The sequence below is a fragment of the Macrosteles quadrilineatus genome, unplaced genomic scaffold, assembly GCF_028750875.1.
Source record: "Macrosteles quadrilineatus isolate MER2022 unplaced genomic scaffold, UCM_ALF_1.0 Scaffold_3__2_contigs__length_128488019, whole genome shotgun sequence".
In the NCBI taxonomy this organism is placed as follows: domain Eukaryota; kingdom Metazoa; phylum Arthropoda; class Insecta; order Hemiptera; family Cicadellidae; genus Macrosteles; species Macrosteles quadrilineatus.
The window spans coordinates 93,777,654-93,899,549 of NW_026542596.1; the positions used below are offsets into that span (position 1 = coordinate 93,777,654).

The 121,896-nt window shown below is 34.5% G+C and overlaps 4 protein-coding genes across 6 annotated transcripts in view; 2 read left to right on the forward strand and 2 right to left on the reverse strand.

Annotated features, from left to right (window-relative positions):
* Positions 1-4,905, reverse strand: part of LOC128990106 (26S proteasome regulatory subunit 7-like) — a 14,343-nt gene extending 9,438 nt beyond the window's left edge. Inside the window, exons 1-2 of the mRNA XM_054412358.1 lie at positions 4,511-4,905; positions 2,241-2,278 (exon numbers count right to left, since the gene is read on the reverse strand). Coding sequence (XP_054268333.1) covers positions 2,241-2,278; positions 4,511-4,892 — 420 coding nt within the window. The 5' untranslated portion in view covers positions 4,893-4,905. The remainder of the gene's footprint in view (positions 1-2,240; positions 2,279-4,510) is intronic.
* An 8,364-nt stretch (positions 4,906-13,269) lies between these two features.
* On the forward strand, positions 13,270-16,818 carry LOC128989375 (uncharacterized protein K02A2.6-like). The gene is made up of 2 exons (XM_054411264.1): positions 13,270-13,297; positions 14,063-16,818. The coding sequence occupies exons 1-2, from the start codon at positions 13,270-13,272 to the stop codon at positions 16,816-16,818; spliced, it is 2,784 nt and encodes a 927-aa protein (XP_054267239.1).
* Positions 16,819-52,702: 35,884 nt separating this feature from the next.
* On the forward strand, positions 52,703-88,115 carry LOC128990109 (myotrophin-like). Its single transcript, XM_054412362.1, has 4 exons — positions 52,703-52,986; positions 71,600-71,710; positions 83,364-83,447; positions 86,330-88,115. The coding sequence occupies exons 1-4, from the start codon at positions 52,918-52,920 to the stop codon at positions 86,414-86,416; spliced, it is 351 nt and encodes a 116-aa protein (XP_054268337.1). The 5' UTR covers positions 52,703-52,917; the 3' UTR covers positions 86,417-88,115.
* Positions 88,116-89,912: 1,797 nt separating this feature from the next.
* LOC128990107 (putative fatty acyl-CoA reductase CG5065) lies at positions 89,913-120,720 on the reverse strand. Of its 3 annotated transcripts, none has more exons than XM_054412361.1 (9): positions 120,650-120,720; positions 99,311-99,512; positions 98,347-98,595; positions 97,003-97,148; positions 96,217-96,326; positions 95,445-95,637; positions 93,511-93,750; positions 92,343-92,600; positions 89,913-90,318 (listed from the first exon to the last, which is right to left on the reverse strand). In XM_054412361.1, coding segments are annotated over exons 1-9 (1,533 nt in total). In that variant the 5' UTR covers positions 120,652-120,720; the 3' UTR covers positions 89,913-90,185. The 3 variants fall into 3 exon arrangements, with proteins under 3 accessions (XP_054268336.1, XP_054268334.1, XP_054268335.1); XM_054412359.1 differs by lacking the exon at positions 120,650-120,720 and adding an exon at positions 118,112-118,161; XM_054412360.1 differs by lacking the exon at positions 120,650-120,720 and adding an exon at positions 101,019-101,058.
* Positions 120,721-121,896: the final 1,176 nt, after the last annotated feature.

The following is a 121,896-nucleotide window of genomic DNA, read 5'->3' on the forward strand; positions in this document are numbered from 1 at the left end:
ATTCTAGACGATTCCGCTCAGTAGTAATTATAAAACCCTAAAAAAACATTTTTAAATTCGTCCCATAAGAATAACATTAGAAGCTACCTTCTTCTTCTTTTTATTTGTTTACGTTTTGCGATCAACAATTTTGTCGTCTACTTAAGACAGAGAGAACGACTTATCCTCTAAGCTCTTTCATTCATGGAGTAAAAATTTTGACGTTTATGAATATATATGACATCATAATTTCACAACTTTCAGAATAATAAATTGAACTTTTACTATATTAGTCGGCAGTTATACAGTTTTGTGTTCAGGTCAATTCACATTTGCACTACAATACAAATGTATATATTTAGTACTAAGCAGCTATTTACTTAATTCAATTTAATGTTGGCATTTACTATTAAATAGTCAAAGATGTTACTCCATTTTTATACTAAAAAAATGCTATGCGAAGAGGGGGAAACAGGTCCACGACGTAGGAAGTGGTGAAGGAAGTAGTCGAGGTGAACAGTCTCAGTCTGGAGTGTGGGAACCCTTTGTGACAGTTAGAATAATGTACCTGCAATACTAAAATACTATGGGAAGGGAGGGAAACAGGTCCACGACGGAGGAAGTGGTGAAGGAAGTAGTCGAGGTGAACAGTCTCAGTCTGGAGTGTGGGAACCCTTTGTGACAGTTAGAATAATGTACCTGCAATACTAAAATACTATGGGAAGGGAGGGAAACAGGTCCACGACGGAGGAAGTGATAAAGGAAGTAGTCAAGGCGAGGGTCCGGAGTATGGGAAGCCTTTGTGACAGTTAAAATAATGTATCTGGAATTCTCAAAATGCCATAGGAAGGGATGGAAACAGGTCAACGACGATGGAAGTGGTAAAGGAAGTAGTCAAGGCGAGCAGTCCGGAGTGTGGGAACCCTTTGTTACAGTTAGAATAATGTATCTGCAATTCTGAAATGCTACGAGAAGGGAGGAAAACAGGTCTACGACGTAGGAAGTGGTGAATTAAATGAAGTGTTAAAGGATTTGAAATACTAAAATGCGATGGAAAGGGAGGGAAACAGGTCTACGACGTAAGAAGTGGTGAAGGAAGTAGTCAAGGCTAGCAGTCCGGAGTGTCGGAAACCTGTGTGACTGTTAGATTAATGTACCTGCAATACTAAAATGCTATGGGAAGGGAGGGAAACAGGTCCATGACGTAGGAAGTGATAAAGGAAGTAGTCAATGCGAGAAGTGCGGAGTGTGGAAACCCTTTGTGACAGTGGGATTTATGTATCTGCAATACTAAAATGCTATGAAAAGGTTGGGAAACAGGTCCACTACGTAGGAAGTGATGAAGGAAGTAGTCAAGGCAAGCAGTGTGGAGTGTGGGAACAGTTTGTGGCAGTTAGATTAATGTACATGCACTACTAAAATGCTGAGGGAAGGGTGGGAAACAGGTCCACGACGTAGGTAGTGGCGATGGAAGTGGTAAAGGCAAGCAGTTCGGAGTGTGGGAACCGTTTATGGCATTTAGATTCATTAGTTAGATAAACATATATTGGATTATTAATCATTTTTAGGTGATATAATAGCGCTATCGTTAGTATGTGTTATATATCATCATTATAAGCCATACGATATTTTTAAGAAGACTCATTTACACCGTGCTGTCGCAATTAGGTAAGTTAGATTCGTTCAGTTTGTTTTAGTTTTGTTTATGATAGGCCTCATAACGAATAAGGAAATAGGCTTCATTTAATCAAAAGACGTTTTGTACAGGAACGATGGATTTACCTCCTATCGATAACTGTTGGAAATCCATTACGTATATTACCAATGACTTTGGTTAAGTAATGGACGAGAAGTTAGGATTGTGTTGACTGAGATTTGGTTGATTTGCCTATACAAATAACACTGTGTTCACCAGTGACCCCGGTAAGTAGGCTAGGTGCGGGTGGACTCTTCCATTGTTGCGCTCACGTTCACTCATCCCATTACGCGCAGAATAAGCGTACTACTTGTGTTATTATAAACTTAAGTTAACTTAGTTAATGTGAAATACAAATGAAGGTACATGAAGGTACTAACTTGTATTAACTTAAATGTTTAAAAAAGTAAAGTTTCAGCATTGTTAACAAAATAGGCCTAGTAACAAAATATTTTGTTTTGTTTTAGGCAAAATTTTGTGAATTTTTGTAAGGTACCGGTACGTATTTTTTATAAGCCTAAGTTACCTATCTTATAGATTTCTTCAATACAAAACATTTACTCACGTAAGTTTTTAGGAGTGCTATATCAGCTTCGTCCAAAGCTAAAACATAAAAAAACATAAACATGAATTGAATATTAATGTAAATTAATCATAGTGTTTCTTAGACTAAGTTAACTTTTTAATCACAACACAGCACATGTCAACATCAGTAAATCTCAATAATCTCAATATTAAATATTGATTAGGGTAGGCTATATATCAACATTTCTGTTGTTGAGCAGGCTACCGGTACTTAATATAGTTAGGACCTATGTAAATTCTGTCATAAAGACACGTCTTTTACTACAAGCATTTGTTCACACTGTTCTAAACACATTTGTGGGTACAGTTTCTTAACTGGGCTACGCTAATATCGATTGAAACTAAGTTATTGATTGAAAATATTGATTAATAATCATTGTTTTTAACTATTTCAATTGTAAAATGAAACTGTCATAACCTAACCTAACTAACCAAACTTGCTGAAGATTAAAAAATCAAATGAAGGTTTACTAATCGAATCTATAGTTTCAATCGATATTAAGTTAGCGTAGCTCTGTTAAGAAACTGTACCCCAGCTGTGGCTACAAAATCGGATGTGTTGTATAATCATTAGACTATATATTAAAAAAAAAAGATAAGTTAAGATTAACTCAAATCCTACTAACTTATAGCTATAGCACATTTGATGAAAAGGTTCCTGATAAGTTATATAGTAACATAAAGCATTTATGGTATGTCATTCAAACCAGCTAGCTGTCTAATTTATTAGGATTCAACACTTAACTTACAAGATAATAAATACTTACAGCAGAACAAGTGTTATTTTAAAAACTCAACAAAGGCCTAGGACTACTAAGTCTTACAGCTCGTGACATCTAAGCTGGCACTTGGCCTATCGCTACTAGAACCTATTTCAAAAACATTATGTCCCGTCATGCGGGTTGCATCAACTGTCCTCGCGACCCATATGAAGGCGCTCAAGTACAATGCAAGGGGAGTCAACCCCGTGAGGCAATGGAAATGTTTGCAGTCCGGTCTTTTCCCTACCTCCACCCTCCTCCCGTCTACACTGCGCACGCTAGGCCAAGTGCCAGCTTAGGTGTCACGAGCTGTACTGTCAAAACTCAACAAGCTGTGTTTTTTGTTAAATATATATTTTGAGAAGATTGATGACCCTAAATAAATAAATAAATATATCTTTATTGTGAGTTGTGACATAAGCTAAACGTTTTACAGATTACGTAGCATAAGCTACAAAAACAGGTGACATTGTAATGTATCATTATAAGTGCCTAAAATTCTAAAAATAAACAAAGATTCTTAGAAATAATTATTTGGGTTATTTTATAAAACATGATATTTACTAATTTAAAAAAAAATTACCATCATTCAAAAAAATCATCAATAGGCCTACTGTAATATATTTTGTGTACAAGAAATGAGGCAAGGCGGCAAGGCTGCTTTTAAAAGACGTGTTGTTTATGAAATCTTCATATTTTGGTTGCAGTTTATTAAACAATTTCTTTCCCATATATTTTGGGGTTTTTTCTATTGGTTTTAATCGGTGAATTGGAAACTGAAAATCTTTTTTGAAACGGGTGTTAGGCCTATAGGCCTATGGGTGGTCAAAATTCTCCGCACATAAGTTTTCAAAATTTGACTGTAGGTACCATTAACTTAATAAGGATTTAAAAATGATTAAACTTGGTATACTGTCATTATATTAAGTTCTTTAAAAATTGGTCTACATGAATGTTTCCGTTTAGCAAATGTCATAATTCTTAAGTTTTTTTTTTACTTTAAAAATCTTTTCTATTTCTGATGAGAATCCCCAAAATTCAATCCCATAATGCAGTATTGAATAAAAATAGGCATTTATATCGTTAAACGTGTTTTCATATCTAAAATATTTCTCAAACAAAGCATTTGGAAACAGGCAGAATTATAAGCTTATGTAAAACGTTTTCATATGTTTTCAAGATGTTTTCAAAATGCCTTATTTCTTAAAAGAACATTCGCGGGTACACTCCAGGTCTAAACCAGGCCTAGTCATGTCAAGTAGGAAACAGCATGTTAGGTTACCTTTTCCCAGGCCTTGTCTGACTGAACTAAAATCTATTAGAAGAAGGATGTTACCAAAGACATTTGTACGCTTAGATATAAACATAACTTAATAAACTTCAAACGTATTGAATTTTAGTGAGGATACTTTTTACCAATCTTTGACTTTTGGATACCCTAACCTAAAAAGAGAGGCAGAAATTCTGGTGCAGATAATTGCATACGTACATTTGATTTCCTTTTCTTCCCCTTCTTTTTCATCCTTAGTTTTTCTCATATCATCACCTAAATAATCTGGCATTTTAAACCCTTTAAGAATACAGTAATGGCAAAATACTATACAATGACGATGCAAGTTCCTCTGATGCTGCTGTTGTTGTTGTTGTAGAGATGTGTCGCTGCAGCTGGAACTACATTTATCCACCGTTCCGAGAGTGGAACTCGTTCCACCGTTCCAAGCGGAACCACAATCCAGTTCCAGTTCCACTGGAACTACTTTTTCAGCTGCAGCTCGGTGGAACGATTTGAATGTAGTTCCGCACAAACAGCTGCAGCCTTTTTGTAAATTTTTAAAGATAAGTTCCGGAGTAACTGGATTTGTAAAACACATACAGTTACAACAAAACAGCTGCAGCTGGTTTATTAATACTCTCACTAAACATTAAGTTCTAGCCTGTGCAGCTGATGCGTTTTACATATTGGTCTATTGTAAACAAATGTTTGATTAAGGAGGATCAAGGAGGCCGTGGCTGGAAACAAGATCTCTCCTGTGAACCCTCCAGTTCTTTTAATCAGTTTTATTACGATTTTACGTTTTGTGCGACGAAATACTAGTGAATAAGTGAGATCTAAACATCTAAAACACAGTGAATAAATAAGTTTTGATTTATACGACAAATATCAAGTGTTAAAGTGACAAAACAAGTGACACCCTTTACAGGCCATAGGACACCCACCTCCATTTTTCAAACTCATTCTAAAATAACTACCATATTTAGAAATTGTTACCTACAGTCTATAAACATCTCAACAGTCAACACCAATCAAAAATCTATTTGAAAGCAAAAATTGATTAAGAAACAGTAATAAAACCAAATAACGTAAGAAATACAGAAACCTGACGCCATTTTGAATAGATGAAACTTAAAAGCAAGAAGTAAGAAGAAAAAACAGCTCTACCTCCAACCTAGCAGACAAAATCTGTCAGATTGAGAAGGCAACACAACAACAAGACACTGCACCAACCAACCATTAGTACTGTGAGCATTTCTATGTGTAGGAAAAGCAGGTATGTGGCACAAAATATTAAACTTAAACAATAAGTAGCCTAAATAAAAAATAGTAACAAAACTGCAACTTTTTTTTAGGAGAAAGAAAACAACTCTAGGTTAATAAAAAAAAAAAAATTGTAAAATTAAATAAATAAAAAAAAACTGAAAAACAAGTAGGAATCCAACAAGCCAAACCAAACCCCAAACCCAGCCAAAACACCCAGGCCTTAACCTTGAACCCACCTTTCCAACTTAACCAAATTCCTACATAAAAAAAAAAAAAAAAAAAATGTCTCCTACCTACCCCTGCAAAGTTTGCCAAAAAAACGTGGAGGAAAAACATGAAGCAGTCGAATGTGACTGTCAAAGCGGCTGGTACCACATTCAATGTGTCGGCATTACCAAAAAACAATATAGAGATCTTATAAATGATGACTTTGTATTCTCTTGGATATGTAAGACATGTTATAATCTTAAGCCAAAACTAGAAATAAGCCATGACAATGTGAATACTTCACAGACTAGCAAAACAGAGGACTCCAATGCACAGCCCGGAGAAAGCGAGAAGAAGGAAGAACAGAAAGCGACACAACTAAATAAAGTTATTGAAATACTGATGGAAGACATTAACACCTTGAAACACCAAATAAGCAAAGAAAAAGAAGAAAATGCTAGGCTCTCGGATGTGATAATTAAAAAAATGGAAGTGATCTTTAAACTAGAGGAAACCATCCGAGACATATGCCTTGAAGATGATTCCAAAAATTCCAACTCTACCCCAAAAATGGAAGAAGCACTGGAAACTAATAAAAATAATAGGCCTACAGGCCTACTGAACTTCTCAAACGTCACTAAAGGCCCAGGCCCAGTACAAAAAAAAGCTTCAAACAAAAACCCTCAAAACAAAAAGACACATCCAGATAAGTCTATGACCAAAAATATACACAAGCCTGAACAAAAACAAGTTGGCCAAAGAAACAGAAATAGGCCTACAGAAAATGACGATACACAGGAGACTGGATCCGACCAAAGGGAAAAATCTATAGAACAACCCCTAACCACAAACCCACCTAAAAGCAACAAAAAAACACTTGAAGTACTTCTATTGGGAGACTCCACACTACGTGCAGCCGCTAGCATGCTAAAAGCGTCACTGGGACGCACCATAGACAACAGAGTGAAACCAGGCGCAGTAATAAAAGACATTAGCCAACACATCAGCAGAGCACAATATCTTCCTGAAAAAGTGCTGATAAATATAGGCTCAAACAATGTTGGAACAGCTAAGACACCAAACCATGTGATGCGACCATTATGGTATGCTATAGAAGCAGGGAAAAAAAATTCTGTGAAGTAAAATGGTATGTAAACGGAATACTTCCCCGAGCAGATATAAGAGACAAGTACATCCATAACACAAACGAAGCACTAAAATTCATGTGTCAACAGTTAGGAGCAACATACATAGACACCTCACCAGCATCCGAAGAAAACTGCTACCAACCAGATGGAATACATCCAAACAGACTAGGAGCATTAACACTGGCGGAAATTATTGTGGAAGCCTTGGACTTAAAAACTGAAAACCCAACTCAGGACTCCCTACTGGAAACCTCTACTTCTACAATAATAAATCTCACCAATGAAGAACACACCCAAGACACACAAAGCCCGACACCTCAAAACCCAAACCCAGACTCAGAAAACACGGACAATAATCCAAAATCCCCATAGGAAAACGGAACACTCCCCACCCCACTCAGCCTAACTTGCACATACCAATACAAAAGCAAGAAAACAAAAAATAAACCTAACCTAAAGATATTCCAATTAAACATACAGCGAGGACTACACAAGAAGATAGAGAAACTTCTCATAGAAATAAGTACAGTAAGTCCCGAAATACTGATCATCACCGAACATGGAATGTCAAATGATATGCTTCAACAAACTCAAATTGAAGGATACATGCTAATATGCAGTTTTTCAAGAACTAAACATAAATGGGGTGGGATTGCCATCTACGCAAAGGAAAACCTCTCAAAAAACTTAAAACAGATAAACACAACCGATATAAACGAGGAGCTCATATCTGAAATAGCAGCCTTTGAGATAAAAAAGCATAATTTAATAATAATAGGAGCATACAGATCCCCTAACCAAGACCTAGACAAATTTCTAGCCAACTTAGACAAACTACTGTGCATTTTTACTGGAAACAAAAAAGATATAATCTTGATGGGCGACACTAATGTGAACATCAGACAGAAACTGGACCATAATTTCCAAGTGTTTGAACGATTCTTTTTGGAACACAACCTAAATAATAGATATACCATACACCAGATTAACCAGAAACTCAATCAGCAGCATAGACACATGTATCACAAACCTGGACCCCAAAACCATGAAAATACAAACACACAAGAATGTGATCTCAGACCATCACGGAATTAGCTGTACACTGCTAAATCGCGCCCTAAACGAAACAGCACCGCTGAAGAAAATAATACAACCTACGACGGACAACAACCTCATCAAACTAAAGAGAAATCTAAGTGAGCAAAATTGGGAAAATGTTTACCAAGCGGAAACCGTTAATGAAAAATACAAAAACTTCCTGGAAATTATAATAAAAGAAATGGACTCGACAATGCCTAGAACATATAAGACCTATAACATTAAACCTAAGAACCCATTTTGGGACAACAAAACCATACAGTTGAAAAATGCAGCTGCAGCCGCACACAGCAAATTCCTACTCACAGACTCACTAGAAGATAAACAAACATTTACAAGACTAAAGGCTACCTACGACAAACATGTAAGAGACCAAAAGGCACTACATACTATAGAACATATAAAACAATCCAAGAATAAAAATAAAGAGATTTGGAGGGTAATAAATAAAGAAAGGAAAGCGCCTAAAATTTCAAACCAGAACATTACGTTGAAAATAGCCAACAATATCGAGACAGACCCAAACAATCTAAGCCAACATTTCAACAACTATTTCATAAAAATAGGAGCACCTACAAATCCACCAGGCCTAAGTAAAAATGAAGATACAAATTGCAAGCTTAACCGACCGGACCCACAAACAGGCTTACACCAAACAAAAGCTAAACTGGAGCACTTCACTAAAATAACAAAAAGTGAGTTGATTTGGATTTTTAACAGTTTCCCAGCCAAGAACTCATCAGGAATAGACAACATTTCAAATAAAATAATCAAATTCTGTCAAAATGAACTTCTAGAACCCCTTTTACACATCATAAACGCCTCAATTGAGCAATCCACTGTCCCAGAACTAATGAAGATATCCATAGTGTATCCTAAATTCAAAAAAGGAGAAACACAGCTCATAGAAAACTACAGACCAATATCGCTACTACCAACCTTCTCAAAATATCTGGAAAAAACAATAAATATTCAACTGATACATTTTCTCGAAAACACAAAATTAATATCTCCAAACCAACACGGATTCAGACAGGGAAAGTCGATAAATACAGCCCTAGCCCAACTATGCGAAACAATTACTAACTTATGGGAAGACAAGAAGCAAGCCACAGCAACTTTCCTGGACCTACAAAAGGCTTTTGACAGCCTAGATCGGAAGCTTCTCATCACAAAACTAGAAGACATGAACATCACTGGAAATGCCATAAAATGGATACAAAACTACCTTGATAACAGAAGCCAAACCGTTGAAATAGAACACTACAAAAATAACTACCAAATTAAAACTAGATCAGAACTACAAAAGACCATATACGGCGTGCCACAAGGCTCCATACTCGGGCCTCTACTTTTTCTTGCTTATATAAACAGTTTTCCAGACAACTTACCCCCAGATTATACATGCATAATGTTCGCTGATGACACCACAATCATAACTCCGACAACTAAAACAGAAGAAACACCCCAAAAAATTGAAGAAACCCTAAAACTATCAACAGAAATCTGTGACAACTTGAACCTAACTATAAATAAGAAGAAAACTATACACATAAAATTCACAACTACAAACAGACAGCAAGAAGAAGGAAACCTCACACAGCAAAACATAACCGATAATGCAAAATTCCTAGGAATTACAATTGACAAGAACCTAAACTGGCACAAGCATATAGACAACTTGCATAAAAAACTGTCATCAGCCCTTTTTGCACTGAGAAGAATACGGAAAATTACAAACAAATCGATAACAATAACAGCATATCACGCACTTTTTGCAGCTCACATAAATTTTGGAATAATAGCCTGGGGATCCACAGATCAGACATCATTAAAGAAACTTGTAATACTGCAACAAAAGGCTTTGGGAATTATAGAAGAAGCACACTACCAAGACCACTTTTTCCCAAAAAACCAAATCCTCACCATCACCTCCACCTATATCCTTGAAGCAATAAAGTTTATAAAAAACAAACCAAACACTCTTAGACACGAATGCCACAAATATGATCTGAGAAACAAAACAAACCTAAACCTAGAACAACATAGACTCCAAAAAACTAGCTCAACCCCACATTTCATGGGAACTAGGCTTTTTAATCTTCTACCAAACAATCTAAAATCAATAACTGACACTAAAAGTTTTATTAAATCACTAAAAAAATATCTTCAAAACAAACCATATCTCAACCTAAATGAATTTTACAATGACCATAACTTCCTAAATAGGCCCTAAAAAAAAAAAATGCTCACAGCAGGCCTACAGCATGAAGAAAGAAAATTCTGACGATTCCCCGATCTTGATGACCGTGGAGAAGATGAAGTGAACTATGAACTATGAACTATGAACTATTAGCGGATATGGTTGACATGCCTTAGATGAAATTAATCATTTTCTGTTTTTTTTCAGGCAGGAATTAAATAATAGTACATCAGTCCCAGTTAAGTCGTGCTCATAATATATACAAATTTAATTATCTCTTCCTCAGTAATCAGTACCGTAATAATTGTTTGTGTTTAACTTAATTCAGGATTTTTTCGCTATTTACTTTAAAATTTTATATTAAGTGTTAGTGTAAGTGGTGTTAGAATAATATTATTTTAACAATAAAAAAATGTATAATATGAATAAATGCATAATATGACGAACCTCTAAAATAATTTATACCGGCCTTGGGGCCTTCTCACGTATTATTTTTAGACCCTAGATAGACAAACTAAATACCACTTGTAGAAAATTTCCAAAACACGATATTGACTTCTTTATAGTCGCTATTTTGCATTATTTAAAACAATATTCTAATTCAAGAACAGCTTTAACTAATCCGTCTCAAATTATGGCAATAATTAAACTGAGATTTTGTTCATCCGCCCTTTTGTCTCGTTCCACTACAGCCATAGCTCCGCTGCAGCGGGAAAACCAGCTGCAGCTGGAACTGCTTTTGGAACGAGTTCCACGGCGACCTTGGAACTAGCTGCAGCTGTTTCGCCCAAGTAACTGCTTGGCACATCTCTATGTTGTTGGCAGTTGGCACTTGGCAGTGTTTCCACACGACCAAAAAAATAATCCCGCTTACTGGGTCGAGAAATCCCGTTTTATCCCGCTTTTAAATTCTGAAAAATCCCGTTTTATCCCGCATGATTTTTTTGTACAATACCTAGTAATATACTTGACGTATCATGTTTATAAAGTTTTTTGAACATCATTATTATATTTTGCTACAGTATTTAATCAATTTGAGTTAGGTTTTCTCTAAAATTAAGTAGAAAAAAATAAAAATAGTCGTCACAGCCGAAAATCCCGTTTTATCCCGCATCCCGTTTTATCCCGCATCCCGTTTTAATCCCGCTTAAGGTCTACAAATCCCGTTTTCGGGATAATAATCCCGCGAATGGAAACACTGATGATTGTTGTACCCGTGTACTTACCTTCAGTGTTATAATCATATAAAACAAAAACAACGTAAGAATCAATAGCCTAGTCCGTAAAGGTTTTGAAATGGGACAAATTAGACAAGCAAATCTACAGGGTGATCAACTCAAGGAGGCCACCATTGGGATATCGGAAACGGTAAGAATTAGAGAAAACTTTAAATGGGGGACATTCCTTTATTTTTTGTGACAGTTAAAAATATGATTTTAGTTTTTCAAAATTCAGCCGCCATTTTCCAAAATGGCGGCCAATTTTGAAATGTCTTATGGAACACCCTTTATTTTATCATGTTTTCGGATAGAACATGCAATTTAAAAACTTTTTTATTTTTGACATTTTTTCGATAAACCCACTTGTTTAGGAGTTACAGCCTATGGAAAAATGACTTCCGGTGTACATTTTACATTATGTAACTCCAAAAAAAGTAAGGTTATAGCGAAAATGCGAGGAGAAAATAAGTCAAATAAGTCTTAAAATTGCATCCACATTCCATTAAGACCATAAAATACACAGTTTTCCACTTTTCAAGTTTGCCGCCATTTTGGAAAATGGCCGCCATTTTTAAATAATAGAATTAATATTTTTAACGAATTTTATGGACTTTTACCACTGTGTAGTACACACAAAGATGTACATTGTACCAAAACTCTCCTAAAATCCCCTTTAGTGCTTTCACCTCCGCTACCTCAAATTAAATCGCAAAGTTTTACTAAATTACGCACATAACCGATGTGGCTCATTCGATTACAATAACTTCTAATTCGTTGTATTCCTAAATAAAGTATAAATATAATAAAGTGTAGATCCAATACTTTCTCCAAAATGTAATACATTAGTTAGTGAATCTTTAGGAATTTCTTAGTAATTAGGATACCTAATGTAGTTTCCTAATGGCTGTTCTCATATTGGCTAGTAGTCATACTAATCATACTAATATTATAAATGTGAAAGTTTGGTTGTTTGTTCGTTTGAAGTTCAATCACGCAATAACTACAGGAAGGATTGGGTTTAAATTCGGCATGATGATAGCTCTAATTCCGAAAAGCTGTGATACGCAAGGAGAACTGTCAAAGTAGGATTGTTTACATTTATGTTTAGGCTCATGGATTAATTAAAAGAATAATTTGTGTGAATGTTTGATAATTTATTTATTTCTATTGTTTAGGTATAGTAGTAAAGCATTATGGCAGATGTAGATGTGTTATAGCATACCGTAAATTTAAAGAACGAAATGTTATCAAACAGTGTCCTCCCCAATTGCAAACGCAAAGCATGAGTACAACTGCAATAAGTATTTTATGTATTATAATGTTATATTCACATATCATCATATGTTAAATGTATCATATGTTAGTTGAAGGCTTGAAGGTAAACAATATCAGTCATGTTTATGTTTCAGTCTTGAGTGGAATTGGAAATAAACTTCTGAACTTTAAATGTTAAAGCTTCTAATTTTATTTATATTTTCTAACTAAAACATGGTGTCAGGTGTATTTTGAAACCTAGAAGAAATAATGGAAGTATCTGGATTGTTTAGGTTGCCTGAACCTATGAGTTTTGAAGGAAATGTAAGTGAAAATTGGAAAAGATTTCGTCAGAAGTTTGAACTGTACTTAATAGCTACTAGTCATGGTAAGAAACTTAAGGATGAAATTAAGATTGCGCAGCTGCTTAATCTGTTAGGCGATGATGGCCTAGATGTATATAATACTTTTAAATTTGAAGATAATGACAAAGATAGTTTTGATTGCGTACTTGATAAGTTTGAATCTTACTGTTGTCCTCTGAAAAATGTCATATTTGAGCGGTTTAAATTCTATAGAATGAAGCAGGAAGAAGGTCAAGACTTCAGTAAGTTTGTTATGCAGTTAAAAATAGCAGCTAAATCATGCGAGTTTCTTGAACCTGACAATATGATTAGAGATAGAATTGTCTTAGGTATAAGAGATAAAAGTACTCAAGAGCGTCTATTAAGAGATACAAAACTTGACTTGAAGAAAGCTATTGATTTCTGTATGATTGTAGAGAGTAGCAAGGATCAATGTAGGACTATTGTAGAGCACAATGAAACCAAGCTTTCGGGGACTAAGTCGGATCCATACAGTGTATGTGTTGTTAATAATGTACCAAATCAAGAACTTTCGCGGAGTATTGCAAAAGAAAAACAGAATGATCTATGTAGCTTTTGCGGCTACAAACATGTTCGGGGTAAATGTCCTGCATATGGCAAAACATGCTCGAAATGTGATGGTAAAAATCATTTTGCAAAGGTTTGTAGGAGTAAAACTATAAAATCTCATGCTGTTACAAACGAGGAACAACACGATGAAGACTCTTGTGTGAGCGATGTTAGTTTAGGCTCGGTAAGCTTAAACATTAGTGGAGTGAAAGGTCAAAGTGAAAAATCGTGGACGGAAAACTTGACTGTTGGTGGTACACAAGTTAAATTTAAACTAGATACAGGTGCAGAGATCAGTATTTTACCTGCTAGTTATGTACGGAAAATGAACATTACACACGTAAAACGTAGTTCTTGTGTACTCTCAGCCTGGGGAGATGAAAAATTCAAAATCAAACCACTAGGTCTTGTGATGTTACAATGTAAAACAATTACAGGTGTAACTGCAGATGTGAATTTTGCTGTAGTGAATGTCGAACATGAACTGCCAATTTTAGGACTGAACGATTGTGTCAATTTAGGACTCATTAAGAGAGTGTCATCGATATATTTGAATTTTAAGGATAAGGATGATGTTTTAACCGGCTACAAGACAGCTTTTGAAGGATTGGGACAGTTTCCAAGCACTCATCATATTCAGCTTAAGGAGGGTGCTATCCCACAAATTCGACAATCACGGAGAGTACCTTACAGTTTACAGGAAAAACTAAAGGAAAAGTTGGACCAACTTGAGGAAACTGGGGTGATTCGAAAAGTTGACAAACCTACAGCATGGGTCAATCCTCTGGTGATCGTGGAAAAACCCGATAAGTCTTTGAGAATCTGCATAGATCCGATGCCATTGAACAAGGTGGTAATGAGAGAGCACTTTCTAATGCCACACCCTGATGATATTCTGGTAACGTTGAGTGGTTACAAATATTTTACTGTTTTGGATCTTAAGGATGGGTTTTTTCAAATTGTTTTAGATGAGGAGAGTCGTGAACTGTGCACAGTCAGTACCCCATTTGGGAGATATCAATTTTGTAGATTTCCTTTTGGAATCTGTTCGGGTCCAGAATTGTGCCAGAAAAATAACTACAAATGCTTTGGAAACCTGAAGGGAGTTAACATAGTACATGATGATATTATTGTAGGAGGAACGACATCGGAAGAGCATGACGAAAATTTAAAGAGAGTTTTGGACGCAGCCCTTAAACTTGGAATCAAGTTTAATCCAAACAAGATGCAATTTAAGAAGAGCGAAGTTAAGTATCTGGGACACATAGTATCGGCTGAAGGAATCCAACCCGACCCAGATTATGTAAAGGCCATAGTTGAAATGGACCCACCCACGGACAAGAAAGGGGTAATGCGGTTATTGGGCATGCTAAAGTATTTATCGAGGTTCATACCAAATTTAGCAAAAATCACTGCACCCCTCAGACATTTGACAAGAAAGGATGTGGACTTCTTATGGACCGTAGAGCATGAAGATGCTCTGAAGATTATCAAGACGTTAATTTCCAGTGAACCAGTTTTGGTATACTTTGACTCTCGAAGACCTCTTGAAATACAAACAGACGCTTCTCAAGATGGCCTAGGATGTTGTTTGTTGCAGAGTGGGCAGCCAGTGGCTTTCATGTCCCGTTCATTGACTGATACAGAGAAGAGATATTCGCAAATCGAAAAGGAAACTCTAGCTATAGTTTTTGCTGTTGAGAAGTTTCACAGGTTTATTTATGGCTATAAAGTAACAGTTCAGACTGACCACAAGCCGCTTGTAAATATTTTTCAACAAGATTTGCACGTGGTACCAGGTCGGCTACAGAAAATGAGACTAAGGTGTTTGAATTATGATCTGGAAGTAAAGTACTTACCTGGTAGTAGCCAACTTATTGCTGATACGTTGTCAAGAGCAGCATTAAAATGCACAGGAATGACAGTGTCTTCAGAATTTCAAGTACACAGTTTAACAAGTTCATTGCCTATGACTGAAGAAAAGAAGAAATTATTCCAGCGTTACACTGAAGAGGACCAAGAAACTGCTATTGTGAAGAGATACTGCAAAGAAGTTTGGCCAGAAAGGAAGCAAGACACCCCAGAGATAGTACGCCACTATTGGAACCAAAGACATATGGTATCTGAAGAAGATGGTTTATTGTTTTTAAATCACAAACTGATTGTGCCACGACAGCTACGACAGGACATGCTTCAGCGAATCCATATCGCGCATGGAGGAATTGAAAAGTGCAAAGCTAGGGCTCGACAGATACTTTATTGGCCACGAATGGCTACAGACATTGAAAGTTTTGTGGCTCGTTGCAGGATATGTGAAAGGTTTTCCAGGAGTAATGCAAAGGAAACCCTTATGCCGTATCCTATACCTACTAGACCATGGGAGCGTATCGGATGTGACATATTTTCATATGGAGGAAATGTGTACTTGGTCATGATGGATGCTTACTCAAACTGGTTGGAGCTGGTTAAAATGCCATGTAAATCAGCAACGTCTGTAATATCAGCATGCAAAGACATCTTCAGTAGATTTGGCCCTCCTGATATAATGGTAGCGGATAATGTCCCTTACAACAGTGCCCAAATGAGGGAATTTGCCCGTGAATGGAATTTTGAAATTGTGACACGCAGTCCAGGCTATGCACAATCCAATGGGCTTGCTGAAAGGGCAGTTGGAATAGCCAAAGAGTTGATAAGGAAAGTACAGTATGACAATAAGGATTTGAAAATGGCTTTATTGGAGCTTAGGAACATGCCCGTTAAGCATCTGGGATATTCTCCAGCTCAGCTGATGTTTCAACGCAGGTGTAAGACAACAATCCCTGTTACCGAGGAACTGCTGAAACCAACGCTGAATGATGGAGTACAAGACAGGTTAAATACAAGACAACAGCTGCAGAAAAAATACTATGATCGGTCAGCCAAAGACTTAAGGGTTGTAAGAAATAACGAAAGAGTTGTCTACAGAAATGAAGGAAGGTGGGAGCAGGGAAAGATTGTTAATCAAGGACCAACTCCAAGAAGTTACTGGGTAGAAGGTGATAACGGAGCTATATTAAGAAGAAATCGCCGCCATCTGAAACCATCACTCACTCAACAAAACAATTCCCAGTCAGTTCCAAGGCAAGACGAGCCAGTACAACTAAGACCTCGTAGAGAAATCAAGCTACCATCAAGATTTCAGAATACAATATAATGGTCTCAAAAGAAGGGAGAAGTTTGGTTGGTTATTGTTTTTAGTTAATTCTTTCAAATTTGTTTGCTGTTTTTTAAAGGGGAAAGATGTATTATAATGTTATATTCACATATCATCATATGTTAAATGTATCATATGTTAGTTGAAGGCTTGAAGGTAAACAATATCAGTCATGTTTATGTTTCAGTCTTGAGTGGAATTGGAAATAAACTTCTGAACTTTAAATGTTAAAGCTTCTAATTTTATTTATATTTTCTAACTAAAACATTTTATACTTATGCCAATTAATAGCCAACCCCGTACGTAGGACAGGTACTATGCTAGTATGTATTATAAATGTGAAGCTGTGAAAGAACTACACTTGGAGAGGCTAAATAGTCGCGGCAGAAACTAAGGAATTCTTGGTGCCACGTGCGAAATTGAAATTGAGACCTTTATTTAATAAACTGATTTCCTCATCGATATCAGGAATCGAGCAGTCTAACCAATATTATTGATCAGATTGAGTTTCAAGTCAACAAGAAAATCCAAATGAAAAAGAGGACACAAACAAAGAAACTAAACAATCTATCTTGTGAATGTCCAGATAAAGAAGGATATTATAAAATGCAACCATAAATTTCACCCTTCAGTAGTCAATAAAACTCAAATTGAATTTGACGATGAGGAAATCAGTTTATTAAATAAAGGTCTCAATTTCAATTTCGCACGTGGCACCAAGAATTCCTTAGTTTCTGAGCTTTTAAATTCAGAAGCAGCCATCAGAACCATGAAAGACGATAATGCCAGAATGTCAGTCAGAGTTGTTGTATCCAATAAAGCAAAACATGTAACCAACAACGATAACATCAAACGTAAGCTCACTACCACACACAGTTCACTCAGACGTGTAGCTGCACGTATTAGAGATAAGCTCACAGAAAACGAAGCCATTATCTGTAAAGCTGATAAGGGCAGTGCAATAGTCATTCTCACAAAGTTTTTGAAGCAAATGGCATTAATAAACTTAATAGCGACCCTACTATAAAATTCTCAAAGGACATAAATAAGCAAATAAGCTCCAGTAAAAATCCATTATCAGCTACAGAAATGAAATGTCTTAAAGTAACAAACCCTCAACCCCCAATCTTAAGAGGATTACCGAAAATTCACAAAAATGATATGCCCATACGTCCGCTCGTTAACTTTATCCCATCCCCAGGTTACAAAATTGCCAAAAAACTTGATACGATTATAAGAAGAGAATATAAATTCCACAATAACAATAGTCTAAAAAATAGCTCCGACTTAGTTAATAAAATTGCCAATATACAGTTGAAAGATAACTACTTGCTGGCTTCCTTTGATGTGGTCAATTTATACACAAACATCCCGATTGATGAAACTTTGAAAATATTGAAAGAAAACCTATGTAATAACTCTTCTCTCAACATTGCTATGATTGACGAACTAATTAACCTCACCAGAACTGTACTCAAACAGAACTATTTTAAATTTGAAGACGACATATTTTCACAAAATGACGGACTAGCCATGGGTTCGCCCTTATCTAGTATCCTTGCTGAGATTTTCCTAAACCATGTTGAGAATAAATATCTATGGTCAGATAATAACAGACTCAAGAACAAAATTGTGTTTTATTACCGCTATGTTGATGACACGATTGTCCTGTTTAATGGGACAAAAAGACAACTAAAAATGCTTGGCTCATTCCTTAACAGCTTACATAACAAACTAAAATTCACGTTGGAAGAAGAAAACAACAAGTCATTAAACTTTTTGGACCTCACAATATCCAGATCAACAAATAAATTTCAATTTAAAATATACAGGAAACCGACCACATCATCCCAGACAATTCACATCAACTCACATCTTCCTCAAAGTCATAAAATGGCAGCATACCACAGTTTCGTCAGCCGATTGCTATCTATCCCTATGAACGATAACGACTACAATGAAGAAATAAATACCATCAAGTTCATCGCAGTCTCTAACGGCTATAGAAGTGATATGGTCGATAAACTAATACATAAACATAAAAACAAAAATAAAACTTCAACCATGAATTCTGAAAAAATAGTTTTTACTTCAACAGAATATGGCATTAGTCTAAACAACACTCTAAAAAATGAGCTGTCGAAAAACAATGTCAAATTATCTTTTAGAACCTCAAACAAATTGTCATCCCTCCTAAAAGAAAAAAGAAAATCCTCATCTGATAAAAATGAACTAACAGGTGTTTACAAAATTAATTGTGACACTTGCCCCAGTTTTTATATAGGTCAAACTGCGCGATCTTTCAAAGCACGTTTCAAAGAACACCTGCCAAAGAAGTCCACACAGAAACAAAACTCCGCATTTGCTGAGCATCTAATTACAAACAATCATTCATACACTTCAATAGACAATAATTTAAAAATTCTACAAATCCACAAAACCAAAGGCAGACATTTAAATGTAATAGAAGAGTACGAAATCTACAAAGCTGGCAAGGAAAATCCCCAACACATTTTAAACGAAAAAGCCTCTTTTGAAAGTAATTTTTTATATGAGACAGCAGTCGGCATTGAAAGAATAGTAACAACACGCAAAGGACCTGATAAGAACTGGAGGAGGGGGAGGGGGATGGCAGATGGACAAGACGGCAGTGACGACAGTCTGGACTAGCAACTTAATGTACGCGTACCGTCCGCCGCGCAGTTAATTTGTGGCCACACGTGTGTTTGTAAATAATGTATCTATGTGTTGTTTCTCGTGACGTATTTATGGACTGTATGACGACCTCTTCGGAGTGATATTTATGTTCCTTCATCGCCTGAAGATGGCCCCACAGCTGGGCTGAAACCGGTCGCCGCTCATCGGTGATGTCTGATCACTTTGACGGATTAAAGGTATTTTAACCTCTAGATTAATTACTGAAATCTTTCTAATTTTAAAACTGTTTAAAAATCAAAAACAAAATTGTCTTCAAACAAAATATAGTTAAATATCCATTTAAAATTATCTAATTTCTAATCTAAAGCTGTGGTATTTGACAATAATACACTTTTATTGGTTGACACTCGCAGTGATTTTGAAGTATCTTTTACATGACTACCCTTATTTAGCCTATACTTTTATCATACAGTATCGCAAATTCTTTCTTTAAAAAGCCGAGAGTCGTGTCTCTTACCTGAGAACGACGATTGGCTTATAATAACATATAATAATAATAATAATAATGTAACCAACCTAACACAGTGTCCTAGTTACATGTAAATTAAGCTGTTGAGATCGTAAACATGTACTCGTGCTAGTCAAATCTTTATTTTTAAATGCACAGATCACAATTTAATATTCTTCCACTAATCGAATTCGGGTTCACTAGTTTTTGTTAAGATACACCCAGACCCAGTTACGTAGCTATCCTATACAATTACACAACAAGGCTATTGTAGACGAGTGATTTTTACCATCGACTGTTAATAAACTAATGTGTTGTGGATTGCCAGGTTAAAATGTCCATGATAACACATTGAAAATACACTGAAACTATATCTAGATGTACAATAAAGTTGTCTGCTTGCAATATTGAGCGGAGCTAGCATATTAATACAATTCTTTTCCAAAGTCAAAGCTTAATCTTTGTCTCGTAAATTAGATCTATACAATACTTGCACTTGCAGTATCCAAAGTCAATGGCATATTTGATTCGCATAAATTGTCAATGATAAGTATTCGCATAAATGATTTGTCTACTTGCAGTAACTAAAGACAAAGTTTCATCTGATTATCATAAATTAGATGTCTAACTGGAATGTTCTAATGGAACAATAACTATTCTTTAATAACAATTGTATTCCACTGTAGGGTAATTATTTTGTAGAAGGTTCGATGTCTATGTATTGTGAGAAATAAACCTATATTACTATTACTAGTATATTAGAGAAATTGCTGTTTCTGTAATACATTGAAATATAATCTTTGATTGTACATCACAGAAACTAAAAAAATTTTCCTGTTCTTTTTTTGTGGATTTGATAAAATATGCCTTATGACCTTGGACCAAGGTTAGCATTGCCGTAAACCCTACTGCTTAATCAGCTGCTATGAATATGATTATTGTTGGCAAACTGTTTGTTTGTATGAAATGGTCTTCGTTTATCATTAGTGACTTCGGAGCGTACTCCTAGTTTTACATTTCCCTGCATTCCAAGCCAATATCTAGCTGTATATAGGATTTCACTATAAACTGTAGGTCCCTTAGTTGTCAGCACAGTATTTGTATGGGATATTAATTAACAGCTATGTCTAAGGAATATGTCAGCCTTAGTCACTAACAAGACTACAAGATCGCGCCACTTATCCTTCACTTATTTTTGGGTGAATAGTACAATACGCACATAGTAGTGTCCCCAGCTTAAATAATTGATATAATGGAATTGTATAGGGTATCTGATAAGTTACCTTGAAACTTACCTCTGCTTTTCGTTTTATAAAAACAGTTTGTTATTTACAAGTCTATACTATTAGAGCCTTAAAACAATCTTTTACGGTTTTCTTTTTAAATACGTTGACAAGTTTCTTCTTAGCCCCTCACGAGTCGCTTCCCACAGAATTCGTTTTTAAAACCTTCCAAATGATTTTCCAAATTGACAAGGATCGAACAATGAAGGGTTGGTCAAATAACACGTCATCGGCGAGCGGATCTAAAAAGCGGTGACGCTCCAAGTATCCAGTTAAAATCCCTTCCTTGAAAGATTTTTGTGTCTTGAAAAGATGACAAAGATTTCAATCGACTTCATTGACGTCGGTTCAATCTTGGGAAGAAAAGAAATCGGAAACTCACTGATAATGGCCAAGTTAGGGACTCCAGATCGGTCGCTTTCAATCGGCAGATTTTTGTTTTATGCGATGAAGATACTAAGTGTTATTGTGATAGGAGAGGATAAAACAACAGTTTGTGCGTTGGGAGAACTTGTAAAAATATATAACAACCGTAAATATAATTTAATGTTTCTGAATATTGCATTTCTTCATTTTGATTTCACGTACAGTAATAATACTTTGAGCTAATATAAGAATGCGTAAATGATATTCAATACACTGAAACTACTCAAATACTTCTACACGTGCACCATCATTACATAATAGCTTTATTTTAGTCATGCTAAAATCTTTTGTACGAAGCAAGATTAAGGTAATTCGCGAAATATTACTGAGACATAAAACTCGTATTAAACAGTTTGACTTTCAATATTGATATAAAAAAATCTAGTAACATTTTTGGAAAGCGTAACTTAAAATCATAAAACCAAAACGGTCTAGGTGCTATATTTTCATAATTCATAGGTGCATCGGAACCAATTATATATATTCCCAGGAAGCCTAAATAAGTCTTCACCTGAGTTAATAAAAACAGACTTCTATCGAGGTAAGTCATACAGTTGAATTTTGTTTATAAAATAATATTCTATAAACAAATATTTTTACCGTGAGCAGTTTTTAGTCTAGTTCAGCCATTCACCGCTGGATGCTGCTACCGTCGAGGCTCGCGAAAGTTCATCTAGTCTCCGCTAGATGTCTCTTCAACCGATAACACTTAATCCACTATAGTTTATATATTACTGATCGGTTTTAAATGTTAAAACTAAATAAAAAATAAAAACAAAATTAGTTTTAGGTAATATGTAGTAAGCTACACATTTAAAGTTGTCCTTATTTTCAATATAAAGCTGTGGTACTTGACAATAATACATTTCATTAGTTGACACTCGCAGTGATTTGTTAGTGTCTCTTACAAGACTACCCTTAACTGGTCCATTACACTACACATATCTCATTTGAGTAATTTGATGTAATTTGATTCTTTGAGAACCCGATAGTTGTGTCTCTTACCAGAGACCGACGATTGGCTTATAATTCTTAAAGCTTGGTGTACCCCCACTGGTGTACTCATTTCTTTGCCTGCAATGTTTTTTAATTATATAACCATATAAAACAAAATCAACATAAGAAATAATAACCCAGTCCATAAACATAAAGGATTTGTAATGGGACAAATTAGTGACAAGAAAATCTATATACCACTCTATAGGACACACAAAGATGTACATTGTACCAAAAGTCCCCTAAAATCCCCTTTAGTGCTTTCCCCTCCGCTCCCTCAAATTCATGAATTGCAACGTTTAAATAAATTACGCACATAACCGATGTGGCTCATTCGATTGCAATAATCTTTAATTCGTTGTATTCCTAATGAAGTATAAAATATAACAAAGGATAAATCCAATACTTTCACCAAAATGTAATAGATTAGTTAGTAATTTTTTTAGGATTTTTTTAGTAATTAGGAGACCTAATTTAGTTTAATAATGGCTGATCTCATATAATAGTCATACTAATCATACTAATATTATAAATGTGAAAGTTTGTGTGTTTGTTCGTTTGAAGTTCAATCACGCATTAACTACAGGAAGGATTGGGTTTAAATTCGGCATGATGATAGCTATAATTTGGAAAAGCTGTGATACGCAACGAGAACTGTCAAAGTAGGATAGTTAACAGTTATGTTTAGGCTCATGGATTAATTTAATGAATAATTTGTGCGAATGTTTGATAATTTATTTATTTATATTGTTTAGGTACAGTAGTAGAGCATTATGGCTATGGTAGATGTGTTATACTATTGCATACCGTAAATTTAAAGAACAAGATTTTATCAAACAGTGCCCCCCCCCCCTAATTGCAAACGCAAAGTATGAGTAAAACTGCAATAAGTATTTTATACTTATGCCAATTAATTGCCAACCCCGTACGTAGGACAGGTACTATGCTAGTATGTATTATAAATGTGAAGCAGTAAAAGAACTACACTTGGAGAAGCTAAAGAGTCGCGGCATTTTCAGTTTCGAGATTTTATATTCATTTAGTTTTGATTGCAATTTAATCGCTGTGGAATCTTTAATCATAACATGATTTTTTTACTGTGCGTGACGCAATGAATATGATATCTTATTTTTGTGATTGTTGTCGAAGCCACTACTATACCATATTGTTACAATGATTGTAATACTCTGTTTATTTCTTAATATGTATAATATTTATGGTTCACCATCGCAGGCGAAGCCGCGGGTAGGAAATAAACGTGACACTATTTTGGTAAGAATCCATGAAATTCGTATAATCTTTGTTACAAGGGATGTACAAGGAGTTTTGAGACTAGTTCAGTCAATTACCGCTAGCTTTGCTACCGTCGAGCCTCGTGACAGTTCCGGACAGTTCATCTAGTCTCCGCTAGATGTCTCTTATGCCGATAATACTCGATCCACCGTAGATGATATATTACTTAAATCTTATATATTTTAAAACCGTTTAAAAAACAGAAACAAAATTGTCTTTGGACAAAATACAGTAAACTATACATTAAAAATAATCTTACTTTCAATCTCTAGCTGTGGTATTTGACAATAAATCATTTTTATCTGTTGACACTCGCAGTGATTTTGTAGTTTCTTTTAGATGACTACCCTCAACTAGTCCCGATCGGGTTGTTGAATGTTTACAAATTAAATTGTTTATTCTTTTAAAACCCGAGAGTTGTGTCTCTTTCTCTTACTTGAGACCGACGATTGGCTTATAATAATAATATGAATTATTTAACACGGTAACCTTATTTACTCGTTTATATAAGCTAATTGTCGCGATCGTAACTATGGACTCGTGGTAATCAAATTTTTATTTTTAAATGCACATATTACAATTTCCTTATCGAATTCGGGTTCACTTGTTCACTAGTTTTTGTTAAGATACACCCAAACCCAGTTACGTAACTATCCTATATAATTACACATTCAAGGCTATTGTAAACGAGTGATTTTTACCTTCGACTGTTCATAAACTAATGTGTTGTGTATTTCCAGGTTCAAATGTCCATGATAACACATTGAAAATCCACTGAAACTATGTCTAGGTGAACAATAAAGTTGTCTGTTTGCAATATTGAGCGGAGCTAGCATATTAATGCAATACTTTTCCAAAGTCAATGCTTAATCTTTTTCTCGTAAATTATATCCATACTTGCAGCATCCAAAGTCAATGGTATATTTGGTTCGCATAAATTGTTATTGATAAGTATTCGCATAAATGATTTGTCTACTTGCAGTAACTAAAATCAATGTTTCATCTGATTATCATAAATTAGATGTCTAACTGGAATGTTCTAATGGAACAATAACTATTCTTTAATAACAATTGTATTCCACTGTAATCAGCCGATATGAATATGGTTATTGTTGGCAAATTGTTTGTTTGTATGAAATGGTCTTCGTTCATTTTCATACGTGGCTTCGGAGCGTACTCCTAGTTTTTACATTTCCCTGCATTCCAAGCCAATATCCAGCTGTATATCAGATTTCACTATAAACTGTAGGTCCCTTAGTTGTCATCACAGTATTTGTATGGGCTATTAATTAACAGCTGTGTCTAAGGAATGTGTCAGCCTTAGTCACTAACAAGACTACAAGATCGCGCCACTCATCCTTCACTCATATTTGCGTGCAGCCAAGTCAGTAACTCCAGATCGGTCGCTTTCAATCGGCAGATTTTTGTTTTATGCGGTAAAGATACTTAGTGTAATTGTGATAGGAGATAGTTTGTGCATGGGAGAACTTGTAAAAATATATAACGCCCGTAAATATAATTTAATGTTTCTGAATAATACATTTCTTCATTTTGATTTAATGTACAGTAGTAATATTTTGAGCTAATAATATAAGAATGCATAAATAATATTCAACAAACACTAAAACTACTCAAATACGTCTACACGTGCACCATCATTTCATAACAGCTTTATTTTAGTTACCATGCTAAAACCATTGGACTTCATCTATGCTAAAACGTTTTGTACGAAGCAAAATTAAGGTGCTTCGCAAAAAAGTTATTAAGACTTAAAACCCCTATTTAACAATTTGACTTCCAATATTGATATTACAAATTCTAGTAAAATCTTTGGTAAGCGTAACTTAAAATCATAAAACCAAAAAGGTCAAGCTGCTATATTTTCATAATTCATAAGTGCATCGGAACCAATTTGATATATTTCCAGGAATCCAAAATAAGTGTTCACTACCTGAGTTAATAAAAACAGACTTATATCGAGGTAAGCCATGCGGTTGAATTTTGTCTATAAAATAATATTCAATAAAAAATATTTTTACCGTCAGCAGTTTTGACGCTAGTTCAGTCAATCACCGCTAGCTTTGCTTCCATCGAGGCTCGCGACAGTTCACAGTTCACCTAGTCTCCGCTAGATGTCTCTTCAACCGATAACACTTGATCCGCTATAGTTTATATATTAGCAATCAATTTCAAATGTTTAAAATATATAAAAAATAGAAACATAAATGGCTTAAGGTAATATGTAGTAAGCTACATATTATTAATGTCTTATTTTCAATCTAAAGCTGTGGTATTTGACAATAATACATTTTCATTAGTTGACACTCGCAGTGATTTGTTAGTTTCTCTTACAAGACTACCCTCAACTGGTCCATTACAGTCTCGAGATGATTGTTTTATTTTAGATGTAAACTAATTCTTTGAGAAGCCGAGAGTTGTGTCTCTTACCTGAGACCAATGATTGGCTTATAATTCAAATGGCTTGTTGTACCCGTTTCATTACCTGCCATTTTATAACCATATACAACAAAAACAACATAAGAAATAAAAACCTAGTCCATAAAGGTTTTGGAATGGAACAAATTAGTGACAAGAAAATATATATACAACTGTATAGTACGCACAAAGAAGTACATTGTACCAAAAGTCCCCTAAAATCCCCTCCATCCCTCAAAGTCAGGAATTGCAAGGTTTTACTCAATTACGTATATATCCGATATGGCTTAATCGATTACAATCATCTTCAATTCGTTGTGTTCCACATTGCCTACACTAAAGTGCCTATATATTTGTTTGCGATAAATCCAATACTTTCTCTCAAAAATTGAATGGATTAGTTAATAATTTTTTTAGTTTTTTAGGAGACCTAATGTAATCCCCTAATGGCTAGTCTCGTAGTGGCTAATAGTCATACTAATCATACTAATATTATAAAGGTGAAAGTGTGTGTGTTTGTTTTGTTTGTTTGTTCGTTTGAAGGTCAATCATGCAATACTACTGGAAGAGTTGGGTTCAAATTTGGCATGATGATAGCTCACATTCGTGATTTACAAATAGGCATAATCTTATCCCAAAATCCTTTCGGGCTCCGCCCCAGTGGCTCTATAGTTACCCATGATAACCTTGTGCCTTTTCACATTTAAAAGGAAATAAAAGAAATTGTAAGCTGTTTCAACGAAACAAGTTGGTTCGATGATATTCAATAGCAATAGCAAGTTATAAGGTTTACCAACAGGACAATAGACAACACAGGTTTTGAATGGACAGAGAGTGTATACATTGCAAAGCTTAAAATGGAAAGACGAGCCCGCTGGAATGTGTTGTTCTGGTGACCAACCTACTTGTATTAGAAGAACGATACAGCTATGAGAGAACTACACTCGGAGAAGCTAAAGTGTCGCGGCATTTTTAGATTTTTAGTTGGTGATTTAGTTTTAATTGTAATTTAATCACTGTAGAGTTTTTAGTCATAACATGATTTTCTTATCTGTGCGTGACGCAATGAATATATTTTTTTTTGTGATCTTTGTCGAAGCCACTACGATACCATATTGTTGCATTGATTGTAATACAGTACAGTACTCTTCATATTTTGTTGTAGTGTTTCCGGACCAATTGATTGACAAATAAATAACCGACCACACGTCTGGCGCGCCTCCATATCCTGCCCGTGCACGCGTAGCAAAAGTTAAAAAATGTTAATTAACGGTCGACCGGTTTTTGTGTGTGTTTTGTGTTGTGAAAATCTTACGCACCTCTTCAGGGAAAGTAGTGACAATAGAAGAATATGACCTCACTTGGGGCACGTTTTCCCATAAGAAATAACATGGGATCATTTTTTGGCCACTAAAACCAAAAATCCTGATCCCATGTTATTCTTTGGGAAAAAATTTCCTATACAAGCCTATATAAATGTTCAATACCATTGTACAACTCCATTACTATTTCAAATCCACATCCATTCACAAAATCATCAACTTGACAGTGCGAGGTTTGTACGCGAACACAGGCGCGCTCCCGGCTCACCGCGCGCTCCCTTGGACATCCTTAGTGGAAATCCATGAGTTCTGGCTACTTGGGAACCCAAGCCATTTGACATACAATAAATCACCCTTTCTCCTAATTACCTTCTCTACTAAATACATGTCCTTATACTTGGTCTTTAACAACTCCTCTGTATAGAAGCCTCCCCTGATTATATTGCCATTTTCATCTTTCAAGATATAAGTCACAGGCTTTGTATTCTTTACTTCTGCTATTGTAAATAGTTCCCCTGTCCAATTCTGAGTATAACCTTTACTAAAAACATGTTTATACTTGGAAATCCTTACGCTATCACCTACCTTATATCTTGGCTTTTTAACTTGTACTACTTTAGAAGTCAACCTCTCATGCACATATTTACTATTCTTAATATTCACTGGGGCAGATATTGTAGATTGCTGAGTGTAAGCAGTTTTGTGCTGCTTCTTGCATTCAGTAAATTCAATACCCAACAAATTGCTGATTATGGCCTTACCCTCTCTCTTTGCAGCCAAATTGAAAGTACCATCGGTGGTAGACCTTTTACCAATAATTCACTCTTCCTTAGGAACCAGCGCCGGCTGGCCAAGGTAAGGCCGTTATACTCTTTTAATATTTTTTGGACTTAGAGCACAGATAGTTTTGAAATACTAATAAAGACACTAAATACTTGTCATATTAAATTCATACTTTTAATAACACAGAGTTATTTGAAATAATATATATATATTTACCAATTTCTATTGCCTCTTTGGTTGAATAGTTATTTTGAGAATAATAACATAAACAATTATATTTGATTGAAAATCATTATTTTGTCATTTAGTATTTGCCATTCATTGTTCTTGATATAATACCTATATTCTATTTTTCCCTTTATCTCTGTAATTATAAATACTACTTGTGTTGACAATATAATATAGAATTTTGTATAATCGAATCTCGAGTACCTTTCTTTGTGCTCACTGCCAAGCGAGCTCACCCCCCACAATATACTATATAGTAATAAATATTCATTTAAAAGAAGTAACACATAAAACTAACCGTTACAACTGGTCGGGGCTGCCAGGATTGAGTTTTTACTCAATAATTAATTGTTTGATTTATTGTTAATTGTACTTGTGACTTTTATTTATCATTGGACTTAATTAATATAATTATATAAAAAAAAAAACTTGTTGAATTGTAATTAGATAGATTGTGTTTAAATAGAACAGTTTTTGTATTTGGAACCTATCTGTGTAACAGGGATTTATAGGAATTAATTAGACCTATGTTTAAGATTGTTTTAGGTGGATGAATAGAGATTTGTTTATATATGTTTAGGTAGCATGTGTGTACCAATTAGATGGATAAGATTTCATTCAGTGAATTAAGGTCGTTAAATAAAGAAGGAGTGATAGAGATATATAAAAAATTAGATATTCCAGTTCCACCTGAGGCTGATTTAGAATATCTTAGGTCTTATCTAAGGCTAGTTAAAATTAATTTAGATAAGGGCGAATCCTTTACTCAGAGTGCTCCGAGACAATTAAATAGTCCTTATGAAGAAGTAACTTTATACAAAAACCAAGACATTATCGCACATGAGCTCATTAAAAACTACTCTACTGAGAACATTTATGAGGAAGTAGCTGAACCAGCTACTTATGCGGATATAGGTTTAACAGTACAGCGAGCCTATCAACCGTGTCCGAGAAACGTAGTTATGGCAGAGAAAATACCGTGTTTTACCCCCCAGACATTTGGCGGTAAGCCGACTGAAAATGTAAAAAGCTTTTTGGCGCATTATGAGCGAGTTTCACTAGCTAACGCTTGGAATGATGAACGGAAATTACAATTGTTAAGTTTTTACCTAAGCGACACGGCACAATTGGTTTATGAGAACCTTGAACGTGAACATGGGGAGAATTTAACATGGGCCGTGGCTAAGCAACACCTTTCGAATACTTTTGCGTTAGAAACTAACACAGAACTTTTGGAAATGCAGTTAAATACTCGAGTTCAGATGCTAGGGGAGAGTACTGTTCAGTACATGTCAGATATTATTCGACTGTGCTCTCTTATAGATAATACAATGTCAGAGTCAAGAGTTTGTGGTCACATCTTAAAGGGGTTAAACCCTGCAATCCTTCAACAGATTGCCATGTGGGACAACTCTACTAGGGATAAGTTATTTGCTAACGTGACAAAGTATGAGACCTCTGCCTTACTTTTGCGCCACAGGCTAGGTGTAGAGTTGCCCGCGACACAAACACACAAACCTGTAGATGAACTTAATTCAAAAATAGATTTTCTGACAAAAACAGTTAACCAGTTGAAATTAGATAATAATCGTTCTCGTGGTAGATCACATTCTAGAAGTTCAGACTACAACAGGGAGTTCTCAAGAGATAGGGATAGTGGTAGTTATCATCGAGACTATCCTAGAAGGGACCGCAGCTCATCATACGGACGGAATTATGACAGGACCGACCGTCGTCCTCGCTCTAGGGATCGGTATAGAAGTCGTTACAATTCACGTGATGCGACTCCTAACCGAGTTAAATTTTTTGACACGAATTGTGATTCTAAATTTAAAAATTCAAATTTCCGTGACTCAAAAGATGAGAAGAGAAGTTTCTCTCCACATCCTAAAAGATATAACGGAACAAAGCCTTCACAACCTTGCAGACATTGCGGTAAAATGCATTGGTCTGAAGATTGCTGGTACAAGTCCACAAATCGAGATAAGCCAAGGAATTACAACAATCTTAACTCTGGTGATGAAAATTCTTGGGATTTTGAGGTTAACATGGTCAACACCATGAATGTTGCTACATTTCCCCCAAGTAAGGAAACTCAAAAGTCTTATCAAAATAATGTGATAGAGTTTTTCAAAAATTTACATCGTAAAAACGTTGAGTCATCAGAACCGCAAGTTACATTCAACACACATTTGTGCGACACGGGCAAAGTAATTGAACACGAGACTAGCGTCAGCAAACTTGACCATTCAAGTGTTCCTGATACATTTGAGTCACACATTTTATTTCCCTATGAAACCAGAATTGTAACTAATCTGGCCACTAATGACATTTCTCCTTTAAACACAAAAGGAATCGTGGAATCTAAGGAAATTAACATATTGCTTGATTCAGGAGCTAATGTTTCGTGTGTTAACAGCGAACTTTTAAGAGATAAGCTATGGGAAAAAACGGATGTGCATCTATCTTCAGCGAGTAGAACTCCTTTAACTGTCCTTGGGAAAACTACTCTAACATTTCACATAGCCTTAATAGAATTCACTCAAGAAGTGTATGTAATTAAAAACCTGAATTGTTCAATGATCTTGGGAAATGATTTTCTTAAACTTTATGGGGTGATACTTAATTACCAAGACGGTACCATAACTTTATCACGTGCTGGGGACAAAACACAAATTCCCATGCAGGTAACCAAAGTAGGTAAAACTCGTATAGCTCAGCAAGATGCAACATCAAGTACTAGTGGAAAGACTTTGACTTTGGATGAATTAAAAGTTAGGGCAATTTCTTTAAAAACAAAACCTCCATGTAGTATGCAGGACTTGTCAAACGGGATCTGCCCCCTAAATTCAGCAGGGGAAACAAACGCTAGTTTAGGGGAGGTCTTGGACCAAGCTGAAAACAAAATAGATATCAACCCCAAGCTGCCTCAGGCAAAATGGGAGACGGCTAAAGATCTGTTGTATGGTTATAGGGATGTTTTTGTAAAAGATTATACTGATTTAGGGACCGCAAAAGTGCCTCCTTATAAAATTAAACTTGAAACACACGAACCTATATCTTTGCCACCATTCAAGTTGGGACCTCAAGAACGTGATGAGTTAAACAGGCAGATTGACGCTCTAAGAACTGCAGGTGTAGTGGAAAAATTGCAAACACCATTTTGCCATCAGCATTATCACCATAATGGTAAGACTCATTACAGCCGCGAGTTTAAACCGGGCGATAAGGTTCTGATTTCAGCACCTTTTACAGCTAAGCAAGGAACGCGAAAACTAGCCTCATCCTTCAAAAGTCCATTTGAAGTAACGCGAAAGGTTTCTGACCTGTGTTATGAAGTGGCGTTCCTAAAGGGTGGACAATGGACTAAAGTCTAAAAAGTCTAGTCTAAAACCTTACCATGACAGAGCATAAAGCTGCTAATCAAAGAATGAGTTAGATTATAAGTGTTGTATAATAAATATAGGTCTTGTATAATGTATATAGCTTAAGTTAAAAATTATTGAACAATATGATAATTTTCCTCCAAAATGTTTGTAGCCTACAGATATATATTGTTGCTCAGAAGTCTACATACTGTAATGCTGAAGTGTCGCTCGTTCAATCCTGGTATTCTGAACTAAGTAGGGGTATTCAGAATTGAATGAGAAAGGCTCTCGTATAGCACCCTAGGAATGGTAAGCAGAAGGCTTATTCGTCGGGATACATACCTGAGCAACATACTTTTAATCCCATTACTAGTATTAATTAGATTTGTTTTAGCTGTTGAAAATAAAGGAATTGTTTAACTGTAGGGTATAGCTTGTATAAATATATAATTTTCATTTTATGTTTTTGTTATAAAAAAAAATGTCATGGTAATTTTTAATGTAGTCATGTCAATATAAATTGTATAGTATGTGTTGTGTTTTAGCATAATAACAGATTCTGTTAACTTAATGAACTTATTTTATTGAAGATATAAACACAAATCTGATCTGTGAAATTAAAGCAAAAAGAATAACCATTAATCTAAATCATAATCATAATTTAATTGAGTATATTTCCTTGTTTTTTTTTTTGTTTTAGTATGTACAAGTTAAATATTGAGATTAAAATTTGTGTATATGGTTTAGTAAGTTGTAAGGGCATTGTATAAATATGTATATGATATTAATATTTTCTTGTCAGAATATAAAGCATTTTATTTTTAAACAACGTTAAGAAAGGGTTTTTTCATAATACTTTCTTTAGTTCAAAAGGTAGAACTGGGTTGTTACATTTGAGTTGTGGGATACTTTTTTTGGGTAGTCATATTGAAAGTAGGCCTATATGTTAGATTTTAAACTTTATTTTAGATGTCAGATGTCATAATAGATCATTCATTTTTTGTAAAACTTAAAGAGGCAACAGATTATTTTCTTCCTTTTAAACAATACAAAAACGGCCTTACCTATTTTTTTTATACCTGATTTTTTTTCACGATGAAATTAATTCAGAAATTTGTTATATATATAGTACACTAATTCAGTTGTATTCTCTGTTGCATGCAAATACCACCGTCACCAGACCGCTTGGAGGCCTACCCAGCTGACACACGACCCAAATGCTGATTCTCTGCAAGGTGTCAGCTTTTTCATTCAACTTCCTCACTACATCAGGTTGTTGACACGACCTTGTGAAGAATCCAGGACAGTGGCACTTAATTCAAGCTAATTGACTTTTTCGGACAATTCATCCTTTGTGAAAAATGGTGACATTTTTTATTTATATTTTGTTAAACTCAGCTATTAGACACATATATTTGTATTCCTCTCAGATAAAAATGTTATAATTTTGGTAACTTTTAAAAGTTTTTTGCAATTCTGTATTTATATATGTAGACATGGGGACCATGTCTCCCGAAGGAGGGGGCATGTAATGGTAGGACGTTTTGGGGAAAATTTTAATTCAATAAAAATTTTAAAATTCATATTGTAAATGATTTTCAATCAATCAAACAATTGTAGAAGTATCAGTTACAGCAGTTGGTTGAGTAAAGTAGATTGCTGAGTGTAAGCAGTTTTGTGCTGCTTCTTGCATTCAGTAAATTCAATACCCAACAAATTGCTGATTATGGCCTTACCCTCTCTCTTTGCAGCCAAATTGAAAGTACCATCGGTGGTAGACCTTTTACCAATAATTCACTCTTCCTTAGGAACCAGCGCCGGCTGGCCAAGGTAAGGCCGTTATACTCTTTTAATATTTTTTGGACTTAGAGCACAGATAGTTTTGAAATACTAATAAAGACACTAAATACTTGTCATATTAAATTCATACTTTTAATAACACAGAGTTATTTGAAATAATATATATATATTTACCAATTTCTATTGCCTCTTTGGTTGAATAGTTATTTTGAGAATAATAACATAAACAATTATATTTGATTGAAAATCATTATTTTGTCATTTAGTATTTGCCATTCATTGTTCTTGATATAATACCTATATTCTATTTTTCCCTTTATCTCTGTAATTATAAATACTACTTGTGTTGACAATATAATATAGAATTTTGTATAATCGAATCTCGAGTACCTTTCTTTGTGCTCACTGCCAAGCGAGCTCACCCAATATAGTATATAATAATAAACATCATTTAAAAGAAGTAACACCTAAAAACTAACCGTTACAACGTCAGTTTTAGTGATCTTAGTCAGTTTTAAATGGGACTATCTTGTGGTAGTTTTCTTGGGAGCTCACTCATTCCAACCGAGTGAGTTCCAATTTCCTTTCCAACCTACAATAACTTCCTTGGAGAAAATTTGTATTCTTTCCATGAATTTTCCATGCTAATCCATTCTAACCAATATCACAAGCTAGTCCTGTAAATGAACCTTATAAAACGCTCTAAACACATACATCTGATGACATAAAATTCAATATTAGAGTGGAATAAACCTAATGTTGAATTTCAAACAAACACACTCATACACACAACTAAATAAGTATAACAGTTAGAACTCTGTATTAGTGTGATTTAAACCTCATACTGAGTTCAAACCCCACACACATACACGACATTAACACACTGTACTATGGTGGTTTAAACCTAGTACACAACACACTCATACACACAACTAAATAAGTATAAATAACAGTTAGAACTCTATATTAGAATTCGACTACGTATTTAAAAATTGACTTGTATATATTTTTTTAATCAAAGTCCCTCAATGTGTGAATTCAGCATGTTTAAAAATTGACTCAGAATATTAGCTACACTCCTAAGTTAAAAGAAATTCAGAGTGTGAGTACAAGCATCAATTACGCAACCAATTGATCACAGACAACCAGACAGATTGGCATCAGACAGCCTAGCAGCAGACAGCAATTAGTTTTGATTGGGGTTACAGTGTCATAGTGCGCGCCCGAGTTCGCGTACAAACCTCGCACGGTCAAGTTGATGATTTTGTGAATGGATGTGGATTTGAAATAGTAATGAAGTTGTACAATGGTATTGAACATTTATATAGGCTTGTATAGGAAATTTTTTCCCATAAGAATAACATGGGATCAGGATTTTTGGTTTTAGTGGCCAAAAAATGATCCCATGTTATTTCTTATGGGAAAACGTGCCCCAAGTGAGGTCATATTCTTCTATTGTCACTACTAGGGAAGTTTAGTGTAAACAGTTCTTATACGGATCCGACGATGGCGCTCGCGCCGAAATGTACATAATCCACTAGGACAATACTTGGACCACAAGGCGACAAGCAGGTATTTTAACCTTTTATTTATTTGTACAGTACTCTGTTTATTTCTTAACATGAATAATATTTACGGTTATACCATTGCAGGCGAAACCGCGGGTACAAGCTAGTAGGAAATAAACGTGACACTATTTTGGTAAATCTCCATGGAATTCACATAAGGTTTGCTACAGCGGGTGTATAAGGAGTTTTGATACTGTTCAATCAATCGCCGCTAGATGTCGCTAACGTCGAGGCTTGTGATAGTTCATCTAGTCTCCGCTAGATGTCTCTTATGCATATAATACTTAATCCACCGTAGATGATATTACTAATATTCTTTACATTTTATAACTGTATAAAAAATATAAAAAAATTGTCTTCAAACATAATACAGTAAACTATACATTTAAAATGATCGTATTTCCAATCTAAAGCTGTGGTATTTGATAATAATACACTTTTTATTGGTTGACACTCGCAGTGATTTTGAAGTATCTTTTACATGACTACCCTTATTTAGTCCCTGTCAGGTTCATTCTTTTATCATACATCATCGCATATATATTCTTTCTTTAAAAAGCCGAGAGATGTGTCTCTTACCTGAGGCCGACGATTGGTTTATAATAACATAATATTAATCTAACTATCCTAACACAGTGTCCTTAGTTACATGTTTATTAAGCTGTTGAGATCGTAAACATGGAATCGAATCATGCTAGTAGAATCTTTATTTTTAAATGCATAGATTACAATTTACTGTTCCTTTACTAATCGAATTCGGGTTCACTGCGGTTTTTGTTAATTTCTAGTATTCGTGAATTACATATAAAAGGCTATTGTAAACGAGTGACTTTTACCATCGACTGTTAAATAAACTAATGTGTTGTAGATTGCCAGGTTAAAATGTCCATGATAACACATTGAAAATCCACTGAAACTATATCTAGATGTACAATAAAGTTGTCTGCTTGCAATATTGAGCGGAGCTAACATATTAATCCAATATTTTTCCAAAGTCAATGTCTCATCCGTTTCTCGTAAATTAGATATAAACTTGCAGTATCTAAAGTCAAACGAACAACCCAAATACATTTCGCTCATGACATTATAAAGTGACCACGACCCACTGAGCTGTGTGCTATCAATAGATCAACCGCTAACCGAGAAAGTATTTCATGATCCTTGCGATGTCTTAGTTATTGAAGTACAGTTGTAATTAGCATAATGTTGAATATATTTGAAATGTAATTTACATAAATTTGCTAGTATTATTTACAAATAAGTAGACAATACCTTGAAACTTACCTCTGCTTTTCGTTTTATAAAAAAAGTTTGTTATTTACGATATGGATTAAATAAGTCTTTAAAAAAATATTTTACAGTTTTCTTTTTAAATAAGTTGACAAGTTTCTTCGTAGCCCCTCACGAGTCCCTCCCCAAGGAATTCCTTTTGAAAAACTTCCAATTGATATTTCAAATTGACAAGGGAAAAAAATGAAGGGTCGGTCAAATAACACGTCATCGGCGAGCGGATCTAAAAAGCGGTTACGCTCCAAGTATCCAGTTAAAATCCCTTCCTTGAAAGATTTTTGTGTCTTGAAAAGATGACAAAGATTTCAATCGACTTCATTGAAGTAAGTGACTCCAGATCGGTCGATTACAATCGGCAGATTTTTTTATGTGGTTACGATACTAAGTGTAATTGTGATAGGAGAGGATAAAACAATAGTTTATGCGTTGGGAGAACTTGTAAAAATATATAACAACCGTAGGCCTAAATATAATTTAATGATTCTGAATAATACATTTTCTTCATTTTAATTTAATGTAAATTAGTAATATTTTGAGCTAATATAAAAATGCATAAATAATATTCAACGAACACTGAAACTCCCCAGATACATTTTCAGAAGTACACCATAATTTCTTAACAGCTTAGTTTTAGTTACCATGCTAACAGTTCCGTTTATAAAATGATACAATAGTCGGTGTAAACCTTTTTTAGGGTGAGCAGTTTTGAGACTAGTTCTGTCAATCACCGCTAGATGTCACTACCGTCGAGCCTTGCGACGGTTCACCTAGTCTCCGCTAGATGTCTCTTAAACGGATAATACTTGATCCACCGTAGTTTATATATTACTAATCAATTTTAAATGTTTGAAATGTATTAAAAATATGAACAAAATTGGTTTTAGGTAATATGTAGTAAGCTACACATTTTAAGTTGTTTAGTTTTCAATCTAAAGCTGTGGTATTTGACAATAATACACTTTTATCGGTTGACACTCGCATTGATTTGTTAGTTTCTCTTACAAGACTAGCTCAACCGGGGATAGAAAATGTAGTTGTTTTTGAATTTATTCTTTATTGATTGATTCTTTGAGAAGCCGAGAGTTGTGTCTCCTACTTGAGACCAATGATTGGCTTATAATTCAAATCGCTTGGACAATGTTATCTATCTAAGTATATAAAAAGCTTAGCCCTCACTGACTGACTCACTCACTCACTCACTCACTCATCACTAATTCTCCCACTTCCCATTTACCTAGGAGGCTGAAATTCGGTACACCGATTCTTTGGGCATTAAATAGAAAAACTAAGTAGTTTTTATTCTGATCGGGCTTTCGGTCTCCGCCCCAGTGGCTGTGGAGTTTCCCATGTTAACCTTATGATTTTTCATATTTAAAAGGAATTTCTTAACAGCTGTTTCAATTAAACAAGTTGGTTCTGTTCTATGATGTCCAATAGCATTAGAGTTACAAGGATTACCAATAGGATGCAGCACTATTATTTTTTTAAATTTATGACTACAGCCAATTTGCAACCAAAAGGTGAGTGAGCGTACGAACTTCAACCTGGAAGCAAGCTAGCGTAGCGAACGAGCTAACCTGAAGGCAAGTGAGCGGAGCGAACGAGCTCCAACCAAAAGGTTAGTTAGCGTAGCAAACATACTTCAACCAGGACGTGATTTAGTTATGCGAACGAGCTCACTTGTGAAGTTAAACGGGGCAAAGCCCGCGGGTACAGCTAGTAACCATATAAAACGAAAACAACATAACATACTTTCCCTGCAATGTTATAACCATATAAAACGAAAACAACATAAGAAGTAATAGCCCAAGCCCAGTCCAAAAACAAAGGTTTTGTAATGGAACAAATCAGCGACAGGCAAATCTATACAGTATACCACTGTGTAGTACACACAAAGATGTACATTGTACCAAAAGTCCCCTAAAATCCCCTTTAGTGCTTTCACATCCGCTCTATCAAATTCATGAATTGCAAAGTTTTACTAAGTTACGCATATAACCGTTGTGGCTCATTCGATTACAATAATCTTTAATTCGTTGTATTCCTAAATAAAGTATAAATATAATAAATGATAAATCAAATACTTTCTCCAAAATGTAATAGATTAGTTTGTATTTTACTAGGAATTTTTAATAATTCTTAGGTGACCTAATGTAGTCTACCAATGGCTAATCTTATAGTGGCAAATAGTTATACTAATCATACTAATATTATAAATGTGAAAGTTTGTGTGTTTGTTTTTGGATTGTTTGAAGTTCAATCACGCATTAACTGTTGGACAGTTTTGACTCAAATGATGATAGCTTACAATCCCGATTAATATATAGGCTTATTCTTATCTAAAAAGTCATTTCGGACTCAGCCCCAGGGGCTCTGTAGTTCCCATAATTTATGAGTATACACATTTAAAAGGAATTAAATAATATAGTCAGCTGTTTAAACTAAACACGTTGAATCTATGATATGCAAAAGCATTAAAAAGTTATGAGGTTAACCAACAGGGTGCAACATTATTATTTTTTTTTCATTTATGACAATAGATAATGTTAACTAAGCAGTATTAAAAAGCTGGAATAAGCAATAAGAACTGTCAAAGTAAGATTGTTTACAGTTATGTTTAGGCTCATGGATTAATTAAATGAATAATTTGTGCAAATGCTTGCATTTTTTTAAATTGTTTAGGTACAGTAGTAGAGCATTATTACTATGGATTTTTAGTTGGTGATTAAATAAGTGGTTTTCATATAGTTTTAATTGTAATTTAATCCATGTAGAATCTTTACTCATAACATCATTTTTTTACTGTGCGTAACGCAATGAATATAATATCTTATTTTGGTATCGTTGTCGAAACCTCTAAGGAGTTTTGATACTGTTCAATCAATCACCGCTAGATGTCGCTAACGTCGAGGCTTGCGTCAGTTCATCTAGTCTCCGCTAGATGTCTCTTGGGCCAATAATACTCAATCCACCATAGATGATATATTATTTAAATCTTTTACATTTTAAAACTGTATACAAAATAGAAACAAAATTGTCTTCAAACAAAATGCAATAAACTATACATTTAAAATTATCTTATTTCTAATCCAAAGCTGTGGTACAGTATTTGACGATAATACACTTTTATTGGTTGACACTCGCAGTGACTTGTTAGTTCCTCTTATGAGACTACCGTCAACGGGTCAGACTCCGGTTAACGTGTACCTGTGTCTAGGATCAGTTGATAAATTCATGTGTATGTGAATTTGGATCATTCTTTGAAAAGCCAAGAGTGGTTGCTCTGCTTTTTGCTAGTGCTAGCTAGCTGCTCAGCTGCTGCTCTGCTGGCTGTCTATTTTCTTTTCTGTCTACTATTTTCTTTTTGAGCTAAAGGCAGGCAACAATATTAAGTAAAGATGTAACCATGTAGATGCGTAATTGAATATATCGTAGATCGTGATTGATTACTTGTAGCATATATAAAATACCCCCGTCGCAGCAAACCTGCATACTAAGCGAATTTCCATCTACCCGGCTTGATTTCTACTAAAATATTCCCTATAAAATTTCAGATTTATTTCCTATTTAAATAACATTAATTTTAGTGAGTAGTTAGGTTTGCTGCTACAGGGAAGATGTTGAGATGTGTTTTTTTCAATTGAAATATTGATAGCTTAGTATGAAATAAACCAAATTGCCAAATTTGATTAAAATATATCCATAAACAAGCAAACTAGAACAGTTTATTTATTCTCCATAAGAATAACATGGGAATTTTAAATTTTCTCCGTAGTCAATGAACATTCAAAAACACTTCAATATACCAAATTATTTGTTTTTTAAGCTCTTCAAATTGGTCTAGAGAGAAATTTAGAAGTTTTAAGTTTTTAGGGTCAAAAATGAGAAAACCCCATTTTTACCCCATAAAACCCCCCATAAACCCCTGATCCCATGGTCCGATTATGCTGGTTCGCGAACTCGTTCGGATAAATGTAGGTTTACACGTTTGTACCAAATTTCATCAAAATCGGATCAATTTTGCTCGAGTTATCGCGCTAACGGACACATATATAAATATATATATATATATAAATATATATATATATAAATATATATATATATAAATATATATATATATATAAATATATATATATGAATTTGAACGGATGGTGTTTTTGGCCTCTGGGGACCTCAAAACGAAAAAGAAAATCGGTCCCGGGTCTAGGTCTTACCATGAGACCTACGGTAATAGCTTATTCCCTATATGGGAAATTCGCTAACAGAGTATGTTTGATATATGCTTGTAGTCCAGAGGCAGGAATTGGACAGGTCAATAGGATAGCAATAATAATTATAAAAAACTCGTATAAAAATCACATTCTAGGCCAAAGGGTATATATCACCCCTCCCCCCGAGCTTATCATTCTTTTGGTGAAATTTAGAACATCTCCCATAACATAAGCACCATTTGTTTTTCAGGAAAGATTTGATTTTGGTTTTGAATTTTGAGATGTTTTGGAGTTGTTTTGGCAGTGCCTGGGAAAATTTTTAAACCGGAATGTGGGGTTTTTGTTCCAAAAATTTTAGTCTGTGTTGTTGAGCATGAATTCCTTTGTTTCTAATGTTGTATTTGTGAAGTGATCTATGGAGTGAGGGTGAATGTGTTGTGATTTTATGTAAAGTACTGCCATACTAGATAAAACATAGTACCATAGATAAAACATACTGAGTATGTTTTATCTATGATAGTACCTTGGAACTATGTTTTATCTATGCTACTGCTTCGTAAATGAAGATGCAAGGGACAGTCAAGAGTCCAAGCTGGATGAATGATGAATGCATCTCTGGTGCTCGCAAAGGCGGTCCCAGGGGGGGGTGACAGGGGTGTCGTGACTCCCCAAATATTTTTTATATAGATAAACTTTTATACCAGGAAACTATAATAATTTGTATTGCAAATCGTTCTACCGCAAATTCATTTTAGTCTTTACACTTGTGGTGAACGAAAGGACTAATAACAAACTTTAACCTAAAACTCGGGAGTCGGGATCGTTCGAGTCCGGTTATTTTTTTTACGTTATCAAAAGTAGGGAAGCGGCAGACGACGGACGCTTTCAGCCGTACGGCAACGACAGTGTCCGATGCTGGATGCTGGCGTTCGACGTTCGGCATCATTCTTCTCATTCGACATTTTTATTCTTATTTTATTTTTTTGCATTTAATGTTATCATTCATTTTTTTAACCTAGATTATTGAAAAATTGACAAAACTGTCATAAACTAACCAAACTTGCTGATGTTAAAAAAATCGAATGAAGGTTTACCAATCAAAAAAATAGATCTGTTCATGAAATAAAATTATAAATGTCTCAAATTCTAACAAACTGTAATCCAAGGCCGCACTAGATATATATCGCATTCTCAGCTAAATTTTGACAAAAAGTTAGTGTCTCCGGTAGAATTTGATCCTACTACTTTCAGTTTACCAGTCTGGTACGCTATCCACTAGTCCCCACCGAAATCAAACCAATTAAATATTTTCTATTGTAAATATTTTAATTGTTGCTGTTCACTATTTGTAACAACTATTTACTATTTTGTTTCCCGTCATTTCAAGTTGTGAATGTTTTTTTCATTGTAAAGTGGCTATGCCGTCAAAACGGCACACGGAAGATTTCTCAGGTGCCGTTTGACGTCAATAACTGCAGACGTCACTTTGAGGGAACACCATTACCACAAAACGATGCGGGTCTGAGCAAGGCCACACTAAAAAAACTTTTTTAGTGTGGCCTTGGTCTGAACGGGTCGCTGTCAATGCGCCACCACGTCAAACCACCACCTCGGTGTTTTGGTCAGAGGCGTCAACCCGCCACCACAAAAAAACCGAGGTGGTGGGTTGACGTGTACGTACAGGTCAACCCGCCACCTCGACAACCGGCCACCACGACAACCCACCACCACACAATTTTCCGAGGTGGTGGGTTGTCGTACAAACTCAAGTCAATGAGCCACCACGACAACATGCCACCACGACAACCCGCCAACACCAGTTTTTATCAGAGGTGGCGGGTTGTCGTGAAGCTCCATGTTCGATGTCGGCAACCCGCCACCTCGCACGTAGGTGACAACGTGCCACCACGTCAACCCGCCACCACTCTTTTACGAGGTGGCGGGTTGACGTGTACGCTCAGTGTTCGGTGCCGTCAACGCACCACCTCGCTCATAGGCGACAACGTGCCACCTTGACAACCCGCCACCATGCACTCTTGTCGTAAATCGGTTGGATTTATATTCTGTAGCATTAAATATATTGTACTTTGATTCAGTTAATTTAAAGAAAGTTAATGTACCTAACTCTTAAATATGCTTAAATATACCTATATATGCTTAAATATGCTTATATATTATTCTACAATATCATTTCTGGAAATTTTAGTTTATTTTCGGAAGAAAGATTGATAGGTAATACAATTATTAACATGGTGAAAACCCGACATTTGAAAAGGTCGGCCACGTCCTTAAGGGTAGGAACTTTTAAATTCTAAAACCTTAATGCAAAACTACGAATTGGTCCGAATCCTTAAACGTTGAAATTTGTCCACAAATAAGGGAGGAGTAGTGTTCACAAAACACAGCTCTCGCGTATTAATATGAGATGATAAAAACGTATATCAAAAACAAAAATAGAATATTTATTTTACTTAATTGCCAGTGAATAAACAATTTTTTTTTCATTAGGCGTATAAATATATATACAAGTTTATATGCGCACCTACCACCACGTGCGCACGCAACATACGCGTGAAAAGCATGCATTTTATAAATTTAAACCGGCGATAGTCAGGGATAGTCTTGTGCCATATAATGGTGATTGCGAAAGCAAGATGCAAAGAAAATTGTATTCACTTGAATTCAAAAGGTAATTTGGGTGAAATTATCGCCATTATCGGTATTCTGTGATTAGACCACGAATACTAGAAGAGACCCGGTATGGATTATAGACATAAACAAATGATGTTTTAAAAAAAATAGTACAACACCCCATTGCTGTAACAATTATGGTCAACAGTTATTTCAGCTTTTGTGATTTTGAACTATATATAGGCCTACTATCACCGCTTTCCCATGATATAGGATGTTAACAAGCTTATGGGAGAAAGTATGTTTCAGAATGCTGATACAGTTTATTTTTACATTTATTTTGTAATTTATAATGTTTGATATCAAGTAATCGTCCGTGATATGAAATAAATTGAATCACGTATATTGACGCTTTCAATTGGCTGAAGGCCACTGGGGCAGAGCCCTGATGGAATTTCAAATGTGTTTTGTTTTATGGCAAATTTACATGTCACGACCTATCCAACGACACCTTAAACTTGATGATCGGATGCATGGATCGGATGTGTAGCAGTTTCAAAACAATAATCACAACATTCGTGTTGGCCAATTAAATATTTAAACAATTATGATGTTTATGTGTAAATGTATCCTCGACTAAACAATTTTCACTATGTGCAGTATATCGTATATTCATAGGTTAAAATAATATTACTGATTCATTTGAACATTAATTACGCATCAAGCAGTTTCATTATACGATTAGATACAAATTTGACTTAGTTAGGATTATAACCTGAAAAAGTCAAAGCCAAAGTCCTTTATTTTTGTTAACCTGATTTTTGTAAAAAAAGGGGTTTTCGCAAGATATGACTTTTGGTACCATTTACCTCCGTTTAATAACTGATCAACGCTGTTTGGCGGATTAATATTACATTTGGATGGTAAAAATGTAACTGGCCTAAGCGTTTATTTCAAGCTACGACCTGATTCATACGTTGAAGTACAGTGCTACTATGAAAGTTTGTGTGTTTGTTTGGGGTTCAATCACTCAAGAACAATTCATTGGGCACATCGGGATTAGGCTGAAATTTGGCATGATGATAACATTTTCCTGATAAAAATATAGGCTTATTATTACCTCAAAACTTTTTTCTCCTTCTTGCCTTTTTGAATATCTCTTGTATGTATTAGAACAATAGCACAATATGCCGCATTATTAAAAAATCAGGAACGAACCACGAATTATTACTGGGAAAGGTGAACGAAATGCATGTTGTAAAATGTGACGTGGACACCTGGTGCAAAGTATTTGGCCGATTGTTTAATATAAACAAACCCATAACAGTCAGTACTGGGAACTTTTAAAGGTCTCGTTAATCCCCTCGCACTTTTCTACGAATGGGCTTAATCTGAAATTTCTTAGATTTTTCTTTCTAATCAATTCCAGGTATTGGGGTGTCGGGTCACTCAGGTCAGTTCACTTTCCCTTAGTTGCGAGATCGCGATTGTCCTTTAATTTCCAACCCAAATACTGTTTTCATTTCAAATAGTAGTCACAAAAGAGAACCAAACTAATATTCTGCTGTTGATAAAACTATTCTATTTCTTGTATTAATTTGTTTTATTTAGTCGTCGGATTATACTTTTTGAAAGATTTTTAGACAAAACAATCCAAATCACTGTTTTGAATGAAATTGGACACGTTTCATTAAAATTGTACTAAAACGTCACTTACCAAATACCATAATGTGACGAGATATTACGTTATCTGAAAACAAATTCGCGACCTGTTTAGAGTAATAATCTTCCTACCAACTTTCAATTATATCTTTACGTTATAATTTATTTACAATCAGTGAATAAACGGCACTAGCTGCTGTGCCCGTGCTTCGCAACGGGAAGATGTACCAATCGTCCATACTGCCTAATCCAAACACTTGTTGAGTAGATTGAATTTTTAAACAAATAGCCATCAAATTTTTACAAAAATGTATGCCCTACATTGTAATTACCCTACTGTTTACATTAAAATATATCAATAACATAATGTTCATATTATGGTTATAGATTTTTTCTTCATTTCAATAATCAATTGCATAAATAAGCCATAGTGGTGTAAATAACATAATGCTTACAATTAACATATGTTCTTCTTCTCATTTTTAATTTCTGACAACAGCTGGAGTTACATAACAATGTCTGTTTCCCATGAATCTTATGGAGAAATACAAATGACACCAAAAACATGCCAACCGGCTTAGTAGTTTTGAAGGAGTAAATGTCAAAGAAAAACCTGCTTGCGTATTAAATAAGTTAAAAATCCCTCACCTCAGAATTTTGAAAGCCCGTGGAGCAGATACTAGTTCAATATCGAAGGGGGGGGGGGGTAGTTCTAATCCTCGGAGCGGTAGCTTGATTTTTGTCCATTTTGAGTCCAATCGGTTCAGTAGCTTATAGTTTATCTCATACAAACACACATACACCACCTCTTCTTTATAATAGTATAGATAGATTTATTAGATGATAGATGGATAGACAGATGTCATTATTATGTGATTATTGTTATTTTTTATATTTGATTTGTTTACAAGTTGTACACAGACACAGATTTTGTTTAGTTAGTAAAGATACTTTTGTTAAATATGAATAAATTATTTCATACAATTTTCAACAGTACATTAGTGGAATGCCCGAACCCATTGTACCAAGAGTACGGTATTAATGGTACTTTGATATTATCCGGAGGCCACCCTTATACGGCGTGCTGCGGCGGTTATCTTAGGTTGGGTTATCATAAATATGTTTGTAGGACTTTCTTAGTTTCGTTATGAATGGAATGATACCAGATGAGTGATACCATCGCCAAATCTGGGACGGGTGGCGTCGTCCTGTAATCCAGCTACTAGGAGGTCACGAATTGTGGATATTTATAGGGATGCACTGTGGATGCGATGCTCACTGGTGTGGATTAACGTCCGCACTAGTGAGTACTACGACTATCCGCAGTACTATCCTGATAATTAGACCAATTCGTAAATTACAAGGAAAAATGTGGTTCGGATTCCACTATAAACTGTGTAGGTCCCTTAGTTGCCATTAGCTGTATGGGCTATTAATTAACAGCTGTGTCTAAGGAACATGTCGGCCCTAAGCCCCGTGTACAGTTCTCGCAGCTAGTCTGGGCGCGCGGACCCTTGTGTACTAACCGTCCCCCACGCCAAAGCCATGAAGACAGCAGTGAGGCGCTGGTCAACCCCAGTGTGCCGTGTGGGCCGAATGTTTTTGGAAATTAGCAATAAACACTCCCCTCTACACCCCCTGCCCTAGCGCGGCCGCGCGCCCAGACTAGCTGCGAGAACTGTACACGAGGCTAGTACTAGCAGCTAGTTGATTAGCGCTAGTAAATTCGCTTCGTGTAAACGGTCTACTAGCGTAAAAATTTACTAGCGCGCTAGCATTTTACTCGCTGCTAGTCGTTTTGAACATGTTTGATATTACTAGCGCTAATAAGTGGTGGGGGTGGTCACGTGACCACTAGCGCTAGCGAACTAGCGCGGTACTAGCGGGGCATTTGCACTTCTGCTAGTGCTAATGCCACTCGCCATACGCCAGTGATCACAGTATCATTTTTCTTAATCAGTGGAGTGATTAGTTCCAACAGTTCTTCAAACTTTAAAGCATTCATTCTCAAAAACTTAAAGTACTCTGGTCTCCCAATGCCAGTTCTTGGAGAGTATTGGACGCACCAAGAAGTTCTCGCCTCCTAATCCACTTTCGAACCCACACAGATTAAGTTCATGTTCACACAACTCTTGTACACCAATTCTTAAAATTCGTCTCAAAACATTTCGATTAAAGGGAACAGAAGACATTTTCATTTTGTGCTAAACTTAAATGACTATTGCGACCAATGAACACTTCACTTCTACATGACTAGCGCTAATAATAAGCGCTAATAACTAGCCACGTGTAGATGGGAATTTTCGCGCTAGTGTGCCCAGCTAGTGCTAGCAGCGAATACTAGCTGCTAGTAAACTAGCTACGTGTACACGGGGCTTTAGTCACTAACAAGACTACAAGATCGCGCCACTCATCCTACACTCATCCTTCACTCATATTTGGGTTAAAATACGCACATAGTGGCGTCCCCATCTTAAATAATTGATAATTGATAATTGATAATTGAAATCCCCTCCAAGTAGCCCAAGGTCAGGTCGTGTTTTACCAATGGCCGGAGCGCGTGCATCACCTGTATCTTAGGTATCGTCACTCATGGGGTATCGTTCGATTCATATCGAAACGAGGAAACCCAACCTAACATAACCGCCACAGCGCGCAGTATACATACTCCGGCGGAGTTCATGTGGCAGCTAGGGGCGGTGACGCATTCAACTCAATCTTGCCTTCTGGGAAGCAGAACTCAAAAACCGCTAATTGCAATTGCAATCATGTCAAATTTGGACAGTAAGTAAAGTATGTTCTTTCTAATTATGTGGTTATTTTTGGCCTTAGGTAAAAAAATCCCTCTAGAAAACAAGTGGCCTCCAAATAGTACTAAAGTAACAGTACGGTATTTCCTGAAGCATGAAATGGAATTTCAAGCAGAACATGATAAATTCAATAGAAATCTTGGTTTAAGATATCTCCTAATGAGTTTTTTGGAATATATCTGTCTGGTATAAACTTCTCTGGGCAACACACTTGACTCAGAGGTCAAAGTACGTTACCGGTTGGGTCGAGTCTAGTTCTGTATCCTTTCTCAAATTGTTCTAAATAGAAAAACAGGTGCGCGCTCCACACAAAGTACATTTTAGTCTGTCGTACTCTGTATCAACGATGTATATTTTGTTTTATGTTTTTGGTTGAATGTATTATTATTTTCACCACAATACGGTTTTAAGAGAAATAACCGAACAATACATTTTCATCATTTTTGTTTAGGCCATACACACGTGAATTACAATTAATTAATGAAGTTGTTAGGTAACTTATTTTGTAATTCATTGTCATAATGCTGAAAAAGAAAATAAGTATGGGTATTAGGTATCACCAACAAAAAATCCTAAGAAACCAATAACTTATTTTTCAAAATTATTAAAGTTTCATGTTTTTGTCTTCAATAAAAATATGCGAAAACATAACAAAATATTGTTATTTTAATTCTAGAATGACCCTCGTTAATTTGTAGTGAGTTAATCTTACAATTTTTTTTAACAATAACCGTTGATTAAAAGGAAAAATTGTCTTGCGTGGATGCGCATGTACTTTATTTCTATGGCAGATCTTTTTAGGAAAACGATTCGAAAAGTAATGAATTCACAATAACTAATGTCTAGTTAACTTAACAGTTAACTAGATAACACATGTCCAGGTAAACTGCAAAAAGTTATGCATTTTATAATACACAGACAACAGCGGCTTTTGCCAACAAAGATGGCGGGTTGTCGTGTACGCCCCATGTTAACTCTCGTCAACCCGCCACCTCGCATGTAAGAGACAACGTGCCACCACGTCAACCCACCATCACTATTTTATGAGGTGGCGGGTTGTCGAGTACGCTCAATGTTCGGTATCGTCAACCCGCCACCTCGCACGTAGACGTCAACCAGCCACCACGTCAACCCGCCACCACACTAAAGAGGTGGCTGGTTGACGTGTATGAACACGTCTAAGCACCACCAGGACAACGTGCCACCTCGACAACCCGCCACCACACATTTTTCCGAGGTGGCGGGTTGTCGTGCCCGCTAGAGTCAACGTGCCACCCCGACAACGAGCCACCACGTCAACCCACCACCTCAAACTTCTTCTTATTTTTGATGGCGGGTTGACGTGGTGGCGCCTTGGCGCGTTCCCGTCTGAACCATCGGCCTCGGTGGTGTAGTGGATAGGGTGTCGGGCTGATAATCCGAATGAACCGGGTTCGAATCCCGCTTGTAGCATTGTTTTTTTGTCAACAATTTTTTTCATATCAGCAAGTTTGGTTGGTTTGGTTAGGTTATGACAGTTTAATTTTATAATTAAAAAAATATAAAATTGCATTTTAGGCATTTACCTATAATTTTATTTTATGAACAAAACTATTTTTTAGCTTAGTAAATCTTCATTCGACTTTTTATTATCATCACGTTTGGTTAGGTTATGACGGTTTAATTTAATAATAGAAAAATTATAACATTGTCTGTTTCTTCAGACGCAGCAGTTAGTGACGTCAAACGGCACCTGAGAAATCTTCCGTGTGCCCCACCGGCTATGCCGTTGGGAAATAAAAATAAATAAATAAATCTAAATAAATGGTTCTTCTTTCTTCTTCACTGTATCGTTGTGGTAATGGTGTTCGAGAACACCAAAAGAATTGTGGAAAAAGTAGCATAATATTTTGTAATACTGGAACTGCAACGGGAACGGGCTGTGACGTTATTTTGACGTGCGAATAGTCACTCATCTGATCGTAAATATTTGTGCAGTCAGCACTCGGTTTTGATGTTTGATAAATACAGTACTTGGGGACTAATTAGTACATAAGTCAAAATCATTAAATATTTGTAACTATTGTTTGCTTACTAGAAAGTGTATACACATTAAAGGTAACTATGGCAGTAGACCATTTTGGTACAAAATTAGAGCAGCTACAATAATTAAGAGCATAAATCAATTAAAATATCATCAATATTTAATGCATGGAGCCTTTTAAATAAAAAATGCAACTTACTGTTATTTTATCGTAACCAATATTTTCTGGTCCTATAGCACTAGCCTACTTTGAAAAAAAATCTAATTAGGTAAAGTTTTATATTGCTATTTTACAAATTTAGAACAAGATTACTCAATCAAAGGTAAAATTTAATACTTAAGCTAGGACAAATTGAATGGTATGCTCTAATCAATTGTCTCCTTTCAGACCAAGTCTTATCTGAGAAGCGCAACTAGTGAATAAATAAATTTATTATTATAGATTGTCTAAATCCATAGCTATTTGAAACTAGTGCTTTTAAACTATATAGCCATGAACCGTTGAGCCCTATTAATCATAAGCTTCATTTAAGATGTTTTTGCCTCCTGATCACAAATTTCTTAGGTACAGTACTAGAGTTTAGCTAGAATACCGTCAGTGTAATCAACGTCACCGATGAGCGGCGACCGATGATTTCAACCACGGCCGTCTTTAACTCCAGCTGTGCTCCAGGCCGCGGCCTGGTAGAATTGGCAACGTCGCAAGTGGTGTTGTTAAGTGACAGATGTCCCATGAGGTAACATGGCAGACAGGTGAAAGCTCATTAATTCGCACTTTATTGATTTAAATTTAAATTCATGAACATAAATTTATTAAAATATTGAAAATAAAACCTACAGAATTGAAAACCGAAAAAATATGAATTAAAAACATATATCTGTACATTTTAAGCGGAGTCAGTTTGGTCATAGTCCAGTAACCAATCTTTCGTAAATACACAAATACCATTAGCTGCTTCCAAACAAAACAGCTGTTGAAACACCACTTGCGACGTTGCCACTTCGAAGGCCGCGGCCAGGGGCCCTATTTTTGAAATGGTTGACAGTTGAGTCAATCGTCAGCACTCAACTCAACCAACAACAGGATTTGGTATTTTTGAAACCCAACAGTTGGGAAGCGAGTTGGGAATCCCTAGTTGAGTGACTCGAGGTGGAAATGTAGAGCATACGACCGCCCGAAATTCAGATGACGTCATTTTGAACCAATCACAATGCAGAGTTCTTGCGATCTTCCATTTAACCTCTTCTTACTCTAAAATCTGGCAGCTAATCTCAATCTACCATATTTCGAGACACTGAGGTAAACTGTCAACTCCGTTCTTGAGAGATTGAGGTTATGTCTTCAATCTTAGTGATTGCAAAAGTACCTTAACTTATAAAATAAACTTAAGTATTAAAAATAAAATTTACTATGGATGTTTGTTTTAGGGTGTAGCTAATTATAAGTTTAGGCATATCCTAAATACATTATTATTTGCTTTCTTCGTCTCTATTTTGAAACACATCACCTTATTTTAGTTTCCTTCATCGGTTTGCTTGATGTTATTTTAATTGTGTTTTTATTTAGGGTAAAGGTTAAAGCGGCTATTTGCCATTGCACTGAAAGCATATCGTAACTTAAATTAATTTGATACCTTTATTAGGTGAATGGTATTGAAACAAACTATGATATTGTTACCACAATCTTTAATACCTTAAATCATAGGTCTAATAACAATAATTATCTTTTAATAAGTTCAATTAGTATGCCTAGTGCATTTCAAACAAATTAAATAGTCTTATAACAAAGTAAATAGATTAAATAGTCTAGTATTGACACAGTAAATAAAATTAACAATCGCATAAAGTATTGGGTGCTAAGACATTGACAACAAATACATAACCTCTAAATCGCAATTAATTAGTAAAGTAAAGCAATAACAAAACAATATGGCGTCGACTCAAAAAGAGTAATTTTGGCCGAAAGAGAGGAAGAAGAAAGTGCAGTCAACCTCCACTCAACAGCTCGATAGGTGTTGAGTAGTTTTGGTTGTACAAGTCCACCGTCAATCGTTTCAAAAATACGAAACGATTGGAAATAGAATGACTCGACACTCAACTCAACAGTCAACCATTTCAAAAATAGGGCCCCTGGAGTTAAAGGCGGCCGTGTTTCAACCCGACAATGGGGTCACCAGGTCCAGAAGAACATAAATTCACTCCGAAAAGGTAATCAGAAAGTCTATATAAATACATAACGAAGAACTACACTTAAATACATTTTAACAAAAACACGTGTGGCCACAAATCGACTGCGTGGTGGACGGTACGGGTACATTGAGTTATTAGTCTACATTTGGTCCAGATAGACAGCGACCCGAGTAAATCATAATGTTAGGATGACACTTTATCATTGTCTGTTATCTGTGTTCTATGGTATGGCTAATTTATCCGTGGACATAGATTATTGTATTAGTACAAAAGATTATATTAATCTATGGTCCAATTATTTCATCCTGATATAGCAGCTTGGTCTGTATATTTAGAGAAGCTCTGCCATTGCCTATTTCTAGCAGAAAGCGAGTGAGTAAACCAAGCGTCTGTCTTTCTATTCTCATTCTGTCTGTTCTCTCAGTTCTCTGTTCTGTAATCTGTCTTGACCGTGCTGCATTTGTGGTTAGGATTAGAATCTATCAATTCATTATTAAATTGTAAAACGCTATTTTACGAGAATATAACCAGACAAAGCTAGAAGATACATTCACGTTGCTTTGTACATCTTCAATTGATCGGTTTGTTAAAATTCTGATTTTCTATTTTAATAATGAGTGAATTAGTGTGGGGTATTAAAAATGGCGATCTTGACATCGTCAAAGATTTCGTCGAAAGTAAGGTTAGTATTAAAATGTTATTTGTAGCCTATACTATTTGTTTCGTCATACGTTAGTTTTATATTATTTAGTCAATTTTGTGTAATCATGAACGATTTTGTGTTCAAAGTTGTGTGACTAACTTGTCTTTAATCTTATTTTGTCTTAGGGCCTAGGCCTATATCTATTTTTATAATTTTTTTTAGGCAACGGGGTGTATTAATTTATTCATCCAATTCATTCAATAAATCTTTATAATATATATAAGGTCCCTAATTACTGTATTTGTGTTTACAAAGCTAAATGCCATTGGCATTTTTGCTTTTTATGCAGGTAGCCTAGGCCTATCCAACTTGAAATTATCTAATAAATTATAGGTGTAGGCCTATGTGTTCTTAGAAAGTTTAATTACAGTAGGCCTAAGCTATTTAATTTATAACCCAATAGGAAATTGCAATTGGGCACAGCAACTGACCCCTCTCAGGAACGAACCAGAAACCGGTAAGTTATTTATTCCGTATAGAGGTGCCTCCAAACAAATTTTTAATTTCGATAGGCCTATCTTACTTTATAGTTTTTTACCTCCTGAATCCAAATATACAATTTTATGTCATCGCTGATGAATATTTCTCAAGATATCGCCGTAGAAATATAAACAACATTACAATAAACAAGGTAGGATGGATAACATTTACAAGTTCAATGGACTGTGGGTTAACTAAGTTAAGCCTACAGCTGACTGTTTTCAACCACACGACAAGCAACTGTAATTACATGTAGTTCTTATTTAGGCATGTCAGGGTGGTAGGTCGTGCTTTATGCAAATTGGTGACTGCATTAAGTGTTTTGAAGTTAGGTTACATTAGGAAGGTAAAGTTTAGGTTATAATGTATCAAGTTGTTAGTTTATGTCGCCTGCAGACTGTTTTTGTAAAATTGAAATCCTGAGAAAAACACTTCAAATTACTTTTTCAAAAATGCTTACTTTAACTTACCTAATCTAACCTAGGTACCTTCAAAGGACTTAATGCAGTCACCAATTCACATAAAGCAAGACCTACAACCCTGACATGCCTTTTCTGACATCAACAGGAGTTTGCTTACATTCTAGAGGTTTGGTTAGGTTAGGTTAGATTAGCACCATTTTATTATGTTATTTCCAAACGGCGAAATATAATTCAATAAATCATTAGGTACCTAATAAGAATAAAATACTGGTAACAATAATAAATTTTATTAAATGTGTTAACTTAAGGTAATGGTCTTAGAAAGTGAAAAGTGTAACTTAATCAGGTGATTTTCATATTGCAGAATCAGAGTTAGCTGATGTTGTCACTTCCATTTGGTTGACTATGATTGAAAACAATCAGCTGAGTTGGCTTACTTCATTTCATTCCACTTGTAAATGTCATCCATCCTACCTTGTTTATTGTAATGTTGTATATTATCACGGCGATATCTTGAGAAATATTCATCAGCTGTGAAAAATAATGGTATATTTGGATTCAGGAGGTAAAAAACTATAATGTAAGATATCAAAATTAAAAATTCGTTTGGAGGCACCTATACGGAATAATTACCCAGAAACCTCCAGATTTGTAGATGAGCACCATAGTCACTTAGCTAAACTTACCTGATCCTTTATGTTAACTTAGATAGGCCTAGGTTATTTTAACTTAGCCTAGACACACAATTTAGCACTAGCACCTCAACACCTCAGTAACTTATAGGCCTACTTGTTTCTAACGAAGATTGCTTGAAGCAGAATAACTTAAAAACTTATTCTGCAATCTTAACTCAAGGAATCATTTCCAGAAGTTAATTTGGGATTTGTCAAACAACTTTTGTGATTACAAAATTTTCAAATGACAACAGAAAAACAGAGGCAACAGATTTGCCAGTTTTTCTATGTTAGGTTAAAGCTAAAATATTCGTCAATATACCTATCTAGGTACTGTAGACAGAGGAACTGTGAGGTACTGTATCCTTCCTTTTCAAAAACATTTCTCATTCAGATTATAAAAGGCTTAGGAAAAATGTTGAGGGTTAAAAAAATAAAAACGATGTTTTAATCTAAACAAATTTTTAGCAAATAATTCTGGGAACGGCAAAACAGCCATTTGAAATAATTTGATTAAGTATAAAATTATTTCAGAACGCATTAAAGTCTAACAAACGTCAATAGAGCATAAAAATCTGCATTTAAAAATAATAGTATCATTACAGTAAGCCTATTGTCATTCTTTAAAGCTGAGCCCTTTGTTATAATAGTTAATCTGTTAAGATGTGGTTTTCTGCTGTATAATGTAGTTTCAAAGGCTGAATTTAAGGGTTTGTGTGACAAAAAATGTCATGCTCTTGAGTCTAGACCATTTGGGCCTATGAGTGTGGAGTGGAGAGGTTAGTTTTTATACTGAATCACATTTCAAATGTATGTCTAAATAAAAGAATCATGTTAAAACTAAACTATTAACTTGAAACTCTAGTTAACCTATACCTTTTTTTTTGTGTTAATGTGTAAATCATCTACATTTTCAATTTTGCCACAATAATAATGTTGTAAAACCAAATTTTTTAGGGAGCTAGGTTCCCTCTTCATTCCTAATTTAATTATCAATCATTTCCATACGAACAATCAATATTGAAAATATCTACAATAAAACTCGGAACAATGTTTGTTGCGAGTTATAAATATTATATGCTCTCTGGTTGAGAAATGTGGAACTGTCCACCGATATTAAAACAGAAACGGTATAGGCTATGCGTTTAAAAAAGAATGACGTCACTGGATGGAATCAATAATAATAATCTCTACATCTGTTTTGGACGTTTTTTGACAGTTGCATTGAAATAATAATACAAACATGATTATTTTCGGTTTATACATAATTTGCCTCCAGGATTGATCTATTGACATAAAATGAGGTTACTAACCTGTCGTCAATCAATCCTCTATTGTCTTGGATGACTAGTTTCGGGGTTAAAACCCCATTTTCAAATCTCTTCAGTCTTCAAAAGTCAAACATGTTTTCTTGCATAAGCCGTCGTCAAAATTACTTCACACATACATACGCGCGTGTGTGTTTATGTGTATGTGTGAAGTAATTTTGACGACGGCTTATGCAAGAAAACATGTTTGACTTTTGAAGACTGAAGAGATTTGAAAATGGGGTTTTAACCCCGAAACTAGTCATCCAAGACAATAGAGGATTGATTGACGACAGGTTAGTAACCTCATTTTATGTTTATTTTCGGGTCATTTGTTGTTGTTTACGTTTATGAATGATCCACACCTTTTCTATTTTATAATCTGTGGGATCTTCAAACATCTGAACATTCCGGATTCCGGTGGCGCATCGTCAAAAACTACAGAAAGTTTTTGGGGTTTCCTCACTACTCTTAGTTCAGCATTATTTCTAATCTTTTGCGGTAAAATATTCTATGGTTTTGAACAGTTGTAATTATCCCAGTGCTTAGGTTAATAAAATATCCCAAGTGTATTAAATAATCAATGATAAATGGGATTTATAGGAATATCCTTTTCTTTGTAATCAACCTTTAACTTAGGTCTACAATGGAAACTCCATGTACAAATTCGAAACTTAAATTTATTAATTATAATACAAAACTGATAGTGGATAGTGAAAGAAAAGAAAAGGGGGTTCACAATAAATTGTACAAACAGTGGGAGATGAATTTACTTTAAAAACTTTAGGCTAGGCCTATTACAATGGTTTTAATTATTTGTTCAATGTTATAATTTACTGTAAGGATCTTAATCTCAGGTGGGGTGATCGAGCAGCATTTGAATTTAATCTTGTGATATAAGCCTAATTAAATTTTGTTTTAAAATATAAAATATGTTCGAATTATAGATTGGTTGAATTAATAATAATTTTGAATAAGTTAAGCTTCTATTAGTTTTTGACTTTGAATTTGAGTACAAATGTCCAAAGGTTGGGCCTAAAAAAAGTTTTAATGGCTTCCAAAGGGGAAAATGTCTATTGGAGTAATCTCACCAAAATTGATGTCTTCTTTGAAGTAAAGTTCTTGATGTTATAAATTATGAATGTTCGTCACAAGGATGGTTCTTCTTTCAACAAATTTCACTAATTTTGTCCGAATAATGTACTTTTTTTTTATAAAATTTTAATATTAAATATGTAGTGTCTAATTTGCATCTTCATACTATCTTGGCTCTATTGGAAGTGATGATGGTCTGATGTATTGTTGCACTCACATATGTCAATGCCGACTTAATAATATAAAATTACTAGCTGACCCGGCGAACTTCGTATCGCCTATAGACATACCAGGAACAAAACAACCTGCGCAGAAACAAAAAGATCACGTGGTTCGCGCCGGTAGGTGTGGTGTACCATTCAAACCTGCGCGGCTCGAAACGGCCCAGGGTTCTTTTGTTTCTGGTATTACTATAAGTTATAGGTTTCCCTTAAGACAGACCGATGGAAAGAAAGTACCGTTACGTTTAATTTTCAAGATGATCTCGTTCGCATCGCTCAATCACGTCCTGGTTGAAGTTCGTTCGCTACGCTCACTCACCTTTGGGTTGGAGCTCGTTCGCTACGCTCACTCACCTTTAGGTTGGAGCTCGTTCGCTGCGCTCACTTGCCTTCAGGTTAGCTCGTTCGCTACGCTAACTCGCCTCCAGGTTGAAGTTCGTTCGCTACGCTCACTCACCTTTGGGTTGGAGCTCGTTCGCTACGCTCACTCACCTTTTGGTTGCAAATTAGCTGTTGTCATAAATGTAAAAGAAATAATAGTGCTGCACCCTGTTGGTAATCCTTGTAACTTTAATGCTATTGAACATCATAGAACAGAACCAACTTGTTTAATTGAAACAGCTGTTAAGATTCATTAATTCCATTTCTCATAAGGTTAACATGGGAAACTCCAGAGCCACTGGGGCGGAGCCCTTTTAAGAATTTCGAAACGGGAAATAGTTTACGTCCGATTCGCATACCTACAGAATTTACACACCAAATTTCATAACGATTGGTGAAGTCGTTCCGGAGGAGTTTGCAGACAAACACTGTGACAAGAGAATTTTATATATTAGATAGGCCACTGTTCACAAATATATATTATAACAAATTTCATTTGCTAGAGAGCTAAATTATAATTTTGAAAAGTTATTTAAATAAAATTATATAGAATTTGAAGCAATTTTGTTACAAAAGTTATAGGCTATTATATATTTACATAAAATTAGGTTATTTGAAAATTTCTATCTTATATTGTATTAAATTGATTACCTATTGGTCTGTTTGGTCAATTAATTACTATATATGGTTTGAAAAGGGATTGAAATTTACATAAAATGAAAAACATATGGTGGAAATTAAATTATTCTATTAAAAAAAATATTAGTGAAAATATTGAATTGTTACAAAATCCCCGCAGTAATGGAGTTATAATGAAATTACTAACGACATTTCGAATTAACAATGAAAATATTTACACTGATTAAAACTGATAACAACACACAAACAAGAAAAGAAACAATAAATTATTACTTTGAAGTACATGAACATAACAAAAACATTAATATCCTAACCAACATAATGAGAGATATTTAAAAAACACAATATTTAATGGGGTTTCCTAACTATATAGCATAGATGGATTTCAATGTCTTTATTCTTAACTAACTCCTATCATTTTTATAAATCATTTTCCTAAAATGAATTCTTATGTAATGATTGGTTACTGTTCTATATACATATATATTCATTTAATGGTTTTATGGGGAAAGGGAGGGGAATTGTTTCTATTAGGACTGACGACTGTACTGTACACAACAGGCGCGCACTTATTACAACACTTAGTTCTTCAGGCTTAGAGGGAATTTTGATTTGTTGAATCTTGAGGGGTGATGTATCTTCTGTGGGCAGAGACGTGGTAGGGTCCATATTGGCACTTAATTTCAGCATTATCCCCGGATGCATTGCACGACGTCCAAGTGCCACGACGTCCAATAATATTTATTCAGTGCCACGACGTCCAAAACATAATTTTTGCGTTGTTGCACGACGTCCAAGTGTCACGACGTCCAAAAGTACAGTAACTGCCAAAAATATAGTCTTTCTACAAGCTTTGGACGTCGTGAAACAGCGCACTATAGAATTGTAAAAAAGTTACATTTGCGGGAGTGTTGCACGACGTCCAAAGTCGCTGCCAGTTGCACGACGTCCAAGTGCCACGACGTCCAATAAATATTTGACTGTTGCACGACGTCCAATATAGCTCAGCGCTGTTGCATGACGTCCAAGCTCCTTCATGATGACCGGTTACGATGACCGGCTACTTGCCGAATAGTGTTCTCTCGTGTAAAATGCTTATGGAACGTTTATTAGTTATATATACATGGGTATATGTTCTTGTTCAGAAATATATATACTATGAATATTTGAACCATTAATTGAAACATCATAAAGTACCGATCAACTTCATTATGTTTGGAGTAAGCTTTTAAATACTTATTTTTTCAAGACTAGATGAATGTACATTGATCAACATGATCTTTGAAAACTATTTTTTATACCCTCATTTTGATTTTTACTAGTATAAAGAATAGAATGCCTTTTTCGAACTGTTTTTTAGGCTTCAATTAAATGTCTTAATGTCGCAAATATGTTTATTAATAGTATTCACTTAACATTGACTTAATTTCATTTCAATAAATTTTGTGTTTGTGTTTTGCTACACCACTTATTAAATTGCAACCAATGAGAATCTATGTAAATAAAATTGGAGTTTTGTCTGTACATTGCTCAGAATCATTCATTTGTAGGTTATTTTTACGTTTTATACATTAAAGAAGCCGAAACAAGTATCATCTAAATTTCTGTCTGTCTGTCTTTCTGCCTTTCTGTAACACTCAAGATGGCGTTTAACGCAATCTTCTCCAGGAAAACGAGAGTACCTATCAAGATCCAAGTCATTTTAATGTATTCACTGGATTGGCGAGAGTGTCTTTAGCCATTAAAATATGGCCTCACTACTTAGTAAATAATATTACGGACTTTAAAAAATGCAGTTTTGTGCGATTTTTGTCAAGTTTTTGTCCAATTTTTATCACATAATGATCTATGAAATAACGAACAGCTGTTCGGATCAAGATTATTTTTTCTCGCTGTCACTGATATGTTTACAAATACCACAACCATTTCCGATCACGTTTTGAAGGCAAAGCCCATTTATCCAAGTGAGATTAAAATCGTTGTCTTACATAACAGATTTAATTAATCGCAAGTGGAATAATATAGTGTAACCGTAAATGAAATTTAATAACATCATCCAGGTTAGGAACCAGAGATTCTTTGTGTATAAAATTGTTCTTGAGTTTTGATAACCTTGAATCAGTGTTGTATAGGGCTGGGAAACTTGAATTTATTAATGATCGTCGCCAATACATTGACGGCGCTTCAATGGTGGTTGTATAAAGTGTAAAGTGTAAAGTAAAAAATCACAACTGCAGTGGGTGATTGTAACAGAGGTTTACGGTTTATGGATGATGCTAAACTCGCTTTTCCAATGTGTCACTTTCTGTTCCTACTCACCGTATGATGCAATGGCTGGACCATACAGCCAATAGGCCCATAGCCCATCTCTTGGGTACTTACGCCTACCCAATTATCCATAACAACCTTTTCGACGACGATCCTTGTTACCGGTACTTTTCCCTAGAATACACGGCCTCCCTACTTAAGAAATAAAATTACAAACGTCCAAAAGCCCAGCATTGCGTGATTTTTGTCACATTTCATTCTAATGTTAAAAGATATACCAATCATTGTTTAGAGAATAGGCCTGCGTAATCTATTAAATAACAAACAGTTGTTTTTATAAGGTTGTTTTTTTTTTTAACTGAATAAGTTTAAATTAAAAGTTGTTTACGAATAAAGCAATTAATGGGAAATAATTTTGATTGCCGATAACTTTTCACGAGAAAATCCAAAACCAAGAAATCAATAACCTTGGGACTTGATTAACGCATTTAATTTGTCAGACGTAATTCTTAACTGTAAACGTTGGTTTTTGGTACTGGTTTTTTCCTTAGAACCGTTGGTAGCAGCAAGAATCATTTTTACGTACCAACACATCACTGTAATTTACAAATTAGTTATCGTTGGTGTTGCACCTTATTTATACAGTGGTATTACAGCCTTATTCAATTTAATTGATGTCTTAACTGTATAAGTTTTGCTTTTTCTGTCTGGATTCCAAAATGTTAGTTTATGCTAAGAAAATGATAACTCATTTAAGTAAAACATTTGTTTAGCAAACCATCATGAATTGTTTACGATTTACGTTGTTTATGTATCAATAGTTCGTGGCCTATTTTGGTAATTTTTATTATAGGTTAAATTACCATTACCAATCTAAATTGTCTATAGTACTTCATTTTATAAAGTAAGCCGTCATTTCGACAGAATTTCAGGTCATCTTCGGTCCAAGCAAATATAAATTGTTATGATAAAATTTGATGACATTGACAAAGATTTCAAATTCTAATTGTATATGTACTTTGTTATGCTTAAAACGTACCAAATTCCCTAATTAAGTTCTGTATTTTTGTGTGTATGTCTGTTGGTAACGCATTTATGTCCTTATTTCTCAGTGTCACGAAAAGGACAAGAGCACCTTGATAATGAAAATGTCAACCCGAATAAAGTGTTAAATGGTAAGGTTGAGGTAGTACTTTAAATGCCTTTAACCATTGTGGGAAGTAACTTTCAACTATAGGCCTTAGGGCTATGCCTCATAGATTTGTTTTGGCTTGAAACTGTCAGAGATACTGTATTTGCGAAGGTTTATATATAATAGTTTTGCCAGCATATCTGAAAATATGCAAACCAACTGCTTTTCTTAATATAAGAAGGTTTCAACTGACTACTTTAAGATCCCCGTGCGTAGAACGGGCACACAGCTAGTCACATATAAATAAGTTGCACACAGGGTTCTTTTGTTTCCCCAACTCTAAAATACAACGCACATGAATTGAAAATGTTATAGGTTTAATAGTACTGTAGCGAATCGAATATCAATAAAGTTAACGTATAACAATAAATTTACATATTCATAGATTATAATTGAATGTGTTTACGAAGGAACACCACAACCTCAAAATTCAACAGAACAGTATATTTACTCAAGATTTATTGTTTTCATATAGCACAGTTGACGTTGCCAACTAGCGTGGGAGCGGAAGTCCTGATAAAGGCTGGTTCTCGGAAAAGTAATAAAATTGTAGTTTGAATGAAACATTTTTTTTTATTTTGTACAGGATTCATGGGATCTTCAGCATCAAGTACAAACTGCAAAATGTGTGTCGAAGGTCTGATTAGACCTTCCGAGATTTAGACCTTCAGCAACTGATCCGTTTTTTACCTTCCTTTAATTTATTCTTTTTCATGTTGTGCTTCATGTAACATACATAGACTAGAGGGCCGCTCATGCCCTTGAAAAATAAATTAACATTTTCGCACTAATACAAATCAATATCGTCATTAGACAAGAATTAAAACATAAAATTTATAAACAAAACCTACCACGGCATATTCTTGAACAAGTATGCCTTCAAACCTACGATAAGCATGTTTGTTATTATTATACTTAACCTACAAATGCTATGACTTAGGGCATACCTGTTTTCCTACATAAAACATGCGAACTAATTGCGAGTGCGACGTGAACTTAGAAAAAGACTAGTAAGAATTTACAACTGTGAATTTCTCAGAATTGATTGACAGTTCAGATGAACCTATGGCCACAGACTACGGAAACCTACAGTATTATTGTATTAGTATACTGTATTTGTATTATTGTGTTACTAGCAGAGTACCCGTCCTTCGTACGGGGTTGACATATAAGTATAAAATGCTTATTGCAGTTATGGAAGAGGACACGATTTAAAAAAAAAAACTGGTCTCTTAATTTATACGGTATCCTATTGTGTAGCACACATCTACCATAGTCCTGATGTTCTTGCACCTAGACCATGGAAAAAGTAAAGTTCTCATTGTGTACCACAACTTTTTTTTGCTAGTTGGTCAAATTAGCTGTGGTCATTAATGCAAACAAACAACATAATAGTGCTGCACCCTGTTTGGCAAGCCTTATAACTTTTTAATGCTGTTTAATATCATAGAACCAACTTGTACAGTTGAAACGGCTGACAAAATTCTTTATTTTTTTTAAATATGAATTCTTATAAGGTTAACTAGAGAAAGTCCAGAGCCAGAGCCACCGGGGCGGAGACTGAAAGAATTTTTGAGGTAAGAATATGTTAATTGGGGATGTCAACTATCATCATACCAAATTTCAACCTTGTCGGTTTAGTATTTTTCGCGTTTGCTTGTCACAAACATCCATCCATCCATCCATACATCCATGGTTTGCACTGTAAACAAAAAAGCTATCACAATAGTTCCATACCGACAAATAGGAAAAATAGGAAAATATAAATAAATATGGAAAAAGGGTAATTTTCTAACATATTTTAGTGAAATTATATAATCAGGCAAATGGAAATTCAGTCTACAGATTTGCTGTGGCAGGGGGATTATTTTACGGTTTACACAAAAATAAATCAAAAAATAAACCTCATAACACTCAGGAAAAGGGCCTAGGTTGATAGGGCAATGATTATAGAATCCTAATTATTTCCTATATCCATGATGAATGATTTCTTTTAAAACGAACGAGGTGTTAGCCCGTCCTACGTACGGGAATTCAGTAGTCAGTTAAAACCGTGTACAATTCAGATCAGCTAGTTTACACATAAAGACAAAGTTTCTTGCAGTTTTAATGTGAAAAATCATCTTGTACCGGTAATCAAATGTTGTGTGACCAAATATTTTTTTATTCCATCATAGGCCTATACGATATGCATTTTAAATCCGATAACTTTACAATAAAAAAGCAATTCTGCAATTTTTACAATGTGAAAAGCGTTGAAGTGAGATTTGCAGCCGATTCGCACAGACGCACACTGATTATAAGTAGGCCTACAGTAGAGAGAGTAATAGTCTATTGAGAAGTGTATAGACCTAGTCAACGATACCACCTTCCATACTTACTTACTTACTTACTTACTCCATCTTTTACCCAAAAAAGGGATAGATTGTGTCTCGACAAAAAAATAGCATAGGTACCTGCCTCTTCCATAATTATTATCACCACTATACAACTACTATACACAATTTCTAATAGGTCTGAATGAAACGACCTAAAATAAAACGATAATATCCAATATAATTCACAGTACACATAATTTAACTTTGGTGTCATAACATCAAAAGTAATCGTCACACCTATCCTTTATATCAATGTCACTGCATTAATTGCTAAATAAATAAGTGTAAACAAAGAAAAGTAAAAACAATAACAGTTTGTTTTGAAACAGCTGTTTGGTTCAAATAACATTCATTTGAAAAAAAGAACTTGTCACATGTAGCAGGAATATGAAAAGTAAACACGCTAGTAAAGCTAATGACGTAATTGTCAATGTTTATTATCCATACCGTATATCAGTTCTATCCTTGATAATTACCCACCCTCATTGAATAAATGTACATCGTATAATTTCCCATATAAGTTAATTGAAACTACAATCAATATTCATAGTTGTAATAAAAGTGATATTTTCACGTTTGGGGCGCTGATATAGGCACCCCCAAACGTAACCACAACTGAACACGATTTCATAAAAGGATGGTTTGTCTAATTGCAGTATCCTAGGTCAATGTTGACGTTGTGTTCAATCTATGTCATCCATCTGTTTATCTTTGTATAAAACCCGGCTGAGGTTGTGGTGGTAATTTAAAATCGTGATTCCTGACTATTCTTGATCTTCTTTTTATGACATCAATATTTTCGGGCCAAATCCAAACAAAGTTAAAGCAGACAAACATTAATTGTAAACAGAAAGCTACCTTGAAGAATTAAAACATGTAAACATTGTTATTTTTCTAATCTTTCCTTGAAAAGTGAAGCAGTAAAATAATTTGCATCTATCCTTTTTTATTAAGACTCGTGTACAGAGCCTCGATTTCTACTGTGGTTTAATTAATTTTGGTCTAAACTATTTTAAACTGTGGTCTAATTATCTCTACTAATCTTACTTGTTTCCTATAATCAATGACAAAATAAGAGTAATTAAAATAACCTAATAGTTCCATAGTTTATATTTAACCAGCTGTTAGTTAAAACAAATTATATTGCTCTAAAACAAATCGAAGATTACAAAGATTGCTTTAAAAAATAATTTGAACATCCTAGTATTTTACTATGTATATTTAATTAATCTACCATACTCTTATAGAAGAATTCAACGTACCAATGATTAGCATTACACATCTATATAAATAAAATTAGAGTTTTGTCTGTACATTGCTTAGAATAATGAACTTTTTGGTTATTTTTACATTTCATAGGTCAGAGAAACCGAATCAAACCTTATCTCAATTTCTGTCTGTCTGTCTGTCTGTCTGTCTGTCTGTCTATCTGTCATTCTCTTGGTAACGCTAAAATACGCACTTTATTACAACTACTCCTCAATAACTATAGCACTGTCCCGCCTGAAACTTATTTTCCAAATACTATACATATATGAGATGGTTTTAGACGTATTTCATCGAATATGAGACAGTTAGATATTTAACAGTAAACCCTTGAAAATCAAGTTTTTGTCGATTTTTGACGTGGAATTTCTGGAAGCCCATGTTAACCTTATGAGAAATGAAATTATTGAATCTTAACAGCTGTTTCAATTAAACAAGTTGGTTCTGTTCTGTGATGTTCAATAGCATTAAAGTTACAAGGATTACCAACAGGGTGCAGCACTAGCACTATTATTTCTTTTACATTTATGACAACAGCTAATTTGCAACCTGGAGGCGAGTGAGCGTAGCGAACGAGCTAACCTGAAGGCAAGTGAGCGTAGCGAACGAGCTAACCTGAAGGAAAGTGAGCGCAGCGAACGAGCTCCAACATACAGGTGAGTGAGCGAAGCGAACGAACTTCAACCAGGACGTGATTGAGCCATGCAAACGAGATCAGATAGTAAAAATAAAAGTAAGCCTACCGTTATAGGATCGACCGGCAGACACAGAGGTAATTTAACCTTTTATTGATTGTCATACCGATCCGGAACAACAAAAAACAACATAAAATGAAGCTATGTATAATAGTTTGGCCAGCATATCTTAAAATATGCAAACCAACTGCTGTTCGTTATATAAGAAGGTTTCAACTGAATATTATAAGATCCCCGTGCGTAGAACGGGTACACAGCTAGTAGTATATAAATAAGTCAACCCTAAGTATGTCTTTGCATTTTTATCCAAATGCTGAATTTGTGACACAAAAGCAGAATGTTTACAGCTGTTATGTTAAGCACATTATTTTATGCCAAAAGCTAGTTTAGAATCTTAGCGTCGGCTGCTAGACTTTTTAAAAATTAAAACTTAATTTCTAAAAAACTGGGACCGTAAACTAAAATTATGGCTTCGACATTCCCTAGTTTTCAAAATTATCTTTCTTTCAACACAAAAATCATGATAATCCGTCGAGTGGTTGATTCAGAATCGTGAAATAAAAAAACACTGTTTCGTTTTAATATTATAGATTATTCCCACTGTTTCACAGGAAACATTTTTAACCATTGTAGTAACATCATTGTAGCTTAAAAAGTTGATAGTTTACATAATATTTAGCACATTTGACGGATAAAACTGTTTTGAATTCGTCATATTATAAGTGTATGAAAATTCATATATCTGTGTATCAATATCTACTTATCTCATTTCTGTTCAATGGAAGTTATACAATTTCAATGATACCGGTACTTAAATGGGAAGTCTTACAGCTGTTATAAAACTGTGCATACATTTTATCTTACGAGTAAATTTGCTACCAATTGATATAGTATGACAATTCTATTCTACTGCAGTACTTAGAATTCTACCACTACTCACATTAAACCAACCATATTTACTTTTGGGCTAGTGATTAATTTATTGTATTAATCATACAATATAGTGAATAGTGTAGGTAGTCATTTATTTATTTCGTTTCTATGACATAGCTCTATTTTGTAGAAATCAATCATGCAATCATAACAACAGAAATACTGCATCATTACATTTTACGGTGACATAGTATTTATTTTACATATAAAAAATTTAAGCTAATGCAATAATTAGTTCAATTAGAACCATTGAATATTGAATAATTTAAACATTAATCGAAGACGAAGCGGTTGACAACTTTCAAACAGTTGACTAGGACTAGTTGCCTTCAATAATTGCAATGCGAACTGTATGCACTGAGGTCGGCAAACAGTGTTCACAGTGTGCAGGCACTTTGGACGTCGTGGCACTTGGACGTCGTGCAACAGTCAAATATTGATTGGACGTCGTGGCACTTGGACGTCGTGCAACTGGCAGAGGCTTTGGACGTGGTGCAAATGATACGTCTTTACAATTATATAGTGCGCTGTTTCACGACGTCCAAGTGCCACGACGTCCAAAGCTTGTAGAAAGACTATATTTTTGGCAGTTACTGTACTTTTGGACGTCGTGGCACTTGGACGTCGTGCAACAACTCAAAAATTATGTTTTGGACGTCGTGGCACTGGAAAAATATTATTGGACGTCGTGGCACTTGGACGTCGTGCAACACTCCCTTATCCCCGCTATCTAGGTAACGATAGATATGGTATGTTTTCTTGAGATCTGGGTAGGATTTCTTCTTAAAATTTTGAGAATTTTGAACTTTTAAGATATGTTTGTATTTGTTGCAAACTCCTGGTTCGTCTGAGAAGACATCTTTATACTTTAGTATTAGAGATTCAAGTTTAGAACGTAGTTCGTCATTAATTAACTGGTTATTGGCAAGAGAATTTTTGACTATCTCTGGTGAAATGCTGCTTTGAGTTTTGCTTGTTTGTGAACTGTACCTATGTGTATTTATTTCATTTGTATTATTATATATCAAATCATCTTCATAATTGTAGGTTTCACTTGTATTGTAGTTAATGTAGCAAGATATTCCGTCAATAGTTACCTCTCCAAACTTCAAATTCACATCATTATTATTAATATTTATATTTATTGATTTGTGTTCGAAGTCGATTCGTGCATCCCATAAGCTTAAAACATCTGTTCATATAATTAATGATCTTACTAGGTGCGGTACAAGCAAAGTTTGTATGTATGTTGGTTGATTATTTACTTCAAATGGCAGCAATAAGATTTTAGATAATCGTTTAGATTTCTCTCCGGTGGCAGTTTTAATGAATGTGTTACTTACAGGAAGTTCTTCAAATTCAGATAATTTATGTTTATTTTCGTTGAACCAATTTTTGTTTAGACAGGTAATGTTAGAACCTGTGTCAACTAAAGCACAGATGGGAATATTACTTATTTTGACATTTATTTCTGGGCAGTTTGCTTTAAAATTGTTAGTACAAAGTTCATCTATTGTCTCTTCACTCAATAAAAATTCACGGTTACAACAAATTGTGTTAATATGTAAAGGTTCTATGTTACTTTGGTTATAATTATTTATTTGATTATTTGGTCTGTTTAGTCCCATTTGATTCACAGGCGCTGAAGATTCTAGATTGTTGTCGTTAATTGGCAGTGTTGTATACAGACCGGCAGTTTCGACAGCGCCTACCCGTTTAAAGGCAGCTGCCCGCTGTACTGCTGTGTCGTACTGTTAGGCGGTCGGTGTTGTGAAGGAACTTGCGAAATTGAATTACACATTTGGACTTGCTCTGATGTTGGGTAATCACGGCCATGTATTTGATTCGTGTTACGTTGAGGATTTTGAGTAACGGACATGTAATTCACATTGCCTCGCTGATGTTGTGGTGGTGGTGGATTTCTTGGTTGCCAACTTGGATTATGTTGGGGCCGGTGGTTTTGATAGTACTGAGATTTTTCTATCTTTGGATTGTAGGTATGGTGGGGATTAGTGTTCTGGTAATGATTTTGAGCTTGAAAGTTGGGCCGATTCTGGTAGTTTCGATTGTTATGGTAGTTATTAGGACGATCGTTTCGATTTTGGTTATTGTGGGATGGTGATGGACTGGAGTTATTTTTAGGCCGTTTCTCTGCGTCGTGTAGATCTTGTCGTTGAAGTAGTGCTTCAAACTCGTAAACACTGCTTGCATTTTGCACACGTCGTGCGTCCTGAATAAGTGAGCAAAAGTGGTCGGACAAAATAGCCACTATTTCCTCTTCAGTCAGCGCTGGAGTGAGGGATCGTAGCGTAATAACTCGTTCAATAAAATACTCGGATCGAGTTAACTTTCCGTCAGGCTTGTAATGTTCGGATTCGATTTTGTGCTTGATTGCCCGTTGAAGGTCACGATTCCAATACTTCGAGATAAATTGTGTTTCAAAATCTTCCCATGACTTCAAATCATTCTTTACCAATGAAAACCATCGTGAAGCTTGGTGTTCAAGGCTTGTTTCAAGAATGTCTTTTAAGATTTCTATGGGGTTTTGCTCGGTGCTTTGCCGTGAAAGTACTTTTTGGTAATATCTCTTCAGACGTGTTAGATGTTCCAGGGGATTATGGGATCGACCACTGAATTTAGGTAAAGTCAAATCATTGGTTAAGCTTGAATTTCCACAGGTTACATGGATTTGAGGTGTTAGAAAAGCGGTTTCCTGTTTTAGCTTTTGTTCAAGGTCGGCTTTAATATTAGTAAATTTAGCTTCTTGTTCATGTATGAGGTTAGTTACTTGATTAAGTGTTTCTGTTGTTTGCCGAATTGTATTTTGGTTGTGCTCGACTACCGGTGCCAATTCATTTCTTATTTCAGTGGTTTTTAGATTTATATAATTTTCTAAATCTGATTTAGTGTTCTGGGATGTTTCATTGATGTTTAGGGTTAGTTTGGTTTCAATTTTACGACTTTCGTCAGTGATGATTTCATTGGTCTTAATGCGTTCATTAGCTACGATATTGGACACTTCTTTTCTAATTTCGTCATTCTGTTTATACACCTTTTTAATAATGTTGTTTTCAATTTGTTGTAATTCTAAAGTATGTACTTGTTGGATAGCACGGATTTTGTCTAGTTCCTTACGCATGTTGTTTTGATTTTCTGATAGAGTGTTAAATTTAGTATTTAATTCATTTTTAACCTCGTTTTTGACATCATTTAGGCCCTTATTAAGTTTGTTTTCAACACTAGCTACTTCAGCTTTTACTTCGTTTAGGTCGCTTTTTACTTCGTTTAGACCTTTATCGATTTTATTTCCAAGCAGTTCGAATAATGAAATTAATTTGCATTGAAAATCATCCGTAACGACTGTCGACTTAGTTGGTGAGGCATTGACAGGTGCAGTGACGTCACTGTTTAACTTTGTGAGAGTCAGCTGGCAGGGAGAATGAGACGGGATAGCATCGGAAGTCTTCGGTGGCGTTCGGGTATTGTCGTCGGCGAAGACCGGCATCTGTTGGCCTTGACATTCAAGATGGCGAATTCCAGTGTCAGTTTCTGCTTGAGAAATGGCGTCTGCCATGTTTACTTCTGCTTCGGTTTTATTAAACTCGGTGAAAAGTTTGTTATTATTTTGCCCGGGTAGATTGTTGGATTGTTCGACTTCGTGTTGTGTTATTACGTTGTCGGGTTGTGCGGGATTTACGAACAAACTGTGTTGTGTGAATGTTGAAGTGTTATTATTGTCAGTGGGGACTTGAATGTTGTCAACTGTGTCAGTCATTATTGGGTTGGGAATGGTATTGCGGGACCTTAAATTATAATTATGGGGCATGGGATTACACAAGAAGGGAAAAAGGATATTGTTTACAGTTATGGTTTGTTAACTTAATAAATCTCTTTAATTAAATTGTGAGTTGTTATTTCTCTATCTTAACTGCTAACAAAACTCATTCTAAGGTTTCAAAATTGCTTCATTTGGATCACAAGATTAAATTTGTTGCCCCACGTTGGGCGCCATTTTTGTAATCAACCTTTAACTTAGGTCTACAATGGAAACTCCATGTACAAATTTGAAACTTAAATTTATTAATTATAATACAAAACTGATAGTGGATAGTGAAAGAAAAGAAAAGGGGGTTCACAATAAATTGTACAAACAGTGGGAGATGAATTTACTTTAAAAACTTTAGGCTAGGCCTATTACAATGGTTTTAATTATTTGTTCAATGTTATAATTTACTGTAAGGATCTTAATCTCAGGTGGAGTGATCGAGCGGCATTTGAATTTAATCTTGTGATATAAGCCTAATTAAATTTTGTTTTAAAATATAAAATATGTTCGAATTATAGATTGGTTGAATTAATAATAATTTTGAATAAGTTAAGCTTCTATTAGTTCTTGACTTTGAATTTGAGTACAAATGTCCAAAGGTTGGGCCTAAAAAAAGTTTTAATGGCTTCCAAAGGGGAAAATGTTTTTAACGAAAAAAGGAATTTTCCCAGAACAGTGGCTGGAATGGATATTGTTTTTAGCCTGAAACTAAGATATTCCTAACAATTTAGAGGAAATTGTAGGAGCCGTTTTTGAAATCATTGTGTGCGCAAACGTTAACTAGTAGAATAGTATAGATATGGTTATAATTTTAGGAGATGGATCTGAATAAAGAAATTGATGGTAGACCTCCACTTCACTATGCCGCTGATTATGGACAAGATCACGTCATTCAATATCTCATATCAAAGGGAGCAGATGTAAATGTAAGTTTAGTAGCCTAATTAATTGATAAATTCTATCTCTTTCAGCACTATGCCTAACATGTAACTCCTGTAATTTATAGAGATCAAAAAGCTCTGATGCAAATGTCATGAATGAGTGTTTAGTGGAAAGTTGGTTAAAGCGAACATATTCACGGGGGTCGCCGGAATTCTATCCCTAGAAATTTACCCATGAAAAAACGCCAACGTCATTTTGACGTCACAGGTCTGGGGGTAGGTGGATATCTTTTATAGATATATTTTATTATCGGTAACCTACCTAACCTGTTGCATTTATCTTCTTTTTAGCCTAAATTAATTTTGAAAGAAAATTTGGTTGAAATACGTAAATCTAATTAGGCTAATTTGTCTTAATCTCAGGGTCGTTTTTTTTTTTTTTATCTAAATATTAGGGTGCGTGGTGGAGCTATGTGAAAATGATAACTTACAACATCAATTACGGAAAGAGTTATTTACTGTTTTAGAATCAATTACAATAAGTTAATTTTACATAGCCCAAGGTATAATTTAAATACAATAGGTAATAGAGTTAGCCTAGTTTATGATAAAATTAATTAATCTACATTATGGATGGGATAATTGAAGTTAAACCTACACCTGACTTAAACTATATGGGAAAGGTATCATAGAGTTTATAGTGGAGTCTTTGGTTAATAGATTGTTATCAAAAGTTTTTATATTAGTTCAATTTGTAAAAGTTGGTATGTACTTGCGAATTTGGTCAACGTGCAGATCTTCAAAATAGTTTACTTACAGTCTTCTTCGCTTATTTTAATGTACAATTAATAATTGTAGGCCTATTTTGCTTGTAGTTGATTTATTAATAGAATTTATGCCATTTTCAAAGTTTAAAAACAGTTTGTTAATTTCTTAAAATTGAGAACATAATTTTATGGCCACTTCCTTTGACTCGTTATCCCATAAAGAAAGAGAAGTACGTTACGTTAGTTCTTTTCTTCATTGCCTCAGATTCAAGATGGCTAGCTTCTACTTACTTTTTTTTTTTTGTTAAAAACGAGATAATTTTCAGAAATTGTTCACCTACACCGACTTGAATGTCAACTCGTAATCCTATTGGCTTAGAAATTTACGTGGTTTAGTCCAAATATATTGTCTGCATGTAGCTTTCTCTCAGCTTTTTTTTAGTTTCGTTGCAAAATGATTGAAAACTATTCCCGATCTTTGATCTAACCTCTTTATTTTAGTTCTATTTGGTGTCTCGAGTTCTGACGTCATCCACCTTTTTGATTTGAATCTAACTTTCCGTCTGCAATGTTTTATGGTTATGTTTCTAAATTACCATTATTTACGATTTCGGCAGAAAAATATGTATTATCATTATTTAGGTTTTTATCACGGTTTTTTGTTTGCCGTTAACGATCGCTTTTACCCACCGATTTGGTTGTATGATTTGAATGCAGATTTTTAACATGTTATGAGGATCAGAATACAATTTTATTAAACAAATACCATTCCTTTTATCCATTTTTCCTACTAATGTAATATATTTCAGAAGGTTTATACTATTTATTCATAATTTACAGTAGAAATTAGTTAGTTGAGCCTAACTAGGCCTAGGCTAGTAACTGATTAAATAGTTAGGCTTTAATATGTTGGCTATTTTTTATTTAGGCTTTGTTTTGCAAATAGGCTATTGATATATGACCTGCCACAATACCCCCCATAATTTTAAACAAATTTCTAAACATTGTACCTCAATTGCTAGCTGTTTAGAATTTTTTTTATAAATTATACTCTTTTCTATTTATTTTATTTTTTTATTTTTTTTTATTATTTTTTTTTTTTTTTACACAAACCATTTGTATGTCTTATCAGTAAATTTTCAAACAATAGAAGCATATCAGAAAATTCTTATAACTAACACATAATATCATTATATACACAGTCAGCAATCTTATACAATCTTATCCTACAAAGCACATTTTTTTCTTTCTAAATACTAACAAAATCAAAACTCTTAATTTTAAAATTAAGTCCGTCTGTCCTTTTCACTACGCGCTAAATCATTTCACTGAATGTTTTTTCTGGTTCTTCGTCGCTTTTTTGGGATGTCACTTTTAGGTTTTTTACAGTGACTTGTTAAGTGGTTTAGGCTAATTGTTTTTTTTTTAATGATATCTTGAGTAAACAACTGATCAATAAATCCATTTATTTAAGAGAAAAATACCATTATATATTGACACTTTAACTGTTGCACCTATCTCCTTGTCGTTCTTCTGAGAGCTTCTTATCACTTAAGTTGAAACCAGACTTTAGAAGGCATTTGAATTGTCCAAGTATAGCCTAATAAATTATGAAACACATAGGCCTACCTTCATGTTTGGCGTTTTCTTACTTGATTATTGGTCTCTATCCATTTTATGTCGTCTAGCTCTCTCTCATCTTCTTCTAGTGTCATATTTGTGAATGTCTCTTTTTCTCTTATTTTTCTTGATCCATACTCATGTAAGTTTATCTTCTTTATTCAAAGGCCATCAACCATTTTTTTAAATTCCCACTTCACGCTTATTCATCACAGAAGACCTTTTAGCGCACACTTTTACACTTCCTACTTTACAATTCAAGACGTAAACCCTTTAAAATATACATTATACAATTCAAGATACTTATTATAACTAACTACCAAAATACTTAATAAATGTCAATTGTAAGCAAAGTTTAGAGACAGCATGGTATCAGGAAAAGACAGAGAGCATTTTGAACCTACTGACTACAACCCTAATATCATAAAGTCGACATTTTATTTACACCAATGAGGTTATGGTATTACAGTGTTCTCCTAACTACATATTTCTAAATACTGTAAATACCTCAAAATCTCCTACTTGCTTTATTCAAAATACTTCTTTAATTGCGTAACATTATAGGTCCCTATTATGTTATCTGAGTTTATCTCTTTTAATTTGTAGGCATTTTCCATCTTAATTTCAACTACCACATAAGGACCAGTAAAAAGCAGAAAAAATTTCTTTATCTTTTTGTTAAGCTTGTTTGATAAATTGTGAGTTTTAACTAAGACCTTATCACCCACTGCAAACTTCACAGCCTTTATTTTCTTATCAAATTTTGCTTTTCTCTTCTGAGCTTTATTCAATAACTTATCCTTTACCAACTTTACACATTCTACATGACTAAAATCTCTTCCCTTAGGAAATTCTATTACTTTTTCTAAAAAATGAGTGTTAACTTTACCCAGCATGACCTCTGCGGGTACATGCTCTGTGACACCATGAACCGAGTGATTCAAACACCCTTCAATAAATTCTAAAACGTTAGGCCAATTTGTATGTTTGTTGTGACAGTAAATGCGAATCATCTTATTTATTTCTTTGTTAATTCTTTCTGTTGGATTGGATTGGGGATGATATACTGATGTGTGTACTGGTTTTATTCCAGAATTTTCCAAAGTTGAGTACCACAATTCACTTGTGAATTGACTTCCATGATCACTCAAGATAGACTCTATCTCACCTACTTCTGGAATATATTTATTAAAAATCTTGGTCAACAAAGTCCTAGTATTTGCTCGTTTTATAGCATACATCTTTACATACTTAGAAAATACATCTATTAATACAAAAATGTATTTTACACCCCCCGGGCCGATGGGCAACTCTCCTATCAAATCCACCGCAATCAACTGTTTCACTCTTTCTGGGATTATAGGCTTTAGGTTCCCTATCTGTTTGACATTTACTTGTTTGGCTTTTTGACAAAGTAGACATGTTTTCAATTGATTTTTAATTTTCTTTTCCATAGCTGGAAATACACAAAAATCCTTCAAACACAGGTATATCCTCCCACCCCCCAGGTGTCCATACTTAAGATGAGTCAACTCAACTAATTTTGATCTCAGGCAGTCCGGTATACAAACTCTGTACTGTTCATTCTTTTTGCTTTTTTGGAACAAAATACCGTTATGCATTACAAAATTTTGTTTAATTTTATCATTCTCATTCAACTGATCAATTATACCTCTCATTTTTTCATCTTGTCTTTGTTTTTCAGTTAGGTTTTTTAACAATTTTTTTACTTCCCTATTCTCTATTCCTAACTTTAAATTAGTTTTATATATGTGAACTGTATTCATGTCTGTTTTGGTGATGAATTCACCATCAGTAGCTCTAGATAAAACATCAGCTGGTATATTTTCTTTACCCTTCACGTATTCTATTTCAAGGTTATATTCCTGTAACACTAAGCTCCATCTCAGCAGTCTGCCATGAGTGAGCCTACAAGTCTTTAAGAAAGACAAACTTCTGTGGTCAGACCTCACTACAACCTTAAAATGTCCTATGATATATGACCTGAACTTCTTACATGCGAACACTACAGCTAAAAGTTCTTTTTCCGTCGTAGTATAACCCTTCTCAGCACTGATTAGTGCCCTACTAGCAAAACACACTACCTTTTCTTCTCCCTTTTCGTTGTATTGATACAAGATTGCCGCTACATTTATATCTGATGCATCTGTGTTAATGTAAAAAGCTTGATTCCAGTTTGGATGTCGTAAAATTACTGACTCGATGAATTTATTTTTAATCTGTTGAAAAGTGTTTCTTTCTCTATCACCCCAGACCCACTTGCTCTTACTTCCTAATATATGGTTAAACTGAGCTGTCAAAAACGAATAATTTCTTTGAAATGTCCGGTAATAATTACATAGGCCTAAAAAACCTTGCAGCTTTTTCAAACAATCTGGTTCTGGAAAGTCTTGGATTTTTTTAATTTTTTCTGGGTCCATCTTTACTCCTTCCCTACTCAAGACAAAACCAAGAAAATTCACTTCGTCCTTAAAAAACTCTGTTTTCTTTAGTTTAACTGTTGCTCCACAGTCAGCTAGCCTACTCAAGACTTTATCAATATGCATTAAGTGTTCCTCAAATGTGTTTGAGGTAATTAAAATGTCGTCTACATAGCAAGTTAAAAATTCATAAAATTCAGATCCAAAAATCATATTCATCGCTTTAGTAAAGAGGGCCGTGCTAATATTTAGTCCAAAAGGAAGTCGTTTATACTGATAGTTTTTCCCTGCAAAAGTGAAAGCTACGTATTTTCTGGATTCTTCATCGAGTAGTACCTGATGGAAACCCATTGTTAGATCAAGAGTAGTGAGATATTTTACATTCATGAACTTTTGTAATATCTCTTCCGTTGTTTCTGTTGATTGTCTATCCGGTGTAAGAAACGCATTTAATTTTCTTGGATCCAAACAAGTTCTTATTGACAGATCCTTTTTGACAACACAAACTAAAGGATTTGAAAAGCTACTGTTAGACGTCTCAATTATATCCATTTCTCTTAATTTATTTAACTCTTCCTCAACTGCCTTTCTTTTATGAAAAGGAACGGGATATGGCTTTCCTATGAATGGCGTTTCAGTTTTCAAATTCAACTTTGCTACATAATCTTTGATGCAACCAGGCTTATCAGAAAACACTCCTTTATTCTTAACTAATACATCTCTTAGCTTATCTAAGTCTTCACATTGCTGTCCCATTTCTCCTATTTTTTGTTCTATTTTTTGTTCAATAGTTAGATCTACTGATTCCCTACTAGGCTCATTTATCTGGGTCTCATAAGAGATTAGTGACTCAAAAGCATTTAATTGACTTTCAAATTCATTTTCATAGGCTAATTGATTTAGGAAGTTTACTCGAACAATATTTATACTACCACTTGTCAGACTGTCATTGCTTTCAATTAGATTTATTCTGTAATATATACTATCATATACCATGTTTAGTTTTCTTTCCTTAAAATCAACAACAGCATTGTGCTTTGTTAAAAAGTCACATCCTATCAAAAAATTTACCTGTACACCTTTTACTACTAAACAGTCTACTGGTATAATCAAATTGCTGAATTGTACATCTACTTGAACTTGTTTCTCAACTTTCCTACTCCTGGCCCCAGTTATTGAAGTATTGGCTACTCTCACTTCTGGTATTTCATAATCTACACTCTTTTTGATTTTTAAATAAAACTCTTCTGATAAGATAGTAGCCTGAGATCCTGTGTCTACCATCCCATTACCCATTAGTGAACCTATCTTTATTTCTACCTCTGGTAGATATTGATTAATTACTTCTCTAGGTCCAGCACTGAAGTTATTCTCGTCCAATAATTCCTCACTTAAATCGCCTTCACAAAAAATTTTATTAGTCTGTTTAAGCCCTACCATGCTTCTCACTCCTCTTTCTTTGTTGCCGATTAAAGTGTCAATTTTCCTCTTAATTACTTTGAAACCTTCAGTATTTAAATGAACAAGGTCATCCTTCGTGGTTCCATTACTATAAATGGTTTTTTCATAATACTCCATTTTACTTCCAGTTTTCTCCTTACTATTTATGAAATCGCCACTTATATCCAAAATCTCAACTTTCTCATGTTCACTTAATCCTTTAATAAAATTGTTGATCGATGTTAGTTTTTCAAAATGTTTCGCGTCAGTTAAGGCAAGTTTAGGCACCGGTGGGAGAGTACAGACTACTATTTCATGACTATTTACTTTCAAACTTTCAATCAAGGCAGTTAAATCTGTAATTATGTTCTCTACCCCCCTGTTTCTCAATAAATCATTGGTGCCGATTAGTACTATCACTTTCTTACCCACTTTGTGTTGATTGTACTTAACTAAATTATTTAAATCATTAATTGTTTGACCCCCCACGCACAAGCCAATGCACCAACGTCCACACACTGATTTCGCTTCTACATTCAATATTTGTCGGTAAAATCTTACCATCTGGGAGTCTCCCAAGAATTCATAACCCCCTAACATTCTCAATTCATTTCCTTCCCCCATGCTACTCTCAGTATGTGGCGCTGTTTGTCAATATCGACCTCCTCTGTAGTAGTTATTGATAGGCCTACCTCGGTAACCACCTCTTCCTCTCCAATTTCCTCGGAAACTTTGATTTCCCCGTTCCCTATCTCCATTTTTATCTTCACTTTCATTTGGTTCAGCAGATACCTCTACGACCTGTGCTTTTACTTCCCTATCTTTTTTGTAAGACTGATCATTATTATACTTATTGTACGGATCTTTATTTCCCTTATTATAGTGATACTTACTAGGATTAACTGGCAAACTTTCTTTCTCCCTAACTAACCCTATGTTCTTGCACATAATCTCCATATCTGCTTCAGTAGTGATATTTTTCACAGTCATTACTGTTTGAATTGATGCTCCTAGGCTCTCAGGTACATGTTTGCAAATGTAATTTAAAAACATTCCAATAGACATTGGTTTGTCCAACATCTTGTTAATTTCATAGTACTTGAGGACATAGGTTGCAAGATCCAAACCACTGCTGTTAAACTCACCCTGCCCCATTAACTCATGTTCAAATTGTCTTTGTCTGATTACACCCCAGTACTTCTTTTTAAATTCAACTTTAAAACTCTCAAAATTTTTAAATTTATCCAAATGTTGTCTTGCCCAAGTCTCTGGTTCGCCTTTCAGGTACTTAATAATATTTAGTAACTGAACTTCCCAATTATCTCCCGATACCTCCACAAACTTATCTGCGTATTTAAAAAAAGTCATTGGGTGAATTCCTGACTGCTCATTTTCAAAGTTTACTAAAAATAGTTCAGCATTCGCACTTATGGTACTTAAGGAGTATAGTTAACCATGCCTATATTACTTTCAAATTTTTTGTTTATTTGTTCAATTTGTTTAACTAGGTTAGGCCTATCTTTTTCTAATGACTCAATCCGATTCGTTACCACCACTGCCTCATTATCATATCTTTCTTCGAACTGTCTCTGCTTAGAAGTAAATTTATCAATAAGCTTCCTATTCTTTGCTATTTCCTCCGTACTTCCACTTTCAACTGCTTTCAATTTGCTTTCAACAACTCCAACCCTACCTTGTACTTCATCTATCTCATCCCTATTCTTCTTATTTTCATTACTTACTGCGCTAACTTTGTCATTTACCAACTTAACACACAAGTCGTTTTTAGCCTGAAACTTGACCTCTAATGCTTCCAAGTTGTCGAAGACTTTGTCTAACCTAACCTCAACCTTTTCTGTTCTCTCTTTCATCTCTTTACTGAATTGATCAAATTTTTTGTTTAATTGTGTGTTACTTTTTGTTATAGTGGTGATGCTTTGGTTCACTAGTGTCATTTCAGACATCATGTTTGTATTATTTTGTTTGATTTCAGCCATCATGGCTTGTAGCATGTTTATCATTTGAGTGTCATTCATGTTTGTGTTGTGAGTGTCAGTGTGTGTTTTAGATGAGTGTTCTGGTGTTGGTGCTGTAGGCCTACAATGTTCATTAGTTTCAAAATTAGGGGAAGTGGACCTACTCTTATTTTCTTTGCTCGCTTCATCTAGATTACCATTTCCGATTCCCTCCAGCGATTGAGAAGAATCAGAACTGAACCCCAAAAAGTCTTCCATTTCTTTAAGGCTATCAGTCTCCTCCTGACCCAGTTCATCTTCCATACTTATACTCTAGGCCTAGCCTAAGTCAGAGGCAAGTTATACTTTAGGCCTAGCCTAACTTAAGACTATTCACACAGCCCCACTTTGCTGGCCGCCAATTGTTGCATTTATCTTCTTTTTAGCCTAAATTAATTTTGAAAGAAAATTTGGTTGAAATACGTAAATCTAATTAGGCTAATTTGTCTTAATCTCAGGGTCGTTTTTTTTTTCTTTTCTAAATATTAGGGTGCGTGGTGGAGCTGTGTGAAAATGATAACTTACAACATCAATTACGGAAAGAGTTATTTACTGTTTTAGAATCAATTACAATAAGTTAATTTTACATAGCCCAAGGTATAATTTAAATACAATAGGTAATAGAGTTAGCCTAGTTTATGATAAAATTAATTAATCTACATTATGGATGGGATAATTGAGGTTAAACCTACACCTGACTTAAACTATATGGGAAAGGTATCATAGAGTTTATAGTGGAGTCTTTGGTTAATAGATTGTTATCAAAAGTTTTTATATTAGTTCAATTTGTAAAAGTTGGTATGTACTTGCGAATTTGGTCAACGTGCAGATCTTCAAAATAGTTTACTTACAGTCTTCTTCGCTTATTTTAATGTACAATTAATAATTGTAGGCCTATTTTGCTTGTAGTTGATTTATTAATAGAATTTATGCCATTTTCAAAGTTTAAAAACAGTTTGTTAATTTCTTAAAATTGAGAACATAATTTTATGGCCACTTCCTTTGACTCGTTATCCCAAGAAGAAAGAGAAGTACGTTACGTTAGTTCTTTTCTTCATTGCCTCAGATTCAAGATGGCTAGCTTCTACTTACTTTTTTTTTTGGTTAAAAACGAGATAATTTTCAGAAATTGTTCACCTACACCGACTTGAATGTCAACTCGTAATCCTATTGGCTTAGAAATTTACGTGGTTTAGTCCAAATATATTGTCTGCATGTAGCTTTCTCTCAGCTTTTTTTTAGTTTCGTTGCAAAATGATTGAAAACTATTCCCGATCTTTGACCTAACCTCTTTATTTCAGTTCTCTTTGGTGTCTCGAGTTCTGACGTCATCCACCTTTTTGATTTGAATCTAACTTTCCGTCTGCAATGTTTTATGGTTATGTTTCTAAATTACCATTATTTACGATTTCGGCAGAAAAATATGTATTATCATTATTTAGGTTTTTATCACGGTTTTTTGTTTGCCGTTAACGATCGCTTTTACCCACCGATTTGGTTGTATGATTTGAATGCAGATTTTTAACATGTTATGAGGATCAGAATACAATTTTATTAAACAAATACCATTCCTTTTATCCATTTTTCCTACTAATGTAATATATTTCAGAAGGTTTATACTATTTATTCATAATTTACAGTAGAAATTAGTTAGTTGAGCCTAACTAGGCCTAGGCTAGTAACTGATTAAATAGTTAGGCTTTAATATGTTGGCTATTTTTTATTTAGGCTTTGTTTTGCAAATAGGCTATTGATATATGACCTGCCACAAACCTAATCTAATACTGGATTTTAGAAGGTAATGATTAACCGAAGAGCCGTTGATTTAATATCAAACAATTAATAAAATCAACTACAACAATGAATCTTGGCCGATACGTAGCGTAGCCGACCATGAGGGGTAGATTTCCAGGGGTAAAATTCTGTGGTAGTACATTTTGAGTCCCGGGTTGTTTCTCGACCGTATATAGCCCCCACCCTCATGACGTAGGCGGTTTTCCATGAGGGTAAACTTCCGGGAGAAGAATTCCACAAACCCCGGCCATGGGAATCACTTGTCTAGAATTTTTCGAAGATCACAAAAGGTGATGATAATGTTCCCATGCCTACTGGAGGCGTTCAATATTTGGCCACAATCTTGAAAACTAACCCGAAGTATTTTACATAAATTTGGGAGAGCATTGTAGACATGTGATCACTGGTTTCAAATTTTCCAAGGATAAAAGTCATTCAGTACCGCCCACTTCCTGTCTATCCATTTCGGTTACACCGATGTGCTCCTAAACATTGTCCGGTTAAAGACATGTCGCTTCTGGCAAGTCTAGTCCAGTTAGAAGGGGTCCAGATAAAAGCGGGTTTACTGTATGTCTCATACTATTGATGTTACTGAAAATATCATCTTTATTATCATGCGAGTCGTGTCAACTGTCCTTTGTGACCCTTGTGAAGGTGCTAAGCAGCCTACATTTTAATTTACCGTATTTGTCTTGTAATTTTGAATAACTGACTCAAAATAACTTTTACCTTTGACTTTGGTATGGCTAAAATTAGTATTTTAGTGGAAACAACTAAGAAAAAATTCAAGTTTTGTTGGTCCTATGGTGATGGTTAGTGTCGCCTAAACTGTCATATGATAGCCTATGTACCGGTAACTTACATGGCTCTGTATACTGCATGTTGAAGGTGTAGGAAAGGTAGGTACCTATAAGATGTTCAGTGGAAACCTCTAGACAGGTTTGTAATAGTATATTACGTTACTAGTCCTGAAAATAAGTGTTAACTGGACGAGTGTGATCGTTCCCGTGCGAGACAAAGTCGAGTACGGGATTACCATGCGAGTCCGGTTAACACATTTTGGACGAGTTACATATGATAGTTTACGCCATACCACGAAATCTGTACAAATCCTTACATATTACCACCAACTAAAGGACAAAAAATCACTAGTCATAACCTTTAAGAGAGGTTTTGTTTTTGTTTATAACCACTCATTGTCACCCAAATACAGTATAATCAGCTGATTGGTGTCCGGTAAAACTCATTACAGTACAGTAGTACGCAATGAAACCCCATTTAATTACGCTGGGGCGTAAAATATTTTACTAAACAAACCATTGTTGGTTATGAGGTTAGGAAATTTTGTACAATTTAGGTACAACTGGAGTTAAGCCAAGATTCTTTGTTGTAATAACAAATGTTTCCCGACTCTTAAATATAGGTTTAGATAATACATTTGAATGTGTGAAAACAAAATAAAATAAATGTGTGGATGTAGAATATAAATAGGTACTGAGAACTAACTTTTGTGTAGGGCTTACTGCAAAAAGTTGTAAATAAGAGACAGTTTCATGTACAACTTCATATGATTATAATTTGTACGTGTATTTTTATTATTTACAAGTTGAATTTATTCCAGGCTAAAGATAAGCATGGAATCAGTGCTCTATTGGCTGCAATTTGGGAAGGTCACACAAGCTGTGTTAAAACTCTTCTGGAAAAGGTAAGCTACTTTTTTTCTATTTTTAAGTGAATATGTATTATTGCTTAGCTCGAGCTGGTAACTTAGGGCAAGAAATTAGTTGGACGCTTCCTAGTCACTCAGAAAACATCAGCCGGTCACAGTGGATGATATGAGATATCCAAAATTAGCTGTCCATTAGTTCCTTTTGTAATGGAAATCTTGATTTTTTCCCTATGAATAGCGGATTTGCCTTAGGTGATTTTGAGTTTGTTTAGGCACTTCACTGATGTAATTGAATAAATAATTAAACAACTTGGCACCCAGAGACGGGTTTATGGTTGCCGTACCCACGATCAGCTGGATGCTGCGGTGCATAGCTTTGGTCAGATCCTACCACCTTAAGGTTCATCCATTGTTGGTATCGATCGACATTTTAACAACGGTTCTTGGAACACGCACATTTTCCAAGAACTGGTGGTATGGAGAATTGTCTTTAGGTATTGCATTGATATTAATTGTACAGAATAGGCCTAATTGTTTGTATTACAATTTAAAGTTTGGAACCATTTCCTACTGCATTTAATGCTAAATTTGTTAGTAGAAATTCAGCCGCTATTTTCCAAAATGGCGGCCAACTTTGAAATTTCTTATGGAACACCCTATATTTTATCATGTTTTCGGATAGAACAGGCAATTTAAAAACTTTTTTATTCTTGACATTTTTTCGAAAAACCCACTTGTTTATGAGTCACACAGCCTATGGAAAAATGACTTCCGGTGTACATTTTACATCATGTTGCTCCTAAACAAGTAGGTTTATAGCGAAAATGCGAAGAGTAAATAAGTCAAAGAAGTCTTAATATTGCATCCACATTCCATAAAGACCATAAAATACACAGTTTTCCACTTTTCAAGTTTGCCGCCATTTTGGAAAATGGCCGCCATTTTAAAAATAATACAATTACTAGTTTTAACGAATTGTATGGTCTTTTTGGAATGTGGATGCAATTTTAAGACTTATTTGACTTATTTACTTTTTGAATTTTCGCTATATAAACCTACTTGTTTAGGAGCTACATGATGTAAAATGTACACCGGAAGTCATTTTTCCATATGCTGTAACTCCTAAACTAGTGGGTTTATCAAAAAAATGTCAGGAATAAAAAAGTTTTTAAATTGCCTGTTCTATCCGAAAACATGATAAAATATAGGGTGTTCCATAAGAAATTTCAAAGTTGGCCGCCATTTTATATCCCCCATTTAAAGTTTTCTCTAATTCTTACCGTTTCCGATATCCCAATGGTGGCCTCCTTGAGTTGATCACCCTGTATACTCTCTTCTTGTACACAGACACAGATAGTCTTCTTGTACATGGATACAGACGGGATAGTCTTGTACATGGATACAGACAGGATAGTCTTGTACATAGATACAGATGGGATAGTCTTGTACATGGATACAGACGGGATAGTCTTGTACATGGATACAGACAGGATAGTCTTGTCCATAGATACAGACGGGATAGTCTTGTCCATAGATACAGATGGGATAGTCTTGTACATGGATACAGACGGGATAGTCTTGTACATGGATACAGATGGGATAGTCTTGTACATAGATACAGACGGGATAGTCTTGTACATGGATACAGACGGGATAGTCTTGTACATGGATACAGACGGGATAGTCTTGTACATGGACACAGACGGTTTTTTTTGTTGTAAAAATGAAAAAATTGGATCCATAAAAACCGGATCCAGCCCAAGGGATCCAGATTTTTTGGATCCGATCGGGCACCGCTCTAGCTTGGGTCCGATATCCGGATCCGACCATCACTATTTTTTTTTAAATACCAAAGTAATTGTAATTTAAATATCTAGTATAGGCTTCTGTGAGATTAACCCTCCAAGTGTCTCTAGTTTTGGTCTTAATGTTCGCCCATTTATTGCGCAATCGCAGGGTTATTAAAATGTATCTTAGAAACTTAAAACAATATAAAGTATACTGTTTTATAAATAATTTTGTTTGGAAAATTATGGGCTTCAATGTAACATATAAAAATAAAACATTACAAAAAACATGTTCAACAATTTTTGTGGGGTTAACATTTCTCAAAAATTATAAAATAAATTAAAAATATTTATGTTTGCGCTCAATAACTTTTATAATTTATAGGTCTACAAATATTTTAAAATAGCCACTTTGTTCAGAATTTTATGAGGATTCCAAAAATATGATAATGTAAGGAAGTAGGTTTGCAAATGAATAAGTTATGGGCAAAAAACAGATTTCGGTACCGGTACATGGCGTTAGCTAAGAATGCATAGCCTAACCATAGCTAGGAATCTGGCTGATAATTTACATCAATATCACTACCTACTTCTTCAGGATCATCAACCAGCCCTTCAAAATCGCTTAAATTTTCTTATAATGCACCACGTATCACTACTTTTGATTTTTAACACTAAAACAACGATAAGTAATAAAACACATCAGTCATCGGTGCGAGGTTAACCAAGCTGTTTACAAATACGCACGTCAGCTGTCTGCTACAATATTTTCGGAACTAAAATGAAAAGCGTATAGAAACAGACATCAGGAGAAAGGTCTGGATCTGCTAAAAAAAAAGATACCTAACTCAATCCAGTTCAATCCGATTCAGTCAGTCCCAGAGCCGTCGCCATAAACAGTGTTTGTGAGTCGCAAAAGTGACACATAACACTACAGCGGATGTGTTATGAGTCGCTTTTACGACACATAACACTCGGAGGGTTAAACAAATTCTTTGTATTTTTAAGTTGTTTTATGAGTTAGAATGTCTTAGTTAGAGTTAGTGTTAGTGTTGTTTTATGCTCTAAGGACTCTTAAAACTTGACCATTGCTTTCCATATTTTCTGTTATTAATGTAATTGTTTTAACAGGGAGCGTCCAAAGAAGGTTCAACGCCAGATGGTACGAGCTACATTGATGCAGCCGACAAAGATGAAATCAAGGCTCTGCTGAAATAGATGTCGATCTACCTCTTCATGTATTTATTTTATACTAGGCTACTGTAATAATTTACTATTTTTGTTGTATTTTGTATTGTTGTATTTAAATGTTTACTTACAATATACATTCTAAAACTAAATAGGAGTATTTAAAAGTGCTCCGAGTGCTTTTTTACTTTTGGTAAAAAATACATAGCCTACTTTAAGTGATAGTTTTGAACAGAGGGCCTACAACAATTTTTCGGTTGCGCTTTTATAACCGTAAAATAAACTCGTCTAATCTACAAAGCTTTTATATTTTCTTATTTGTACATAGCAGAGTGGTTTTTAGAAAAGTTTGTATATATTTTCCTAGATATGGTGATTCCTACACTTTCAAACGTAATTTAGTAAAAATCAAAAGAAATATGTTTTTTTGGAAATTTAGTAGTTAATGCATAGTCGCTATCAAGTGTGATGATTCCTAATCTGTTACTATCAAATTTACCGAAATTGTGATATACTTAATGAAATTTAGACTATTTTATTTGAGTATGTCTTGTGTTATTTGGGTGGATTGTACTCCCAGCGAAATGTTGAGATACTAGGTGTTAGTAATTTATTATGATGTATTGTATGATTTAACTTTGCTTATGAAGTCAATTAATTATTCGTAGTTAGTTTATCGTTGTCTTATAATAACTATGTACACCAGGATGATTGTAAATCATGTTTTTTTATAATACATTTGTTCTTTACATAATTTCTTCAATCTTATTGATGGTGGTGGCTAAACTTTTTTTTAATGATTGCAATTTAATGTGTAGACAATTTAACAGTTTATTTAAAATTGGAAACTTTTTATTCTAATCAACGTTTTTATTTTGGAATTATGCTACCTATCTATTTATTGCTCTTATTATGCATTTTTGTAAGACTGAAGATTTTATTGTAGGATATTTGTTGTAATTTTGAGTTATCACTTCATCAATGATATTGAAATTACTACAATTTGACTGAGAGATGTTTTTTTATATGTTAAAACTACTCAAAACATAACTATGAATTATCAGTGCTGTTGGGGAAAAATTGGTGTGTACTACATTACAATTATTCTATTTTGTAGTTTTATATTTTTCTTTTTACAAAACTGAAGTATTATTAACAGTCATAATCTCCAGTGGACATTGTTCTATAAAATCAATGTTAATTTTATGGCATCAAAGTATTCTAGTCCCGTATTAAAATATATAATTGTATTTAGGCCTAATTCCTTTTAACTTGAAAAAAGATAGCCTATACTTTGATGTTTTTTTTAACTTTTGAAACTATTACAAAATTGTATTTTATTTAAACTAAAACAACTAAAGTAGCAGTTGTTGTCGAAGTACATTGAACTTTTTACTCAATTTTATTCTTGGAGCGTTCTTTGCCTATGACATAAATAAGTTTTAAATTTTAGATTTTATGGGTGAATAACTTTTCTAACAAGAAATCAATGAAGACGATTTCTAAAAGGACGACAAAGACTCTTAAAAACCTTAGTCATATATATTTTGGTCAAGAAGCTACCAAAGAAAATCTACGCTTTCTTTTATGTTGATTGTTTCTGACAAATGTAAATTAATTGTACCTTTGCCAATATAATGTTCTTTTTCGTAGCTTAGAATTTTTAATTTTATATCACATCTTGTTAACTCTTAAAAATAGTTTAAATAAACCGTGATATTTTCTACTACCACTGATGAATTTTTCATACCCTATTACTTATGTTTTAATATATATCTACCAGTCTGTCTCTGCTTTCATCGTCCAACACCTATTCAACCAATTTAGCTGGAATTTTACACCTAGACAGATTTATATTGGAAAATTTGTGTTTTAATATTGCTAGGGGCTTTTCTGCGACCTTCAAAAGTTGGAGATGGGTGATTGGGAAGTAAATATTGAATCTTCTTCACAACAAGGCAATCATAATGATAATTTATTTGTCCATAACATACAAACTTGTGAAAATCACATGTAAAGTAGTTAAAGCTGATAAAACATTTACATCAAGCTAAATCGGCTAAGACTGGAGTTTAAGTTTGGGATAGCATTATGTTATTTAAGTGAAGGAATTTGATAAGTAATCTAACATACGAGGCATGTTTTTGAAATAAGTACCGTTTTTAACTAAGGTCCCAGCGCTGTAATTGAACTAAATTAGAAAATGATAGCATGCCATATCGTCTATTGTCAACTACAATGTAACCAAAATTAGGATTTAGTTATTTTTTGACGAAATCAATTACAATATTGTATTGTTAAAAGATGGAATAAATGACTATTCATGTGATTGGCATTTTAGACATTTGCGCTGTGTATTGGCAAGCCTGCACCGGAAATTTAAAAACAATCGGCTGTGTTTACATCTGGTTTCGAGCATTCAAAATAGTGCCGCCGACTGTTAAGTGTGTGCTGTAATTAGATTTTTAAGTGCTAAAGGTGTAAAAGCCATTGAAATTCATCGATAGATTAGAGAAGTGTATGGCGAGAACATTATGAGTCTTAAAACCGGATGTTAACATGGCCGATTGTTGCCGAATTTCTAGTGCAGGCTTGCCAATAGATGCACATACACGGCGCAAATGTCCAAAATGCCAATTGCAGCGCTGGGACGGAGCAATTAAAAACGGTACTTACTTAAAAAACATGCCTCGTATTAACTAGGTACTACACTCACGCTATAGCTGGGTGGTTGTGGAGCTCACCTAGTAATGAGAAAGTCTCTGGTTCGATCCTGAGAAATGACAGTTGCTATTTGATGATTCGTGACTGAGCCCAGCTGACCTTCATTGTTGGGCTTTTATAAAATGATCCTGACTAATGAAACAGCTGGTCAAGGTTGCTGTTTGTTACCAAGGTAACAAAGTTACACAGATCATCACACATCACACCATTCTAAACTCACCTTGTATTTATATTCAGGACTTATCTACCTTTAAAAAGAATTTCAGCCTACAAATAAGGTTCAGGTAGTTTTTTTGTTTACACGGAACAAACACAAAGAAGGACTGCCATACAGAAATCACTTTTTGCTCATATGTGAGTATACTTTAGACATTTTTGCTGGTACAAAAAATAAAATAGCTTATTCACTATATGGGAAATTCGCTATAGTTCGGACGCTTAGAAAGCGACCTCCTCCAGCATTGGTTTAGCATTAGCGCGCAGGTCGTATTCTAAGCGGCCGAACTATAAAAGGCAAACTCTAAAGATACGGTTGATCCTAATATAAATCTTCAAGTTAGCAAAAACCATTGGGGAAAAGGTCCCATAAAAAATCAGCATACAAAAATGAGCTACAACTGTTGTCTCAATAATGTTCTTCTTGAACTTAAAATCATATAATTTAAAATTCCTCCATGAAATAGAGCGTATGTGGCTGTCTGACAAACTTTGTTTGTATCAAATTAAGTATTATCAGACTTTTGAGACCTGAACAGTAGTGCTCAGCGTCTCGGTTCAAGAGTAGGAAGGTAGGAAATCTAACTTGAAAAACAATAATACTGTATTTAAACTATTAATTATTTATATAAAATTAAATTACAATATACACTATATGTAATAATAAATATCCCCAAACACATGCTTTGATCTTCAATTGTTGAAAAATATTCTTTCCATTCATCAATTGAGGATTTTTAGTTAAAACCTCATTTCCACGTTGTTCTTCGTGCTGTGTTGAAGAACACATTTTTGCTGATTAATGGGCTTGGTGACGGATGACGTAGTAGTTCCTTTTCCCTATAGCTGATGATGTTTGTCACAAGGGTTTTATCAGATGAAGGACTTGGCTTAGCAGATTGTACCCGAGAGCTGTCAGTTTTCCTGAACGGACGACCTGCCACATGAGTGCAAAAATCACCATCTGGCTGAGCCTGTGCGCCCAGTACATCCTGCAAAAAAAGGAAATTAAAAACCTGGGAGAACCTTTGTGTTTTTCTGGAAAGGAGAACTTCAAACCATCACACGTTTTGGTATTATCATAAATCTAAAAACCATTGGTGATTGGCAAGAGCTTACTGACCCTGTGGCTTCAGCCCAAAATTAATAAGGCAGCCAAGCCCCCAAAAAAGTCAGTGAGTCAAGAAGACTTCAATACACACAGTCACATAACTCAGTTTGCAAGCCCATGTTTATTTCAACTTGTTCACTACCGCAATAGTACTAAATTTTTCCAATAGTACTATATGAGCCAGCGACGCACATATACGATGGCCCCTTTTCTACCCACAGACTGCCGTCGCATATATGCGACCTGAATTCTCTGCAGTGGTCTATAGGGATGTCTATGTGGATGTGATGATAAGTGACGTCATATGATAGTTGGCAAAACTGTTTTTTACTTTGCTGCATCACTGTTCCGTGGTCTTCATGTACTGTTAACCAAGTGATACCCAGTCCATGTGTAATATTAAAATGTATACCTCTGTATGTAGCAATCAGTGGCGGCTGACCCATAAGGACTCTCGGACGCCGCCCTCCCAACAATATATAAATAAATTATATTGTAATATTCTTCAGTTAAATTAAATTAAAATTACTTTAACAAGTACTTTAAACAACATAAATATATCAAATAATTGGATAATTAAATTCAGTAAAGACTTATTTTTGATCGCCAATTGGAGCGAGAAAGACGGGACAACAAGTTGATTTTTAAGCTTGCCAGACGGGGATTTTACGGGGAAATTTACTACACCACAACAAAAAGCAAGTCACACACCACACGCTAACGACCGATGCTAGAGGAAAAACGAAGATATACGAAAGGCATTGCCGACCGTTCTCGATAACATATGTTGACATGTTATTTCCGAGATAAAATTTTAACAATAGTTTGTAGATTCTATTACCAAATCGGTGGAAAATCCTAATATCACAGTAACTTTTAAAATTATTTCTTATGGAGTTAACTTATATCTATTGTATGGGTTGGTTTCTGCCTTTTTTACCACTTCTTGGAGATTGTACATAGGTGATATTTGTTGGCATATTGCATCTGTAGACGAAACTTGGGTTGGTGTAATTATTACAATGGAAAAGAGCGAGAAATCCTGGACAATTTGATATAGGCTAAAAATAAAACTGAATTAACACTGTTCTACATTTCTTGAGCAATCATTGAAATAATCGATTTGCAAACAATGGAATCATAGAAAAAGTCCTAATAGAACACAACCAAGTAGAAAAAATAAAAATAATTTTTTTTTTCATTTATAATCGTTGTCATAGACAACCTAATGCGGTGTAGAAAACACTAAAACAAACAAGATAAGCTTTTTGAAAAAAGATAAGATATTTACAAAAGATTTTGATTATATCTAACTGTTGTGTAGATTGTGAGTATTTCCATAATCTTTGAGTCGCCTGTAATGCTTCGCAATTGCTCGAATTCGAGCAACAGGTACACTAGTTTCTACTAAACTTAAAGAAGCCGGATAGTAGGATAGTAGCAATTTAGTGAGCAAATTTATGTAGTTCAATAGATCCATTAAGTATAAGTTCAGTAGGCAGTTGATTCCTAAGATTGTCAGTGTACAGTTGACATGAATGTAGAAATAATCATTCCATTTAAGGTGAACTTTTATTGACTCCACTAAAACTTGGTAGGTCTATACTTAATTTTTTCAATGTTAACTGCATCTTAAACAAGGAATAAGGAACAAAGTCTGAATATATAATTCAGTTTTTATAGAGAGGTATAGCAAAAACAAACTTGGTGCACATAAGTGACCAGCGTAGTGTAAGATTTTATTTCGGTTGAAGGTTACACAACTTTAAAACATCCTCTAATCTTTCAAACCAGATTCTGCTAATTATCTTTCACGTGTGACATCCAGACCAAAATTGAGTGGTGCAATGTTATTTCTTACAGTGTATCAATGTCGAAAAACTAAAAATCTTGTCTCTTCCTTACCTCCTTAAGTGAACCTTAGCAGTATCAATGGTGGATGGGTCCTCTTTCAATATGTATTTCCGTGTTCCAAGCACATACGACTCAATGTAGGTTTTCCAATTCAGGTCCGAGATGTTGAAGTTGAACTTTTCCCGGTCGGCCGGATGCATTTCCTTCATCAGCTGTGCCATGTTGTCGTTCATGAACTTCCACTCGTTAGTCGTAAAATACTCCAAACAAGTCACCGCTCTCTGCAGCTTCTTGTGGATTTTGAGCATTCTGGAACGTGTTGATTTTATAAGTGACATGGCTTCAGGTAATGGAGATATTTTTTGTTGTGTTCAAGATTCAAGCTTAAATTTTATGGCCAATATCACCAGTTGGACATTAAGGTGATGTAATTAGCTCATACTATAATATTTTTCAGTCTTGTTTGTTTTTTTAGTTTAAGTTATAGTTATACTAGAGTAGTTTTGACACCATTGAATGTACGGCACCTGATGTAAAATTATGAAATAAAGATTTTCTTGATTTTATTTTAGTGCTCTTAAAATCAAAGTCCAAACCAAAATAACTTGCAGATTTAATATATGACAGAAAGGAGTCTATTCCCTACTTACCAGGAACATTATTTGTGAAAACAACCTGAATCGTTTTGGTTGATAGGAGCAAAATCTAAATGTAATTCAACTGTTTTAAAAAGATGGTTGTAAAAATATGGTTTCCATATACTTTTACTTGTTAGTTACTAAAAACTTTATCAGAATACAAAAGTAAAATGTTATAAATTTTTTGTACGGCTATATATGGTGAAAAAGATACAAATAAAATATGTACTGAACTACACTATGATTTTACTATGTGTCCATTAAATATTCCCAAAGATTTGTTGAGTTGACAGTACCAAACAATATCAAACAATCAATGATTTCACAAGCTATTTGATAAGCCAAGTTTGCTTAAACTTTTAAATGTTAACAAATACACAAGATTTTATGAATTTAACAAGTCTTTAAAGTAAATCAACCATTTGGGACAAACACATCTATCTTGTATGCACCTAAAATCAGATAGTTGTGAGGTTAAAAACTCCAAAACCCAATCACCTATATCAGAGCTGGTTGGAACTTAAACTCCAAACTTGGCAACACATCAAAGCTAAAAAATCAAAACTCCTTTTGAAACTCACATTGGTTTCTGTCCAGTGAGTAAGGAGAAGGCATCGAGTACGCACGCTGGTGCAAGATGGAACACGTAGACACAGAGTGAGTTGAGCAGCCGACTGCTCTTGAAACTTCCCCCGGGATACCACAGGACTCCACTGAAAGGGTGTTTGACAAGGTACTCGTGTCCCCACGACTCGATGTTGCGCCAGTAAATGGGGTTAGTCACTCCTGACGTACAGTTGTACACCACGAGGCGGTTGGGTCTGCAATAGAGTGGATAAAATATGGTTGATAAGTTGGGCAGAAATAGGTGACAAGGAAAAGCTTTTATTCAGCACTTCAGTTGTATCAAATTACCAGTAGCACATTTACTCGTAAAAATTATAAGGGACACACATTGCACTATAGTACAGACAGAGTGATTTTAAAGTTTACTAGTGGCCCTGTTGCTCGAATTCGAGCAATTGCTAAGTCTTACAGGCGTTATTTTAAAACGAATAACAGTCATAATTTCTGATGACTTTAAAAGATTCGACTCAGAGATTATGGAAATACTGAAGATGCACATAACAGATCGATATAATCAACATTTCTTGTAAATATCTTATCATTTTTCAAAAGCTGATCTGGTTTTTAGTGTTTCCTACAAATAGCCTTACTCACAGCTGCATTAGGTTGTCCATAATAAATTATAAAAAAAACAACATTATTTCTTTTTATTCTCCTTGGTGGTGTACTATGACTTTCCCATGTTTCCATAGTTTGCAAATCGGCTCTTTCAATGATTACTATAAGAAATGCAGCACAGTCTTAATTCAGTTTTCTTTTTAGTACATCAATTTATCCAGGCTCTCTCGCTTTTCCCCAAATTGTAATATTTACACCAACCCAAATTCAAATAGTAAATATTTCATTTCAACCAAGTCAGTAAATGTTTGTAGCAAACTGTTAAATTAGCAAACTTATTGACTGTTCACAATTATCATATGTTCTTCTTCTCACTTTAATTTCTTACAACAGCTGGAGTTTCATAACAATGTTTCTTTCCCATGTTAATCTTATGGAGAAATACGAAACTTTAAAGGGCCCCAGGGCCTCACTCCCTAATTATTTCCGTAAAAAGAAAGTTTCCTGCACAACTTCACGTTACGCTCTTTCCAATGACACCAAAAACATGCCAATCGGTTCAGTAGTTTCAGAGGAGTAATTGTCACAAAAAAAAACTGCTTGCGTATTAAATAAGTATAGATACTGTTTGATTTACATGGCAAAGAATTGTTAACTTGAAGCACATTTTGTGCTATTAATGAATTAAACAATGTGTAAATGAGTGAGGTGTCTTGTGTTGTGCTTCAGAGTACGATTATACACAATTTTTAGAAATAATTATAATAATCCTTACATTTTTCACATTCTTGAATTCACGCATTCAATTACATTGAAACTGTATATGGTTTGAATTGAATACCAAATAAAACCATTTTGTTTTTGGACCTTTGACTATGGATTAAACTCATTAATTCTATTACCATGTTCAAGTTGTAGCCAGTTATTGAGTAATCATTAATGTACAATAGTTGAACTAAGCCAATGATAGAGTGTGCTTGTATCAATTACTAACTTCTTACATATACACCGCTTTCTAACCAAGTCAGTCTAATAGGACAACTTTCTGTAAACTACGGCAACGTATATGTCAAATTGTCACTTCAGTTTTTAAAATGTGGTAAAGGCAGTAAATATAAAAGACCGGAGCACAATATTTGATTTGTTCTGAGTAAAACATTGGCTACTTCTGGTCAATACTCAATATAGATGCAATGTTGACTTTAGAATCCAAGAGTCGATGGTATAGCATAATTGGATACCCTCATGCCACTTAAGCGAAACCATTGCTTTAAACCCCTTTCTTTGCATGCACCTAATGTTCATATGTAAATAGCTCCATGCCACTAACCTAGTGGTAGCCGTGTGCCAAGCCACTGTGATCATCAGGTTGATGGCCATGTCTACAGGGATGATGTCCGCCACTTTCTCTCTATGACACATGATGGTCCGCAGCACTCCCTTGCCTGCGCCGGCCAGTAGACCTGTCGGGCCATTCAGGTTGTCAACCCAGCCTGGCAACGGCTCCTTCCACGACGCTGTCACTAAACAGTAAACACAACATTTTTGTTCTCACTGTGTTTCTAATAAGATTTTTGATTGTTCGAAACTAGACCTAGCTGTCCCTGATCATTTGGCTTTAAATAAATGATCCTGACTAATGAAACAGCTGATAGTCAGGAACAAGCTACGCAGATCATCTCACTCCATTCTACACGCCTTCGCTCATATTTGGGTTAAAATACACATCTAGGTGGTGTAATCATCTCAATAATTGATAAATGATAATACTGTACTTATGTAATGTGCTATATGGCTCTCTCTGTCTTGAATATAATAGTACAGATGTCATTGTGAGGTACAAAAAGGTGCTATTATTATTATTTTTAACATAGGTGCCTGCAGAAACTTTTTTCAGTGATGGCAAACCAGTATCCATATAGTTGTGTTTACATGAGGCCAGTATAGCAGGCAGGTAATGGGGCAAGTTGGCAAGTTACCTGCCTCTAATGTATTTCAAGTTACCTGAGGCAGGTAACCTACCCGCTAACTGGTCTTGTGTAAACACAGCTTATCCATAAAGAAGTTAAAACAAAGTATGAACAAACGTTTACTCCTCATACCTATTGATGGTCTGATGATGGCAATGGGAAGACGGGCGGACTGTTTCAACAACACATGTTCTGCAAGTGCTTTGGTAAACGTGTATGTGTTTGGTCGATTCTTAATGATCCTGAAAACGACACAACAGTAATGCATCGTTATAGGTATCTCATATGTTAAATGAAATAAATCTTTTTGTCATGCAATAAGTAAAATAGTTTTTACAATATTTGGACGTCTTTTGTAACTGTAATTGAAGTGAAATGATAAAGTATACACACTGCTGATGTGAAATAATACTAAAACTCCTACAAAGAATATTGATACCATAACCAAGAAATCATTTCAACAGAGAAAAAGTTAAGTGTACTGTGATGTATTATTATGTAAAGTATGTGATACTAGTATCTTTTCAATTTTATACAGCTAATAAGGTTCTTCTTTAGACTTGACCCATATGAGTAATACCAAAGATTACATGTAATCTTTGGTAATACTAATATTCACTAGTAGGTTAGTTAGTTTGTGTGATTTTGAATTTGCTTTATATCTAGTGAGTCCACAAGGACTCTTTCTACATGTGGACTGGAATGTTCTACGTCTTATCAATTTCAAAGCTCATCCTAACAAGGATTACTTGAAACATTAATAAAAAGATGAATATTCTGTTTGTGCAATTCGCTTTAACAAATATGAGTTTGCAAGTACTCAATAATTTTTTTTTCTCCAAGGTGTTAAAAATATTAAAAATAGAAATTTTACCAAACAGAAACATATGATACCTAAATAATTACAATGTAACTCACTTGTCTGTCATGGAATCCAGAATATCCTCGTCCAAGGACTCTACCAGCTGCATAATCTTCTCTGGGTCTGCAGGTGGAGCGTAGACGACCTCGTGTACCTCGCTGCGGTCACAGTTGCAGTACGCCGTCGACACGTGCACAAACGCCTGCATAAACACACACGTGTGACATCTAGGTAATGTAGCTCATGAGCGTTGTGTAAATGAACAAAAGATCAAAAGGTGTTGGTGGCCACTGTTATTGATAGTCATACTGGATTTGATCCAGTTGTTTATGATTGTTCGGTTTTTAATAAATGATTACCCTTAAAGAATCAGATGGTGTTAGGCAATAATTAACTTATTAAATTGTGGTGAGTAACTAACACGACAAACTGTGAAAAGAAAACGGCCATGTCCAGTGCAGCCACGTAAAATATATAAGTACAATTAATTCTTTATTGGCAGTACTTGCTCACTCCTATTTTGTTTGATACAATCCACAGGCTTTAAAGGCCTGTGTTGGACTGGGGGAGCGAGCTGGTCTAGTGGTAGAGCGCAGGGCTTTGGTGACCGAGGTCGCGGGTTCAAATCATGCCAATTACCAATGGTTTTTATCCATGTGATAATGCCACAACCCTCTGGTCTAGCCTGAAGAAATGTGTATAACACAGCTAGGTTGTGATGGGACATAACAAAAATAAAAAAAGACCAAGGAATGCAAGAATAAAAGAAAGTGCTTTGTTTTAAAATTGAAATGTAAAAATAATCAAATCCATCTTTACTCATATCTTCCTAACTACCCATCATAATGTATCAGAAGCATAGATTGTTATTTACTGGATTCATAGACACCCTAAGTGTCGAATGTATAAGGTGTGTGAACTATTATATGTTAAGAATGTAAAATATAGAATAGCCTAAGCTGTATGTTAAAAGTTTTGAATCAAACAGTTTCAATGGGTTTCAAAATTTCAAGGGTACAAAAAAAAATAATTTTAAATTGTCAATCTTTTCCACAAATTTTTATTTTTTCATATATACATTTATGGATGTGTCTAGCCAGTTGAAAGGGGGAGGTGCTATTTTTGAATAATCTCATTTAGTGATATGTGCAGTTAAATAGCATTTTGGGGGGCATGTGGAGGCATAATATAAAGTAAAATTCAAACCTCACCATGTCTACTTGTTAGTTTTTTTATATTTGATTTTTGTTACATACATTATCCTAGAGCATTCCCCACACCTCTCCTCTGGATCCACCCATGTGTATTCAAAATTAAATTATGGCCAAAACTATTTCCTAAAGATTTTCAAAAAACCACCAACTGAATCGCTATGTTCACAGTATTCACAACAATCTCACCTCCAGTTTCGGCATGTTCAAACACAGTTGTGTGAGTGTCTTGGTGCCTTGTAGGTTCATAGCGACCGAAAGTTTGAGTGCCTCGTCAAACTTGACAGTGGCAGCTGAGTGGAACACCACCGAAACGTTGGCCTGCAGCGTCCGTTGATCTTCTTCGCTCAGTCCTAGCTCCGGCTGTGTGATATCCCCAGTCATAGCTACCAGCTTCTCCAGTCTCTCTGCGTGGTTCTTCCTCAGCGAGTCAAATATCTGCGGATTGTATTTTGGTTATAGCTTTGGTCAGATAATATTAGGACGTTTATTGGCTTTGTGATTCATGTAAAATGGACGGTATTATTTAAGTGTAATCAGTGAGTTTGGATATAAATTAGATATTGTTTACGAGATTGTGTCATATTCTTTTTAACCATAGGAAATGTTTGTATTGTATGCTGATAACAGGCAAATAGATGAACATAAGTTTAGTTACTCGCTATACGCACAAGTTTGATAGGGTTACATATGAAGAAAAATGTGGTAGAGTGTTCCTCTCTCTCTAGCAAAGGTATTTCTCTGTGCAATCGGCATTTATTTTATTTTTTTTGGGGAACTTTCCGATCCTTGGTTCTGTTGCCATCCAACATAGCATCATTGATTGCCCAATGAAATTTGGGGCAAGAAATGATCCAGATCAAAATCAACCCGGCAACCTTCAGATTTGAAGGTGACCTCTAAAACAACAGACAATTAAATCCTTTAATGGTATTTTTCAAGTCTTAAACTATTTTAAATTAGGTGTTTACTAACAGACCCTGATGCTAATTGTTTACTTTTTTTGTTTTGCTTGATACAAGTTTATCTCTGTCCCAGATTGGAGGAATGGTGGATGACGGAGAACATTTTTTAAAAGAACGCTTTTTTAGATTGATCTACTTTGGTATCTAAAGTGAATCAAGAGTCAAAAGATTCATTTTATGGCACTTACCGCTGCACTAGTCAGTTTCTCGAGTCGTTTGCTCACATCCTGTCCCCGCTTCTCCCTCATGAGTAGGTAGATCTTTTCCAGGTTGGGACATGAGTAGAGAAGCTTTTGTACCAATACTTTGCCCATGAAGCCCGTCGCCCCCGTGACCAAGATGTGGCGGCCCCGGTAGAACTCGGCGATCTGGCCTTCGTTCCCACTCATCCTGTCAACAATGGAAAAATGTAAACAATAGAGTAACTAATATAAACTAAATGTGAATAAAAATTGGATGGATTATAGTGATTTCATTGTTCACTAGGTATGTTCACCAAACGTTCACATTGTACCGATAGTGAGTGGAAACCTCCAATATGTCAGTGGTCTGGCTTACCTATGTGACTTGGGGCTTACCTATGTGACTTATACCGTAATACTATGTTCATTACTGTCTTTAGATCACCGTCTATATATCTATGGTGACTAAGATAAGGTTTATAACTAAACAATAAGAATGAAAATGAGGGAGAACCAATGCTGAGTTCTAACTGTTAGGGTTGTCCAATCCTAAAGCTATTTATATCACCTACTTTCGAGCATGAAAAGAGGTATGAAAAGTTGAAGTCCTTAAGAATAAGTCTTAAGAATCCGAAAGACAAAAGTCTCTGGAGGTCCAAATGAATTAGTGGGAGAAACCAACTTGAGAGACTTTTAACACCGTGATTTCAGTTTAATTTTTTTTTAACTAAGGTTGTTTCAATTTCCCTCAGGTTTGTATCAAATTTAGTTATAAATTGTGTATAGTTTTGTTTTTACTCCAAATACTGTTTCTTCCAATCTTTTATAGAAACTTCTTCATAGTGTGTGCAGCTTTTGGCGATTTATTTCTTGCTTTGTTATTGTTATTTTCTAATTTTTCTTCAAGACAGGTATCTGTTATAATGTCCAGGTATCTACAATTTCTCTGCTAGAAGAGTTACATATAACAACACTACCCCTCGTCATTGCCTATCTCTGATACTCTTCTTAAAGACACCCGATATTAAAATATACTCTCACATTTGGTGTACACATTCAGTGAACTTATTTTTTGTTTTTGTTTTTCGATCACAGTTAGGTCTATTGATCAGATTTGAATGAGTGTACTGTATATTTATACTAAGATATGGTCAGTTTTAATTTCAAATCACAGGTTTACCAATCATCTTTGATGCATTGGCTTATGACTCAGTGGCCATTTTCATTCAGCTGTCAAAGCATACCAACTAAGCATTGATTGGGCGAAGCATACTGATGCTTTTCTAAGTCTGAATACCATTGGTAACATGATGTTGATGTAAGTATAACATGTAATTGGAATGGTTCTTAATTTGAAATAATGATAACCATAGAAGGACATAATAAAGATAGTTTTTTATATGTGGTGAAAAAATGAAATTCTGTAATTTGAAGCGGATTTGAAGCTCGTCTACTCTGAAATTACTTAATAGTTTATTATGTTTTCAATTTAGAAGGTCAATGACATATTTAAATTAATTTATTCATTAACAAAAAATTTATAGCACCACCACCAACAGGTTTTATGTGACCAAACAAACCTAAATCTAACACAGAATTTCAATTTAAACTGTCAACTTAAACCTGCCTATCCAACACTACATAAATTAGCACATCTTTATCATCCAACAAAGGTTTCCTGTGTATTATATTTCAATATGAAATGAAAACTCACCCCATTTTATGCCACTCATACAACTGAGACCAGAAGACTAAAAGAGATCCCGACGCAGTCCTGTTATATACCTTGTCAAGTGTATGTTTGTTTTGCATAGACATCAATGGCTTTTCCTATATTTACAAAACACTTTAGCCGTCATTGTAATGAAGAAACATTGCCTCCTTGCAGCGAAAAGACTGAAGATGATGAGTCGGACAATATTGGCTTGAGTGACGTTATATCTTTGTCATTATTTTAAAAGTGAGATTGCACAAAAAAGAATCGGGAAGCCCAGAAACAATCGACAAGACCCGGAATGTACAAAAGGAGATTCCCAGCAGGACCAAACCTCCCAAAACCTAAAATAACATAATATATATTATAAAAATGTGAACGGTTACTTGTGGGGATTAAGACACATAAATGAATGTCTTTGAGTCAATAAAAAATAATTTTCAGTATGTATTATATGCAAATGAGGATGATTTACTTAAAATCATTTTTTACTACTCACCCTTCAACTCTGGGTTTGTTAATTCCCAAACTCTAACCCTGGATTACTCCCTGAATAAGACTAAAATATTCATATAAACTTATCCATAATAACTGTGTAGCCTTCACTTTTGTTCATTTCAATCTGCCCGGATGGAAAAAATAAGTCTAATGAATTTTTAAGTACCTGATTGATCTAACAAAAATAGGCTAATATGTATTTTTCTAATATTTTGTTGGAACTTTCAAGGACAGCTTTTCGGCAAGTCATTTTGTTTACTGTTTATGAAATTAAATAAATGTATAACAATGTTTTTATTTTCTGTCGGTCTTCTATTTTAACATATTTTCAGGTCAGCAAAGTTATAAAACAACTCTTCTGTACAAAAAATACAGAATAAAAAAAATTCAGAGTAAAATATTTTATTATGCGTAAACATTGTTGGTAATGCTTTTTTTGCTGTAAAGGTCCTTTTTTGGTCTCAATGAAACTAATAACTTCAAAATTCTTCAATTACTAGAAAAACTACAAAGTCGATTAATCCTCTCAAATTGAGTTTATATTTTTTTAAATCCCCTAGCCCCTAACCACCCAGAGCTTAATGAAATTGCTTTAGAAAATTATTACATGTAAAAAAAATATTGATGAATCCGTCCAATTAACCTGGTTCCTCCCGAATTGTGTATGCATCTATTCACAAAATCAAATTAAAGATTGCAATTTGGTATGCACTAGCATTATTAGTCTTCACTTGTTCAACCATCTTTCTGTATATTCACCATGCACAAAGATAAGGAAAATCAACAATAATCATACGATGTTTATGTCACGAGAGTTGTATTTTTTCCTAATGCTTAAAATGTACTGTAAAAGTCAAAGTGTATCCCCAAATATAAGCTACAATAGTTTACCAAAATAACAGCAAACCTGCAAACTGAATGAATTTACAGTTAATTAAATTTTATTTTAAACAGGTTCATTGAAAAAATACCACTCAGATGCTTGCTTAGCCAAAATAAAATTATATGTGGGCTACTTTGTGTTATGTGCAATGTACATAGATTAAATATGTAGGTTGGTTATGTACTTGATTATGTAGTCGTTATGAGTTTGCTCATTATATTTTGAAATCTTTACGACCAAATAGCCTACATAATTCAATTTTCACCACCGAAAGTAGATATTTTCGATAACAGCTGATATCAAATAAAGTAGTTGTTTCTCTAGCTCCAAATTTACTTACCCTCGCTCTCGATTAGTTCTCCATTTGCCCACTACGCACGGTAGTGTTTTATCACGGTTTATTTTAACCTCTTAACTCTAAATCAGATCAGCTGTTTTCATTGTTGCACAATCTAAATGTATATAGATTACAGAAACAGGTATATTAGATTGTTTTGCTGTGTTTTTAGCATAGTGCGTGTTTGAAACTGCTCAAAATGTGTTTGAAATTACTGACGATTTTATGAAAAAGCTTAAGAGATAAATACAAAACTTACACCAGAGAAATCACGGGAAAGATATGAAGAGGAATACAGGATGTTTACGGAATGAAAGTACGAAAGGTTAAACCAAAATGACGAACTTTTTATTAATATATTTATCTGATAAATCTATAACTATGAAACTTTATACGTTGTGAAGTATATTTCAGTTATAAAAGGTGGTCTAAAACTAAAGGATTCGGATGTTTCGAAACATAAAAAAAAATTATAAACGAAGGAGTAATTGTCCCCAACAAAGAAAACTGCATAATAAACATAACCTTGAAGTTATACTTTTTAAGTTATTATGTAGGTTTGTTATGTAAATTTTATTTTATTTTGATATTTGAAAAATTTGATTCTCTGTGTTCGGCTTTGCCTCACACATTAAACTTGAGCTCGTGCCGAAAAATGCCGCATTCGGTAATGAAATAAACTATTTCAACATTCCAAATTGTACGAAAACAGTAGTCTATGCAATCAGTTGATTCTCCATTATGATAATATGGGGGGTGATGAACAGTGTTTGGCAGATTTAACAACTAACATACCGTGTTTGGAATAAAAATGTCTTTGTACACCAGTGACATTAGAATTTGTATACATAAAGTAATTGTCTTTGGATTTTAATAGGTATATGTGACATATAAAATACATGGAGTATGTTTAATCTATGATTGAATATTCTAAATTAATCACATTCACATCTTCAACTCAGTTAATTGCGCTAATGCCGACGGATTATGCAGGCAGTGAAAGCATTGTTCCTTCTGATCAATATGGCCGTGGCTTCAGGACTTTCTACTACGTGAGATTTCGGCTCACACTGACCAATACTGATGTCATTATGTTGTCAATGTTATCAGCTGGCGTCTTTGGCAAAGCTGTTAGATTTCAAGACAAAGACTTCACGTTTCCCCATCAACAGCTGCCAATTGCCAATTGTGTCGTTTACGAAATTGTCCCGAGCTCGGTAGGTTACAAAATGGCGTTTGGCGTTAACCAATTACCAATTTTGTGTCATCGTTAATGCTTAGAGGTGTGTTCTGATTATGATGCAAATTTCTTCTTCGTTTGAGTTTGCATCATCATCGATGCGTTAGTTTATGGTTCAAATTGAAATCTAAGTAATTTGGAGATAAAATTATTTTGTAAAATGTATACAATCTATGTGCACAGTTGGTTCTTTCATTACTTTCAGCAGTTTTTTCGTGGATTATTACTTTTATTTTCGCTCAAAGTGACCTTTTACCAATGTTGACGTGTTTACGTACACGAGGTTGGATGATAAGATTTTTTTATATAAATAAGACACAGAGAATAGGGCCTAAAATGAGTTGGGAAATTGTTCAATGGACTTTTTGCTTCTTTAGATCAAATTACGAAACTCCAGAGATATGTGTAAATTTTACAAAGAAATTACAGTGAGAAAACAAAAATTTAACTTATTTAAACATTGTTATGATGGAAATAAATTATTAATGAAGTATCGCAACAAAATTAATGAAGAATTAAAATCATTATGAGAGGAAAATCATTCTTTATACATGGTTTAATGAACTCTTTTGCTCCTTTAGATCGAATCCAAATCCCAGGGTTACATGTCATTTTGGGACACCCTACAAAGGAATTACTAAATAAACTACAAGTATGTCAACAGAATTGGTCAAAGCTTACCATTGAGAGAATATTGTAAGTGTAAATTCAATGATATTGTTCTTTAATGACCACGATTCATTTAAACAAGTAACCAAACATCTGATACTCATCAGTCATTTATTGTTTCTTACAAACGTTTTCATTAGACTTTTTGGTATGACTTTTTGTTCATCAATACTGTATGAGTAATCAGTGAATAAGTAATGAAATTATTTTTAGAATTTAGGTTTTGCATTTTAACAGATTATACGTCTATAGATAGGCATTGGCAACGTAATGTTAATTACTGACGCAATCTTCTAAGCAACTATGTTTAGATTCTTAAATTAACTAACGGATTTTATCGATCAAAGAAAGCTCAAATTCAAATTAACGAGAAGATCCGTTTGTTTTGAAGCAAAATTTTCCTCCTTATTAACGGGTTGTTTACAAGCTGTTAAAATCCTCGTGGAAGAATATTATTGGTCAATAACTAAGGATTGGGATTATTAACAAACGTACACAAACTGATATGGCATCTTGCAAGGCTATTAATAGACAGTTTAACTATTATAGACAGTTTAAAATTTTTGTGAAGGTTAACGTAAAAACAAAACGAAACTCCCTTTATGTTTACTATACACTTTAGACGTTTCTTCGTTTTTGAAATTTAGAATATGAATCTATTGTGCGATTGTTTTGTTGTTAATTTAATTTCATGTAACAAAAATATCGTCTTAAAACATGATTCAATTGAATGTTCAAAAACATAGTATGGACATTGGATATGAATTATGTTGAGAGATTGAACTAACCATAAAATGCTTTTTAAGGAGCAAACATAATATCAATATATCATTGAGTCTATCAAGCTAAAATAACTTCTAAACGTCCCAAGAGCGAAAAATAATTAAGTGTGTGATTTGCCGTAACTACGTTCTTAGTTAAGTCAAGTTAAAATAACTCTCTGTGAAGTATTCAAGTGCTAATTTCTGTCTGTGACCCCCTTCAAGGCCAAACACAATACATTCAAAACATTAGACCCTAGAAGCAGTTTTGTGCTGGTAAATACGTTAATACTGTATAGTTGTCAATCAAATGTGCATGCACACTTTGCATCCTACTGTATATAGTATGTCGTCTGATATGTTTCTCAATATTTCCCAATAACAGTGTCAATTCAATAATTACTGTTGCCTTACGATTAATTTAGTTTGTTTTGAACAAATAACAATGATAGAGAATAATTTTAACTTGTCTCAATCTCAAATTAGGTATACAGTCATCCTTTGCTTGGTTCAAAGTAATATTCAAAGTAAAATGATGATTAGACGAATTTGCAACTTTACAAAGTATTTATTTTCAATGTTTAGGACACAAGACGGTTAAACTTTGCTAATAATTTGTGATTTACATTATTGCAAAATGTAAGCAAACTCAATGAGGTAAAACTAGAGATTTACCATAGTGTAAACAAGGAAGTACTCAATCCCCCTGGTGTTTTTGGCGCTAATCTATCCTTATCTTGTAAACCGTTATCAGCTGACTACTATATTAAAGGGTATTTTTACATTCATAATGTTCATTAACTAATTGTCCTTTAGGTTTATTTGGTTAGTAATCTAACTTTAAAACTATTACCAGGTAGATTTATATGTATAAACGTCTACTTGGTCTGTGATGAATAACCAAAGGGTAAAGCTTTTAAAATGTAACATAAAATATGATACCTGTTTACGCCATCGACGGACTCAGCTGTCAACAGACACGAAACATATTCCGAAACAAGCTTCAATTTTCACTAGGACGAGTATAGTTTTTTCACTACTAGTCACGAAAGTGACCCATTTTGGGGCGAGATAGAGGGAAACACTATCTTGCCCCGAAATGGGACTTACGTGAGGAGTATTGAACGATACTTTTATCATGATGATAAAACTACTTAATCAAACTTAAAAAAAAAAAAATAGTTGTAACTTTGTTTATGTCAGGCAAGGTATTGTTTGTGTAGCGAGAGTAATGTCATAGATTAAACATACTCCCTTAAACATACTCCCCCCCCCCCCTCTAAGGGAGTATGTTTAATCTATGGTAATGTTTATGTCAGGAAAAGTCAGCTGATCACTATTTGTTTTTGGGGTATGGAAATTGACGTTTTTCGAAGATCTCAGCTGTATGGAAATGGGCTATTTTCGAATACAGATTGATGAAAATATACTTATCCAAATTCTATGGAAGATCAAACCCTCGGATGGTTCTTAAAAACTAGGAACCTAAAGTCCTGTTTAGTTACTTCGCTGTGAGTGTCTTCTAGGATGCCGTTGGGCAATTATTAATCCTACCATGGTCTTCCATGTGGGCTTACCCCAACTCCGCGCGGTGGTCAGAAATCTGTCAAAACCGACTGCCCAACTCCGCGCAGTGGTCACTTCGGGTCCCTCGCGGCACATGCCCAACTCCGCGCAGTGGTCAATTTTGGCTCTCACAGCCCTGACGGATGAGAGTTTGTGCTCTAAGTTTGAAATTATGATATATTTTAATCATTTATAAGAAAGGGAAAGTAAAAAGGTATATGCCTACCCAAAACAGGAGACGAAGCTTAAAAACCACTAATATAAGAAGTTTTAAAAAGCCCGTGAGAAAGAGTGACTGTAAATTTATATGTTCCAAAGTCTACAATACTCAATCATTCACATTAGCACTGGGTTTATGAGCTTACTGATAAACTTGAGTACCAAATTCAAAAATGTTAGTCTTGTAAACAACCACAGATTGCTTCAACAAATTGGCTGTAATCTCTGTTTCATAAAACAGTTAGCTATACACCTCAAATTGGGGAAAAAATTGGCTGAAATTGGTTTACGAGCATATTTCTTTTACATCTTATTAAAATTGGCAAATTTTACGTCTATGAAGAGGGTTTTCATTGAATCCAGACCCAGGCCAACGTTTTAGCGAATTTCCCATATACAGGGTGATTGATATAAGTGTGCCAGCCGTTTTATTCGAAAACTATAAGAGATATAATAATAAAAAAAAGTTAAAAGGTAAGTGCCTTGGATTTTTTATTAAAAAAATGGTAGTCAAGTTAAAAAAATTATTTTAGCCACCATTTTTTCAATATGGCCGCCAACTTTGATTTTTCTTATGGAACACCCTGTATATTTATGATGTATTCTGGTAGAAAATGTAATTTTAAGACGATTTTATTCTTGTAATTTTTTTCATAAACCTAACCGTTTCAAAGATAATAATGGCTAAGTTTTGAAATTTCTGCATGAGAAAGAGTTTCGATAAAGGCCTAAGCAAGCATGCCAGCTGTTTTATTCTAAAACCATTCAAAATTTCACAACTTAAACCATTATTATCTTTGAAACGGTTAGGTTTATGAATAAAATCGTCTTAAAATTACATTTTCTACCAGAATACATCATGAAATACAGGGTGTTCCATAAGAAAAATCAAAGTTGGCGGCCATATTGGAAAAATGGTGGCTAAAATATTTTTTTTGGCTTGACTATAATTTTTTAAATAAAAAATTCAAGGCACTTACCTTTTAACTTTTTTTGATATCTCTTATGGTTTTCGAATAAAACGGCTGGCACACTTTTATCAATCACCCTGTATAGGGAATAGGCTATTACCGTAGGTCTCATGGTAAGACCTGGACTCACTGATTAAATTTTTCGTTTTTATTTCCCAAAGGCCGAAAACACCATCCGTTCAAATGCATATATATATATATATATATATATATACCGGTATATATATTTTATGTGGATATATGTAAGTCTGTTAGCACGATAACTCGAGCAAAATGATCTGATTTTGATTAAATTTGGTGTGAACGTGTAAACCGTTTATTCGAACGAGTTCACAAACCAGCACGATTGAACCATGTGAACGGAGGCTTATGTATATATTATGAAAGTATAACGGTTTGAAATTTCTTTTGAAACCACTTTGTAAAGCTTAAAAACAAATAATTCAGTATATCGAAGCGTAAAAGCGCCATAATAGTTACAGAAAAAATGCCAAAGAATTCTTATTTTTAAATTCTCATGTTATTCTTATGGCGAATAAGTGAACTGTTGTAAATTCCTGTAAAAGGAATATATTTTGATTACATTGTCAAATGCATTTATTTTACACTTAACTATTAACATTTCACACTTTTTACCCTGTCTCAAACACTTTTTGATGGGTCTGTAATTGACGGGTACCTAACCTTAATATTACAAGTGGCCACCGCGCGGAGTTGGAATCGGCCCTAAAAGAGACCACCGCGCGGAGTTGGGCTGAACCCTTCGGGGGCCATAAAACTTTTCCTCGGATTAAATTTGACCACTGCGCGGAGTTGGGCAATCCCCTTCCAGGTAGGGGTTCCGCCCCCCCCCCCTCCGGTAGCTAAAATTTACATACAAAATGTTTTATTTTACGCATGTTTTACATACACTCTTCGTTTATGTGAATTCTAATGTTTTTTACTGCACAATCTAAACAAAATTGGTTAGCTTAAAGAGAGAGGGGCTGAACTTTAGCCCAGATTGAAGGAACCCCTTGAATTTTACATCTTCTACGATAACTGAATCTCGCACAATTGACCAACAGATCAGTGAAGAGCACGCGTGTCATTTTATCTTGGGCTTAAATTAATTAATTATAATTTGTCCACATGAATGGCACTAATTTGCATGTGTATGAACACAAATGTATTTATCTTCAGGCAATCTGAAAATGTCTAGAAAGTCCAAGGGCAATCAATTATATAACATGTTGGGAGAAGAATCTGGTTGACATTGAGTTTTGACGGTATTTAAGATTTAAAATAAAGATTGTTATTTTATGTGAATAATTTCCCAGCCTGGGCCATAAAAAGTTAAAGGAGGTTACGAACTCGAAATCTGCTGTTTTATGTATTTCGCTGTATTCCGCTTACGACAAAGGATGCATGAAGTCTCCAACTTATTTTAAAAGTTTGTTTAGTCTTAATACTGTCTATGTCTATATTATCTGTATTTGCAATAATATACATACTAGATACATAGATCACTGTACGGGAACAGTATCTGTATTACATTCGTTGATTTTATTGTTCTAACTATCCGTACTATCCACATTATACAGTATACACATACCACATGTATTCATAATAGTGTATTAGCATTGACTATACTACACATGGTACACTAATTTTTCGTACTATTCATACTGTATATTTAGTCAGTCTCCGCAAATGATATACTGATTTTTGTGGTTTGTCTCTGAACTGGTAAGATGGCTAGTTAAATTACCTACCACCATTGACTTTCACTTTTGGTGTAGATATAAAGTCAATGCTACCACTTATCTTCGTCCCAGCCCAAAACAGTGGCACGGTATCTACAACCATGGTTTCGACGCCACTTGCGTCTCGATATGATCTACATTTTGAGTTGGACGAAAAAAGGTAATTAAACCACTGTATATATTTGCAAATTATATACTTAAGAGAAGTTCATTTTTTGCAAATAAAAAGGTTAAATACCTGATGTACTGTCAATAAACCGTCTTTTAGTCTGCGACCAAGGCCTTCTTTCGAAACTACAAGTTCATTTCGAAGATGGTGAACCAAGTGGTTGAACAAATCCTCTTAAACCCTCGGGTTGTGAAGAGTGGTCAAATACATTTAAACTTACACGAACACGAAAATATTCAACAACAATTTATTTGGCCAACATTTTAATAGTGAAAATCGGTCGGGTGGTGTAGCCGGCAGAAGATGGCCATGACTCGATCTCATGTTTTGGCGTATCATGAAAAATCTACTGATCTAAACTATTTGAAAAGTTTAAGGGCAGTAGCGAGTTTTCATAAAAAAAAAAACACAAATTTGCTTCTTTATTGCAGTCAAAGGTCATTAAAACGAATTTAATTGATCATTTACATAATTTCTTGCAGTTCATGTAAAAGAGGCTAAAAACATTTCACTAATGAGATGAGACTGCCCACCTTACCTACCTTCAATCATGCGATTTGACCGTTTTGTATCAAAAGCTAATTGCAAATACAAGGGTTTCTGCAAGGGTAACCGGAAGTAGTAGGAGCGGGAGGGGGAGGGGCGCCCACGGTTTTGGGGTTGCTAAAATAACAACAGTGTTGGTGGGCGCGCCCCCGCCACAACGCTGTCTAGAAATAGACTCGCTGATTTGTGAAAACTTGCGATAAACACAATAATTAGGGGAGCAGACCACGTTTAAATATCGCGTGGTTGTAAATTGGAATTGTAAAATCGTGGGCGTAATAAGTACATCAATGTAGGTTGTGTTGCATTCTTTAGAGGGTTGGCGAATGTAAAGTTAATTTTGTAGCTTAACTATGTAATGAGATTCCGACCCAAAATTGACCTTTGTGTTGTAGATATGTTGACGTATATTAGAACAGAAAGCTGTATGTATCATAAACATAAACAAATACAACACTGGCACGAAAGTAAACATCTCTATATTATTTTTAAATGGAACTATAACAAAGTTCAAACCAGAATTTATATTATTAATACGCTACATCAAACGTTGTGAACAAATAAGGATTTTTTGTCTAAAGATTTAACCCCACATATTACTGTATATACCAAAATGTTCGTCTAGGTGTGTAGATTTGCAAACTGGCCTTACATTTTTTTAAGTCCCATGGCCCCTGCCCCAGTGGCTTTAAAAGTGCCCATGTTATCCTTATTAATAACATATTTGTTTACATTTATGATCAGCTGGATAATTTTAATTGTTGTTAATATTTTAGCTGCAATTTAAGGAAACGTGTACTACAAGCATATTATACAGACTCGGTTGGCATGAAATATTTACTATTTGAATTTGGGTTGGCGTAAATATTACAATGGAAAAAGCGAGAAAGCCTGAACATTTTATTTTGATGTACCAAAAAGAAAACTACACTGTGTTGCACTTCTTGAACAATCATTGAAATAGCCGATTTGCAAACTATGGAAACATAGGAAAGCCAGAACACCACCAAGTAAAATAAATAGAAAAAATGTTGTTTTTTTTTTTTATTTATAATCGTTATTATGGACAACCTAATGCGGCTATGAGTGGGAAACATTTGTAGAAAACACTTAAAAACAAGATCAGCTTTTGAAAAATGATAAGATATTTACAAGAAATGTTGATTATAACGAACTGTTGTGAACATCGTGAGTATTTTATAATCTTTGAGTCGATCCTTTAAAGTCATCGAAAATTATGACTGTTATTAGTTTTAACATAACGCCTGTAATACTTGGAAATTGCTCGAATTCGAGCAACAGGTACACTAGTTTACTGTTATTAACTCCATGATTGTGATCCATACCATATTCTGTTCAAATACCAGTGCTAATAACAACACCTGATTTGGATGTTTTCGTAACTGTTCCATTTAAATAATAATACAAAAACATGTTTAATTTCGGGCCAATGACGTCATTTTTTTATGGTCTATACAGTTTTTATTTGAAGATCCGTTGATACAGTATTATCTTACACCGCCTCTAAAGGAAATAGTTTACAATACATTTTAAATTAGGTTCTGAACTCGTTTAAATAGATTATGAATGCAAACAATTCTTGTACACTAACTAAACTCATCAACAATAACCACTGTGTTTTTGTTATTAGGTTGTACCACGAATATTGGAACAGAAATTTGTACTAAAATCCTTGGGTTGTACGTTTTTAACGAAGAAGCTATAGAATTTCAAATTTCAAATTCAGAATAAGAGTGACATACACTTATCTACCGTATGTATTAACCATATAGCACTAATGATCCAAACGAAATTTATCAATAATATTTTAAATTGATATTTGGACCTACAAATATAGCTGTTTTACAGTCCCTAATGGACTGACACAAGTCACACAAAATTATTTAAATGTTAATTCGCTAAATAAACTATGGATCCTCTCAGGGTAACATGACTAAAAACCTTGTGTGGAGTTTGGCTCGACCAGTTCACCTATGAGATCCATAAAACCGATTCTCGTCCTTAACTTTGCCGCGGTTCTCAGTGTTTCCTCATTGGATTTATCTTGAACTTTAAATGTTTTCTAAAGTCCCAACAACTAGTCAGGGTTAGGTAATTTCCTAGATTTAGCTAATTCCAATACCAAATAATTTATACAGTTTGTATTCATTTAAGTTTGATTCGTCCTCAATTCACGTTGACACAAGTTGGTCGACAATCACGCTATCTCGGGGACAAGGCGAGCCTTAAGAGTATTCCCTCTTGACACTTCTGATAGTGATAGTAGTTTTTCCCCTCTGTGCACTTCTGTTAGTTTTTTCCTCTTAGCCCTTCTGCTAGTTTTTCCTCTTTGCACTTCTTCTATGTTGTCCACTTCTCTATGCGACCCTCGTCGGCGTTGACCTCACGTTAGTTTGTGCCAGTTATCAGTGACCTTCACCCACACACGCACACACACAGCAATACTTGTGACACTGATAACGAACAACTAGATAATTAAACGGCTGCCTTCACACAGTCTTCCGTGCCATTTTACTCTATACCTGGCGAAGTAGTTTTTGTATAAAATAATGGTGCATGTAGATACATTGACTATTACAGAAGCCAGACGTTCTTTGGAGGTTCTGGTAGGGAAACGTATAACTCAACTAATTTATGCCGTAACCAGCTAATGTGAATGTCTAACGTTAGTCAGTTTGATTTTTTTCATTAAAATTACATTGATTGACCCTATGAAAATCAGGTCACCAAAGCGTGGTTTCTGAAATTGTTCGGTAAATATACGCGTTTATTCTTTATTCCATCCCAAAGTTTCAAACTAAATTAGTAAAATACTAGACCTTTAAATTTCGTTTTGACAAAGACAATTTACGAAAAAATAAATCAATAAATGATATGTTATTGATTGTCTTGACAATATACAGTGTATCTATTGAATATACATTGATGATATTCATGATTCAATATAATTAAAATACATTTGCAAAATAGTCTGTGGAGCGATTATAATGTAGAGTGAGAAAACCCACAGATACAATACAAGCGATTAGATTTAAACGACGATAAGATGGTGTGGAATAAGTGTGATGACAACTTTGAACATTGTTACTGGCTAAGATTAGCTGTTTCATTAGTCAAAACCCTAATGTTACGCTCAATGGTAGAGGACAACTGGGAATAGTTTCGGATCAACAAAAACGTTAATCCCCCATTATCAGCCTTCTAGTTTTATGTACGAAAAATATTTAGTGTAGACTGATTATCATAACCTGATTCTAAACCACGTCTTTCAATGTTAGACCAATACATAGGTTACGTCTTTGCTAAGAGCAACAGCCAATTCCATACCTTCTTTCCCCTTACAATTCATTGGCACCCCAATACATAATTTTCTCAACAGTTATTTTTATTTTAGGTGATTTACAAGTACGATTATTTTTGCTAGCAGTACGTTGGTGATCGATATACTAATTGAAAATTTATTAACAACGTGCCTAACTAAAAATTCAGCTATTCGTAGTAGGTAACAAATCCACATAACACATTTATTTCATCATTATCTTTCATACTTTGAAAAATGAGTGATCAAAAATCAAACATCGAGTTTTTTATCGAGGATAATTTAAAGTAATCTGACTCACTACCAAATTTAAAATCAGCAAGTAGTAAAAAAGTTAACATTTCACTCCAAATATCAAAGAGGGAATCGGAGTTTGATCATTTCCCAAAAAAATTGTTTCGCTGCTATGTTTAAAATGGCCCCTATAGCAATAACTGCATTGATAGTTCTTTAAAACATTCATTCCAAAGACCTATGGCGGAAAAGTCTAATATTCCAACAACTACAAGACCGTATGAAAAGTACAACATTCAGGCCCAATCTGTGTGCTTGATCAAACACTATTTGCGTAACGAATAGTTTATAGTTCCACGTCTTTTGTTATATACCAGTGTCGCGTTCCATAAAGTAACCTATTGCCACAATCATATTCCAAAGAGCAGTTATTATGTTAATGTCGATGGGATGGAACATTATCATACTAACCAGTGACTCATGCAATGTAGCATCCTCTACAGGGTTGTTGACCCTTATCTCATTATTGTCCAAGCCCTAACGTACGAGTAAATATTTTCTTATGTTTAAGCATTGAATATTATTTTGTCGTAAATACCCTCTCGACATTTCGATATAAAAATTACATGTCGAAGTGGAAAATTACACGTTGGTATGCTAAGGAAAAAATCTGTCTCAGAATTTTACCAATTGGTACACAGAACAACATTGCAGGTTGGTATACAAAATTACGTAAAGTATACGAAATCACATGCTAGTATTCGTGCCATGTTAGCATACAATAGGAAGTCATTTAAAAAATTACATATCGGTATATAAAATTGCAGTTCAAAATAAAAACGGCATATTGGTATGAATCATTGCAAGTAGGTTATCGACAGAGTGCATCCTGAATGCTACCTCTGCAGCAGTCAAGTCTCGAATGTCATTGGGTGATATACGGTTGTGATAAGCGAGAGGTATAGAAACCAAACTGATAACAGAACTATCGTGTCTACAGATATCTTAGCACATACGTATGTACCTTCACTTAAACCTCAAATGCATTGTCTAAGAGCTGCATCCATCCTCATGGGGACGTGGGAATGAAAGAGCTCGATTTATATTTATATTTCAAAAGAGAGAAATTTGAAAAAAATTGCAAATTGGTCTGCAAATTTTCAAAGATGTGAACTTTTTTGTTATACACATCCTTGAAACACTTTCTTGAAAAATAACTTCTCTATATTTACTAACTCTAGATATTCTCCCTATTCTCTGTAAAAATCTCAAACCTCAGAAACAAAAGCATTCTGAAACCAAATTAAAACATCTACCTGTATATTGCAACTGAATACTCTTCAATGTTTTGCTAAATCATCTGAAAGTTGAGTCAAACTCTGGTATTTTAAATCAAACTCCTTTGAAAATTACTAAATCTAAATTCTACTACCGAATCGTGAACTTATTGCTGACCAGTCACATAGTGAATGCATTTTCACAGGCAGATCCTTTCAATGTAAATAAGTTAGGACTACGATGAGACAAATTGTATTGATGTAATGAATTTATTTGCATAACCTTTGCATTTATGTGAGGCCAGAAAAGAAAATACATAGTCTGTCGATTTGTTTACTAATATTTCAAGGCCACTTCAAATCCTTACTACGGTACTATGAGAGTTGGCTAATTAGTGCCTACAGGCAATGGTAAGAAAACATCTCAATTGATAATTATTTGATAGTTTAAACACAACAGATTTCATATTTAAATGGAACGAATAAGTGATTAACGAAATATAAATATACAATTTAGCATACAATACACACGAGGTTACTAAACTGTGTTCCATTGACAAACCTTGACCTAAGATTAACAATGCCATTGACGAGTTTTGGGGGTACTTTCCTGTTAAGGGGAACATTCATTATTTCAATAATTTCTTTTCGATATTTCGATATTTTTTTTCGAGTATCAGCTGACAACTACGATAAATAAATAATTTACGATCCATATTCCATCTGATCTTCAAACGCATTTAAATTGCAGATATAGACAGACAAACATAGACATAGCAAATTTATCTAGGTTATACTTGGTTCAATAACCGAGTTATTCAGTTGTAGTCCGTATAAGAGAATAGAGAATATGATTAAGAACTAATCTTCTTTAGGCAAAAATAATACCCTATTGGATTAAGAAATGAAACTATTCTAAACTAACCTAACATGGTAACCAAACTTGCTGTAGGCTAAGTTACCGTTTCAAAATTCCGTTTGATAACAGAAAAGGTATATTGGGAATAAGGCTATCAAACGGAATTTTGAAATATTACATCAAGTTTGGTTAGTTAGTTTAGTTTAGAACAGTTTCATTTCAACATTTTCTTTTATTTGTTGATACTGAACAATATTTATTTATCGTAGTTGTCAGCTATTTGTTAAAATCATTATATCAAATAAAATACCCCCGCCACAGCAAACCTGCAGACTAAGCGAATTTTCATTTGCCTGATTGGATTTACACTAAAATGTCTCCTTAAAAATATCACATTTATTCCCTATTTAAATAGAATCAGTTTAACACATACTTAGGTTTGCTGCAACAGGGAGGGTGAAAGTGTTTTTTATGTAAAATGTTAATAGTCAGTAAGAAATAAAAACATTTTACAAATTTGGGCAAAAAGTGTTAATAAAAAACAAACTAAAACAGTTTACTTATTCTCCATGAGAATAACATGGGAATTTTAAATTTAAATTTTTTTGGAATTTTCTCCGTAACCATTAGGTGCATTAGCCTATAACGCTTCAATATACTAAATTATTGGTTTTTTAAGCTCTACAAAATAGTCAGGAAAGAAATTGCAAAATTTTATGTTTTTTTTAGTCGAAAGTGAAAAAACCCCATTTTTACACCATAAATCCTCCTATAAACCACCGTTCCCATGGTCCGATCATGCTGGTTCGCGAACTCGTTCGAATAAACGTAGGTTTACACGTTTGTACCAAATTTCATCAAAATCGGATCGTTTTTGCTCGAGTTATCGCGCTAACGGACACATATATAAATAAATATATATATATATATTAATAAATTAAATAAATAATTAAACATTTAGTACCCTTTTTTAAGTTATTAATTTATTATATATATATGAATTTGAACGGATGGTGTTTTTTGGCCTCTAGGGACCTCAAAACGAAAAGAAAATTGGTCCCGGGTCCAGGTCTTACCATGAGTACTACGGTAATAGCTTATTCCCTATATGGGAAATTCGCTAAAAATAAAATTTCGATACATCGAAAAGAAATCATCGATAATAATGAATGTTCCTTTTAACAGGAAAGTAACCGTCTTGGGAACGGCTTGATTCACAATAATTACTCTATCACAAACGGCGGTAGGCCTTTAGTGCTAATTGTGATATCTATAGGTTAAAATATATATACAACGTTAGTCTTCTAGATAAAGTTGTGTACTACGGCTAGATTTCAAATGTTTTTAATAGCACTTAAGGTTTTTATCTTGAACCAGAATTCTAAAACCTCGTGGAAAATGTTCCATCGAATGAGCTCTAATGGTTTTAATGACTTCATTCCTACGCCTATCTTTAAATACGTTTAGGTTTCTGATTACAGGCGTTTACCTTTTGAAACTGACCGTCCGTTATCATTAGCTGGGTAATTAAGTGTTCAGTGATTTTCCATCATTACAACGCAAACAAAAATATGATTCGCAAACATCGATTAAGACTTCTATAATTGATATATTAGATTAAATAACAAAGTAAATAACTCAAAAGCTAATTTGGTAGTGCACATAAAAAGCGGTAGTAAGTTATTTCATGATGGAAAAATAACTAAGCAAACAAAGTTGTTTTATGCATTGTTAGATAAATAGATTATTATAATTTAAAAGATGTTGGTAAACACTCACCTATCATCATTCGCAGTGGTCATTTTACACTAACACTTTTTAAAAATCACAAAAACAGGTTAAGAACTTTTTAAGATAAAAATAAACAAAGCGAATTCATCTGCGGGACTCTAACCCGATCAGCTGATTGAAGCATTCTTGTTACCAATCATTCACAGACCAAAAGGATAAATTCTATTCTAATTCATTTTTTTCTACTGGTACGATCGAAATGTTGTTCAAATTGATTATAGATACAAATTTATAAACTTCCATCCTTCCATGCACCATTGCAACCTAGTTACACAGACAAGCATAGGAATAATTTAATTCTAGCATTATTTAATTACTTTTGTCCATGATGCTAGTTATTAAGTGTAAGTTCTGTGCTAATCTTTTTCAAGTTCCTTTCTCGTTTAGAAAATCATTTTACAGTTTGAGTTTTTCTTTAGAGTAAAGGACGACAAAGCAATTCATTCAAACTTATAATTTATAAATTTATAAATAGTTATAAATAGGTTACTCTGATAAATAGTTACATTACCAACTATTTGAGAATTGTTTTCTATGTCATGTATATAGACAAAAACATACAGGGAAGGATATACATAATACTAAGGAAAATAAATGGATATGCATGGAAAGATATACGTTCCAATATTATTATTAGTAAATGTTTTCCTAATTGTGTACATTTTGGGAACCCCTTACTTTGTGGTCCTCATATTATATATACTGTGTCGGCCATCAGTATCGGTTCCAAGGGGCTACCCCCCCCCCCCCCCATTGGACTCTGGAAAAATACATTTCGTTCTAAAAACGTAACAGAGGTTTTCGGATACAGTTATAAATGTTAAAATATGCCAGTTTTTTTTTATATCTAATTTTACAGGGTAGGACCCCATAACCGCCCTATTTTGTTGGGGGGTGTAGGAAGCCCCCACCTTGTCAGGATTCTAAATAAAACCGGCCCTGTTAGCGATGAGTAAAACGGCACTTACAATTTGAATGTCACAACAGTAAATTAATACAAATTATTACATTTTTTTGTCAATAAAAGTAAATTGTGTGTCTTGCTATATTCTAAGCGGTCACAGTAGCAATGCTATACTACATACCCATGCTCGTGGACTACAAATTGTAATATTTATTACGTACACAAAAAATATTAGAGCTTTAAAATCAATACAAATGACAAGGTTGGAAAATATAAAGATATCGAAAGAAATAAGCTAGCTTTTAGCGATTTTCCCATATAGGGAATAAGCTATTACCGAAGGTCTCATGGTAAGACCTGAACCGGGCACCGATTTACTTTTTCGTTTTGAGGTCCCCAGAGACCAAAACAACCCTCCGTTCAAATTCATAAATATGTTGTATGTATATGTGTGTATAATATATATGTCTCCGTTAGAGCGATAAGTCAAGAAAAAATTATCCGGTTTTGATGAAATTTGTTGCAAACGAGTAAACTTACGTTTATGTCAACAAGTTCGCGAACCAGCACAATCGGACTATGGGAACAGGGGTTTATGGGGGATTTTATGGGGTAAAAATTGGGTTTACCCATTTTTTACTCTAAAATCATAAAATTTCACAATTTCTTTCCAAACCGTTTTGTAGAAAATAATTGTGTATATTGAAGCGTCGTTCTATGCCTGACGGCTATGGAAATAATTCAAAAAAATTTAAACTTAAAATGTGCATGTTATTATTATGGAGAATAAATAAACTGTTGTATAAATAACTGTAGTGTTTATGGATATATTTTACCAAATTTGTCAATTTTGTTTATTTCATACTAAGCTATCAACTTTTCAATAAAAAAACACACCGCAATCCCTGTAGCAGTAACCTAAGTACTCATTAAAATAATGTTATTTAAATATTACAATATTAAGGGATTATTTTAGTAGAAATTCGCTTATCCTGAGGGTTTGCTGCGGCAGGGGTAATTTAAATGTCAAGGTATGTCAACCAGAAAACTATTTTACTAAAAAGTTTTAATTTAGCCTATTGGTTTTTTGTTAATTTATTTTTTTATTTGATAATAATGTCTCAAATATACCTAAAATACTATTACAGTACAACTATGTGTTTTGTACTTAGCATACATAGAAATGTTATAGTAATTCATTAGACCCTATTGTCAGCACTAACAACAAACGTGTCAAATACTTTTAAAAATTACTTTTAATACGAAATTTAAATGACAGTATGTTTTTGCCAAGAGTTTGTTGCCAAGAGGTTTGGTAAAATTTTATAGAAACTAATAAACAAAAGCTTTTGCAGAACCATTGGTTTTGTTTGATATAAAGCCAAACAAAACTATTATCATCACCGCTTCACTCGGTGTGTGGTAAAGATTCAAAGCAAAAAATAAAATAGTTCAAGAAAGTAAATTTATAGTTTTAGTAGAATTTGTATAATATTTAAATCATAAAATAAAATTCCACCCCTACTTTCCTTACCAAAAACATTTTAAAGAACGTCCCCCCTCCCAACCCTTCCGACAAAAGAGCCGACAACATAAATATATGTATACTAAAATACACTCACATGTTGTGCAGCTGGTTAGACCCTAGGACTACGGCACCATATCACCAACTGGAGGTGTGTGTGTGTGTGCTACAAACCAACGTTCCTACCGTGATGACGTCATCGTCTCGGTGACGTCCTAGAGCTACCTCCCTACCACATGGAGTAGCGGTAGAAATCGTATACAGAATGGATTTACTTTGCTTTTATTTGTTCGCCAATTAGGTTTTTAGCCTGAAGTAGATGTTTCTGGAAACTTACTGATTAAGGTGAGTTCGTGATTTTTATAAGTAATTTAGCTTTATGAAGTATACATGGTGTCCCACTAACAAGTTAAGACGTTTTATTTGATACTACTTGCCCGTTTATGCACAACAAGTTTTAAACTTTTTGGTAATTTTTTTAAGCCATTGAATTGTAAAAGAACCTTTTTAGATCATTGGAACTCAAAATCTATAAATGACTTTTTTAACAAGATGTATTTTGCGTGGGACATTGATTTTAGTAAAAAAATGAAATGAAATGAAATGATGTTTATTTCCCAACTAAAAAAGTACAATTCATGGTATTTTACAGAATAAATTACTTAGCCTAATCCTTGTCTTAAAAATACTTACAAAATAATATTATAACTAATGGCACAAAGAGATAAAAAAAAAAAATACCTTATCAACTTATATGGAAATGTGTCTACATAGGCAGGGCCTGTGCGTAGACATGAGTTGCGGGTAATTTGTTTAGTGAATGGGAATTTTTTTTTTTGTGATTGTTATCACGTCTGAAAATAAATGTTGTCTTGCTTGGAACTGGACAACGATATTTCTCTGAAACTAAGTGCTTCTCAAAAATCAAGTGATAGGTTGAGTGATAGGTTGAGCGGAGAGGAGTGGCGGGTTGTGTATTAGTTAGTCATTGAGGTGGTGTATCAGTGATTGTGTGTTGTAGTGTAGGGTCAACGGTCAGGTCAGCCCGACGCGATAACAGCCTCGGTATCCTCTGAACTCAGTCCTACAAGCCACGTTACTACATGTCTCTTAAACAAAGAGAGAGATGGTGAATTTAAAATTTCAAGATTCTGGTATTTATCACACAACTTACGATAGATAATTTGGGTTAAATGAAAGCAGTTTGTGTGTGAAAATGATTTGACAGTCTGTGGAACAAATATACCAACGTTTTGAGAGAAGCGCGTGTTGTGTGAATGAGTAGTTTTTTCAAAAATATTATCAAAATTGTTGTACATGTGTACTAAAATAAATTTCAAAAAC

Excerpts from the sequence above, each read along its gene's own strand:
- LOC128989375 (XM_054411264.1), top strand. The coding sequence starts at position 13,270 with ATGAAGCAGGAAGAAGGTCAAGACTTCA. Across the intron at positions 13,298-14,062 it reads GGAAGAAGGTCAAGACTTCA|GTGTAACTGCAGATGTGAAT; the intron begins GTAAGTTTGTTA and ends AAACAATTACAG.
- LOC128990109 (XM_054412362.1), top strand. The coding sequence starts at position 52,918 with ATGAGTGAATTAGTGTGGGGTATTAAAAATGGCGATCTTGACATCGTC. Across the intron at positions 52,987-71,599 it reads AAGATTTCGTCGAAAGTAAG|GAGATGGATCTGAATAAAGA; the intron begins GTTAGTATTAAA and ends TTATAATTTTAG. Across the intron at positions 83,448-86,329 it reads TTAAAACTCTTCTGGAAAAG|GGAGCGTCCAAAGAAGGTTC; the intron begins GTAAGCTACTTT and ends TTGTTTTAACAG.
- LOC128990107 (XM_054412359.1), bottom strand. The coding sequence starts at position 118,134 with ATGACCACTGCGAATGATGATAG. Across the intron at positions 99,513-118,111 it reads ACCACTGCGAATGATGATAG|GATGAGTGGGAACGAAGGCC; the intron begins GTGAGTGTTTAC and ends CATTGTTGACAG. Across the intron at positions 90,319-92,342 it reads GCTAAGGTTCACTTAAGGAG|GATGTACTGGGCGCACAGGC; the intron begins GTAAGGAAGAGA and ends CTTTTTTTGCAG.